General features: G+C 39.1%; 1 protein-coding gene, 1 long non-coding RNA gene and 3 pseudogenes across 3 annotated transcripts; 2 read left to right on the plus strand and 3 right to left on the minus strand.

Annotated features, from left to right (window-relative positions):
* Positions 1–18,077: 18,077 nt before the first annotated feature.
* Positions 18,078–18,174, minus strand: LOC148004035 (U6 spliceosomal RNA; annotated as a pseudogene).
* A 2,839-nt stretch (positions 18,175–21,013) lies between these two features.
* Positions 21,014–92,803, plus strand: LOC148004036 (uncharacterized). 2 transcript variants are annotated; one of them, XR_015627145.1, is made up of 3 exons: positions 21,014–21,312; positions 58,607–58,843; positions 91,327–92,803. It is a non-coding gene; the product is annotated as an uncharacterized LOC148004036 (long non-coding RNA). The 2 variants fall into 2 exon arrangements; XR_015627144.1 differs by lacking the exon at positions 21,014–21,312 and adding an exon at positions 51,667–51,726 and having other exon boundaries at positions 91,327–92,795.
* LOC120094428 (U6 spliceosomal RNA) lies at positions 39,247–39,341 on the minus strand (annotated as a pseudogene).
* Positions 48,895–52,476, minus strand: Rup2 (urinary protein 2). The gene is made up of 4 exons (NM_001034950.4): positions 52,379–52,476; positions 51,437–51,553; positions 50,829–50,982; positions 48,895–49,063 (listed from the first exon to the last, which is right to left on the minus strand). Exons 1-3 carry the CDS (start codon positions 52,437–52,439, stop codon positions 50,855–50,857), a joined length of 306 nt encoding a protein of 101 aa, NP_001030122.2. The 5' UTR covers positions 52,440–52,476; the 3' UTR covers positions 48,895–49,063; positions 50,829–50,854.
* Positions 79,179–86,649, plus strand: LOC148004037 (PDZ domain-containing protein 4-like; annotated as a pseudogene).
* Positions 92,804–134,065: the final 41,262 nt, after the last annotated feature.

The following is a 134,065-nucleotide window of genomic DNA, read 5'->3' on the forward strand; positions in this document are numbered from 1 at the left end:
CGCCTTGTTAAGACCTTTAACCCACCCAGGGGACAACCCTGAAGAAAAGTCTAACTATGCTTAATTACAGATCATGCTGACCATGTTTCCCTTCATCTGGATCCCTGGAAGCATCATCAGATCTGCCCTTGCTACATTGCCTTGCCAGATTTTCAACTATACCTGGGTGATTCTTATTGGCGCCAGAGATGTGGTGTCTGCCAACTCCACCACCGCTGCACAAGTTCCTTGGCCCAATCTTGAGTTCCTGCAGTTCTGGGAAAGAGGCACCTCCACTTGTACAAAGAGAGAACCCATCACTGCTGTGACTCTTGCAGTACTCCTAGGCCTGTCACCTGTGGGGACAGGAATTGTGGTTGCCTCCCTGATCACCTCCCAACAGAGTTATCATCAGCTCAATGCCACCATAGACAGGGACATCAGTGAGCTTCAACAAGGAATAACCTATCTTAAAGATTCAGTCACTACCTTGACTGAGGTTGCTCTACAATATAGAAGTGATAGATTAGCTCTTCCCTTTTCCAACAGGGAGGGCTCTGTGTGGCCCTCAAGGAGGAGTGTTGCTTTTATGCTGATAAGACAGGATTAGTAGTAAACAGCCTACAAAAAGTAAGAGAAAGTCTACAAAAGAGACAAAAAGAAAGAGAAAAGAGTGAAGCCTGGTATAAAAATTTGGTTTTCTGCCTCTCCCCTCCTCACCACCCTTCTACCCAGTATCCTGGGTCCCTTTATAGGACTCCTGTTACTTGTCTCCTTTGGTGCATGGGTGCTTAGAAAGTTAACTGATTTTATCAAGGCCCAGGTGGATTCAGCTACCAAGCAGGTCTCAGTCAATTACCACCACCTCCATTGTGAGGAGGCTGAGACAACCGGGCAGTGTAATACTCCCCTTGGGTCACCTGCAGTTGGCCTCAACTTCTCCACCCTAAATACAACCTATAACTCAGGCTGGAAAATCAGTAGCTGGTGGAAGCGTCAATGGTCAATGACGGGAACAATTATGCTGCCACATACTAGGCACACACCTCACCGCTGTGAAGTAACCCTATGATGGGATTAGCACAGGTCCATGATCTGGGTCACCCACGCTGACAAAACACACACGTATAGCCCAGAATGGTGTGTTAAAGCATAAAATCGTTCCTAGCCATTGAGGTGCAGTCCTAACTGCAAGAGTGGCTCACCATGGCCGAGCTGGACACTTTGTGAGGCATGTCTGATCTATCTCAGACCACTACTTCCAGCCTGGCAGAAATAATGAAACCAAAGTGAGAGTGCCAGACATGGGGCAACCTGTGTAGACTAAGACACAGGGCTTCATCAACCAGTTGATGGTTGTGGATGCACACCATATAAACAGAACTTCCTCCTACTGATAGTTATGGAAAGGTGGAGATGTCACAGACCGAACGCCTGAACTAAGCAAAGCTAAAGCCCTGTCCTTAGCAGATTTCTGAGAAGGTCTTGACCTTTTCAAAGAACTTGTCCCCGGAAGACAGTTGCCTCAGTGTCTAAGGAGAATATCCTGCAGTTTAATGATTTACCTTATGTCCTTGGGCACTTCTCAGTACTCCCCTGTCCTAAGTTTCAGTTCCTGCTTCAATTCCTGCTTCAGAGCTTTAAATGCTGTACATTCCCCTCAACAAACGAGACACTGAAAACAGAACCTTTCTTGGTCTCCTTTTTTCTCCCCCCACCCCTTGACCCTCAAGTAGCGCCTCTTCGGGACTCTGAATAAATGGACCTGCTGGACAGGTCAAGGTTTGAATAAGATAAACAAAAAGAAAATAAAGATCTAACAATTTTGGATATAATTACTACGCATATTAATTTAAAAGGTTCTTAGTGGCTGCTTAGAAGGCTGAGTGGTTAAAGTCATGTAGTACAAATATAGAGGATGAAAGTTTGTTTTCCAGCAGACATATGAATGACATAAAACTGCCTGTATCACTAGGATCAAGGAATCTGATGCCTCTAGCTTTGGAGTGCACTTATGTACATAAGTACATTCACAGACATCGACATTAAATTCAAATCAAATATTTCAAAAGTATAATTTATAAGAAAGAAGACTTTAATGACATGTACCATACATCCATAGACCATGTTTCTCCCATAAGACAAGAGTTGTTAACTGAAAATCTCAGTGCCAAATGTGAAATATTTTCCTATGATTCAAGAAGGCCCCAGAGGGTCCTAAAACAGAAAGAGGATCTCCACTGCTCTTGGATGTCTCCCTGAACCAAAGAGTAAGACACTGTATCTGAAGACAAATTTTTTTCTGCCTGTAGCATAAGGAGAAATCATGTTGGTAAAGTCCTAGAAAATATCCTTTTTGCTGGGTAATATTCTTTGTCTTAGAACTTGATGCGCAGCCTACTGTGGGAAAAAAAGTTATCAGTAGTTTCACCCAACAAGGTACTTGAATGCTATAATGCCTATTTGCCAGACAAGATAAGTATACTGCTGCAACCCTTGCACAAATGGTCTGGGAACAACCAACTTTTTTTTTAGTATCTTTGAAGCTTTTACATCAGGAGTGAAAGAATTCATGTCTGGACCTGTAAACTTTTAAGGGTGAGTTTTATTTATTAAATTTTCACCTATGAATACCTAGTTTTTTTCTATTACATATGCTTGAGACACCATCCTTAATTTAGAATTATCTTCGTGCCATTAGCATTATTTAGGGACCACAGTCAAGTAAGTCTATTTCAGCGATGTCCCTTTTCTCATTGACTACATAAACTAGTGACTACAGGTATTTAGAAACATTGAAATCAAACAATGTGTGTCACCGAACTTTACTCTTTCTTAAAGTTAAGTTTGGATATTTTAGTTTATTTATGTTCTTATATTTTTTTTCAAATCAGCTTATTGATAACTAAGAAAATTGCTGATAACTCATTGATTTTACTAATATTTATTTCCTATCATGTATACTTTACTGTGTCTTATATGTATTTATATGGAGTTTTTTTAATTCATATTTTTCTATATTTTTGGTAACATAGTTTGAAAAAGGAAGTTCAAGGGGAGAAAAAGGAGATGTTGGGTATGTTCTGAGGACAGCATACAATGGCAGGGACTGCCAACACTAGGCTGGGATGGAGACATCTCAAAACCCCATGGCAACTTTTAGTAAAGAATGGAGGCATCTAGAACCATGAAAAGCATGATACACTCCCTCCAGGGGATATGTCTTTTGAAATAAGAGTCTGCATGCAATAGGTCATGATGGCAACATCTCAGTAGCCCACAGCAGCTCTCTCTAATAAAAGGTTGTTCCCATTTCTCCTAAACTTAGCCATAGAGAACAGCTGTGTAGATTTCATTTGTGAGTGACTGCTTTTCAGTTGGCTTTGGTGTGCATAATTATTCTATTACATTTTACTTTCCCACTTCAGTATCCTTCTGCTCTATTGAATATTTTAAAACTAGATGTTCCTTGATGTAATGATTCTTAAACAATTTGAAATTGAGGCATTGGGGCACAGAATAGCACAGTCCTAAAGGCCGCAGTGCATTCTGTGTGTTCTCATCTTGGATATAATTTAATAACTGCACAATAGTAGTCCCAGATTAATACTTGACTAGCAAAGAAACTTTAAAGAAATTATTAAAACATGAATTAGAGCCAAAATTGGGATCTCAAGAAAGTAAAATGTTACTGAATCTAGGAAATAAGTTTTACCTAATATTTAGAAGTGGTTTGTGGATAAGGGAGTATAGAATATATAAAATTATATACTAGTAGAACTAAGTCAAAATGGATTCTTACAAGTGTCATTGTGTGCAAGGAACAGAAAGCTAGCAGGACTACTGAGAGAAGTGTTAACTTGATACTTTGTGACCACTGCATGGAAGCTTTGCCCATGTCTTTTATCTTTAGAGCTTCACAGGAAATGCAAGTAGCTGATCTCAGAGGTTTGAGCTCTGAAATATAATAAGTCAAAAGTTAATGTATAAATAATAATAACTTTACAATTATTATTATTATTATTATTATTATGTACATAGGCCTGGGAATATGGGAAGTTTGAAACTTTGGGAAACAATTGTAATACTTAATTCGTTGTGGGATGTCGTTATTCTTTTGAATTTGATTTGGAAATGATTATACAATGGCTTTTCTCTTCCTGCTTTTGGATTATCAATGAAAGCCTGGAGTAAGAGAAAGGCCAGAGAATAAACGAGCAAGCACAGAAAGGAGCAAATGTGAGAGCAATTCTGAGTGAATGTGAGAGGGGAATGTGAGAGTGAATGAGAGAGCATAAGGAGAGCATGTGAAGAGTGAGTCAAGAAAGAATGTGAGGTGTGTACTAAGTTTGTGTGTGTGAGTAAAATGAGAGTGCATGTGGTGTGTCTGTGATATATATGTGAGGTGTGTATGAAGAGTGTGTGTGAGAATGAAAGGGTAATTTAAAGAGGTTTGCATGAGTGTGGGAGTTCCAGGAAAGAAAAGCACAATTAAAAGAGCCGAATGTGCAAGAGAATGCAGAGTGTATGTAGCCTCAAGATGCAAGCAAGCGATCAACAGAGAAAGAGAAAAGAAGAAGAAGAAGAAGAAGAAGAAGAAGAAGAAGAAGAAGAAGAAGAAGAAGAAGAAGAAGAAGAAGAAGAAGAGGGAGAAGAAGGAGAAGAAGAAGAGGGAGAAGAAGGAGAGAGAGAGAAGAGAGAGCAAGAGAGAGGAGAAAGAGACAGAGACAGAGAGACAGAGAGAGACAGAGATATACAGAGAGGGAGAGACTTTAAGCCTTGAAATAGCCTGTCAGTTTTTATCCTAATTGTTTTCTGTGTATATTTATTATGTGCTGTGTAGATACCATTGCTTCCAGTTGAGAACTCTGATCCTGTGTTGAATCTGGAACCCAGCAAGTATGGGTTAGATCAAGATATGTTGTTTATATTTATAAAATTATCAAAGAATGAATAAAAGAGGTTTAAAAATAAAATAAAATACTTTGTTGCTATTCTTTAGACATTCCCCTAGTCAAATAACATACTAAGGTTTAGTGCCTCATCTTTCATCAACTATAAACCTTTTATAATTTTGTTTTTTTTCTTTATGTGTCAGTTGATTATGACTGTTCTTTAAGCTGGTTTTAGTTGTATTGAATGCTCAGAGTACAGAGCTTTAATTATCAGTTTTCTTGAGAGGACTACAATGTCACTTACTGCACATAGAGTTATGAACTCCAATTTGAAAGTTGATAAAAATGCATAAAGTCATTGCAAGTACCCGTCTAACAAGGGATAGAAGGAGAGGTGAGCACGGTTCATGAACAGAATGAGCTCTCTCCAGATATATACTAGGTCCATGGAGAAGAATGCCACTGGTCACCCTTCCAACTCAGATTTACATACAAATGGGTCTTGTTGATGGGGGAACCTGTGTGCTCTGTCTTGTTCTCTGATTCTAGATCTCACAGCACTGAGAAGCATTACCTCTAACCCCAACTCGACCTCTCTTAGTGGGTGGGTTTCCAAAAAAGTAAGATCCTTACATGTGGTAGGGTCAGGTACCTATGTCAGGCACTCTGGTCAGCACAGATGTGTGGACATTGTGGAGGTTAGGTTTGGTGGAAGGATCAAATTCTTTTAAAGATGTACTTTAAATCACTAATCCCCATGATCTCATAACCATTCTGGATTACATTTACCCTATAGCTTTCTTCTTCCATCTTTCTTTTTTCTAATATTTCTAATCTCATCAGTGATTAGTAAAAAAACATAGGGGGACTTGTCAGAGATTTCTGTGTCCACTGCATTGTTTCACCCCTCTTCAGACCCTTTTGGTTGCACTGCAGTCTTTTACCCCTGCTGATGCACGTGGAAGCCTTTTGTTCCTAACAAAGAAATGCCTGGTTTTAACACACCTGGTAATATACCTGGGCGATGGTCAATTTGTTCCTGTCTTTTGTTCTCAGTCTTTGTCCCTAAAATTTAGTCTGGTCTTCCTGGATTTCTCCCTAGTAAATTTGGGGCACATATTCAGTCTTTCATTACTGAAGTCTTAAGTCAGGGTTTCCCACTGTGCTTCGTAGATTTTTCTACCTGGTCAACTTGTGGTATATATTCGGTGTATAAAGCTCCAGAATTGACATTGCTTCTTAACACAAATAACCCACAAATGTGTGTTTTTTAATCCCACAAGCTTATGCTCGGTTCTCAGTGCAGGATTGGTGTGGGGATCGACAAATGGAGGTCTCACCGAGATTGAGAAAGAGATTTTCTGTCGGGGCATCCTGCGAAGCTGGCTGGCAAAGAAGGAGGGATGTATTGGGGTAAGATGTGCTAGAAAAGGTCTCAGTGCTTTGGCTAGCATGAGTAAAACTTTTAATAAAAAGGGGGGGTGGGGACAAGGTACAGGTAAAGCATTTTGGCCTATATGTTCTTTTTGACTTATGTTTTAGTCTTTGGACCCTGACTAGAGATAGTTTATGCCCTATACATGAGAGAGAATAGGTTTGGAGAAAGCAGACCGCCCAGACTCCCTGCAGAAGCTTTGAAGAAAGAGAAGGAAAATGAGCTTAAGCTTCTTCAGAACTCTTCCAGGGACAGAAGGAAGGCAGCAGACAACCTGCCTCTTTGCTGCTCCTATTGGAGAAATGCTTATTTCTGGTTCTGGGTTCCATAGGTAGGATAAATGGGTCCCTTTGGTGGGACACCATCTAGTTATGTCTATTATCTCTCCTAGGTGCGCCAAGCTGTCCATGTCTGTCAGTTTATGTCTGTGGTTTCTTGCTGCTTAAATGTTTAATGTTTCATGTTCAAAGAAAAGGTAAAATGATAAAAATGGTTAAAAAACTTTATCTGCTGATTGTTCATGCCTTGATTTGGATTTAACTTGTTTCGAAAAAGGAACAAATAAATAAAAAGCAGTTTCCATTGTGCTTTGGAGTCCTGCACCTATAGCTGGGAGCCTAAGTCAGCTGGAGAAGCTCCCCAGAGGCCTAGAGTCTGCAGCAACTGATCTTAAAGGCACGGGAGCTTCTCAGCTTCTCAGCTGATGACTGTTTCTCTTAGAAAAATCCCTGACTGTGATTATTGGACTTAGCAGGTAAAAAGTTCCTTCTCTTAAAATTACAGCTAGAAAAAATAAAAATGGTGTTTACTCTAAATATTAAAGCTATGTGTAGCCACTTACTTTTTGTTTCTGATTGGTTTTAGAGGTATAAATATGCTCTACATGACTTGGTTATAGACTATTGGCTTTCAGTTAGTGGATATGGTTAAAAAACTGTAACATTGGTAACAGAAAATTGGCTTAAAATTGGTAATTTTGATGGAGTCATTGTAGACAATATGTGTCATAAGACAACCCAGGGAAATAGGTCTAAATTGAGATAATATTTTCATGGAATTCTTATCCTCAAATCAATGCTTATAAAAGAATTTAGGACTCTTTGTTGAGGTATTGAAGGCTGCACCATCATGCATTCACATACAGGAATTGGTAATCAATCTTCATAGTATGAGGGATAGACTGTGTGTTTTGGAGATACTGGATTTTGGAGACCAGTTTATTGATTGGAGGTTGAGCGTTGCTTTAAGAAGTTGTGGTTGTGCTCTGGTGTGGCAAGGGGAACTTAAAGTTTGTGGTGAAGGATTGCCAGTGTTACATTGGCTAACTCACACTTATTTTTAATTAAGAAAAAATCAAACAGGTAGGGATTGTTATGGAACTTGAGAGAGCATTATAGCCTGTTTGTTTACTCCAACTGCCATTTCAAGATAGATATAGAGGATTATTTTGATGCCATTTCTTTACATTCTGGTGATTGTGAAAGGGTTTCATTTCATGAACTCGCCTATAATTTTGGAGATTCCATGAAGTAATATCATTGAAGAGTTTTATAAAAGAAGGGCTAACAGCCCCATATATTAGTAATTTTGTCACTGCTTCAATATAAGAAGTTAGGATTTTGAATCTTTCAGTGTAGTGGAAATTTTTACTACAAACCTTTACTCTCACAATGAGCTTTAAATTTTGGGGAGTAGTTGTTCCAGAAAAGATTCGATATTCCTATTCAATATTTGAAATTAATCTTAAGCTTCTAAGTTCCTCACCTTACCAGAGGACTTAAGCTTTTGTTTGATATCCTCAGGGGAGATAAAGCTGTTGTATTAATAGAGAATTGTAGGATAGAGTCATGGAAGTATTTTAAAAAGAAGCCTTGTGAAACATGCCTTATTTCAAACAGCAACTAAATTGGTTATTACAAAATACTGATATTTGGCCTATTATATATACAAATTTTTCAGACAAAATTGATAATTTTACTCTATGCATGCTTTTGTATTTCCTGTTAATTTGTGCATACAGCCCATAGAAAATGAGCTTACCTTATTTATAGATGGTTCATCTAATGAAAAGGCAACATGTATAATTGGATCACAAGTTTATTCTCCTGAGTTTCCCTTTGGTTCAGCACAGATTATTGAATTACATGCTGTAGCCACTGTTTTTTCATGTTGAAAAATCAAGCTTTCAATTTATATACTGATAGTCAATGTGTGGCTTATGGTTTACAATTAATTAATTTTTTTCCTTTTTCAGATATTGTGAACCCTCAAACTTTACAATTATTTATGCTATACAACTGATTGGAGGCAAGTTTTCTACACGAAATCAGTGAGTGATGATTTCAGCAAGAATGTCTGACAACTCGCTGTCCTTTCAGAACTCCGGCTCAGGCAAATGACTGACAAAGCCATAGACTTACACCCGTATCTTTGGAAATGGTAATGGAGTTGATAGTACACCCTCACAAAATGAGGAAGACTCCATTTGCTTACTCTCAACTCCCGGTCTCAAGCTGCCAGCTCGGATATTTCTATGTAAGGCTGAATCTGGACAATATTTACAGAATTAGGCATCTCTAATGCTTAATGTTTAGGTTAATAAAGCTTGTGTAGGAGCACTAACCACTCTTTCAGAGAATGTGCTGTATGTTTATAGGCCATTTAAGAACTCTAACTGCATTTCCTGGACCCCTCAGTGAGGGCAATGCCACAATAAATTTATTGCCAGGCAGATTATAGGCCTTCCATAGGAGCAATTAGCCAAGGAAGGGCAACTCTTTGGAACCAATCCTCACTTAAGACAGGAAACTCTGAAACTGGCAGAGTTTTTCCAGAGATGAGAATGCGGTTGCCACCCCAAAATGACCTAAGACAAGCACTGCTTAATAAAAAATAAAATAGGAATGATTTCTAAATAAAAAATAACATAGGGGGACTTGTCAGAGCCTCCTGGATCTCCTTCAGGGTTTTACCTCTGCAGAGCCCTGCTGATGCTTGTGGAAGCCTTTTGTTCCTAACAAAGGAATGCACTGGCCTGGTCGCAACCACCTTGGAGATGATCAGTTCATTCATGTCTTTTTTTCTCAGTCTTTATCCTGGGATTTAGGCTTGTCTTCCTGGATTTCTCCCCAGTAAATTTGGGGCATGTATTCAGTCTTTTGTTACTGGTCTAGAGCTGGGTTTTCCCACTGTGCTTCCTAGGTTTAGGTCAATTTGGGGTATGTATTCAGTGAACAAAGCTACAGAATTCACATCCTTCATAACACAAATAACCTGCATATGTGTCTTTTATATCCCGCAGGCTTACTCCCAGTTCTCAGTGCCGTGCAGGTGAGGGCATTGACACATCAGTGTATCATGATGATGGGTTGATGGTATGAAGACACTGAAATTTTGGGGACAGATGCACAGACATGGAGGGCCCAATCCTCTGCATGAGAACATTGTGGTTCCTCCCACTACCTACTCTATATGTAGGATTTGGGATTGGGAATCATTTCAGCTCTCCTCAATTCTTGATTTTATGATTCCAATGTCTTGGCGCACCTCAGAGGGGTAAGACCTTCAGCAACATTCTTTTTTATTTATTTATCAGAGCCACTGTCCCAGTTCTTGTCTGATGCTTGAGCCTGCCCTCAAAGGAACCTCTCAAATTTGATTTTCCATTTTTATCTCTGATATGCTTCCAGTCCACTACATTCAGCTCCAACTGGACAGTTTCTGTGATACTAAAAATGAAGAAATGTGTTCCTTGTACCTTGAGGGCAGCTTCTTATGGAATGTGAGGCAGGAAGTCTCGAGATGATGGATTATACTTTCCCTCAAGTGCTGTGCACTTCTCTATCCCTGGGGAATAGGAGTGGAAACTTGGGGAATGTGCTTTCCTGTTAAAGGAGGAAAATTCTCTCTGTGTATCTACGGCAATCACTGACTCTTAGAGAAACAAACCTCAAGGAGAAATTATACATTTGGTAAGTCCCTGAAGGGTTTGCAGAGGATTGCTAGGAAGACATAATCAGGTAGACGAAATTTGTTCCCTAAAACTCTACTTAGGAAATTTGGGATTGGTGTCCTGGCTGTAAGCAGATTATGGTATGAGGGATGATGTCTACAGATGTGATCTTAGTATTCTTTCTGACTATGACCAATCTCACTGGAGACTGACTCCTCATTTTCTGAGTCACTGAATTGACACACACACACACACACACACACACACACACACACACACACACACACACTTGTCTTACTTCTTCACCAGGTGGCTTGATCCAGTATGTGTTCCAAGAATGTTCTCACATGTGCCTTAATGAAACATTGATCTTGGGAAATAAGACAAATTAAAGGAAAATTTGAAAGGACAAATTGTTGTGAAACAACTTTTACTAGCCTAGCTTATCTTTACCTATTCCAAGGACAGTCCTTAGCACTTCATCTTCCTCCTGTACCCTTACAACAATTCAGTCTCTATTCCAGCACTGCCCAAGTTTTAACAACACCTTGTACTCTGCATCTGGTGTGGGTAGTTGGACAGCTCAGCTGGGCATAGAGAAAAACTTTGTGTTCTACACCAACCTCTGTGCTCCTACCCTTTTGTAGATACTGATTTCCTTCCTTCCTTCCTTCTATGCCCCCATGATTGACAGATTACATACACTTCTTACTCTGGGATTCATATTGACCATTTTTTTCACAAGTGCAAGAAGACTTAAATTGATACTGTAGTCAGATGATGGTTCTCCAACATTGACTATGGAAGAGCTGACACCTGTACTTGATGACTACTTCTATGGTGCATTTTCCAATGGTATTTCCATCAAATTATACCTCTAGCATATTCTTTCTGTCTTATTCCATGCATTTCACGTGCTGTTTGTACTATTGTGGTGTGACATGAACAACATAACTGATAACAAGGCATGGTGATTCACAGCTTAAATCCCAGGTCATGAGAAGAAGAAGCTGATGGATTTCTGTGATTTTGAAAATAGATTGTTCTACTTAGTGGGATTACCTCCCAAAACAGTGGAAGAGATTTATTTTATACATTCTTTTTTTTTCCAGAGCTGAGTACCGAACCCAGAGCCTTGAGCTTGCTAGGCAAGTGCTCTACCACTGAGCTAAATCCTCAACACTATTTTATACTTTCTTACATCTCCCTTAGCAGTACATTGACTTTACCATTTCCAAAAAACAACCTCTCCAATTTTTCCAGATTTATTCTTTGTATAACCTGGGTCCACTATTCCCAATCTCTATCTCATTTAAGTTCATTGTTTATGTTGTTAATATTTTCCTTTAGTCAATAATCTTTTAGGTGTTCAATAATTTGTTCCCAAAAGCAACAGATAATATTTATAATATCTTTCCTTGTTTCATTTTGTTGGTTGGATAAAACATTGTGATGGAAAATGACTTAGTGTTGAGACTGTTTATGTGACTTATGGACTACTGTTCAGTTTCAGCTTCACTTATGAGTCTTATGAACCATATGTGTGAATCACTGGTGTTGGATTGGAGGTAATAAAACTTGGATGTGAGGTTTTTGGGAGATCATTAGGTCATGAGAATAGAACTATTACAGATACGACTCATGTTTCTATTAAGGAAAAATACAAAGGGACTCCTGGCTTCTTCTCCTCTGTGTGAATACACAAAAGAGGGTCAATTAGGAATCAGAAAATGGCCTACCAGGCCATTGAATCTGCACCAACTTTATGCAATACTTCCTAAACTTCGGGTACATGAGAAAATTTTCTTTTGTTCAAGTCAGAGGCAATTTCATAAAACAAAAACAGACCAAAAGGGGTTATAGAGTCAAGTCACAACAGATATACCTACAAAAGAACCACTGGGCATAAGGATTTGGCATCTTTTAGGTGTAATTGAAAGAGGATAAGAGCCAGAGGATCCTGGAGTTTGCTATGAAATTGTGTGAGCTGTCAATGTCAGAACCTACACCCATGATGTCTTATCAACTTGACTGTTTAAACATGTACTGAACAAGGACAACAGTAGCTATCAAATATGGATATGAGGAATGTGTCTTCTAATTTTGTCCATTTTAAAATGATTTTGAAGGATTTAAGTCTTTTGTTTTGCCATGGGCATTTCAAATCATTTTATTAATTTCTACTAAAAATTATTGAGAAAACTGTTTTTCAGTTTAAAGAAGGTAAGTAGATTAATGAGCACACATTTGAAAAGGCCTTCCTCAGGAATTCTTAGAAGTCGCTGAAACTTTAATATATTATGAGGTAGAAATTTGCTTAGTTGTTAAGGTCATGTAACATTCTCTTAAAGGACATAATTTAGTTCACAACATCAACTTCAGAGAAATCACAACCACTGATAACTACAAATCGAGTGTATTTATAGTTAAGTACCTCTTTTCGGTTCAGAAGGCATCTAAATTTGCCTATTAAAAAGAGTAACAAGAGGATATGCATATATGTAAATATATAAATTAATAAATAAGTAAATGTAAAGAAAATATTACTAGATGAATTGGAAATTAAATTCATATATAAACACATATATGAATATTATATATATATGACTATATACATGTATATATACATATGTATGAATATATACATGTATATATACATATGACAACTTACTAAGATAAAGGTAAATAAATCTTAAATAAGATGTACAGCCCACTGAGGGTTTTTGGTGTTTGTATATATAGGATTTGAGAGATGACCACTCTACATTGTACAACTGTATGTGAATTCATCTCTGGAAGATGCTAATTCTCCTCCTCCGAGTAGTTATTACATATTTACAATTCTTTTTCTAGGGATGGGACTCCATGATTTCACTTTCCTAGACAGTTTTAATGTCCTTATGCTAATGTAGAACTCTGCATTTTAAATGTCAATGTCATGGTAAGCCTATTCTCCTCTTTTATTCATGTACATAATTAATTTTAACCTATATACACAGTATTAGTTTTAACACGACTTGTTAGTTTCTGCTTTTAAATGGAATATGCTACATTTCGATTTATATATCAATATTATTTGTTTACAAGTTACCACTTTTCATCTTTTTCTAACATTTAGACTCAACAGTTTAATTTTGAACATCTGTCAATTTTTGAAAGCTAGAAACAGTCTACCACAATGGGAAGGTCAGAGGCCTTATTGGGTGAGAATATTAATAGAATACATGTGCTATGAAAGTAGGGGATAGAAGTGTAAACACAGTAAGGAATGGTGATATATAAGGAAGTATAGGGTTTGGATAACGAAAACAAAAAGATAAATAAATATCTATCATTTTCAGATCTAACTATTTTGCACACTAATTTTAAAATGTAGTAGTGGCTATTTAGAAGGTGGAGTGATTAAAGTAATGCAGTGCTCTTGTAGCATATGAAAGTTTTGTTTCCAGTACCCATGTGTGTGACCCAAAATTGTCTGTAACTCCAGCATCAAGGAATCTGATGCCTCTATACTCAGAGGGCACTTGAATCCTCATGCACTACATACATGGACATGGACATTAAAATCAAATCAAATATTTTAAAAGTATAATTTATAAGAAAGAATACTTTAATGTCATGTACCATACATACATAGACAATGTTTCTCCCATAAGAAAAGGGTTTTTAACTGAAAATCTCAGTGCCAAATGTGAGATATTTCCCTATGACTAAAGGAGGCTCCAGAGGGTCCTAACACAAAAAGAACATCTCCACTGCTCTTAGTTGTCTCCCTGAACCAAAGAGTATGACACTGTATCTGAAGACAAATTTGATTCTGGCTGTAGCAAATGGAGAAATTATGTTGGAATTGACCTAGAAAATTTCCTTCCTGCTGGGTACTTTTCATTGTCTTTGTACCTGATGTGCAGCCTTCTGTGAAAGGAAAGTTATCGGTAGTTTTACCCAGCAACTTATATTGAATGCTATAATGACTATTTGGCAGGCAAAATGTGTGTACTGGTGCAATCATTGCACAAAAGTTCTTGGAGCAACCAATTCCCTTTATAGTAGCTTTAAAGCTTGTACCACAAGAGAAAAGAATTCATGGCTGGAAATGTAAACTTGGTAAAAAAAATTAGCTGAGAAGCTGTTAGAGCCAAAGGTTTGGGAGTATCCAACTGCAGTTTGGTTTGTTAAGGATATGCTATCAAACTGTTTTTTAAATATAGATGTTTTTACATATACATTCGTGTTCTTCACTTTGCACATAAAAACTTCTATGTGCAGTGGACATCAGAACATGCATGACTCATAACTTGTCCAAGTGCTCAGAATGAATGTTCAATGCTCATCCCTAAGTGTGGTATCTATAAATCCCTTGCAAGTTTCTGGTAAACTAGAGAAAAAGAGATTGAATGAATGAATTGAAATGAGTGCTAGAAGATGCTGTCTTCTGAACATGACATGGACAAGCTGATCATGAAATCAGAGAAGGTACATTGAACTTAGATAATGACTTGTTCAAAGTTCCCAGGTGAATTGTGTGGGGAACTGGGGTAGGTAAGATCAAGAGAGATGGTACACGGTTAAAGAATAAGTTAATAATATTTATAAAAAAATAAAATCCACCACCTTTCTAAAACTTTGACATTTTCTGCCCAATAATATAGGCGCTTTTAGTGTCTTATTTTTTATAAACGTTTATAAATCGTTTATAAACGATTCTTCGCTCTATTTCATTTCCACTACTGTGTCAACTAAATATACCTGTTTAACAAATTATATTTAAGTATACTTGGGGTTTCCTGTATAACATTTTAAACTACTACAAATTTCATTTAAGTATTACATGATTCATAGGGAATAAATGCTTAGGAAGCAAACATTTTGACTCATCCCCTCTATTATTTCTGCAACTAACATGTGTTTTACTTCTTGTGCAACAAATCCCTTATTATGTCCTCACTGCTTTTTCTTACTTTAAAGGAATTTATCAGCTTGGCCAATTAAAATGAGGGAAAGAGTGTTCTCTGCATTCATTATCATTATCATTATCATCATATCTTGTTCTCTACATTTATATTTTAGGTTCAATTAACTCGGTTGTTACATTACATGTATCCTATATTTTGAATTCCTTTAACATTTTATAGTACTCAAAAACACTGAATTTATAATCTTTTTTTCTGATTCTTTAGAAAAATATGTAACTTTACTTAACTACATTTGTGAGCTATCAAATTTAGTCCTTGAAGGGGTGTGGTGGTGTTGGTGGTGGTTGTGGTGTGTGTTTGTATTTGTGTGTGCTTGTGTGTTTGTATAATGCTATTTTTTGTCAGCATTTGTAAGCTGTCATCTCAATATCTTTTGCACAGCATAGTTCCTAATGAACGTTAAATAAACAGTACAGTGCCCTATTTTCTTTATGATGAGTTATTTTTCAGAACGTCAAAGATGTTATAGTTTTCATTATTTATGTTATTTGGCATTTGAAGATGTAATGGATGTCATATCTTTAAATATATTATATACAGCAGAATAATCATAAATATTCAAAGTGTTTGGCATTGTTCACAACTCTTGGAGGCAAAGTGATTTATTCCTAAATTACCTCATGTAGGAAGATGCTGTGGGCCTCAAATTTTGTTCTAACAATTGTGTACTATAATGTCTCTGGCTCAACTTTAACACAAGGCAACATACCCAGAGTATAAACACAATTCTCAATCTGCTGAGATATCCCCACAGACCTGAGGAATTCAGAAATGAATTTCAAAATTCTGCTATAAGTCATGAATTTTTTTGAAAATCAAAGTGTAGGCCAGTTAATTTCATGACACATTTCAGAAGTGAAAAGTTAATGAACCTTTTTGAGAGACAAGGAATCAAGGAATAATACCACATACCTATAATAAGTGAGTAGAAAGAGCAGGTGGAAACTACAGTGTCCTCGATAGCTTCTTAGACATTGATCCTTGGGAGGAGAATATCTGCATTTGAGATTCCCATGGTTGGCAAAATCAGCTAGATATTCTTTAAAAATAGAAAAGTCCAATTCAGAGGTATAGGTATTGTACTTGGAACGATATGTTGTTCTGGCACAAAGAAAAGACAATTAACTTGACAAGAATTATCATAAGATTTAATAAAACATCTATATGTGGAAGAGCAGTGTGAGATAGAGAGGAGAGAAAGGGACCAGAGAAAGAGAAGGAGAGGCAGAGAGAAAGTGAGAGGAACAGTGACAGGGTGAGGAAGGAGAAAGGGGAGAGAGAGATAGAGAAGAGAGAGAGAGAGAGAGAGAGAGAGAGAGAGAGAGAGAGAGAGAGAATATGAATGAGTCATCCCATGAGAGTAAATGTGATCCTTCATTAACATTAAGGGAAAGTTACTGTTCTTATGTAGATTGTCCTTTATGAGGGATGGTGATTTTACTAGACATGAGTAGCTCATCACTTTCTTCTGTATTATATTTTATAGCATCATTCATCTTTCCCTGAGGTTGGCCATTTGTGATGAAACATCTGACACCATGAGGAGTTAGACCCTAGGTATTCAGAGAAAGTGTTAGAAGTCACAATGTCAGTCTCCAAGTATTCAGGATCTGTTATTAGAAGTCCAGAAGTCCTCAGTAGTCATTAACTGATGCTGCTGACAATGCCTGATATCCACAAGAGAACACCATAAAGAGGTTAAGTAACTTATTTGCCTGAGTCCAGCTACAGTGTGGCTCATGGCCAACAGAGGAGGTTTGGAGTCAGTGAAAGAAGAAAACTGACATGATCTGAGGGTGAATCATGATAGTTGGGAGTTTATTTAAAAATCTAAACATTTATATTCTATATTTGTACAATTAGCCATAGATAATATGGAAGGAAGACTTAATGGTTTCATGAAAACTACTATCATTCCACATACTGCTCTTAATCAATTTTAGCCCTAGTTGTCAACATGCAGAATGTAGGAGGCAATCAAATCTGTTTTAGTATTTTTCTTTAAAAGAAAAGCAATAAGTTGAGCCAGCATCTAATTTCAAATTGTTCTCAAAGGTTCAATAAACCTGTAAAGTGCCCCTTTACCCTTCCTCCTACAAGTTCTGCACCACTGTGGTCAGTCTCTGTGCTCAGCGATAGTGAACATTGAGTCCGGAGATACAAACCCATAAAGAAAATTTTCATCATCTCAAGTGTTTCTGCAGTGTTTTTCTGCCATGTGGCATAATAAGCATTAGGTTGTTTTCTAATTACCTTCCATTGTGCCTTAGTCTTAAAATATGGGCCTTACTCTTACATACCCTTCCCTAAGTTAATGTCCCAATACCTTATTTTTTTTCTAATATGCCATACCTTCTTTTTTATTGGATATTTTTTATTTACCCTTCAATTCTTATTCCCTTTTCTGGTTTCCCAGCCATAAGGCCCCATCCCATCCCCCTCTGCTTCTTCTATAAAAGTGTTCCCCCTCCCACTCCCACCACAACATTGCCCTACACTGGGGGGGGGTTTAGCTGTGTCAGTATCAAGGGCTTCCCCTTCCATTCATGTCCAACCGTGCCATCATCTGCTACATATGCAGCTGGAACCATGAATCTTTCCATGCATAGTCTTTGGGTAGTGGTTTACTCCCTGGAAACTCTGGCTTATTGCTATTGCCCTTCTTATTGGGTTGCATGTACCTTCAGTTCCTCCAATACCTTCTCTAATCACTCCAATGGGGACCCCATTCTCAGTTCAATGGTTTGCTGCTAGCATTCTCCTCTGTATTTGACATGCTCTGGCTAAGCCTCTGGGGAAAGAGCTGTAATAGGCTCCTGTCAGCATGCACTTCTTAACTCAAGAATATGAAACACATCATGAATTTTTGTGTGATCCTTTTGGAGGGTCCATGATGTATCATTCCAATTTTAGTATATGTACTGCTGAGGCAAGCAAATGCCATACCATCTTATCCTTCAATGTGTGTTCTTGTATATGAAAGATTTTTTAACAGAATCTGCATCTTGTAGGATATATCAGTTCTTGCCATTCATCCTGAAAGTCACTTACACAGGAAATAAATGACAGGTACTATTGTATACATATTGACTGAACTTTTGTCCTCAACTGTCAAGGCCCCACATTCTGGGTCTGGGCTCATTGTTTCTCTTGATTATATTCTTTCATCCTTGCCAGCAGATGCTTAAAGTTTCCTGAAACCATTTTTCAGTTAATAAATCTTTACCTTCTCTATTCTTGGTGCAAACAGGGGTGTGTTTTGGGTATTCTAGTGTAGGAGTAGACAGAGATATAGTACTATATGGTCCCACGATGGTGAAGTTTTTTCCAATGAATTATTTTGATTATAGAGATAGCTGTTGTATATACTCACATGGTCTACCAAGGCCCATACAAAATTTGCCAGAGGGATTAGGAAACTCTCAAAACACATAATGAATCATCAAAGATGAAAGTAAAATTATGATGTGATCTAGAATCAGTGATGTTGATAGGCTGGAAAATTTCAAGCAGCAGTGGTCAACATGTGGTCCATGTTCATTGTTAAGTAGTTGTACTTGAACATTAAGTAAGTCGAAGGTGAAAAATAGGATTAAGAAAAAAGAAGCAATAAGAAGAAAGAGAGCCTAAACTAACAGAGAAAAGGTACCCAAAAGCTGTCCTAACAAGATCTGTACTAATTCCCGAGTTATACACTGTCAGCTTGAATCTTTTGTTTGATTTTTCAGAGACTTTCCCCCTATTTCTTTTGAATTATTGATGCAGAAACAAAAAAGTTTCGTTAATAAGGGCATATACAGGTCTGACTTCTGCAGAAAGGTTATCTAGGGTTTTTCTTGTTTTGGAGGACCATTTCTGTCAAGAGCTGAGGCATTGTTTGTACATCTTTAGTAGAAACTGTGGTCTTCTAGGTTATGGTATAGGAAAGGTAATTCTTAATATTAATTTTTGCAGCTGTGATCATCCTTGACCAAAATAATTCTCTGAGATTATTCCAAAGTTGCCCACTTCTGACCAGTTTCTGCCTAGAGATACAGACATTTTGTTTTTCTTATATTTTCTGCTAGGGACTAAACATAGAAATTTCTTCTTTAGAGAAGTTCAGATGGAGAAAAGAATCAGGGATGGGAAATCTTCTAAATCTCTTAAGTATGGCACCCTCTTGCGTTTTAGGGCTACATATAGGTCTTAGCCACACAGAAAGTAGTTGCCTTTCTCATTAAGTGTTACTCTACTGCTTGGTTTCTGAATCTAAATGAACTATAATCTGTTGTAATTTACTAGGATAGAAAAGTCCTACAGTCTGAGGAATAGAATCATTCCTCTCTGGTGTTTGCAGAAGTGATTAGAATAAAGGAGGGGCATTTCATAAATATGCCCATGATCAGCTTCCATATCTATCCAAGCACTTTCATTGGTTTTTAACTTTCTCATCCTACCATTCTTTTCACCTCAGGCAAATTCTGTTATTTCCTTTTTGAAATTTTGGACAAGACTTCATACTGTATCCTTTGGTAACCTGCATTTTCTCATATAGACATGGCTTATCGATCACTCACAAATCTTGTCTGTCTCTGCCTTACAAGGACTGAAATTATACTGCAAAGCCACTATGCTTAGAATTTTTAATTAATTTCTTTCATAACTTTACTTTTTGTTATTTCAAAAAAGTATTTTAAATGCATATGGGTATTTTACCAAAAACCATGTTCTGTGTAACATGTGTAAACCTACTGGATTTAGAGTCCAGAAGTGTTGGAAGTAATGCCCTTCAAATCCTCCATTATTGATATTATTATGATGGTTGATTAAGTATGACTGGGTTAAATGAAAATCCCTGGCCAGCTGCAGAACACTAATACAAATCTTATGGTCAAGATGAATAATGATATGATAAAGTTGTGACCTTGCTGAGAAATACATCTGACATCAAGATACCCAATGTGATGACCTGCAACCTTTCTGAAAAAACAACATCCTGCTGATCAATAGATATGACAAACCTGTGACCTTTCTAACATCATGTCAACACCAGCCAATTTTCTGACCACACAAATACTGTGTCCTTAGCCTGACTAAATGTTTCAAACTTCCCCCCTCCCTCCATTACCCCCTTATGGTATGAATTCAGCCTTGGGAAAAAATAAAATTGTTGCCTTGATCGAACTCTTGTCTTGGCTTCCTTCTTCATGTCTCTTTTCCCCACATTCTCTTCCAGGTACCCTCAGCACCATTGTTGATCAATGGCGCCCAGCATGAGGCTGTTTGGAGGTCTCCTGGAGAGGAACATTGTCCCCCATGAGTAGACAGGCCTGTCTTCCTTGTTTGGTTGAGCCTTTGCTCCCCCTCGGAGCTTTTGCCCCCCTAGGAGGTTTTGCTCCCCTCAGAGACTTTGCTTCCCACCTTGGAGCCTTTGCTCCCCTGCTTGTGGAAACCATGGAGTGCCCGACCTTGGTTAAGAAGCTTATTGTGGGGGCTGGGGATTTAGCTCAGTGGTAGAGCGCTTACCTAGGAAGCACAAGGCCCTGGGTTCGGTCCCCAGCTCCAAAAAAAAGAACAAAAAAAAAAGAAGCTTAGTGTGTTTCTCCACGGACAACACAGATCTTAGTGGTGAGAGATGAGACAAGCATTCTACAGTCACCTTTTGTGACAGGACTCAGGGAGTAACTCAGGACATGAAGTATATGGTTAAGAAAAAGATTAAAAGAAATTTTTATACTTTGTAGGAAATATTTGTCCATAGTTACCCCAGGAGGGAACAATTGACACAAAAGATAGTGCAGAGTTAGTTACTGTTTTATGGGCCAGCTAATCCTGTTGCTGAAGTCTGCCCTTTGTAATGAATAAAAGTTGCATGCTTTTTGGGTTCAAGGTTGCCTCTCCCTGCATTGGTGAGCAACCCCACATACGTGGATTGAAAACCTTATACACTCATGCTACTGCAGCAGTCACTTTGTCAATCTGTGCTCTGTGGGTGGTGCTCCTGGTGTAAGGCCACAATGGGTTCTTACAACATTTTGTTGCATCAGCTTGGAACTGGGCTCCCCCAGACCACAATTGGCCAAGAGATCAGAGGTAAGCTCGAGCAAATCTGTGGTCTGTGTTCTGTGTTAATTTCTGTTTTGTCTCTGTGTCATGTTGTCTCCTCATTGTTTCATGTTGTCTTATGTTGTCTGTGTCTGCTGTCTGGAGTGTTTGAGGCCCTTTAGAGGGGTGCTTGAGTCCTCTACTGTAGAGGGGTTAGTGTCCCCTCAGTGGATGCTGTGGGTCCTGTGACGGGCTTACAGCTGTGACAGGAGGACATGTTAGTTGTCACAGGCCACAGGCCCTAAAGGATGCTCTAGGAGGAGAAAGGAATCTAGAGAAAACTCTAGAATCCCTTTGGGAGGTGGGATCAGACAGTCCACCTCATCCCAGAAGCAGCTAAGGTTAAGCTGATGTTTGGGCCACGTACTGAATGCATCAGGCATCTGTGGAAATTGCATATAGGATGCATTGTCTTCATCTTGTTTGTCTAGTATGATTTCTGTGATATAGTCGAGAATCTTTTGGCTTTTGTTTCACTTTTGGACTTGGACTGACAACTGTGTTTGAAATCATGCACTGACGACTGTGTTTAAAATCATGGAAATAAGACTGTGTTTGAAATCATGGAACTGTTTGTGTTGTTTACCAACGAGTTTTACTTGGTCCTCTTGGTGCTCAACTTGGGAATGATTTGCTTGAGAGCAATTATTTTCAACCTGGGAGTTTTGTCTTTCTCTCTTGAGCCTCCTCCCCAAGGAGAAATGCCTCTCCCTTTGCTTCCCTGGTCCAGTCTAGCTAATTTTAACAGTTCATGACACATGTGTATGGACTCCAGGTTAGCAAGTGATCATGTCTGAAGAAGGCATTTACAAGAATCTGAAAGCTTTGCCTTGAATCCTGATGAAAGGATGTCCCTTTTGCTTAGGCCTTCACAGCTTCTAAGGAAGGGACAGCACAGAGTAGGGAAGTGTGGGGCTAAGGGTGGCAGGTGAGCAGGCCTACTAGCAAGCAAGTTGCATGCTGCTCATGGGCAGTGGCACAGCTCAGGCCAAGCTGGCAAAAGAGGACTCTCAAGGCAAAGGGGCTGCTGGCTGGGGCTAGCGCTTTGACAACAAAAGGATAGTAGAGAGTTAGTGGTTGTTTTAAAGATTATTATGGGCCATGAAAGAAATTCCAACCGCTATCTTCAGTAGCCAGACTTTCAACACTTGCTCACAGAAGGAGATCATTCATTAAAAGAAGTTTTTTTGAGGGAGACTGCCTTATCTGCTAGACCTATTCCAAGAGAGGAGTCAGTCTCCAACATTAAGTACATTCCCTGTTAGTCATCATTGAAGTAGAGAGTGCCTCTGATCCTATCCATGAAGTAATTAGTTCCTGCCCCTGTGGTCAAAATGCCACAGGTTGAGGGGCAGGAGCCCCTAAAATAGTTTCAGAAACTCTGCAGCACACTGCGAGGAACTTTGATTTGCCAGACAGAACAGGCTTTATTCTAGGATGATTACAGGAGAAATTCTTGGCACCAGCTCTTCAGCTTACTCCAACTGGAGGCTGTGCCCAAGGTCAGGATCAATGTTTTCTTTTCCATGGCCCTCCAACCCAGTGAGACAGCTTGATGAAGGGCAAATATTGAAGTCCTGGAATTCAGAGGTACAGGAGAGGGCTGTAGTTCTATTAAAGGTCAGTATTCCAGTGTTAGCAACCTCTTTATTGGTTGTAAGAGGCAGGAAGCCCAACTCAATTGTGACCCCTGCCTCAGGAATGTCAGCAGAAAGAGTCCTTATATCCAGTTATCTTTAACTATAGCTTGCACTCTGATACCCAAGGTTTCAATCAGATCACACCCCCCTGGGTGAGCCTCCTTCAATACTCAGAAGCTATCTTCTCCTGGTCTTTTGACACAAGGTCACCAGGCATGTCTGACAGCCTGGACGACCCTCTCCCAAAGTGAACAAGCCATACAATACTTTTGAAAGTCTGTTGGCATCTAGCTCCCAGGTCCTAACCATCTCTCCATCCTTTTGTAACTCTTACTGGAACCCTAGGGTCATTCTGAGGCTGAGTCTCTTGAAAGGCAGAGCCACTAACCTGACACTGAATGGAGGTACTCCTTAAGGGAAAGTCTAAGTCCAGAGAGACAGCCGATAACCTGCCCCTCTGCTTGCCTTTCTGTTTTATAGGCACAAGGCTTGTACTTATGTTTGCAATGGCCTTTTTGTCCCAAGAAAGCTTCCTCATTTAGCTGTGTGAGTGAATGCTACTTGTCACCTGATCTGTTTGTTCCACCAGCTCTCAGCAGGCCAACCCCTAGCTTTCTTGCCTGGCCCCTTTCCTCTGTTATTAAGAATTTTGTCACCAAATACACTGTTGTTTGACTTATAATATCACCTGCCCTGCTAATATACATGTCCCAGATTCCTGTTATGAAAGTTCTAATTCTAAAACAAGGGGATGATACATCCCCCTAAATATTAAATTTACCTCCACGATTTGAAACCAGAATTGGACACGTGGATATACTTGGGGCCATAAAATGTTTCAATCAGGTGCCAACATAGGGATTATATTTACCATAAAATTGTTAAAACAGTCTGTACATTCCTACTCCTTGGCTCCTGGCACTCATCCCAAGAAGAAGCCCATGGAGGCACTGAACACAGCACAGAGCACACAGGCAACTTCATTTACAGCCTGCACTCCACTGAGAAGAGGTACTTTCTCGAAGAACTGCACCACTTCGAGTCCACTGCCATTGAACAAGAATAATTGAAAGCTCTACCACCCAGTCCAGGACAGATGAGATATGTATTCTTCCATGATGAGATACCTTTCATAGGGTTTGGATTTTTAGATAATGCAATTATGATTGTTGTAGGAACCCAAATTGAATTGGCTATTAACATTATTTTGGGAATTTCAACAATGGCACTCAATATGTTATCTTTTCCTTCTATGTATCAACATATTATTAACTTTCAGTCATTGATGCTGTACTGTACTGACATGGGGTTTGCTTATTTCTTATATGTCATGCACGGGATACCTATGCATGTCTTTATTTTTTATTATATGTTTATACTTCAATGCTGAGGTTTATCAAATTATTTGAGATGTTTAATATCAGTTATTGTAATTCTCTGCCTGGTGGCATCCCTTCTATGATAGTTCATGGTAAACATTTACAATCATATAAATTCACTCAATTTTTAAATTTCCACATCTATCTAAAAGAGAGTAGAGTTTTAAGTATATCTGACTATTTTAATTTTGAACTATACTGTCTTTAAGGGGCAGAGGTTGATCAGAAAGAACAGTTGTCTGGTCCCTCTTTTACATAAAACATACATGCTAACAAATCTACTTCTTTCTGATTGGCTTTTGACTTTTAATTTCCCAACTTTGAGCAATCACACTGAATTCCGGTTTGTAAGAGAAAGGCAGTGTATGTATACTTCATGTGTGTTAGAATATGGTTAAAGAGAGCATGAAATAGGTCATAAAATGATTAGAAAAGAGAAAACAACAAAGAGAAAAAGCTGAGAACCGGTATCAAAATTGGTTTGCCACCTCCCCTTGGTTTTCCACCCTGCTTCCCTCTCTGTTGGACCCCCTAATAGGCCTTCTTTTGCTTATATCTTTTGGCCATTGGACATTTAATCATTTGACCAGCTTTATTAAACAACAGGTAGATAATATGGCAGCAAAACCTATTCAGGTATATTATCATAGGCTAACTATTGAGGATGCCTTTGATGAGGGTCAAGCTCACCTACACATCCCCTCCTAGCCCAGGCAAGGACACTTTTGTCCTTCAGCCAAATGAGGCCAACATTCTTTTGTGCCTGATGTCCTGGTGCTTTTGCTGAAAAGTCAATGAATTGTCACCCCTGTGTGCTGAACTGGACAGTCAATGATGGGTAAGAGAGTGATATATACACGAATAAAGGTCCTAAGACAGGAAGGCTACCATTAGCTGCTGCCTTATCCCATGACAGACCCTGGCCACAAGGTTCTCTTGGCCATGTGACAAATATCACTCCAACCTAAGACAGAAGCAGTTCCTGACGGGCTCATTCCAGGACAGCACAGCCATTTGGTCACCTTTTCACTTGATTATAAGAAAGGGGGAGATGCTGGAAGCGATGTCTTGAAACTCTCCAATATTGAAGCTATTATTATGGCTAGTTAAGTATGACTGGGTTCATGAAAAATCCCCAGGCAACTGCAGAACACTAATAGAAATATGGTGGTCAAGTTGAATAATGATATGACCTTGTGACCTTGCTGAGAAATACATCTGACGTCAAGATACCCAATGTGATGACCTGCAACTTTTCTGAACAAACAACATCCTGCTGACCAATAGATATGAAAAACCTGTGACCTTTCTAACATCCTACCAACATCAGCCAATTCCCTAACCACATGAATACCGTGTCCTTGGCCTGATTAAATGTTTCATACTTCCCCTCTCCCTCTGTTACCCCCGTTACGGTATAAATTCAGCCTTAGGAAAAAATAAAATTGTTGCCTTGATCAGACTCTTATCTTGGCATCCTTCTTCATGTCTCTTGTTCCCCATTCTCTTCTAGGTAACCTCAGCACCATTATTATTTTATTCCCTGTAACTAGAATTAGTTATCTAATTAGAATCAGCCACCTCATGGATTCTAAGACTTGAGTCATGGTCTTTGAAAGAAAAGCTGAATAATTTCTGCAGCCCCATTAATTTATTTTTTCTTTTAAGCTTGATAATGTACATGATGAATTTTAGGCCTTTTAATCTCCTATTACCTTGTCTACTCATTAAAGGCCCTCTCCAGCTCAATTTTCTTTCCAAGGAATCCTCATATCTTCAGCATATTTGAGACATAAAATGCTGCTATCACATCAGGGATATAGGAGAGATTGGAGGGTTTGCTTATTTTCTGGTTCTTCCACAGAAATCTAAAGGAGGCACCAGAATGAATCCATGACAGACTCAACTATGTGCTTTCTTGTTGGGGACAGGACTGCTTGACTAGGCAAAGCCTGAGAAGGGCTTGACCTTTTTAAAGAGAGAACATGTCCCCGGAAGACTGTTGTCTCATTGTCTAAGGAGAATATCTTGCAGTTTAATGATTCACCTTATGTCCTTGTGCATTTCCCAGTACTCCCCCCGCCCTAAGCTTCAGTTCCTGTTTCAATTCCTGCTTCAGAGCTTTAAATGCTGTATATTACTCTCAAGAAACAGACCTTGACAAGGACACTGCTTGGTCTAGCTCCTCTTTCTCACCCGTTCTCCTGCAAGTATGGGTCCCCCTCTACCCCCACAAATAACTGGTTCCCCGCTGGCGGGGGCAAGTGCTTCTCTTGAGATTACAGCATGGTAAAGGGTTCCACATCTGTCTTTCTGACCAAGTCTAACCACCACCTCTGCAGAAGCTATCTTGCTACATCTCTACCTCATGCCTTCCCTCTCAGATGCAAGTTTTTGCATTAAAGGCTGAGGCTGCTTCGGCAAGTTCCAAATGCTATATGTTTTTCTTTTATTATATATGCTAACTATTAGAGGAAGCAGTTTTTGTTAACCTATAAGAAAGCAATTATAGAAATATGAAGAACTCTGCTGTGAACCAGTAGTCTGGATGATTGGAATTTCTCAAACCTGGTTTCAGAGGATCCCTGTGTTGGAATCTGAAGTGGTAAAATATCAAAACATTTTATTAACTTCTACTAAAAATTATTGAGAATACTGTTATTGAATTTAAAGAAGGTAAGTAATTAATGACCACACATTTGAAAAGGCCTTCCTCAGTAGTTCTTAGAAAAAGTGACAGGTAACTTGAATATATTATGAGTTAGAAAGTCAGTTTAGTTATTAAGGTCATGCAACATTCTGATAAAGGACATAATTTAGATCACAAGATCTACTTCAGGGAAATCACAACCACCTATAACTACAGATCAAGTGTATTTGTCATTAAGTACCTCTTTATGGTTCAGAAGGCATCTAAATGTGCCTTTTACAAAAAGTACCAAGTGGGGATATGCATATGTGTAAATAAATAAATAAATAAATAAATAAATAAATAAATGTAAAGAAAATGTTACTAGATGACTTGAAAATTAAATTCTTATGTGTATATATACATATATTAAAGAAATTATTAAGGTAGAGGAAATAAAATAAATCTTGAATAAAGTGCACAACTTGCTGAGGCTATTTTGTTTGTATATATAGGATTTGAGAGCTTACTGTTCTACATAGTACAACTGTATGGGAATTCATTCCTGGAAGATGCTAATTCTCCTCCTCTGAGTACTTATTACTTGTTTACAGTTCTGTTTCTACGGATGGGACTCCATGTATTAACTTTCATTTTCTGAGACAGTTTTAATGTTCTTAAGCTAATGTAGAACTCTGCATTTTAAAGGTCAATGTCATGATAAGCTCTCTCTCTCTCTCTGTATATATATATATATATATATATATATATATATAATTAATTTTAACTTATATACACAATCATAGTTTTAACACAACCTGTTAGTTTCTGCTTATGAATGGAATATGCCATATTTCAATGTATATATCAATATTATTTGATTAAAAGTTACCACTTTTCATCTCTTTCTAACTTTTTAGACTCAACAATTTAATTTGGAGCATCTGTCAAATTTAGAAAGCTAGAAACAGTCTATGAGAATAGGAAGGTCAGAGGTCTTATGGGGTGAGAGTTTAATAGAATACATGTGCTATGAAAGTAGGGGATAAAAGTCTAAGCACAGAAAGGGATGATGATATATAAGGATGTGTCAGGTTTGAATAATCAAAAAATAAATAAATAAAAATCTATCATTTTCAGACCTTACTACATTGCACACTAATTTAAAAGTGTAGTAGTGGCTATTTAGAAGGCTTAGTGGTTAAAGTCTCATAGTGCTCTCATAGCAGATGAAAGTTTGGTTTCCACCATCCATGTGTGTGACATAAAACTGCCTGTAAGTCCAGGATCAAGGAATCTGATGCCTTAGCCTCAGAGGGCACTTGAATCCATGTGCTTAACTACATACCTGGACAAGGACATTAAAATCAAATCAAATATTTAAAAGGTATATTTATGAGAAAGAAGTCTTTAGTGACATGTACCATACATGGAAGACAATGTTTCACCAATAAGATATGGGATGATACCTGAAAACTCAATGCCAAATGTGAGATATTTTCCTATGACTCAAGGATGCCAGAGGGGATCCTAAAACATAAAGAATATCTCCACTGCTCTTGGTTGTCTCCCTGAACCAAAGAAGAAGACACTATATCTGAAGACAAATTTCATTGTGGCTGTAGCATATGGAGAAAGCATGTTGGAAATGACCTAGAAAATTTCCTTCCTGCTGGGCACTTTTCATTGTCTTAGAACATGATGTGCAGTCTACTGTGGGAGAAAAGTTATCAGTAGTTTTACCCAGCAAGGTATATTGAATGCTGTAATGCCTATTTGCCAGGCAGGATTTGTATACGTGTGCAATCATTGCAAAAATGTTCTGGGAGCAAAAATCTCCATTTATAGTAGCTTTGAACCTTGTACCACAAGAGTAAAAGAATTCATGGCTGGAAATGTAAACTTGGTAAAAAAAAATTGGCTGAGAAGCTGTTAGAGCCGAAGGTTTGGGAGTATCTAAGTGGAGTTTGATTTTTTAAAGACATGCTGTCAAACTGTTTTTTAAATATTTATGTTTGTACATGTACATTAGTGTTCTCCACTTTGGATATAAAAACTTCTATGTGCAGTGGGCATCAATACATGCAATGTCTCATAACTGGTCCAAATGCTCAGATTGAATGTTCAATGCTCATCCATAAGTAAGGTATCTATAAATCCCTTGTAAGGTTCAGGAAAACCAGAGAAAGAGAGATAAAATGAAAGAAGTGAAATGGGTGCTGGAGGCTGCTGTCTTCTGAACATGACAAGGACAAGGAGATCATGAGTCAGTGAAGGTACATTGAACTTAGATAATGACTTCTTTTGAGGTTTCCAGGTTAAGTGTGTGGGAAACTGGGGTAGGTAAGATCAAGAGAGATGGTACACAGATAAAAGAATAAGTTAATAATATTTATAAAAAAAGTAAAATCCACCACCTTTACAACACTTTGCCATTTTCTGTAGAATAATATAGATACTTTTAGTGTCTTATTTAGTATCAGGTATAAAGGTTTTGTGATTCTATTTCATTTCCAGTACTGTGTAAACTAAATATACCCATTTAACAAATTATATTTCAGTATACTTGGGGTTTACTATATGAAATTTTAAACTATTACAAATTTCCTTTAATTATTACATGATTCATAGGGAATAAATGCTTATGAAGCAAATTGTTGACTCCTCCCCTCTATTATTTCTGCAACGGACATGTGTTTAACTTTTTGTGCAACAAATCTCTTATTAAGTCCTCACTACCTTTGTAAAAGAATTTATCAGCTGGGGCAAATAAATATGAGGGAAAGAGTGTTTTATACATTCATTATCATTTTATCATCATACTTTGTTCTCTCCATTTATGTTTTAGGTTCAATTAAGATCTGGTGTTATATTACATGTATCCTATATTTTGAATTTCTTTAACATTTTTATAGTACTCGAAAACACTGAATTTATAATCTCATTTTCTGATTCTTTAGTAAAATTTTAATTTGCCTAAACTATATTTACTAGCTTTCAATTTTAGTCCTTGAAGGTGTGTGGTGTGGTGTTCTATGTGTGTGCGTGCATGCGGACATATGTGCAAGGTGTGTGTGTGTGTGTGTGTGTGTGTGTGTGTGTGATGGTTTTTTTTATATCAGCACTTGAAACCTGTCATTTCAATATCTTTTGCACAGCATAGTTCCTAATGAATGTTAAATAAACAGTACAGTGCCCTAAATTTTATTCCGAGTTATTTTTCAGAAGGTCAAAAATTTTATACTTTTCATTATTTATGTTATTTGGGATTTGAAGATGTAATGGAAGTCATATGATTAAATATATATATATATATATATATATATATACATATATATGCACATTCATCTACATCAACATAATCATACATATTTAAAGTGTTTGGCATTGTTCAAAGCTCTTAAAAAGCAACGTGATTTATTCTTAAGCTACAACAGGTAAGAAGATGCTGTGGGACTCAAATTTTGTTCTAACAGTTGTGTACTATAATGTCTCTGGCTGAAATTTAGCACAAGGCAGCACACCCAGATTATAAACGCAATTGTCAATCTGGCGAGATATCCCCTTATACCTGAAGATTCCAGAAACAAGATTCAAAATTCTGTTGTGATTTTTTTTAATTCAAAAGTATACGCAAGTTGATTTCGTGACAAATTTCAGAAGGGAAAGGCTAATGAATGTTTTTTAGAGACCAGGAATCAAGGAATAATACCACACACCTACAATAAGTGAGCAGAAAAAGGAGGTGGAAACTACAGTCTACTTGATAGTTTATTAGACAGTGATCCTTGGGTGGAGAATATCTGGATTTGAGATTACCATGAGTGGCAAAATCAACAAGATATTCTTTAAAAATAGAAAAGTCCAATTCAGAGGTATAGGTATTGTACTAGGAATGATGTGTTGTTCTGGTACAAGGAAAAGACAATTAACTTGACAAGAATAATCCTAAGATTTAATAAAGCATCTAGATGTGGAAGAAAAGTTTGAGAGGGAGAGGAGAGAGAGGGAACCAGAGACAGATAAATAAGGAGAGGCAGATATAAAAGAAATATAGCCTGGTTGCTGCCGCCGCAGAGAGCCCGTGGGCAGCACCCCGCGAGCAAACTTGAGCCTCGGGGCCACAGGTAAGACCAACTTGTCTGCTGCAAGAAAGCTGCCTGGTGGAATTGGGACACAGAGGCAGAATTCCTCTAGGACCGGGCACGTCCTGTGTTTACCGGAAGTCCCACACCTGCGGATCCCGGCCCGCAGCAGCTCTCTGCTCCCAGACCCCGTGGGAAAGAGACCTCACCGCCTGGTCAGGTGGGCACTCCTAAGGCTGCAGAGCACAAGAGACCACCAACACTGCCCACATCCCTGGCCCAAGAGGAAACTGTATAAGGCCTCTGGGCTCCCATGGGGGAGGGCCCAGGAGCGGCAGGACCCCTGCCTGAGACACTGCCAGAACCTGAAAGAAACAGACTGGATAAACAGTTCTCTGCACCCAAATCCCGTGGGAGGGAGAGCTAAACCCTCAGAGAGGGAGACACGCCTGGGAAACCAGAAGAGACTGCACTCTGCATACACATCTCCGACGCCAGAGGAAAACAACAAAGGGCATCTGGAACCCTGGTGCACTGAAGTTCCCGGAAGGGGCGGCGCATATCTTCCTGGTTGCTGCCGCTGCAGAGAGCCCGTGGGCAGCACCCCACGAGCGAACTTGAGCCTTGGGACCACAGGTAAAACCAACCTTTCTGCTGCAAGAAAGCTGCCTGGTGACCTCAAGACACAGGCCCACAGGAACAGCTGAAGACCTGTAGAGAGGAAAAACTACACGCCTGAAAGCAGAACACTCTGTCCCCATAACTGACTGAAAGAGAGGAAAACAGGTCTACAGCACTCCTGACACACAGCCTTATAGGACAGTCTAGCCACTGTCAGAAATAGCAGAACAAAGTAACACTAGAGATAATCTGATGGCGAGAGGCAAGCGCAGGAACCCAAGCAACAGAAACCAAGACTACATGGCATCATCGGAGCCCAATTCTCCCACCAAAACAAACATGGAATATCCAAACACACCAGAAAAACAAGATTTAGTTTCAAAATTATATTTGATCATGATGCTGGAGGACTTCAAGAAAGACATGAAGAACTCCCTTAGGGAAACACAGGAAAACATTAATAAACAAGTAGAAACCTACAGAGAGGAATCGCAAAAATCCCTGAAAGAATCGCAAAAATCCCTGAAAGAATTCCAGAAAAACACAATCAAATAGTTGAAGGAATTAAAAATAGAAATAGAAGCAATCAAGAAAGAACACATGGAAACAACCGTGGATATAGAAAACCAAAAGAAGAGACAAGGAGCTGTAGATACAAGCCTCACCAACAGAATACAAGAGATGGAAGAGAGAATCTCAGGAGCAGAAGATTCCATAGAAATCATTGACTCAACTGTCAAAGATAATGTAAAGCAGAAAAAGCTACTGGTCCAAAACATACAGGAAATCCAGGACTCAATGAGAAGATCAAACCTAAGGATAATAGGTATAGAAGAGAGTGAAGACTCCCAGCTCAAAGGACCAGTAAATATCTTCAACAAAATCATAGAAGAAAACTTCCCTAACCTAAAAAAAAGAGATACCCATAGGCATACAAGAAGCCTACAGAACTCCAAATAGATTGGACCAGAAAAGAAACACCTACCGTCACATAATAGTCAAAACACCAATCGCACAAAATAAAGAAAGAATATTAAAAGCAGTAAGGGAAAAAGGTCAAGTAACATATAAAGGCAGACCTATCACAATCACACCAGACTTCTCGCCAGAAACTATGAAGGCCAGAAGATCCTGGACTGCTGTCATACAGACCCTAGGAGAACACAAATGCCAGCCCAGGTTACTATATCCTGAAAAACTCTCAATTAACATAGATGGAGAAAACAAGATATTCCATGACAAAACCAAATTTACACAATATCTTTCTACAAATCCAGCACTACAAAGGATAATAAATGGTAAAGCCCAACATAAGGAGGCAAGCTATACCGTAGAAGAAGCAAGAAACTAATCGTCTTGGCAACAAAACAAAGAGAATGAAAGCACACAAACATAATCTCACATCCAAATATGAATATAATGGGAAGCAATAATCACTATTCCTTAATATCTTTCAACATCAATGGCCTCAATTCCCCAATAAAAAGACATAGATTAACAAACTGGATATACAACGAGGACCCTGCATTCTGCTGCCTACAGGAAACACACCTCAGAGACAAATACAGACATTACCTCAGAGTGAAATGCTGGAAAACAATTTTCCAAACAAATGGTCAGAAGAAGCAAGCTGGAGTAGCAATTCTAATATCAAATAAAATCAATTTTCAACTAAAAGTCATCAAAAAAGATAAGGAGGGACACTTCATATTCATCAAAGGAAAAATCCACCAAGATGAACTCTCAATCCTAAATATCTATGCCCCAAATACAAGGGCACCTACATATGTAAAAGAAACCTTACTAAAGCTCAAAACACACATTACACCTCACACAATAATAGTGGGAGATTTCAACACCCCACTCTCATCAATGGACAGATCATGGAAACAGAAATTAAACAGAGATGTAGACAGACTAAGAGAAGTCATGAGCCAAATGGACTTAACGGATATTTATAGAACATTCTATCCTAAAGCAAAAGGATATACCTTATTCTCAGCTACTCATGGTATATTCTCCAAAATTGACCATATATTTGGTCAAAAAATGGGCCTCAACAGGTACAGAAAGATAGAAATAATCCCATGCGTGCTATCGGACCACCATGGCCTAAAACTGGTTTTCAATAACAATCAAGGAAGAATGCCCACATATACTTGGAAATTGAACAATGCTCTACTCAATGATAACCTTGTCCAGGAAGAAATAAAGAAAGAAATTAAAAACTTTTTAGAATTTAATGAAAATGAAGGTACAACATAGCCAAACTTATGGGACACAATGAAAGCTGTGCTAAGAGGAAAACTCATAGCGCTGAGTGCCTGCAGAAAGAAACAGGAAAGAGCATATGCCAGCAGCTTGACAGCACACCTAAAAGCTCTAGAACAAAAAGAAGCAAATACACCCAGGAGGAGTAGAAGGCAGGAAATAATCAAACTCAGAGCTGAAATAAACCAAGTAGAAACAAAAAGGACCATAGAAAGAATCAACAGAACCAAAATTTGGTTATTAGAGAAAATCAACAAGATAGATAAACCCTTAGCCAGACTAATGAGAGGACACAGAGAGTGCGTCCAAATTAACAAAATCAGACATTAAAAGGGAGACATAACAACAGATTCAGAGGAAAGTCAAAAAATCATCAGATCTTACTATAAAAACCTATATTCAACAAAACTTGAAAATCTGCAGGAAATGGACAATTTCCTAGACAGATACCAGGTACTGAAGTTAAATCAGGAACAGATAAACCAGTTAAACAACCCCATAACTCCTAAGGAAATAGAAGCAGTCATTAAAGGTCTCCCAACCAAAAAGAGCCCAGGTCCAGACGGGTTTAGTGCAGAATTCTATCAAACCTTCATAGAAGACCTCATACCAATATTATCCAAACTATTCCACAAAATTGAAACAGATGGATCACTACCGAATACCTTCTACGAAGCCACAATTACTCTTATACCTAAACCACACAAAGACACAACAAAGAAAGAGAACTTCAGACCAATTTTCCTTATGAATATCGACACAAAAATACTCAACAAAATTCTGGCAAACTGAATCCAAGAGCACATCAAAACAATCATCCACCATGACCAAGTAGGCTTCATCCCAGGCATGCAGGTATGGTTTAATATATGGAAAACCATCAACGTGATCCATTATATAAACAAACTGAAAGAACAGAACCACATGATCATTTCATTAGACACTGAGAAAGCTTTTGACAAAATTCAACACCCCTTCATGATAAAAGTCCTGGAAAGAATAGGAATTCAAGGCCCATACCTGAACATAGTAAAAGCCATATACAGCAAACCAGTTGCTAACATTAAACTAAATGGAGAGAAACTTGAAGCAATCCCACTAAAATCAGGGACTAAACAAGGCTACCCACTCTCTCCCTACTTATTCAATATAGTTCTTGAAGTTCTAGCCAGAGCAATCAGACAACAAAGGGAGGACAAGGGTATACAGATCGGAAAAGAAGTCAAAATATCACTATTTGCAGATGATATGATAGTATATTTAAGTGATCCCAAAAGTTCCACCAGAGAACTACTAAATCTGATAAACAACTTCAGCAAAGTGGCTGGGTATAAAATTAACTCAAATAAATCAGTTGCCTTCCTCTATACAAAAGAGAAACAAGCCAAGAAAGAAATTAGGGAAACGACACCCTTCATAATAGACCCAAATAATATAAAGTACCTCGGTGTGACTTTAACAAAGCAAGTAAATGATTTGTACAATAAGAACTTCAAGACACTGAAGAAGGAAGTTGAAGAAGACCTCAGAAGATGGAAAGATCTCCCATGCTCATGGATTGGCAGGATTAATATAGTAAAAATGGCCATTTTACCAAAAGCGATCTACAGATTCAATGCAATCCCCATCAAAATACCAATCCAATTCTTCAAAGAGTTAGACAGAACAATTTGCAAATTCATCTGGAATAACAAAAAACCCAGGATAGCTAAAGCTATCCTCAACAATAAAAGGACTTCAGGGGGAATCACTATCCCTGAACTCAAGCAGTATTACAGAGCAATAGTGATAAAAACTGCATGGTATTGGTACAGAGACAGACAGATAGACCAATGGAATAGAATTGAAGACCCAGAAATGAACCCACACATCTATGGTCACTTGATTTTTGACAAAGGAGCCAAAACCATCCAATGGAAAAAAGATAGCATTATCAGCAAATGGTGCTGGTTCAACTGGAGGTCAACATGTAGAAGAATGCAGATCGATCCATGCTTATCACCCTGTACAAAGCTTAAGTCCAAGTGGATCAAGGACCTCCACATCAAAGCAGACACAGTCAAACTAATAGAAGAAAAATTAGGGAAGCATCTGGAACACATGGGCACTGGAAAAATTTCCTGAACAAAACAGCAATGGCGTACGCTCTAAGATCAAGAATCGACAAATGGGAACTCATAAAACTGCAAAGCTTCTGTAAGGCAAAGGACACTGTGGTTAGGACAAAACGGCAACCAACAGATTGGGAAAAGATCTTTACCAATCCTACAACAGATAGAGGCCTTATATCCAAAATATAGAAAGAACTCAAGAAGTTAGACCGCAGGGAAACAAATAACCCTATTAAAAAATGGGGCTCAGAGCTAAACAAAGAATTCACAGCTGAGGAATGCCGAATGGCTGAGAAACACCTAAAGAAATGTTCAACATCTTTAGTCATAAGGGAAATGCAAATCAAAACAACCCTGAGATTTCACCTCACACCAGTGAGAATGGCTAAGATCAAAAACTCAGGGGACAGCAGATGCTGGCGAGGATGTGGAGAAAGAGGAACACTCCTCCATTGTTGGTGGGATTGCAAACTGGTACAACCATTCTGGAAATCAGTCTGGAGGATCCTCAGAAAATTGGACATTGAACTGCCTGAGGATCCAGCTATACCTCTCTTGGGCATATACCCAAAAGATGCCCCAACATATAAAAAAGACACGTGCTCCACTATGTTCATTGCAGCCTTATTTATAATAGCCAGAACCTGGAAAGAACCCAGATGCCCTTCAACAGAGGAATGGATACAGAATATGTGGTACATCTACACAATGGAATATTACTCAGCTATCAAAAACAACGACTTTATGAAATTCGTAGGTAAATGGTTGGAACTGGAAAACATCATCCTGAGTGAGCTAACCCAATCACAGAAAGACATACATGGTATGCACTCATTGATAAGTGGCTATTAGCCCAAATGCTTGAATTACCCTAGATGCCTAGAACAAATGTAACTCAATACGGATGATCAAAACGTGAATGCTTCACTCCTTCTTTAAAAGGGGAACAAGAATACCCTTGGCAGGGAAGAGAGAGGCACAGATTAAAACAGAGACTGAAGGAACACCCATTCAGAGCCTGCCCCACATGTGGCCCATACATATACAGCCACCCAATTAGACAAGATGGATGAAGCAAAGAAGTGCAGACCGACAGGAGCTGGATGTAGATCGCTCCTGAGAGACACAGCCAGAATAGAGCAAATACAGAGGCGAATACCAGCAGCAAACCACTGAACTGAGACTAGAACCCCCGTTGAAGGAATCAGAGAAAGAACTGGAAGATCTTGAAGGCGCTCGAGACCCCATATGTACAACAATGCCAAGCAACCAGAGCTTCCAGGGACTAAGCCACTAACTAAAGACTATATATGGACTGATCCTGTACTCTGACCTCATAGGTAGCAATGAATATCCTAGTAAGAGCACCAATGGAAGGGGAAGCCCTGGGTCCTACTAAGATTGAACCCCCAGTGAACTAGAATGGTAGGGGGAGGGCTGCAATGGGGGGAGGGTTGGGAGGGGAACACCCATAAGGAAGGGGAGGGGGGAGGGGGATGTTTGCCCGGATACCGGGAAAGGGAATAACACTCGGAATGTATATAAGAAATACTCAAGTTAATAAAAAAAAGAAAAAGAAATATAAATGCAAAAATAAAAAAAGGAGAGGCAGAGAGAAAAGGAGCGGGACAGGGTGAGGGGGGAGGAAGGGAGGGGGGGAGGGAGAGAATATGAATGAGTCATCCCCTGAGAGTAAATGCTCATTCCCTGAGTGAATTTGATCCTTCTTTAGCATTAAAGGAAAAGTCACTGTTCTTATCTAGATTGTCCTTCATGTGATATGGGTGGTTTACTAGACATTAGGAGCTCAGCACTTTCTTCTGTATTATATTTTATAACATCATTCATCTTTCCCTGAGGTTGACCATTTTTGGTAAAACAGCTGTGGCCATGATGAGGAGTTAGACAATAGGTGTTCATAGAATATGTTAGAAATCACAATATCAGTCCCCAAGTATTCAGGATCTGTTATTAGAAGTCCAGAAGTCCTCTGTAGTCATTAACTGATGCTGGTAGCAATGATTGATATCCACAGGACAACACAATAAAGAGGTTAAATAACTTGTTTGATGGAATCCAGCTCAGGGCTCAGTGTGGCTCAGGGCCAAATGAGGAAGTGTTCAGTCAGGGAGAGAAGGAAACTGACATGATATGGGGGCGAATCATCACATTTGGGAGTTTACTTAAAAAATCTAAACATTTGTATTCTATATTTGCACAATTAGCCATAGGTAATATTGAATGCAACTTAATGGTTTCATGATGAACATTATCTTTCCACATACTGCTTTTAACCTATGTTAGCCCTAGTTTGCAACATGCAAATTGTAGGAGGCAATCAACTTTATTATAGTGTTTTTCTTTAAAGGAAAACCAATAAGTTGAGAAGGATCCTAATTCCCATTGTTCTCTAAGGTTCAACAAACCTGAAAAGTGCCCCTTTGCCCTTCCTCCTACATGTTCTGAGTCTCTGTGGTCACATATACTGAACACTGAGTCCTGAGAAACAAAACCATGAGGAAAATTTTCAATGCTTACGTGTCATTTTGCAGTGTTGGTACCATATAGCAGAATAAGCATTAGGCTGCTATCTAATTACCTTCCCATGCGCTTTACTCTTACAATATGGGCCTTGCTCTTACATACACTCCCCTTAGGGAATGTACTGATACTTTATTTTTTTCCAATATGCCATACCATCTTATTTTATTGGATATTTTTTATTTACATTTCAAAACTTATTCCCTTTTCTGGTTTCCCAGTCATAAGGCCCCTATCCCATCCTCCTCTGTTTCTTCTATAAGGGTTTTCCCCCTTCCCACTCCCACCCTGACATTCCCCTACATTGTGGGGTCCAGTTGTGGCAGAACCAAGAGCTTCCCCTTCCACTGGTGCCCAACAATGCCATCATCTGCTAAATATGCAGCTGGAACCATGAGCCTGTCCATGCATAGTCTTTGGGTAGTGGTTTAGTCCCTGGGAGCTCTGGTATATTGGTATTTTTATTTTTATTGGGTTGTATGCCCCTTCAGTTCCTTCAATACTTTCTCTAATCCCTCCAATGGGGACCCCATACTCAGTTCAACGGTTTGCTGCTATCATTCGCCTCTGTATTTGACATGCTCTGGCTAAGCCTCTCAGAAAAGAGCTGTAACAAGCTACTGTCAGCATGCACTTTCTAACTTCAAAAACATGAAACATGTCACAAATTTATGTTTCATCTTTGTTAAGGGGCCGTAATGTATCTTTCCAATTTTAGAATATGTGTGGCTGAGGCAAGCATATACCACACCATCTTATCCTTCAATGTATGCTCCTGTATATGGCAGATTCTGAACAGAATCTGCACCTTGTGGGGTATATCAGTCCTTGCCATTCATCCTGAAAGTCACTTACACAGGGAATTAATCAGGGTCACTATTGTATTCATATTAACTGATCTTTGCCCTCAACTGTCAACTCCCCACATTCTGGGTCTAGTCTCATTGCCTCTCTCGATTATGTGCTTTCGTTCTTGCCAGCAGATGCTTAAAGATTCCTGAAACCACCTTTCAGTTCATAAATCTGTAACTTCTCTATTCTTGGTGAAAACAGGGGTGTGTTATGGGGATCCCAGTGTTGGAGTAGACAGAGATATAGTACTGTATGATTCCACTATGGTGAAGTTTTTCCCAAAGAATTATATTGCTTTCAAAGATAGCAGTTGTATATACTCACACCCTCTACCAAGGCAATACAAAACTTTCTGGAAGGATAAGGAAACTCTCACAAGACATAGTAAATAATCAAACCTGAAAGTAATATTATGATGTGATCTAGAATCTGTGATGTAGATAGGCTGGAACATTTCAAGCTGCAGTGGTCACCATGTGGTCCATGCTCATTGTTAAATAGTTGTACTTGAACATTAAGTAAGCCAACGTTGCAAAACAGGATTAAGGCCAAAGAAACTATAGGAACAAAGAGAGCCTAAACGAACTGAGAAATGGTACCAAAGATCTTTCCAAACCAGATGATCTGTACTAATTCTTGAGTTATCCCCTGTCAGGTTTGAACTTTTGTCTTATTTGACAGAGATTTCCCCCCTATTTCTTTTGAATTATTGATGTAGAAAGAACAAGTTTCCTTAATCAGGGCACATACAGATCTGACTTCTGCAGAAAGTGTGTCTAGGGTTTTCTTGTTTTGGAGGACTATTTCTGTCTGGAGCTGAGGCATTGTTTGTACATCTGTAGTAGAGACTGTGGTTTTCTAGGTTATGTAATGGGAAATGTAATTTTTAATATTAACTTTTGCACCTATTATCATCAGTGACCAAAGAAATTCTCAGATATTATTCCAAACCTGCAAACTCCTGACCATTTTCTGTCTAGAGCTACAGACATTTTATTTTTCTTATATTTTCTGCTAGGGACTAAACATAGAAATTCCTTCTTTAGAGAAGCTGAGATGGAGAAAAGCATTAGGGGATGGGAAACCTTCTAAATCTCTTAAGTATAGCACCCTCTCAAGTTTTAGATCTACATATAGGTCTTAGCCACAAAGAAAGTAGTTGCCTTTCTCATTAAGTTTAATTCCACTGCTTGGTTTCTGAATCTAAATAAACTATAATCTGTTGTAATTTAATAGGAACAAGAATGTCCTACGATATGAGGAATAGAATTATTCCTCTCTAGTGTTTGCAGAAATGATTAGAATAAAGGAGGGACATTTCAGAAATATGCCCATGATCAGCTTCCAGATCTATCCAGGCACTTTCATTGGTTTTAACTTTCTCCTCCTACCATTCTTTTCACCTCAGGCAAATTCTGTTATTTCCTTTTTGAAACTTGGGACAAGAATTCATACTGTATCCTTTTGTAAACTGGACTTTCTTATATAGGAAAGATTTATCAGTCACTCACAGATCTCTGTCTATCTCTGCTTTATGAGAGCTGAAATTACATTGCAGGCCAGTATGCTTAGAAGGGATCAATATTTTTAATTAATTTCTTTCATAACAACATTTTGTTATTTCAAAAGATATTATTAAATGCATATGGGTATTTTACCTATAAGCATGTTTTACGTAACATATGCATACATACTGGATTTAGAGTCCAAAAGGGAGCATTTTATTCCCTGTAACTAGAATTAAAGATGATTATCAGCCACCACATGGATGCTGGGCTTGAGTGATGGTCTTTAAAAGAAAATCTGAATAATTTCTGCAGCCCTGCTAATTTATATTTTTTCTTTTTAGCTTGATAATGGATTTGATGAATTTTAGGCATTTTAATCTCCGATTATATTGTCTGCTCCTCAAAGCCCTATCTAGCTAAACCTTCTTTCCAAGGAATACCCTTAACTTCAGCATGTTTGAGATATGAAATGCTGCTATCACATCAGGGATATAGGATAGAATGGAGGGTTCGCTTATTTTCTGATTCTTCCACAGAAATCTAAAGGAAGCACCACAATGAATTCATGGCAGATTCAACGGTGTGCTCTCTCTTGAGATGATAGCATGGTAAAGGGTGTCACATCTGTCTTTCTGACCAAGTCTAACCAGCACCTCTGCAGAAGCAATCTTGCTACAACTCTACCTCATGTCTTCCCTCTCAGATGCAAGTTTTCTCACTAAAGGCTGAGCTTGTTTGGGCAAGCTGAGGCTAAATACTATACATTTTCATTTTCATTATATGGTAACTATTAAAGGAAGAAGTTTTTGTTAACCTATAAGAAAGCAATTGCAGGTATATGAAGAACTCTGCTGCGATCCAGTAGTCTGGTTGATGGGAATTTCTTAAACCTGGCTTCAGAGGCTGATGGATTTCAACACATGCAGGTGACAGTGCAAAGTGATAAAGATATGATATCTAGGGTGGACTAGACATATCATTTGTTGGATCTGGAAAAGAGTAAATGTTGGGCCTTGTTTCCAAAAAATTAAATATATAGAAATATTTTAAATGTAAGAATTTCAAGGTGTTTGCATCATTCTAATGCTATGAACCTATGTACCTGTTCCTGAGTCTTCCATGGTCTTTGTGTGTTGTATACATGCCTAACTAGTAAGTTACATACAGATCATGCCTTGAAACATAAGAATAAGAAATGGAAGACTTCGCCATTAACACTGAAGCGACCTAGATGAAGGCATTGATCATCTAGGTTTAATCAACATAGATTTTCACCTTTTCTTCCAGAGTATCTATGTGTAAAGTTCTGTATGTATATAAGTAGGAGAAACTCTCATGTGCACATCACAGACCTTAAGCAATTACACATGGAAGACTAATTATCTCTATCACTTCTTAATCAACCAGCTTCCTTGGGAAGCAAACCTTGCAGTTTTTTAATGTTTTTTTTCTCATTAATATGTGTATTGATTCATTTTCCATCCTGATCACATTTGCTCCTCTCAATCCCTTCTCCTACCTCCTTTGTCCTCCTCAGCACTGAGAAGAGTGTACATCTGCCTTGGGTACTAACCCACACTTTCACCTCAAGACACATCAAGACTAAGCACATTTGCTCTCACTGAGGCACAAAAAAACAGCTCAAACGGGGAATAGGATACTCAGACAAGCAACAGAATCAGGAGCCCCTGCTCCAGTTATTGGGGAACCTGCAAGAGGACCAATCAGTTTATCTTCTATATACGTGATACCTCATATATGCCAGTTCTCATCTTCTCTCCAACACATATTCCTTCCACCATCCACCTCTGATGACAATTTTGTATCACTTTCTGAGTGAGATTCAAGCATCCTACCATCAGTCCTGCTTGTTATTTATCTTTGGGCATATGGATTGTAGTGTGAATATTCTGTAGTTTATGACTTATTTATACTTATGAGTACATAAAATTCATGTACCTTTGATTTGGGTTATTCTAATCAAGATGGGCTTTTTTTTTACTTCCATCCATTTGCCTGCAAATGTCATGATGACCTCATTTTTAATAGCTGAGTAGTCCATTGTGTAAATGAACATTTTTGCCATCTATTCTTCTGCTGAGCGACATTTTTGTCTATTATGATTAAAGCTATGTCCGTGTCAGAATTCTTTATAATAACAGAAGCTAAAAAGTACCCAGATGCCCTTCAACAGAGGGATAGATTCAGAAAATGTGGTATATCTACACGATAAGTACTACACAACCATCAAAAACAATGACTTCATGAAATTCATAGGCAAATGGAATGAAGTTAGAAAACATCATCCTGAGTCAAGTAACCTAATCACGGAAAAACACATATTGTATGTACACATTGATAAGTGGATATTAGCCCAAAATCTTGAATTATCCAAGTTGTAATCCACAGGCTCCTGATGAAGGAAAACGAATGTGGACACATCTACTCCTTCTGAAAAGGGGGAACAAAAATATCCATAGTAGGAAATATGGAGGCAAAGGATAGAGCAGAGACTTTAGAAAAGGGCATTCAGAGCCTGCCCAACAAGTGGCCCATATGTATGCAGCCACCAAAACTAGATATATTTGATGAAGCTAAGAAGTGCATGCTGACAGGAACTGGGTATAGATTTCTCCTGAAAGACACAACCAGAGCATATCAAATACAGAGATGAACACTAGCAGCAAACCCCACTGGAGAAATTAGAGAAATGATTGAAAGAGCTGAAAGGCCTTGCAACCTCATAAGAAAAACAATGCCAACCAACCAGAACTTCCAGGAACAAAACCACTAGGGAAAGACTATACATGTACTGACCAACGGATCCAACTGCATATATAACAGAGAATAGCCTTGTTGGAGCATCAGTGGAAGGGGAAGAACTTGGTCCTGCCAAGGTTGGACCTCTAGTGCAGGGGAATGTTGGGTGGAGTTGTAAGGGGTAGTTAATGGGTGGGAACACCCTTTTTGGGAAGGGTGAAGGTATAGGGGGCTTATGGAGAAAAAGAAACCGGGAAAAGGAATAACATTTGAAATGTAAGTAGAGAAATATATCCAATAATAATAAATTAATTAATTAATTAAAAAATACTGTACAATTGACTGTAATCTAGGTCACTACATCTACTCATGTCAAAAAGTATTCATTGCTAGTCAAGGAAAAGGACGTATTTTTTGCAACTTTTCATTCGACATATTTCATTACTTACATTTCAAAGGTTATTCCACTTCCCGGTTTCCTGTCCATAAACCAACATACCCTTCCCTGCCCCTCCCCCAGACGGGTATTTCCCCTATACAACCCCCCCCCTTATAGCCACCTCCATACTCCTCTGCACTGGGGATCCAACCTTGGAAGGAACAAGTGCTTCCCTTTCCCCTGCTGACCCAACAAGTCTATTCTCTGCTACATATGAGGTTGGAGCCCTGGATCAGTTCATGTATACTTTTTCCCTAGTGATTTAATTCCTGGAAGCTCTGGTTTGTTGGCATTGTTGTTTTTATGGGGTTGCAAGCTCCTTCAACCCTTTCAATACTTCCTCTAATTCCCCCTCATTGGGGTCCTATTCTCAGTTCAGTGGTTTGCTACTAGCTTTGACCTCTGCCCTGGACATGCTCTGGATGTGTCTCTCAGGAGAGATCTATATCTGGTCCCTCTCAGCATGCATTTTCTAGATTCATCAATCTTATTTAGTTTTGATGGCTGTATATATATATATATGTGTAAAGGCATATATATATATATATATATATATATATATATATATATATATATATATATATATATGGGCCACCTGAAGGTCAGGCTCTGAAGAGCCATTCCTTGAGTCGATGCTCTAAACTATGCTTCCATATCCCCTTCTATGGATTTTCCCCCCTTTAAGAAGGAGTGGGAGCATCCGCATTTTGGTCATCCAACTTCTACAGCTTTCTGTGCCTGTGGATTGCATCTTGGGTAATTCAAGATTTATGGCTAATATCCACTTATCAATGAGTGCATACCAAGTGTATTTTTCTTTTATTCAGTAATGTCACTTAGGATATTTTGTAGTTCCAACCATTTGCCTATGAATTTCATGAAGTCATTGTTTTTGATAGCCGAGTAGTACTCCATTATGTAGATGTACCACATTTTTTTGTATCGATTCCTCTCTTGAAGGGAATCTGGGTTGTTTCCAGCTTCTGGCTATTATAAATAAGACTTCTATGAACATAGTGGGGAGCATGTTTCTTTGCTGTATTTTGGAGCATCTTTCGGGTATATGCCCAAGAGAGGTATAGTTGTGCCCTCAGGTAGTGGAATGTCCAATTTTACCAGTTTGCAATCCCACCAATAATGGAAGAATGTTCCTCTTTCTCCACATCCTCACCAGCATCTGCTGTAACCTGAATTTTTAATTTTTGCCATTCTGACGGCCATTTCCCTGATGAATAATAATGTTGGACATTTCTTCAGGTGCTTTTTGGCCATTCGAAAAGTACATAATTTATGTACTGTTTTATGATGGTTAATCCTCGTTTTAAACTTGACAAGATTTAGAAATACTTTATAAATACACTTATAGCACCCTCATACAGTGTAGGAGGGAATTTCCATACATATTTAATGAAGGAAGTACACTTGAAATATACCCAACTCTCGGCCATGTGCTGGCATTTTGGTATGAACAGAAAATGAATAATAAAGCAAACAAGAAATCTGAGCACTGGCATCCATTTTTGTGCTTCCTGACTATGAACAGTATATGAATATTACTACACATTCCAGCCACCACGCATATCCTGCCAGGAGGGGCAATACACCCTTTAGTAGTAAACCAAAGGAAACCTTTCCTTCCTAAAGGTGTTTTTGTCTGGTGTGTGGTAATATGGCAGGATATAAAATATAGAAAGGTACCCAATACAAGTTTTTACCTAATGTGAATCACATTGAACAACAAGGAGTCAAAAGTTCAAATTGTACCCCTTTATTTGGGGGACTATCTGGTTCTCAGAAATATTTACAGAATTTTTTCTTGTAATCATACCAAGTTTATAATAATCAAAATATCCTTAATGTAGGATCTGTATAAATTGTGTAGAAATCACAAAATAAAATAATGTTCAAAAATATGAAGAATGCACATGCATGTAGTAAGATATGACAATCTCAAGCTGACCTATGAGAATATTGTAAAAACACAGCAGTGACACTTATTGGGCTTGGAATGCAGCTCGGGGAGCAAAGTGTTTGCCTACATGTAGTTTGATTCCCAAGAAACACACAAAAACCAGTAAATCAAACCCTGTCTCTTGGGGTTAGAATTCAAGTCAATAGTAGAAAGCTTCTCTATCAAGATTGAGGTCATGTGTTAAAGTCCAATGTCAGCAGGAAGAAAGGAGACAGTATAAGAGGTATAGATGTACTGTAAGAATTGAAAAATATATCTAAGTGCTTTGGTAAGATTCTTGTGAAACTTCAGACAGAAATCTTTTACTCTAGGAGCAGATATGGAAGCTTCCAAATTGGAACATCATTTGCCCCTTCACACAAACTCTCTCTCCCTCACTCTCCCTCCCCCCCCCTCTCTCTCAGATGGTGTATCATATATTTCAGGCTGGCATTGAACTCTTTGTAGCTGAGACTGAAGAATTCCTCTTTCAGCAGCCTTCCTCTCCCAAGTGCTAGACTTTCCATTGTAAACGTGTAACACCTCAACAACATCTGCTTCACTATGTTGGTGTCACTTCTAATAAACTGTATAAAAAAAACCCGGGTGGGATATTTAAAAAGCAACAACAGAAATAAAAAAATAGAACTCTATAATATGGAAACAAGGAAATTAAAAAGTTTGGGAAAGCATGACAATGAGGGCATGATTTTTTGACACCAAAGGCACATTACAGTCCGTGTGTGTGTGTGTGTGTGTGTGTGTGTGTGTGTGTCTGTGTGTGTGTGTGTGTGTGTGTGTGTGTGTGTGTGTGTGTGTAACACACTGCAATGAACATTTTGGGAAGACCAGATGTAAATCTGTAGTAATCTATCCTCATCTTCTATAATTTGGGTGCCAGGAATATAGGTCCTGTCATTAGGCTTGACAGAAAAAAACCAGGAATACTAGGCAACCCAACAACTACCTAATTATCTGATTTTAACATTTGAAAGCAGAGACGACTCAGGATATAAGGGACTGAGTGCCAAGCCAGACAACCAACTTCAAATTTCAGACCCAATGTGGTACAAAGAGATCATGGAGCTCATAAGTTGTTTAGAACATAAATCTGTCATTGAATGTGAATAATATGAACACAAACACAGAGGCTGACACCCATCCATATATTAATAAATGTGAAAATGTTTAAATTGAATTTTTAAATGGCTGAGAAGCACTTAAAGTAATGTTCAACATCAGACATGTCATCAGGGAACCGCAAATCAAAGCAACCCTGAAATCCCATTTTACACCAATTAAAATGGGAAAGACCAAAATCTCAGGTGACAGCATATGCTGGTGAGAATATGAAGAAAGAGGAGTACTCCTCCCCTGCTGGTGGAATTGTGAGTTGGTACAACAACTGAAAATTAAGCTGGCCTTTCCTGAGAAAATTGTAAATAGTTCTATCTCAAAACCCAGCTATACCACTCCTGGGCATATACTGAAACAATGCTCCACCCTACCACAAAAACATGTGTTTCACTATGTCAACACAGCCTTATTCATAATAGCCACTAACTGGAAACAACCCAGTTGTACCCCAACCAAAGAATGGATACAGAAAATGTGGTTGGTTCATTTACAATATGGATTACCATTCAGCTATTAAAAATGAGAATATCATGAATTTTCAGGCAAAGCGATGGATCTAGAAAATATCATCCTGAATGAGCTATACAAAAGGACATGCATGGTATGTACACACTAATAAGTAGATATTAGCCAAAAAGTGCAGGAGACCTATCACACAACCCAGAGATTGAAAGAAGATTTTCAAGAAGAAAGGCCCAAGTGAGGGTGCTTCAATGCCACTTGGAAAGGGGAACACAATACTCATGGGAGGCAGATGGAGAAAAATACCTGAGTGGAAAGTGGGGCACAGGATCATGTATTGGAGAGAGCGCAGAGAAGCCCAGAGGGTCAGGAGAATGAATGGAAATATATAGCTGCCATGGGTAGGGATGGTGAGTTGGAAGAACCTCTAGATTGTTCCAGAGACTTGGGATGTAAAAGGCATCCAGGAATCAATGTGGGTTACCTTAGCCAAAATACCCAACAAAGGGAGATGGAGAGTCCATAATGAAGAGTCCACCTCCTGTAATTAAAAGGGGCCCCCAGTAGAGGGATGGGAACACCAACCCACTTTCAAATTTTTGGGCCCAGAATTGTTCCTATCAATGGGAAATGCAGGGACAGAAATGGACCCAAGAGTGAAGGAATGGCTTGTCTATGACTGGTCCTACATGCAATTTTGGAGCCTAGCATGGCTGTCCTTTGATAGGTTGTACATCTGCCTGACTAAGACATATGGAGAAACTTATAGCCAACCAATGGTCTGAGGTCAGCAACCCCTATGGAAGAACTAGGAAAAAGATTTAAGGGGCCATAGGGAATGGCAACCCCAATAGGAAGTGAAACTGTGTCAACTAACCTGGATCCCGGATACTGCTACAGACTATACCCCCACCAAAGACCAAACATGGGCTATTCTGAGGCTCCTGGGAAATATGTAGCAGAAGACTTATCCTCTTGCCTGGCCTCAGTGTAAGGGGATGTACCTAATCATGTAGAGACTTGATGTCGCAGAGTAAGGGTTGCCATGATTTGGGGGAACATTTTCTCTGAAGTACAGAAGAAAGTGGATAAGGTGAAGAAACCTGAAGGGGGTACAAGGAGGAATGGCAACAGTTTGGATGTAAATAAATAAATTAAGTTCAAAAAATAATTTAAACAGCATATAGTTCAAATTAAAATATGTAAGGCTTTCAATTTATTACAGATCACCCAAGAACATATGATATACATGTAGTCAGAAAACACGATGTAGAAATCATAGTGAGTTGTCCAGACATGGTCAGTAGATTATTCTTTCTGGCATGCTCCACTGTCAAGACTCAATAAAGAGCACTGAAAAAAGAGCGTTAAAATGATGTCACTGTTTGTAAATATATGACTTTAAAATTTATAATAAATAAAAAGTTATTATGACCTACTCAAAAATTTAGAAGGCATCAAATGTATACTGTATACGAAATAGAGTAAGCAAGCTAAGTTGCTATAAAATTATAAAAACTGATACTGTCTTTTACCCCGCACTAGATCCTACACCACAGTGCCCCAAGATATTTGGTAGATATCCTCATCTCAGTCAGCAAAGCCTCTAACCTGATTTGCTCTATCACATATGACAGTGCTGATGACTTCTCTCTGAGACTCGTAAGAATCTCTCTACTCATTTAGTTCCCAAGGAAGGTTGCAACCATGCCCAAAATATATATCCCAATTCCATGGCAGCCTAGTGTCACCAGCCACCACATACGCTCTTGAAGTTAAATCACCACATGAAAGAACACACAACACCATAACCTCTAACGAAATTGATAGGATTGAAAACATTGCCCACCTAGACATAAAAAGCCCTGTATACATCCATCCCTTAAGTATATTCCTAACACCCTGTAAATATGCAGAGAGGAATCTCAACATCAGCCTCCATGTTCTCTCTGCTGCTTCTTCTCATGCCTCACACCAGTCTTCTCCTCTCTATGAAACTTTTCTGCCATTCATCTTTCCTTCTAGTCCAATGATATACTTTGTTCTATCTTGTATGTGCCTTCACCTGTATAACATATTACAAAGCAATGTCTTGGCAGAATGGAATGGGATTCCTAGAAATTGTTTACAGTATTGTCTGCACTGTTTAGGTTGTCCAAAAATGTAAACATACAGGTACAAATATAAAAGTAAAAAATTCGAAATAGAACTTCAAAATCTATGGAATTAGTAGGAGTAAAGCTAAAAATTAGAAATTTCTTGAAGAATAAAGAAGCACATGGCCATGTGACCACACTGGGGAAATGAACACTGGAAAAGAAGCACTCTCAGCCTGTGGTATCTGACTCTAGTCAGTACATGAAACTGAGAATGTCTGATCTATCACATTAAAATCTGTCTGTGTCTGTGAGATCGTTTCCAGAGATGCGGTAGGTATCTCTGACCTAATAATGCACTTGAAAATTGAATAGATTATTGATAGATATATATCTTGCCTCATGGAAATAAGGCACTTAGGGTCAACCCATAGTGGTTGAAACTTGTCCTGTTCCCTTCCTATTTTACCCTGCTCCCGGAAAGCCAAGAGTTGAACATCTCTGTTCCAATATAGCCTAACATAATAAGGTAAAACTATCTCAAATAATGACCTTAATAAATTCTTTCTCTCAAACAGCAGTTTGTTAAAGTCACAGGAATCAAACACTTCCTAATATATCCTCCTCAGTGTATGGCTTAGAATGAAGAAAGGGAAGTTATAGTTATCTGGCCACCCTGTCAGATACAGAATCTTCATAGAAGACTGGTCTCAGGACTGGACTCTCTCTTTCAATACTTTTCAAAAATCAGTGCTCAGTGCCCAGTGCTGCATTCAACAGACAGAAGGTGTTTGTTAAATCAGTGCAGAGAGTGTAGAAGAAGCAACTTGTGCCATTTATCTATTTTGTTGGAGGGACAGAGGGGAAAATGGAAGGAAACCATGATGTGAGAATGAGGGAGTGCCAGGGCTAGTGGGAAGCAGAGAACATCACTCCAGTCTGTTGAACTCTTGAAACATCTGCAATTCATGCTGACCAGGGCTATGAGGTTACAGGAGCACAGGGAAGGAGTATGGACTCACCTAAAATCCTTCCATACAATTAAGTATCAGGGATGTACCATATTGCAGAAAGGGGTGGCTGAGCAACAGTTTGTTGATATTATAAGACTTCCATGCTCAACAGTCGTACCGATGCACTCAGCACAGCTCTGGTTTCCATATACAAATTTTCCATCTGTAGAAGAAAGAAGAATGTGAATATCAGTGGAAAGAGTTGATGAGTCATTGAAGAGTCAGATGGAAAGTACAATAGAAATACAACCATAACTGAAGTGGGCTCACTGGGACACGATGCCTCAACCATTAATCTAACCCACTGGTGGGACTTCATTTCCAAGAGTGCTGAATGGAATTTTAAAATCCAATTCCTATCATACTAGACTATATTCACCCTGAATTTGCCTAAGGATCACCTAGACATCTTTCATAACATTTTTTTCATCATGTCTTTGTTGGTCTGACTATCAGTCAGTGGGAGCCATTAAGAGAAGGAAAAGAACTTTTCCCTCATACTTTTACCAGCAAAGACATCTTCCTTCAGTTTCTGCATTTGCCATCAGCATCGTGGAGATGGGTTCAATGCTCTAGGGCAAGCAAGATTACGTTCAGAGCTCCCAGAGCTTACATACCTCGAGTGGTTACTACAACCCAGGCACAAATCTCATCAGGATAAGTCTGACATATACGTCTTCCAACACGACAAAGTCCTGTAGAATCGAGGCTTTCACATCTGAAGCACTGCAAAGCTGAAAAGGCAAAAGCCAATATAAGGGTTTCATTCAGGCTCCAAACTCAAGCACCAATTGGAGCTGAGTTTGGGACTCTGGTAAATAAATAAGCAGTAGCCAGTAAAAGAGCTGGCTGTATGCTGAGATAACACATTCATGAAGGTTCATGACCACAGGAATCTACAAAAAAAGTAAGTTGGAAAATCGATGCAACCTCATACCATGAGAATAGACCAAGTTATCAGAATGAAAAATAGGAGTTCTGGTGTGGGGTCCCTAAAGTGCCACACAGCATTATGATTCTAGTGCATCTAAGAGAGAGAGAGAGATGGCAGAAAGGGACAAGAGTCTGACATTATCAGACAGTATTGTATTCAATGCACAAACAACAAAGGGAAGCATCTCTGATACAGGAAATCCTCACAGGAATCCATTTTTAAAGTTAGTATTCTATCATACTGGATTGGATGAATCAATATTTTTACTGTTTTCATCCTGGTAATGAATTTCCTTTCCTACTTACAATCCAAATATAAGCCAATATGCATGTAAACTTGAGGAACTGAACATGCTTAAGCACTCCAGAGAACAGACATGAAGAGAGGTGGAAAGGAGAAAGAGAGAGAGATGGTGACATGGAGCAGGAGAAAGTATGAAGAGAAGGAAAGGAAAGTATCTTTGAGTGAGAAGAGATGAAGCAAGGGGAAGAAGTGGATATAGATATCAGAAGGAAGCAGGGTCAGTTCTAATGTTATCCTATTTCATGCTAATCACATCCCCTAAACTGTAGAATCCGTGTGTCTGCCTAACAGTGGCAACCACTACCATCTGCCAGTACCTTACCTAGCAGGGAGCTCATGAGCAAAGACAGGCCCAGTGGGAGCAGCAAGATAGGCTTTCCCATTGCAGTGAGATTGATCTTCAAACCAGAAATCAGCAGAGAAGAAGACAGAGTACACAGGACCCATATCAGGAAGGCAGGTTAATATTGTAACCTAGGTTATGATGAGCAGCCAATGGGATACCAGGAAATGGACTGAGCATACAGCCAGAGGGGAGCACAGATTTTTATTAACTTTGTGATGCTAAAATTATCATCTGTAAAACTTCCATTTAGGGAAAACAAATTCAAGGAAAACTGCGTAAGAGTTAATAATATTCCCCTTCGTGCTTCCAGGTCTTTTCAGGAACCTGCAGTGCAACCAACTGGCCAGAAGGAAAATTGTCTTCAGGTGCTTTTTTGTGCCTGATACTCCCAGTATCCAAGCAACTCTGCTCTCCCCATTTAGAATACTAAACTGAAATATGGTATACTCTTTTTAATAGCAACAACCAAAACAACAACCCAAAACCCAAAAATTGATAATCAGTGTCTCTTTCTGTGTTTAATCAATGCATCTAGGTAATCAAAGTTTTAGCTCTTGCTGCACTTTCCACAAAAACTTTCAAATAGGTACTCATGGCTCTGAGATTCACTCGTGTGATCTGATGGCCAATACATTTGAAGCCTGATACCCTGAATTTCCACGCAGAAGAAAACTACTTGTTTCAATCTGATACATCAAACTTTTCAAATTCTGTGTTCATGGAAATGGGATATATGCCTACATATAATTTTCATAGTTCAATAAAACAGTTGTAAAATAGCAGATTTATGTTTGTCTTCCAGAGACATTCTTCTATGAAAGGTTATGAAAAAAGGAAAATTAAAGATATTTGGGGAAAGTGTGAGAAAGAACACAGCCCTTCATTGAGGGTCTGGTTTTCCTTTTCTGTTGAAGAGTCAGCAAGCTTCAGGAAGCATGGGTAAACTCTTACAAGATAATAGATTTTCTTAGAATGTATCTGATGCCCTAGTTAGACTTTTTTGAAAACTTGACATACCCTAGAAAAGGGAATGTCAATTGAAAAATTGCCTGAATCATATTGGTCTATGATTGTGACTGAGTTGTTGTTGTTGTCCAGTTGATGTAGGAGAGCACAGTATTACACAAATAGTATTAACTTTAGGCAGGAATAATCTATCTGAGAGAAATGAGTGAGTCAACCAAGAAGCAATATGCCTCCATAATTTCTGTTTCAGTTCTTCAGCCCTTGCTCTTAAGTCCTACAAGGACTACCATGGCCTGGAAATGTAACCAAAAATAAGCCTTTACCTCTTTCAAAGTGCATTTGGTGGTAGTGTTTGTCACAGCAACAGAAAAAAAAAGTTGGAAAAGATGTGAAAGTTGATAAATTAACTTCATTTTTACCACCCAAATGATATATAACAATGAGTTTCTCATATTTTCCTCTAATTTTTACATTGGTAAATCCACCTGACATCTTTGTTTCATATGAAATTTTTCTAAATATTTACCATTGTAGTAAACTATAGTCTGAACAATGTTTAAAGGTATATGGTTCTCCTTTTAGGAAATAATATCCTGAGTTAATTCACTTTAAATACAATTTACACAGACACTCCCTTAAGGAGCCCATTTATAAACATTTGTATTGTGAAAACACAAGCTTTCTATTTTAAAATGTGCAAAAAGAAAATATCAGGACATGACTCATGCTAACCTTCCAATGCTTCTTTGTAAACTAAGACTGTATCGGGATTATCAAAAATATGTGATTGCTTTTCTCTGGGAAGAGGAAACAGTTTGGATTACCTCCTGTAAATTAGATTTTAGTTCTGGCCAAGCTTCCTATCCTCCAGTAAACATTATACAAGTACATTTTCAAATTTTAATCTATCTAACTGAATTATTCACACCCAAACACAACAGCCCTCAAGCAAACACAACGAGAGAAGGGATGAGGGAAAGGGGAAAGGAAGGGATTGAGGGAGGGGGAGGGAGAGGGAGAGGGACAGAGACAAAGACAGAGACAGAGGCACATTGTGCCAAAAGGAAAGATTGGATAAAGATGAAAATCTATTTAGATTATTGTATGGGACACAGTGGAACTTTGTCCAGGTCTTTCTGAGAGAATTTCTTTATAAAGAACCTAATTTAGAGTCAGTGTTATATTTATATTGGGTATTTTTATTTACATTTCAAATGTTAAACCCTTACCTGATTTCCCATCCATAAGCCCCTTATACCATCCTCCCTCCCCTTACTTCTATAACAGTGTTCCTTTCTCCAAAATCCCTTCCTTCCAGCCTCCCTGCCCTGATATTCAAAAGCACTGTGAATCCAGTATTAGCAGAACCAAGGGCGTCTCCTCCCACTGGTGACCAACAAGGCCGTCCTCTGCTAGATATGCAGTTGGAGCCATGGGCCTGTGCATGTGTACTCTTTGGGTAGTGGTTTAGCCTCTGTGAACTTTGGTTAGTTCAAATTCTTGTACTTATGGGGTTGCAAGCTCCTTCTATCCTTTCTCTAACACCTCCAAAGGGGATCGTAATGTCATTTCAATGTTTTCATGCTAGAATTTGCCTCTGTACTTGTCACACACTGGATGAGCCTCCCAGGAGACAGCTGTATCTGGATCCTGTCAGCATGAACTTCTTGGCAACATTGTATGGGTTTGGTGGCTGTACATATATGCTCTGGATCCCCAGGACAGGCAAGCTCAGAATGGCCATTACTGCAGTCTCTCCTACAATCTTGGTCTCCAGATCTCTTCCTAGGAATACTTTTGTTAACCCTTTTAAGAAAAAGTGAAGAATCCATATTATGTTAGTCCTTCTTGAGCTTCACATGTCCTCTGGTCTTTGTCTTGGGGAAATTGAGCTGTTTGACTAATATCCACTTATCAGTGAGTGCATACCATGTGTGACTTTTGTGATTGGGTTATGTCACACAGGATTATATTTTCTATTTCCATCCATTTGGCTATGAATTTCATGAAGTCGTCGTTTTTAATAGCTGAGTTGTACTCTATTGTATAGATGTACCATATTTTCTATGTCCACTCCTCTGTGGACTTGCCTCTGGGTTTTCTTTTCAGCATCTGGCTATTATCAATAAGGCTTCATTGAACACAAAGGATGTTGAGTCCTTGTTATATGATGGAACATCATTTGGATATATGCCAAGGAGTGGTATAGTTGAGTCCTGAGATAGTACTATATCCAAATATCTGAGGAACCACCAGACTGATTTCAAGAGTGGTTGTATTAGTTTAAAATCCTCCCAACAATGGAGGAGTTTTCCTCTTTGTAGACATCCTTGCCAGCCTCTGTTGTAATCTGAGTTTTTCATCTTAGCCACTCTGACTGGCATGAGGTGGAATCTCAGGGTTGTTTTGACTTGAATTTCCCTGATGACTAAGGATGTCGAACATTTATTTAGGTACTTTTAAGTCACTCAATATCCCTATATGAATGAATATTCTTTGTTTGTGTCTATACCATATTTTTAATAGAATCATTTGAATCTCGGCATTCTAAATTCTTTTGTTCTTTTTATATATTGAGTATTACCCCTCTATCACATGTAGGGTGTGTAAAGATCTTTTTCCTGTCTTTTACTTGCTGTTTTATCCTATTGACAGTGTCCTTTGTCTTACAGAAACAAGACAAAGGATACTTTGTGCGGCCCATTTATTGATACTTGATCTTAGAGCATAAACCATTGGTGTTCTGTTTAGGAAAGTTTCCCTAGTGTCCATGTGTTCAGGACTCATCCCCACTTTACTCCTATGAGTTTGAGTGTATCTGGTTTTATGTGGAAGTCCTTGATCCAATTGAACCTACATTTTGAACAGGGAAATAAGAATGAATTGGTCTGCATTCTTCTTCATGGTGACCTGCAGTAAAAACAGTACCATTTGTTGAAAATGCTATCTTTCTAGCTTCTGGCTATTATAAATAAGGCTGGTATGAACACAATGGAGCATGTGTCTTTGTTGTATGTTGGAGCATGTTTGGGTATATTCCCAAGAAAGATATAGCTGGGTCCTCAAGTAGTGGAATGACCAATTTTCTGAGGAACCTCCAGACTGATTTACAGATTCGATGCAACAGTTTGCAATCCCTCTAAAAATAGAGGAGTGTTCCTCTTTCTCCGTATCCTGGCCAGCATCTGCTGTCACCTGTGTGTTTTATCTTAGCCATTTTGACTGGTGTGAGGTGGTATCTCAGCGTTGTTTTGATTTGCATCCCTGATGGCTAAGGATGTTGAACATTTCTTTAGTTGCTTTTCATCAATTCGATATTCCTCAGTTGAGAATGTTTTGTTTAACTCTGTACCTCATTGTAATGGGGTTATTTGGTTCCCTGGAGTCTAACTTTTTGAGTTCTTTGTATATTTTGGATATTAGCCCTCTATCGGTTGTGGAATTGGTAAAGATCTTTGGTTGTTGGTTGTTGTTATGTCAAGATGACAGTTTCTTTTGCCTTACACAAGCTTTGCAGTTTTCTGAAGTCCCATTTGTCTATTCTTGATCTTACAGAATATGCCATTGGTGTTTTGTTCAGGAAATTTTCCCCAGTGTCCATGTGTTAGAGACACTTCCCCACTCTTTCTTCTATTAGTTTGAGTGTATCTGGTTTGATGTGGAGGTCCTTTGTCCACTTGGACTGAAGCTTTGTACATGGTGATAAGAATGGATTGATTTGCAGTCTTCTATATGCAGACCTCCAGTTGAACCAGCACCATTTTTTGAAAAATTCTATCTTTCTTCAATTGGATGGTTTTATCTCCTTTGTCATATACCAAGTGACCGTAGGTGTGGGGGTTCATTTCTGGGTCTTCAATTCTTTTCCACTGACCTATCTGCTGGTCTCTGTACCAATACCTTAAAGATTTTTTATAACTATTGCTCTATAATGCTGCTTGAAGTTAGGGATGGTGAATTCCCCCCAGAAGTTCTTTCATTGTTGAGTAGAGTTTTCACTATCCTGGGTTTTTTGTTATTCCAAATAAATTTGAAAATTGCTCTTTCCATCTCTATAAAGAACTGAGTAGGAATTTTGATGGGAATTGCATTGAATATGTAGATTGCTTTAGGCAAAATGGTCATTTTTACTATATTAATCTTGCCAATTCCTGAGCAAAACAATCTGACAATTCCACTACATACCAGTCAGAATGGCTTAGAGCAAAAGCTCAAGTGACAAGAGATGATGACGAGGATGTGGATATAGAGTAACACTCCTCCATTGTTGGTGTACACCCCTCTGGAAATCAGTCTGGAAGTTCTCAGAATACTGAACAGTGCACTACCAGTACCTCAGGATCCAGCTGTACCGCTCCTGGGCATATAACCAAGAGATACTCCAAAAAAAAAAGACACATGCTCCACTATGTTCATAGCAGCCTTATTTATAATACCCAGAAGCTGGAAAGGACCCAGATGCCCTTCAACAGAGGAATGGATTTAAAAAAAAGTGGTACATCTACAAAATGGAGTACTATTCAGCTATCAAAAACAATGACTTTTTGAAATTCACAGGCAAACGGAATGAACTAGAAAATATCATCCTGAGTGAGGTAACCCAATCACAGAAAAAAAAACTTGGTATGCACTCATTGATAAGGTGTTACTAGTCCAAAAGCTAGAATTACCCAAGATGAAATCCACAGACCATAGGAACCTCAAGAAGAAAGATGACCAAAATGTGCATGCTCCCACTCCTTCTTGACAGGAGGAAGGACTGAAAGAGTTGAAGGGCCTTGCAATCCCATAAGAACAACAATGCCAACCAACCAGAGCTTATACATAGTAAACTGTTGTGAGCGATGCCCTTGAAATCCTCCATTATTTATGTTATTATGGTTAGAGTTAAGTGTGACTAGGTCCATGGAAAATCCCCAGCCAGCTGCACAAGACTAATACAAATCTGATGGTCAGGATAAATAATGATATGTTAAAGTTGTGACCTTGCTGAGAAATACACCTGATGTCAATATAACCAAAGTGATGACCTTTCTGAAAAACGAACATCCTGTTGACATCAGCTGACCACAGGAATACTGTGTCCTTGGCCTGCATAAATGTTTCCCACTTGCCCCCTCTCTCTCTTACCCCTGTTATGGTATAAATTCAGCCTTGGGAAAAAATAAAATTGTTGTCTTGATCAGACTCTTCTCTTGACATAATTCTTTGTGTCTCTTGTCCCTAATTCTCTTCCAGGTAACCTCAGCACCCTCGTTGACAAATGACACCTAGCATGCCGCAGTTTAGAGGTCTCCTGAAGGAGAACATTGTCCCTGTGAATAGACAAGCCTTCTTCTTCGAAGCCTTTGCTTCCCCTTGGAGCCTTTGCCCCTCCCTTGGAGCCTTTGCTCCCCAGCTTCTGGCAACCATGGACCACCTGACCTAGGTTCAGAGGCTTGGTGTGTTTCTACCCTGATGACACAGATCTCAGTGGTGAGTGATGGGACAAGCATTCTACAGTCACCTTTTGTGACAGGACTCATGGAGTCATTCAGAATGTGAAGAATACAGTTAAGGAAAAAGATTTAAAGAAATTCTTATACTTTATAGGAAATATTTGTCCACAGTTCCCCCAGGAGGGAACAATTGCTACAAAAGATAGTGCAGAGTTAGTGATTATTTTATGGGCCAGCCAACCCTGTTGCTGAAGTCTGCACTCCTTACTGAATAGAAGTTGTGTGCTCTTTGGGTTCAAGGTTGCCTCTCCCTGCATGACGAGCAACCCCACATACGTGGATTAAAAGCATTATACCCTCATGCTATTGCAGTGGTCACTTTGTCAACCTCTGCTCTGTGGGTGGTGCTTCCGAGGTAAGGCCACTATGGGGTCTTGGTGAAACAGATGGGACCTATGCTCCCCCTGACCACAATTAGCAAAGAGATCAGAGGTAAGCTCAAGCAAATCTGTTTTTTTGTGTGTGTGTTCGTTTTACCTTCTGTTTTGTCTCTCTGTCATGTTGTCTCATCTTTGTTTCTGTTGTCTTGTGGGTTCTGCTGTATGAAGGGTTCAAGTCCCTGCAGAAGGGGTGTCAAGTCCCTCCAAGAGAGGGGTTAGACTCCCCTCGGTGGTTGCTATGGGTCCCTTTGAAGGGCTTACAGCTGTGAGAGGCAGATGTGCTAGTTGTCACAGGCCACAGGCCCTAGAGGATGTTCTAGGAGGAGAAAAAATCTACCGGACACTCTAGAATCCGATTGGGAGGTGAGATCAGACAGTCCACCTCATCCCAGAAGCAGCTGAGGTTAAGCTGCAACTTGGGCTAGGTACTGAAAGGTATCAGGCATCTGTTAAGATGCCTTGTCTTGGTCTTGTTTATCTAGTTTGTTTTCAGTGGTATTGTCATGTCTTTTTGGCTTTGGTTTCATTTTTGGACTTGGACTGGTGACTGTGTTCAAAATCATGGACTGACAACTGTGTTTGAATCATGGAACTTCCTCTTTTGTTTGTCAAAGAGTTTTACTTGGTCCTCTTGGTGCTTAACTTGGGAATGATTTGCTTGAGAGAAATTGCTTTCTGTCAGGGAGTTTTGTCTTTCTCTCTTGAGCCTCCTCCCCAAGGAGAGATGCCCCTCTTTGCTCCCATTGTCCAGTCTAACTGCTGTTAGCAGTTCATCACTCATGTGTATGAAGGACTCCAGGTTATTGAGTGATCCAGTCTGAAGCAGGTATTAACAAGAACCTGAAACCTTTGCCTTAGATCATGAAGAAAGGATCTATCTGTTGCTTGGACACTCAGAGCTTTTAAGGAAGGGACAGCACAGAGTGAGGAAGTGTGGGTTTAAGAGTGGCAGGCAAGCATGCCTGCTAGCAAGCAAGCTGCAGGCTGTGCGTGGGCAGTGACTCAGCTCAGGTCAAGTCTGCATAAGAGGAGTTTCAAGGCAATGAGCCCAGCTGGGGCTGAAGTTTTGACACCAAAAAGATAGTGGTGAGTTAGTGATTATTTTAAAGACTATTATGAGACCTTTGACCATGAAAAACATTCCAGTCACTCCCTTCAGTGGCCAGATCTTCAACACTTGCTCACAGAAGGAGAGCATTCATTAAGAGAAGTTCTTTGAGGGAGCCTGCCTTATCTGCTGGCCCTATTCCAAGAGAGGAGTTGGTGTCTAGCATTAAGTCAACTTCCCCGTTTATCATCATTGACATAGAGAGTGACTCTGATCCTATCCCCAGAGCAGTCAGATCCTGCCCCTTTGGTAAAAATGTCCCAGGTTAGAGGGCAGAGGAGGCCCTAAAGTAGTTTTAGAAAGAGTCTGCAGAAGGCTGAGAGGAACTTTGTTTGCCAGACAGAAATTGGAATAGGCTTTTGGTGTGTTTATTCTTAGATGATAACAGGAGAAAATCTTGGCACTGGCTCTTCAGATTACTCCAACTGGGGCTGTCTGGTTCTCAGATTTTTGGGGATCCAGGCAGTGCTGGAAGCCACAGGAAAGCTGATAACAGAGGATTGGGATTCCACAGCTGGATCTAGCCTGAGGTTGAAGGGGAACAAGGGGAGCTCTAGATGGTCCAATAAGGATAGTTCTTGGCTTGACAGTGGAGAGCTTGGTTTGGCTTGGTTGTAGTGGCAGTCATGGATAGGAGCACAGGGAGGCCTTCTTTGGAAGATTAGAGAGTGGCTCTGTAGGCAGAGGCCTTCTCTGTTGTTCCCCACGTTGTATCCCAATAAAAAGAGTCAGTCCATGGTTGAAGACATTATTATAATGGCAAAGAGTGGATGAGTAAAACTGTACCCCACTTCTCAGGGTGGATCACAGATTAAATACCCTTTCCAGAAAGAATGTCTGGGAAGGAAAATTTACTGGCTAAGCCTCCAGGTATTTAGGTGCCTCATTATAATATAAATCTGTCTTGAGCTTTTGTGACCTGTGGCCACATCCTCTACCTGTGGAGGGCCTTGAAGGATTGCCCTTACGTGACTGATGGCCACTAATTTATGGAAGGTTGTGGCTAGTGATGGGGGCCTGGTTTCATAGGAGTCAGGCAAAATGCCTACTGACCTTTCAGGGTCACTGGGGAATTTCTAGCTGAGCTCCTCAAGAAACCAGGCCACCTTTTATAGTTCCACAGTTCCTTGTCTCCTTTGGATATGTATGGATAAGAAATTAACATTCTTTGTAGTAGGACACAATGTCAAAGTTTCTTGATCATATTCAGCACGCACCTCTACCTTAAAAATTAACATTCACCACGCAGCTGATCATTAGAAATATTGATAATTCTGACTTTATATAGTTGCATTATCTCATTCACATCTTATCTCCACCATTAGGACCATTATAAAGGTAGACCAGGTTCTAATATGGCTTTTGCCATGACCTTCCAGTCTTGGGACATTATTCTATTTTGAATACCCCAAAAAGTCAGGACTTGCTTTACAAACAGCAAAAGCATCCCAAAATTAGTGACACTTTCCTTAAATGTTGACAGTTCTAACACATCCACTGGCTACCATTCAAATTCTTGATAATTTTGTGAATGATCATCATCTGCTGGACTTTGTTTAATACTAACTAAATAAAAAAGTTTGGTTTTGGACAACCTTTTGTTGGTTTCCTTCAATTTTGTCTTCTCTCTGTAACTAAGCATTTTCCTTAAATAATATTTTCAGTTCCTCTCAAGGTATTTGCAAATATTTCATACTTGTTTCTCACCCTGTTCCATAAGTTTCCTGTATTCTCTGTTCAAGGTTCTGTTTCCACATTTTAATTTTTATATGTTTTATAATTCGATGTCTATTTTATTTTCATTGATTAATTTTAAAAGATTCTCCTCCAAGCCTTTCTTCCAATCCTCATTTTTTTTCTCTCTGGTGCTCAGTCTGATTTGTCAGCTGTTCTAGCTTTTGCTCTAGGACATTCTGTAGCTCCTGTCTCCAATCCTTATTTTCTTCTTTCTGTACTTTTTGTTCTAGGGTCTTTTCCACTTCCCTTCTCTAACCTCCATTTTCCTCTTTCTGTGTCTTGGTATTTTTCTCTCTGTTTTACTAAATCTTCTAATTTCCTTTGTATGGATACTACAATTTTCTCTACGGCCCAGTTTTTTAAGAAGACATAGTAAAACAAGGCACTTAACATTATAATAATGATAACTGGCAAGGTATCAATTTCATTTAAATCCATCCATTTCAAACCGTTTAAAATAGGATCGCATAAAACTCAAAAGGTATCTATTGTTTCTCATCTAAAGTGTCTAAAAAATATTATCATCATAAATTTAAAATACATATTCCCTGATCTGAAGATTCTTGTTCCTTTGTCTCCCTCTGGTATTTGATTCAGAACACTTCAGTCCTCTCTGATTCTTTAATTCACAGAAAAAGGCTAACTGTAGAAAGATCCGCCTTTTCTGTGATTCTGAGCAATTTCTGTTTTGTGTTTGGGTTGCAGCCCACAGCATTGGCACCCACCTCATGCAGCCTGTAGTACCAGTAGTTGTCCTGTATCTGGACATTCATGAAAGCAAGTACAGGAAATCTGGCTACAGGTGGAGATGTTCAGATCAGCCTGTGAGAAGGCTATAGCTAACTGCCATTTTTTCAGCTGTTTATCCACAGCTGTGAAGGTTGAATTTCAAGCAGTCATGCCCCCAGGTCCTTGGTCCTTCTTTAGGCTCTGGAAACCCCAACTGTGTTCCAGCACTGGTGCTACCTGTGTCCCAACTCTGGCTAGGGTGCCAATTCTGGTTACTGAGAATTGTTTAGGGATTAGGGAGGGAACTTTTCAGTTAGCTCTCTGTAGACCTCCTAATCCCACTGGATGTTTAATTTCCAACCTGATGCTATAGAGGATAACTCTAATTGTTTATGTGAGGAGAGGATGTAAACAATTAATTCAAGTTAGTTTGATTCTAAGCCTGGCTTAAGCTTCCCCCAATTTGTTGCTGGAATTCCCAACCCTGTCAATGCCACATAAAAAAGAAAAAAAAAAAACAAACAAAAAAAATAAAACACCGTCCAGTTAAAAAGCAACATAGTTAGATTGGACAAATATATCACTATAGTAACTTATTCCCCAGCTATAAGACCCCTTGGTACTTGCAGTATCCCCTGACCACCACTGCCACATCTCCTTCACTTCCTACATCCTCCGATCTCCTCTCATTTTCCTCCTTTCATTCTACCTCACCCCTACACTTAAGCCTCCAGTTCAATCTTCCCATCCACTGCCCAATAATTAGCTTTCACTTTTGATTTACCAGTTAATATGGGGAGGAAATTCATGTGACATACCTTGCTCTTCAGGGGCAACCTCGCTTCTTGAAACATTATTAACATGAGAATACAAACAGCATCAGTCCAACCTAGTACAATTTAATGTTTTGGTTATTATATATCGGGAGGATCTACTTATCTGCTCCAATCTAATTGATGTTCTGTATGCTTCTTGTATATTTAGAGGAATTTTTGAAGGTTGGGTGTGAGTATTTTCTTCTATGACATTGTTGAAAATATTTTCTGGTCCTTGAAGCTGGGACTCTTCACCTTCTTCTTTTCCTATTGTTTTTAGGTTCCATCTTTTTACAGTATCCCAGATTTCCTGGACATTCTCTGTCATGAATATTTTAAATGTCACATTTTTTGACTAAAGTCTCATTTCTTCTATCCCATCATCTATTCCTGACATTCACTATTCATCTCTAAGATTCTGTTGCAGTATTTTTCCTGGTCTCTTTCCTGATATTTCTAGTTCCAGAATTCCTTTGTATTGAGTTTTCCTTCTTCAAATTCGTTTTCAGCTCTTGAAGAGTTTTATTCATTTATTTCTCATATTTGATGGTATTTAGGCCTCTATCATCTTTAAAAGATTGGATTTTAGGTCATTTTTTGTACATTGGTTATATTAGGCTATCTAGGTCTCATTGTAGTAGAACTGGAGGCTCTGGATGTTTCAACTTGCGCTGGTTATTTTTTATTGTGTTCTTTTATTGTATTCTTTTGCCATCTGGTTGTTTGTGTAGGAGCATTTTTTTAGGATGGGGGAATCTTCTTCTATAATTTTGGTATAACAGGTTTCCATGAAGTCTGGCCCATTTTTCATGTTTCTGATGCAGTAAGGCCTTATGTGGGAAATCTTGTGCTGCATGTTTCTGTTGCAGCAGACTTGGTGAAGTAGTTCAGAAAATTGACGAACCAATGGAGCTTGTAGGGACAGCCTGAAGCTCAGGGGATCTGTGTCAGGCCCCTGGGTGCTCTGTGGGCAGGGGATTTGTGGTAGAAAAGTTGTAACCTGGATGCTCCTAATGCAGCAGTCCTAATGAGTTTAGATGGAGTGATGGACAGACTATGGAACTTGGAAGGGACAACAGGTAGTTTAGGGCAGCAGGGGGTGCCATAGAGGACATTTTGGTCAGGATATTAGGGGAGAAAATTGATATAAACTGATTTTTCCTGGTGTTGTAGGCCTGGAAAAGGCAGGCAGAGCAGTGGCCAGACCTCTGCGCAGCATTTTTTTTAAACATGCATTATCAGGATAGGTATTAGTAGAGAGGTGCTCATGAAAATGAGACATTTTTGTTAAAAGACAAAGGATTAGAAGTTCTGAAAATTAGCAGACATGAAAGAGCCTTTAGTAAAGCCCTTTAGTGAGAAGACCTGGTGACTGAGAGATGTCATGACAAAACATCACATTCAAAGCAGCATGGCATCTCTCTGCTGGAGACCATTACCAATACAACCAAGACATTAAAAAGTTAACTTAGTAGTGAAATAATAGTAGAAATAGGAACTGTGGATAGCATGAGAAAAGGTGGGGTGAGAAAGCATGGGTAGTATTGTGCTTGAATCCATCTGTCTCTTCTTTTATTTGTTTTTCTCTTAAGTGTTGCTTGGTTTTATTTGAGTAGCAGACTTTAGTTACAGTTTCTGTATTGGTAAGTTTTATGCATTTGTTTATGTTATTAAATTATTTGTTTAAATTATCTCTGGTACATTTATCTAGTTCAGTGGAACATAAAATTTTAAAGTATTTTCTCATTATTTTCTGAATTATCTCATTGTTGAATGGTTTCCCTTTTCATGTCTACTATTGGTAATTTGTGTCTTCTTGTTCAGCTAATTGTGCTAATAGTTTGTAGATATTTTTAATATTTTTGAAGATAAAACTTTTGGGTTAAATCTTTGTATTTTTATATATTGTTAATTTCATCTATGATTTTATTTCTATGTACCGGTGCCTAATGCTGTAGAAGATAGTCCTATTTCCAAGACCTTCACATTTATCATTAGTGCTATCAGAGCACATTTATCATAGCTGTGCTATTAGTTTTAGGTTTTTAATTTTTTATATATTTACAACTTACACATATAATATATCATTTTAGCACACCCTCCATTGCATCATGTAGATTTTGGGATGTTGTGTTTTCATATTCGTTACATTCTAGGAACTTTATTAAAATTCCCTGCTTGACTTCTTCTTTGTCACAATTATCATTCAGTACTGTGCTTTTTCGTTTTCATGAGTTTGTGTACTTCTATTGTTTCTATTGATGTTTGGCAGCCAGGCTTATTCCAGGCTTATTCCAATATAGTCTGATAGAATACAGATGTTATTTCATTTTTTTCTATGTTGGGGTGGATTTGAATGCTATTGTGTGGGTGATTTTGGAGAAAGTTTATATGCTAATGAGAAGAATTCACTATTATTCTTTTTGAATGTTCAGTGGAATATTCTGTTAGGTCTAATTCCTTTATGAACCATTGAACTCTAATGTTTCCCAGTTTAGATTCCTTCAGATGACTTGTATGTTAGTCAGAGTGGAATATTAAGCTCATCTACAACAATTGTATTGGGGTTAATCTGGATTTTAGATCAATTATTATGTCTTTTACGAGTTGGTTAGTTTATAATCAAAATTGCAATACTCTGTCAATGGATATTCCTTTAATACATATGTAGGGACATTTAATAACCACTTTTGATTACTTTTTGTACAAACTTTATTTTGTCAATTATTACAACAGCTGTGCTGGCTTGTTTCTTTTTTCTATTTGTTTAGATGTGGGAAATGGTTACAGTTCTGAGTGAGTGTGTATCATTGACATGGCCACAGCTCTATAATACTGTTTGAGGTCAGGTATTGTGACTCCCCCAGAAGTTCCTTTATTGTTGAGTATAGTTTTCACTATCCTGGAATTTTGGTATTCCAAATGAATTTGCAAATTTCTCTTTCTAACTCTATGAAGAATTGAGTTGGAATTTTGATTGGAATTGCATTGAATCTGTAGATTGCTTTGGACAAAATGACCATTTTTACTATATTAATCCTGCCAATCCATGAGCATGGGAGGACTTCCCATCTTCTGAGATCTTCTTCAATTTCTTTCTTCAGAGATTCGAAGTTCTTGTCATACAGATCTTTCACTTGCTTGGATAGGTTACAAGGAGGTATTTTATGTTATTTGGAATAATTATGAAGGGTGTCATTTCCCTAATTTCTTTCTCAACTTGTTTATTCTTTCAGTAGAGGAAGACTACAGATTTGTTTGAGTTAATGTTATGCCAAGCCACTTTGCTGAAGTTGTTTATCAGGCTTAGGAATTCTCTGGTGGAACTTTTCGGGCCACTTAAATGTACTACTATATCATCTGCAAATAGTAATATTTTGACTTCTTTTCTTCCACAATTTCTATCCCTTTGACATCCTTTCCTTCTCCGATTGTTCTGGCTAGTACTTTGAGTACTACATTGAATAAGTAGGGAGAGAGTGGCAGACTTGTTTAGTCCCTAATTTTAGTGGGATTGTTCAAGTTTCTCTTGATTTGGTTTTGTGTTAGCTACTGGTTGTCTATATATTGCTTTTACTATGTATAGCCATGGGCCTTGAATTCCTCGACGTTCCAGGACTTTTATCATGAAGGTGTGTTTTATTTGGTACAGTGCTTTCCATGCATCTAATGAAATGATCATGTGCTTTTTAACTTTGAGTTTGTTTATATAGAAGATTTCATTGATGGATTTCCATATATAAGAAGGATTTGTTCATCCATGAGATGAAGCATACTTATTCATGATGTATGATTGTTTTGATGTGTTCTGGGATTCCATTTGTGAGAATTTTATTGAGTATTTTTGCTTGATAATATGTACATAGTAATAAGAAAAATTGGTCTGAAGTTCTCTTTCTTTGTTGGGGCTTTGTGTGGTTTGAGTGTAAGCATAATTGTGCCTTCACAATAGGAATTTGGTAGTACTCTGTTTCTATTTTGTGAAATAATTTGGACAGCATTGTTTTGAGGTCTTCTATGAAGTTCTGATGGAATTCTGCACTAAACCCATTTGGAACTGGGCTCTTTTTGGTTGGGAGAATTTTAATAATTGCTCCTATGTCTTTAGGATTTATGGGGCTGTTTAGATGGTTTATCTGTTCTTGATTAAACTTTGATATCTCTTATTTGTCTAGAAAATTGTCCATTTCCTCCAGATTTTCAAGTTTTGTTGAATATACACGTTTGTATTATGATCTGACGATTTTTTGAATTTCCTCAGATTCCGTTGTTATGTCTCCCTTTTCTGATTTTGTCGATTTGGATACATTCTCTGTGCCCACTGGTTCTCCTGGTTAAGGATGTTTTTATTTTTTGATTTTTCTCAAAGAACCTACTCCTAGTTTGGTTGATTGTTGAATAGTCCTTTTTGATTCCATGTGATTGATTTCAGCCCTGAATTTGATTATTTCCCGATGTCTACTCCCCTTGGGTGTATTTGTTTCTTTTTGTTCTAGAGCTCTTAGTTGGGCTGCCAAACTGCTGATGTGTGCTCTCTCCTGTTTCTATTTACAGGCACTCAGAGCTATGATTTTGCCTCTTCGCCATGCTTTCATTGTGTCGCATAAGTTTGGATACATTGTGCCTTACTTTTCATTAAATTCTGAGGTCTTTAATTTCTTTCTTTATTTCTCCCTTGACAAAGTTATCACTGAGTAGTGCATTGTTCAACTTCCATGCATATGCGGGCTTGCTGTCATTTTTATCACTCTTGAAGACCAGTGTTAGTCCATGATAATGTGATAGGTTGCATGGGACTATTTTATCTTCTTGCAGTAGTTGATGCCTCTTTTGTGGCCTATTATACAGTCAATTTTGGAGAAGGTACAATGAGGTTCAGAGAAGAAGGTGTATATTTTGTTTTAGGAAGAATATTCTGTAACTATCTGTTAAGTCCATTTGGTTCATAACTTCTGTTACTTTCTCTATGTCTCTTTTTGATTTCTGATTCCATATTCTGTCCATTGATGAGAGTGGGGAGTTGAAATCTCCTATTATTGTGTGCAGTAGAATGTGTGCCTTAAGCTTTAGTAGGTTTGTTTTATGAATGTAGGTGCCCTTGCATTTGGACCATAGATATTTAGGATTGAGAGTTCATCTTGGTGTGTTTTACTTTTGATGAATATGAAGTATCCTTCCTTATGTTTTTTAATAACTTTTGATGTAAAGTTGATTTCATTGGATATTAAAATGGCTACTCCAGGTTTTTTTCTCTGATCAGTTGCTTGGAAATTTGTTTTCCAGCCTTTTTCACTGAGTTACTGTCTGTCTTTGTCTCTGAGTTATGTTTTCTGTATGCAGCCAAATGCTGGGTCCTCTTTACATATGAAGTCGTTCACTCTACGTCTTTTTATTGTGGAATTATGCCTATTGTGTCTACTGATTTTAAGAGGTAGAAAGGAATAGTTATTGTTGTTTCCTGTTATTTTTGTTGTTTGAGGTGGAATTATGTTTCTGTGTCTCTCTTCTTTTGGTTTCAATGCAAGGATATAACTTTTCGCTTTTTCTACAATGTGATTTCCCTATTGTGTTGGAGTTTTTGATCTATTATCATTTATCGAGCTGGATTTGTAGAAAGATACTGTCTAAATTTGGTTTTGTGATGGACTATATTGGTATCTTCATCTATATTTTTTTTATTAACTTGAGTATTTCTTATTTACATTTCAAGTGTTATTCCCTTTCCAGGTTTCCAGGCCAACATCCCCCTAATCCCTCCCCCTCTCCTTCTTTATGGGTGTTCCCCTCCCCATCCTCCCCCCATTGCCACCCTCCCCTCAACAATCACGTTCCCTAGGGGTTCAGTCTTAGCAAGACCAAGGGCTTCCCCTTCCACTGACGATCTTACTAGGATATTCACTGCTACCTATGAGGTCTGAGTCCAGGATCAGTCCATGTATAGTCTTTGGGTAGTGGTTTAGTCTCTGGAAGCTCTGGTTGCTTGGCATTTTTGTTCATAAGGGGTCTCAAGCTCCATCAAGCGCTTCCAGTTCTTTCTCTGATTCCTTCAATGGGGGTCCTATTCTCAGTTCAGTGGTTTGCTGCTGGCATTCGCCTCTGTATTTGCCATATTCTGGCTGTGCCTCTCAGAAGAGATCTACATCCGGCTTCTGTCGGTCTGCACTTTTTTGCTTCATCCATCTTGTCTAATTGGGTGGCTGTATATGTATGGGCCACATGTGGGGCAGGCTCTGAATGGGTGGTCCTTCTGGCTCTGTTTTAATCTTTGCCTCTCTATTCCCCGGCAAGGGTATTCTTGTTCCCCTTTTAAAGAATATATGAAGCCATCACATTTGATCATCCGTCTTGAGTTTCATGTGATCTATGCATCTAGGGTAATTCAAGCATTTGGGCTAATAGCCAATAATGAATGAGTGCATACCATGTGTGTTTTTCTGTGATTGGGTAACCTCACTCAGGATGATATTTTCCAGTTTCCTAAATTTGCCTATGAATTTCTTAAAGGAATTCTTTTTGATAACTGAGTAATATTCCACTGTATAGGCATACCATATTTTCTGTATCCATTCCTCTGTTAAAGGGCATCTGGGTTCTTGCCAGCTTCTGGCTATTATAAATAAAGCCGCTATGAACATAGGGGAGCATGTGTCTTTTTCATATGTTGGGGCATCTTTGGGTATATGCCCAAGAGAGGTATAGCTGGATCCTCAGGTAGTTCAATGTCCAATTTTCTGAGGAACCTCCAGACTGATTTCCAGAATGGTTTTACCAGTCTGCAATCCCACCAACAATGGAGGAGTGTTCCTCTTTTTCCACATCATCGCCAGCATTTGTTGTCACCTGAGTTTTTGTTCTTAGCCATTCTCACTGGTGTGAGGTGAAATCTCAGGGTTGTTTTGATTTGCATTTCCCTTATGACTAAAGATGTTGAACATTTCTTTGGGTGATTCTCAGCCATTCGGCATTCCTCAGCTGTGAATTCTTTGTTTAGCTCTGAACCCCATTTTTTAATACGGTTATCTGTCTCCCTGCGGTCTACCTTCTTGAGTTCTTTGTATATTTTGGATATAAACCCTCTATCTGTTGTAGGATTGGTAAAGATCTTTTCCCAATCTGTTGGTTGCCGTTTTGTCCTAACCACAGTGTCCTTTGCCTTACAGAAGCTTTGCAGTTTTATGAGATCCCATTTGTCGATTCTTGATCTTAGAGCATAAGCCATTGGTGTTTTGTTCAGGAAATTTTTTCCAGTGCCCATGGGTTCGAGATGCTGCCCTAGTTTTTCTTCTATTACTTTGAGTGTATCTGGTTTGATGTGGAGGTCCTTAATCCACTTGGACTTAAGCTTTGTACAGGGTGATAAGCATGGATTGATTTGCATTCTTCTACATGCTGACCTCCAGTTGAACCAGCACCATTTGCTGAAAATGCTATCTTTTTTCCATTGGATGGTTTTGGCTCCTTCGTCAAAAATCAAGTGCCCATAGGTATGTGGGTTCATTTCTGGGTCTTCAATTCTGTTGCATTGGTCTATCTGTCTGTCTCTGTACCAACACCATGCAGTTTTTATCACTGTTACTCTGTAATACTGCTTGAGTTCAGAGATACTGATTTTTCCTGAAGTCCTTTTATTGTTGAGGATAGTTTTAGCTATCCTGGGTTTTTTGTTATTCCGGATGAATTTGCAAATTGTTCTACCTAACTCGTTGAAGAATTGGATTGGTATTTTGATGTGGATTGCATTGAATCTGTAGATCACGTTTGGTAAAATGGCCATTTTTACTATATTAATCCTGCCAATCCATGAGCATGGGAGATCTTTCCATCTACTGGGGTCTTCTTGAATTTCTTTCTTCAGAGTCTTGAAGTTCTTATTGTACAGATCTTTTACTTGCTTGGTTAAAGTCACACCGAGGTACTTTATATTATTTGGGTCTATTATGAAGGGTGTCATTTCCCTAATTTCTCTCTCGGCTTGTTTCTCTTTGAGTAGAGGAAGGCTACTGATTTATTTGAGTTAATTTTATACCCAGCCACTTTGCTGAAGTGGTTTATCAGCTTTACTAGTTCTCTGGTGGAATTTTTGGGATCACTTAAATATACTATCATATCATCTACAAATAGTGATATTTTGACTTCTTCTTTTCCGATCTGTATCCCCTTTATCTCCTTTAGTTGTCTGATTGCTCTGGCTAGAACTTCAAGAACTATATTGAATAAGCAGGGAGAGAGTGGGCAGCCTTGTCTAGTCCCTGATTTTAGTGGGATTGCTTCAAGTTTCTCTCCATTTAGTTTAATGTTAGAAACTGGTTTGCTGTTGTAGCTTTTACTATGTTTAGGTATGAGCCTTGAATTCCTATTCTTTCCAGGACTTTTATCATGAAGGGGTATTGAATTTTGTCAAATGCTTTCTCAGCATGTAATGAAATGATCATGTGGTTTTGTTCTTTCAGTTTGTTTATATAATGGATCACGTTGATGGTTTTCTGTATATCAAACCATCCCTGCATGCCTGGGATGAAGCCTACTTGATCATATAGGATGATTGTTTTGATGTGCTTTTGGATTTGGTTTGCCAGAATTTTATTGAGTATTTTTGCGTCAGTATTCATAAAGGAAATTGGTCTGAGGTTCTCTTTCTTTGTTGGGTCTTTGTGTGGTTTAGGTATAAGTGTAATTGTGGATTCATAGAAGGAATTCGGTAGTGCTCCATCTGTTTCAATTTTGTGGAATAGTTTGGATAGTATTGGTATGAGGTCTTTTTGAAGGTCTGATAGAAGTCTGCACTAAACCCGTCTGGACCTGGGCTCTTTTTGGTAGGGAGACTTTTAATGACTGCTTCTATTTCCTTAGGACTTATGGGGTTGTTTAACTGGTTTATCTGTTCCTGATTTAACTTCAGTACCTGGTATCTGTCTAGGAAATTGTCGATTTCCTGCAGATTTTCATGTTTTAAATATAGGCTTTTATATTAAGATCTGATGATTTTTTGAATTTCCTCTGAATCTGTAGTTATGTCTCCCTTTTCATTTCTGATTTTGTTCATTTGGACACACTCTCTGTGTCCTCTCGTTAGTCTGGTTAAGGGTTTATCTATCTTGTTGATTTTCTCAAAAACAAACTTTTGGTTCTGTTGATTCTTTCTATGGTCCTTTTTGTTTCTACTTGACTGATGTCAGCTCTGAGTGTGATTATTTCCTGCCTTCTACTCCTCCTGGGTGTATTTGCTTCTTTTTGTTCTAGAGCTTTGAGGTGTGCCGTCAAGCTGGTGACATATGCTCTTTCCTGTTTCTTTCTGCAGGTACTCAGAGCTATGAGTTTTCCTCTTAGCACAGCTTTCTTTGTGTCCCATAAGTTGGGGTATGTTGTCCCTTCATTTTCATTAATTTCTAAGAAGTCTTTAATTTCTTTCTTTATTTCTTCCTTGACTAGGTTATCATTGAGTAGAGCATTGTTCAACTTCCACGTATATGTGGGTGTTCTTCCGTTATTGTTATTGAGGACCAGCTTTAGGCCGTGGTGGTCTGATAGCACGCATGGGATTATTTATACCTTTCTGTATCTGTTGAGGCCCGTTTTTTTGACCAATTCTATGGTCTATTTTGGAGAATGCACCGTGAGGAGCTGAGTACAATGTATATCCTTTTGCTTTATGATAGAATGTTCCATAAATAACTGTTAAGTCCATTTGGTTCATGACTTTTCTTAGTCTGTCTATGTCTCTGTTTAATTTCTGTTTCCATGATCTGTCCATTGATGAGAGTTGGGTCTTGAAATCACCTACTATTATTGTGTGAGGTGTAATATGTGTTTTGAGCTTTAGTAAGGTATCTTTTACGTATGTAGGTGCCCTTTTAATTGGGGCATATATATTTAGGACTGAGAGTTCATCTTGGTGGATTTTTCCTTTGATGAATATGAAGTGTCCTTCCGTACCTTTTTTGATGACTTTTAGTTGAAAATTGATTTTATTTGATATTAAAATGGCTACTCCAGCTTTCTTCTTCAGAACATTTGCTTGGAAAGATGTTTTCCAGCCTTTCACTCTGAGGTAGTGTCTGTCTTTGTCTCTGAGGTGTGTTTCCTGTTGGCAGCAGAATGCAGGGTCCTCATTGAGTATCCAGTTTGTTAATCTATGTCTTTTTATTGGGGAGTTGAGACCATTGATGTTGAGAGATATTCAGGAATAGTGATTATTGCTTCCTGTTATATTCATATTTGGATGTGAGGTTATGTTAGTGTGCTTTTCTTCTTTTTGTTTTGTTGCCAAGACGATTAGTTTCTTGCTTTTTCTAGGGTGTAACTTACCTCTTTATGTTGGGCTTTACCATTTATTATCCTTTGTAGCACTGGATTTGTAGAAAGATATTGTGTAAATATGTTTTGTCATGGAATATCTTGGTTTCTCCATCTATGTTAATTGAGAGTTTTGCAGGATACAGTAACCTGGGCTGGCATTTGTGTTCTCTTATGGTCTGTATGACATCTGTCCAGGATCTTCTGACTTTCATAGTCTCTGGCGAAAAGTCTGGTGTGATTCTGATAGGTCTGTCTTTATTTGTTACTTGACCTTTTCCCTTCCTGCTTTTAATATTCTTTCTATATTTTGAGCATTTGGTGTTTGACTATTATGTGACGGGAGGTGTTTCTTTTCTGGTCCAATCTATTTGGAGTTCTGTAGGCTTCTTGTATGCCTATGGGTATCTCTTTCTTTTGGTTAGGAAAGTTTTCTTCTATGATTTTGTTGAAGATATTTACTGGTCCTTTGAGCTGGGAGTCTTCACTCTCTTCTATACCTATTATCCTTAGGTTTGATCTTCTCATTGAGTCCTGGATTTCCTGTATGTTTTGGACCAGTTGCTTTTTCTGCTTTACATTATCTTTGACCATTGAGTAGATGATTTCTATGTAATCTTCTGTTCCTGAGATTCTCTGTTCTATCTCTTGTAGTCTGTTGGTGATGCTTGTATTTACGGCTCCTTGTCTCTTCCTTTGGTTTTCTATATCCAGGGTTGTTTCCATGTGTCCTTTCTTGATTGCTTCTATTTCCATTTTTAATTCCTACAACTGTTTGATCGTGTTTTCCTGGAATTCTTTCAGGGATTTTTATGATTCCTCTCTGTAGGCTTCTACTTGTTTATTTATGTTTTCCTGTGTTTCTCTAAGGGAGTTCCTCATATCTTCCTTGAAGTCCTCCAGCATCATGATCAAATATGATTTTGAATATAGATCTTGCTTTTCTGGTGTGCTTGGAAATTCCGTGTTTGCTTTGGTGGGAGAATTGGGCTCCGATGATGCCATGTAGTCTTGGTTTCTGTTGCTTGGGTTCCTGTGCTTGCCTCTCGCCATCAGATTATCTCTAGTGTTACTTTGTTCTGCTATTTCTTAGAGTGGCTAGACTGTCCTATAAGCCTGTATGTCAGAAGTGCTGTCGACCTGTTTTCCTGTTTTCTTTCACCCAGTTATGAGAACAGAGTGTTCTGCTTTCGGGCATGTAGTTTTTCCTATCTACAGGTCTTCATCTGTTCCTGTGGGCCTGTTCCCTGAGTTCACCAGGCAGGTTGCTTGGAGCAGAAAAGTTGGTCTTACCTGTGGTCCCGAGGCTCAAGTTTGCTCCTGGGGTGTTGCTTATGAGCTCTCCACGGGGGTAGCAACCAGGAGGACCTGTGCTGCCCTTTCCAGGAGCCCCTGTGCACCAGAGTCCCTGATGGAGTTTGGTGTTTCCATCTGGAGTCAGAGAGGTGGGCAGAGTGTAGTCTCTTCTGGTTTCCCAGGGGTGTCTGCCTTTCTGAAGGTTTACCTCTCCTGCCCATGGGATTTTGGTGCAGAGAACTATTTATTCAGTCCATCCCTTCAGGTTCTGGTGGTGTCTCAGACGCAGCGGACCTGCTGCTCCTGTGCCCTTATCTCTAACTTCATCTATCTTAATTGAGAGTTTTGCTGGATATAGTAATTTGGGTTTGCACTTGTGTTCTCTCAGGGTCTGTATGACATCTGCCCAGGATCTTCTGTCTTTCATACTCTTTTGGTGAGAAGTCTGATGTAATTCTTATAGGTCTCCCTTTATATGTAAATTGACATATTTTCCCTTACTGCTTTTAAAATTCTTTTCTGTTTTGTGCATTTGTTGTTTTGACTATTATGTGATGGGAGAAATTTCTTTTCTTGTGCAATCTATTTGGAGTTCTGTAGGCTTCTTTTATATCTATCGGCATCCCTTTTTTAGATTAGGGAGGTTTTCTTCTATAATTTTGTTGAAAATATTTACTGGACATTTAAGTTGGGAGTCTTCACTCTCTTCTATACCTATTTTCCTTAGATTTGATATTCTTTTTTTTTTGGTTCTTTTTTTCGGAGCTGGGGACCGAACCCAGGGCCTTGCGCTTCCTAGGTAAGCGCTCTACCACTGAGCTAAATCCCCAGCCCCAGATTTGATATTCTTATTGTGTCCTGGATTTCCTGGATGTTTTGGCCTATGAGCTTTTTGTATATTACACTGTCTTTGATGTTTGTGTCGATGTTTTCTATGGCATCTTCTGTCCCTGAGATTGTCTATTCTAGCTCTTGTATTCTGTTTGTGATGCTTGCATCTTTGTCTCCTGATCTCTTCCCTAGGTATTCTATCTCAAGGCTTGCCTCCCTTTGTGCTTTTTTCTTGTTTCTATTTCCATTTTAAACTCCTGGATGGTTTTGTTCAATTCCTTCACCTGTTAGGGTGTGTTTTCCTATAATTCTTTAAGGGGTTCTCTAAGGGATTTTTGTGTTTGCTCTTTAATGGCTTTTGTGTATTTACTTGTGTTGTCGTGTACTTCTTTAAGGGAGCCATTTATATCCTTCTTAAAGTCCTCCCTCATCATCATAAAATGTAATTTTTAAATCTAAATATTGCTTTACTGGTGTTTTTGGATATTTAATATTAGCTTTGTTGGGAAAACGGGGCTCTGATGATGGCAAGTAGTCTTGGTTTCTTTTCCTTAGGTTACTATGCTTGCCTCTCACCATCAGGTTGTCTCTGGTGTCAGCATGTCTTGCCATTTCTGACAGTGGCTTGACCCTTCTGTAGGTCTCTATGTCAGCACTCCTGTAAACCTCCTTTCCTGCATTCTTTCACCTGGAACTTAGAGTGCTCTGCTCTCAGGCCTGTAGGCACTCCTGGTAAATGTTATTCAGCTCTTGGCACATGTAGGAATCTGAAGGGTACTGCCCCTTACTGCTCCTAGGTTCCTGCGCATAGGTAGCACAGATGGCACTAGGTGATTTCCTCTTGGGTGGTGAATATGGGCAGAGAGTAGTCTCCTCTGATTTCTCAGGAGTGTCTGGATTTCTGAGGATCCAGCTCTCTCCGCCATGGGATTTTGGTACACATAGCTGTTTGACCAATTGAGTTCAGCTCCAGGAGCAGATCAGAACAGCAGGCTCCTGCTGTTCACTGCTCCTATAGTCTTATGTTCAGAGGCACTATGCAATTTCCTCTTGGGCCATGGATGTGGGCAAAGTTGGGCAGAAGCGGCAGTCTGTCCTTCAGCCTCAGAATGGTCCGCACTTCAGGGTGTTCATCTCTTTCGCCCATGGCATTTGGGAGCAGGGAACTGTGGGATGAAATAAATTCAGTTCCAGGCATGGCCAGAAACTGGAAGTGCCCTGTCCCTTACGACTTCTTCCTTTGTGGGTCCTGAATACATCAGTCAGGTCAATTAGAGCAGAAAAGTTGGTCTTACCTCTGCTCTCAGGTGTGTAGGTTCTTCTGGTTCTTGGTGCTGGCAGAAATCAGAAGCATCCTGTCCCTGACTGCTCCTAGGTCCCTGCGCCCAAGGGCACAGCTGTCACTGGGTGATTCTCTCTTCAATCCGGAATGTGGGCAGAGGATAGTCTCCTCTGATTCCTCAGAAGTGTCTGCACTTCTGAAGGTCCATCCCTCTCCCCCTTGGGATTTGGGTGCAGGGATATACATTTTTATTAATCATCTTGGCATTGTAATTTCAGTGTGTGTGCTTGGGTGTGTTTTTCCTTCTCTTCAGAATGATGTATTTCTTCTCATATCTTCTGTAGAATTTAACTAGTCAGTTTTTATCATGGAAAATGGTGTTTCACCTTCAATTCTAATAGGTAGCTTTGTTTGGTGTAACAGTTCTTATGTATTAGAACTTGGCATACATCTTCTAGAACCTTCACTCTTTTAAAGTTTCTGTGGAATAATCACACACTATTCTCATGTGCTCACTTTTTTGATAAATAGACCATTTCTTTTCCTTCCCCTTGTAGCTTTCAGTATCCTTTCATTATTCCATCATTTGTTTTTTTTTTTTTTTTGCTTTTAATCTTTTGAGAGATATATGACTGCTATTATGGATAATTATATTCTTGTCATCTCATCTCTGAAGACTATTCTTGACCACTGCCTGATATTGTCTCTGGCTTGGTTCCATCAGTGGTTCTGAATATTGTTCTCTTTTTGGTTTGCTTCTAGATTAGACCTTTGCACTTATTCTCTGCATTCATCATTCACTAGATTTCACAATTCTTTGAGTATCTCACACACAAATCTGACAGTAAAGCCAATGGGAAAGAAGCCAGAAGAATATATCCTACTGGGTCACAAAGTAGCAATGAGGAACCTGGATTCTCTCCAGGCAAACTGCTCAATCCAGAGCCTGGGATCACACTGCACTTCCTTCCTTGCCTGTACATGCTACTTCCTGAGTTCTCTGTCTTCTCACTGCTACTCTCCAGTTTTAGAATCTCAGTGTAAATAGAAATTACTTCTTGGTGCCTCTGCTGGTGAACTTCCTGGAAATGAGTTCATGGCAGATGGTAGGAACCAGTGCTTGTGAGTAAACATACAGATCATGTTTTGTTCTTTTGGGAGATCTGCAATAGATGGTATTTGACTATGGTTAAATGAACTCTTCATTTCCATACCTGTACATTCTCCTTCTCCCCTTGCCACTGATATGACAATCATAGTGCTTTTCTCTTTTTCCTGTTCCTGGTCCTCTGTCAAATTGCTTATCTTCTTTCTCCTCATTTTGTTTCTTTTATACTTCATTTTCACTTTTTATTTAACTTACTTGTTCATACCCTAAATACAGTATAAAAGGTGGGCAAGAAGAGTTCTTAATAGGATGATGATAATGAGAAAAATGGAGGAACTGTCCAATCCTGTATGGCCAGCTCAAGCAGGCTTCATCACACCTCCTATTTTCATCCTTAAAGTGTGTCCATTACCTTGATTTAGGGTGGGGAAAGATTTTTGTCCTACTTAAACCATCCTGTTTAAGAGTCAAAGTCATGATTTCCCTGCAGAGGTAAATTCAATATACATCCAACTTCTCCCCTCATTTTTTTTTTCTTATACAGAGCCATGGGCTCAGTTCCTGTACAGTGTTTGAAGCTGGGCTCAAAATGATCCTCATACACTTGGTTTCATCCTTTCAACACTAAATTTTATTCACTTTGAACTGATCAATTCTTCCAGGGTTTGTAAAACAGGAGTTAAGTACCTATAAACCTACAAAAGATCAGAAGCATCTCTAATGGATAGTCTCAATGGGTATGTAAGTCCTTGGAGATTTTAGGGTATTCTTGCATGTCTATGAGACATAAAGTTCTCTGTGATCTTTGGCAAAGATGTTGAGGATGGGAGAATGTGACTCCATGTAAAATTTGGAAAGAATTCTTCTGTTTCTGGTATTGATTGCAAGTAACTGTAGGACAGGACAATAATCCAGTTCTGAGAAAATAACTGGAGGGCAGGGAGGATTCTCTTGGTGGTCTTCATGACCAGATTGATGAATGAAATCATGGTTTATAGTTTATTTACTCACAAATTTCACTAAGCATTTTTATAACAAAAATCTGAAAAAGGAATATGTATGTTATAATGACCACTCTTTATGTAACAGGATTTAAAGGTTTAAGTCTTGCTTGCTGTGTTGTACTTAAGTAAGCCTTTAACCCATCTGTGTACCTTATAGCCAAATGATGTGAGACCATCAATATCTACAACTGTGTAGATTCTGACACCTGCCTTGGCTTAGCATCAGGTTTTGGTAATTGACAGGTGAATTGTCACTCTCCATTTCTAGGATTCTGGCTTCTTTACATTTCTTAATCCATACTTTCACCATTGACTGTATTAATCAGGATTCTTTAGACTCACAGAACTAATACATAGTCTCTATATGGTAATGGAATTTGTTAGGATGACTTACAGTCTGTAGTCAAATTCCCCAACAATGGTCAGCTGCGAATGAGAAGTCCAAGAATCTAGTAGTTTCTTAGTCCTACAAGGCTAGTTGTTTCATCTGGTCTCCTGTAGATTCCAACAGATGTGTGGAAAGTAAATGCAAGCAAATGAAGAAGAGCTAATCTTCCTTCTATCAATGTACTTAAGTAAATATTCAACAGGTGTAGTCCAGATTAATGGTATGTACCACCACATCCTGGTTCTGGTCCTTGTTTGTCCTAAGTTGACCTTGAACTCAAAGATCTCAGTGCCTTAGTCTCTTGCAATTAAAGGCATGTACTACCTTGACTGGTCCTAAGCTTTCCATAGCCTCTATGCCTCAATATCTTCAGGCATATGTCAAAGTCAGAAACTTGTGTCTCCCAGGCTCAAGGTTTGGATCACAGTTGAGCCCTCCAAATCTGGATTGGAATTCATTCCAGATATAGTCAAGTTGACAAACAGGATTAGCCATTACTCTTACATGTGCACTCTCCCCTTCCTCCCTTTATTGTTACCTTTTGTAACACATGTGTTTTATCTGACAAATATTGTAAATAGGGGTGGTTTCCCTGTGAATATAACAGACCTGATTAATGAAGCTTTACTTCAGCATTACCTTTTCTGTCAGGCTGACCAGCAAACAAGAGCTCCAGCATCTCACTTCATTCTTACTCAGACAACACGGGGCACATGTTAGACAGCTTTCCATGACTGTAACCAGAGTCAAACAATGAAAGAATAAAAGAATTTTATTTCATGATTTCAGAGGTTTCTACCACCATGATGGAAGGATGCAGGAGAACATAGTTATTAAACTCATGGCATTTGGGAAGCAGCAGAACTGAGTAAAATTGAAAGGAATCAAGGAAAAAAGTACATCTCTCAAAGAAACATTCCTAGTTTGATACTTCCACCCCAAGAAAACTTCCCCATCTGTTAACAATATGCCAACTGTTAAAATGCATTAATGTCTTAAACCATGGATAAGACAGAGACAACACAGGCTAATTGTGTCAGAAAACAAGAATTGTGCTTACAGAATCACTCAGACATCCTCAGTGCCATCAAGTGACTAAGATGAGACAACACAGGTGAAGGTGCTCATACACCACCGTGTCCTTTTCCACTGTGTTCACACACATGTGATTCTTTATACTTCTGGAAACCTCCACTATTTACCTTTGCTTTAGTAAATTCCATACTTTTTAAAATTGGGGGTGTTTGGGATATTTATTTTTATATTTTTCATTCTCATAAGAAAATGTTCACAGTGCTGTTGGGAGGAAATGTTGTTAGTGATCCCATTCCAAAGATCTTTTTGAAGGTTTCCTTACATTTTAGGTGGACATTTAAAAGCTTTAGAATTATGAGTAGGTCACAATGTGAATATGTACATTTTAAAACATAAGTGTGTGTTTAATATATTTACTGAAAATATTTTTCTAAGGTGTGTTGTTGTAATATTATAAAAATAAAGCAGTCTTTTGACCCGCTCTAGGGCCGGCATGACAGTGTTCCAAGATATCTGGTAGATATCTTTGACTCAGTGAGCAAAGCATCTCATCAGCTCTGCTCCATCCCATATCACACTGCTGAAGGCCTCTCTCTGAGCCTGAAAGAAATCTCTCTAGCTATCTAATTCCAAAGGCAGGTTTCCAGGACAGAAACATATCCCAAGTCCTATGCGGCCCAGATTATCTGCCACACACTCTTTTTTTTTTTTTTTTCGGAGCTGGGGACCGAACCCAGGGCCTTGCGCTTGCTAGGCAAGTGCTCAACCGCTGAGCTAAATCCCCAACCCCCCTGCCACACACTCTTACACTTAAATCTGCACATGAAAAAACATACAACACAAAAACATTTGATCTAATTGATAAGATAAAATTGCTCACCTAATCATACAAAGCCCTGTACACATCCATCCCTTAAGAACACCTCTGACCAGCAGACTGGAAATGATGAGAAGGGGGCTCCTGATGGGGGCCCTGGCTTGGGCAACAGCCAGGACCTGGACAGCAGGGTAGGCCAGACTAATGCTTGTACCCACAACTAAGAGAGCTCTGAACATGACCTGCTCAGGGATGAACCTCCCAGCACCACCAACACCTTTGGAAGCCTGCGCAAGTTCGGTCTACAAGGGGATGCCCTACAGAGCAGGGACTTCTACTTCAGCATAATTCTTTGCTAGCTGAGGGGGCAGGGCTGGGAGGGGCTGACCTTCCTGGGCTCACTGATGAGGAGTATGAACGCTGCGGGGAGCTGCTGGAGATCAAGTGCCACCTGGAAAATGGCAACCAGCTGAGTATCTTCTTCTCCCAGGCCTCCAGTGGCAACAGTGCCCTAGATGTCAACCACAATGAGAGCCTAGGCCATGAGATGGCTATGCTGGAGGAAGACCTTCGGCACCTAGAGTTCAAGTGTTGCACTATCTTGTGGGCACAGAAGATGCAGCAGTTGATGGAGCGTTGTATGAAGTTCTGGCTGCTGGAAGAAGATAGTCTCTATGACCTGGCAGCCAGTGAGCCCAAAAAGCATGAGCTATCTGATATATCTGAACTGCCAGAGAAATCTGACAAGGATAGCACCAGCGCCTACAACAATGGGGAGAGCTGCCACAGCACTCCACTGCTTGTGGAGCCTCTGCCTGAGAGCCCCCTGAAGCAATCTGCTGCTGGCAATTCCAACTTGAACTGGACCCCTTCTCGCCCTCCTGTCACCACCCACCTCAAGGGTGCTCCTTCACCAGGGAGCTCAGCCAAGTTCTGATAACTTTAGCGGGATCCCGAAGTGGGTCGTAGACAACACAGAAGAGCATATCAGCCGCAGCACCAAGACAAGTGTTACTCTGGAGCGTGTGAGCCCTGTAGGTAGCCCTTACCTCTCCAGGTGCCACGGTGGCCAGGAGATCAAGCAGTACCATAGCTGTATGCAGTTGGCCCCGCCACGTACCCTGGAGGATCTGAGTCATGGCTCCTTGAGCTTGGCTAGTGGTCTTCGGGTGGACAGGGTGGTGGCTGCAGCTGTTGAAGCACCCCGCATGGACTGGAAAGTGAAGGTGTGAAGTGATGGGACCCACTATGTGGCCAAGTGGCCTGTACGAGATCGGCTGCTGAAGGTCAGAGGCCTGAAGATCCGAGAGGCGTGCAGTGGTATGACCACTGATGATGATGCAGTAAGTGTGATGAAGATGGGCCGCTACTGGAACAAAGAAGAGAGGAAATGACACCTGAATCGAGCATGGGAGCAAAGGCAGCATGGTGAGTTCATCCAGAGCTATCTGGAGTGTCTAAGGGAGCAGCAGAATGGTGACAGCAAACCTAAGCTCAACATCATTGCGCTGAGCCAGTGTAAGACCATAAAGAAGAGAAACAAGAAGATTCTGGACAACTGGATCACCATCCATGAGATGCTGGCACATGGTGCCCGCTCAGCTGATGGGAAAAGGATCTACAACCCTCTGCTCTCTGTCACCACTGTCTATGCTGCTCCAGCAGGAGCCCAGCCCAGGCCTAGAGAATCTGACCCTCACGCTTCCTTAGAATCTAGTGTCTGTCGATGTGTGTGCTTGCACGATGTGCTCATGCACACTCCTACCTGTATATGTATGTGTGCATAGGACTTTGGTAAATAGAAAGCCCCAGGAAGGAACACTTCTCTTACATCTAGTTCCTTCTCCCCAAGAAGCTATGCCAACAACCAGCATAGAGGCATACCCATAAAGAGCACCTCTGTGTGCTTGCACATGGTATTCTTGCTATGTTCTTGGAGACAGGAAAGTCAGTGCGGAGAGGTGAGGTGAACTATCCTAAGCACAAGAAAATGTCCAACTTCATGCAGAAAACGACCTCTCCTCTTCTAGGAGCTGCAATTATTTGTAGACAAAGGTAACCCTGAATTTTGTGATTTTCTTTTTTTTCTGTGCTTGCCAATAGTTGTTTTCTGTTTTGTGGACCTGCCCTGGGGGCTGGCAGCTCCTTTAGGTAGCCTGGCAAAGGTGAACCCCACCGAGTGCTGGCTGAGGAGGTTGGGGGGGGAGAGAGATGGTTGGGTGGGAGGGAAAGGAAGAAGATGGGTTAGAATAAAAAGCCGCTGTCCTGGTGGCCTCTACCCTGAGGAGTAGCAAAGGGGTTCTGCCTTGGCTTTCAAGGCTTAACCATGAGGCCCACTTCTCTCACCAGTGACTGAAGGAGAGTGAGATCATAGGGATTTTGGGCACAGTATCCATTCAAAAGAATTCTTCTATGTCAACTGTGGCAGAGCCACTCTTCTCACTGGCATAAGTAAGGAGTGCCAAACCAAATGAGCAACACAGAAGACCTTATGTAGTTTAGAGATGATCTGGTGGGAGTTGGGAGGCTTGGGCCCAATGAAAGGAAGGTGGGCTAAGAGATGACTAGGACCCAGATGATGTAACTTAAAAGTGCCACTTGTTTGGTGCCTCTCAGGCTTGGTGAAGCTCACTGGATTCTACAGGATGCCCCTGATCCCCAACTACATCCCAAGAATAAAGCAAGCTGCCTTTCTAAAAAAAAAAGAACATTAAAACATTTATAACAACCTGTGATGTAACAGCGTGGAATCTTAACATCAGTCTCCAAGTTCTCTTTCAGTGGTGGCTTCTCCTGTTCCTCCTGTCTTTTCATCCTTTCTTTTCCAGTCTCCACCCCTTCCCTCCAACTTTTCTCCTGCCCATCCTTCCTTCTTGTCCAATGACAGAACTCATTCTATTTTATACCTGCCTCGCCTGTGACATCATCTCACAGAGATGTTCATTCAGTTATTGCCCTAGAATATGTCACCAAGAATCATACTAACTCAAAACCCTCAGCCCATACCATGTTTCCTACATAATGTACCTTGGATACTGTTCCTATTCTGTATGATACATATACCTCTATTTTGCATTGGGTAGTCTGACATATATTGTATGCCTAATGAAACTGATTTCACTGTTCAATATGATTTCTTGGATAGTTTCAGTTCAGTTTGTTTTATTCTTATTTATTTGTATGTATATTGGTATGCATATTTAAGTGCCCATGTCTACATGTCAGAGTTCAACTTAGAGAAAGCAGTGTTACCTTTCCACCATTCTGATTCTGAATTACTGGCATTATGGATGTCAGACTTCAATTCAAATGTATCAATTGAATCATCTTATCAGCCCTCGGTTTTTAAAATGACCAGTAAGATAGTTCATTAGTTCCGATAGCCTGAGTTCAACCCCAAAATATTTTTGAAACCACCAAAGAAAATATTAAATATATTTCAAAGATAAAATTTACAACCCTTGTAGCATTTTGCCATTTACTCTAAAGAATAATACAGAGAAATCCAATGTCTTGCGTTATTTAACTGTAAGTATTTTCAAGATCACGTTTTGTTTTTACTATTGGGAAAATTAGGTATACCTGATTTTGTACTATTCTCAGGCATGTCCTCTTCAAATAGCAGAGCTTCCAGGGACTAAGCCACTACCCAAAGATGATACGTGGACTGACCCTGGGCTCCAACCTCATAGGTAGCAATGAACAGCCTAGTAAGAGCACCAGTGGAAGGGGAAGTCCTTGGTCCTGCTAAGACTGAATCCACAGTGAACGTGATTGTTGGGGGGAGGGTGGTAATGGGGGGGGAGGAAGGGGGGAAATCCATGTAGAAGGAGAGGCGGAGGGGTTAGGGGGATGTTGGCCTGGAAACCCGGAATGGGAATAACATTCGAAATGTAAATAAGAAATACTCAAGTTAATAAAAAAATAAATAAAAAGGACAACCCTTGTACTATTTTGCGATTTACACTATAGAATAATACAGAAAAATTCAATGTCTTACGTTATTTAACTGTAAATATTTTCAAGATCACATTTTATTTTTACTATTGGGCAAATTAGGTATACCTGATTTTGTACTATTCTCAGTCATGTCCCCTTCTAATAGCAGGCATATTCAAATTATCAGGTGTACATGAAGGACTGCACTGATGAGTGGAAGAGCTATATTGACATTGTTGATAATGTAACTTGGAAGGGCTACATAATGCTACATTTGAAATTCTATGGCAACGTAGAGGGGCACAATAACATTCGCCACCACAAGATGGCGCTGGCTTCCACTGCGCCCCACGTGGAAGGCCAAGGTAGCTTTGCCATTACAAGATGGCGCTGGCCTCTGCTGCGCCAGGCGACTTCCTTTCAGGAAGTTAACTGTGTGCGCATGTGCAAGAGTGCCTTCGTGCCAGGTCTTTGCCCACTCTGGGGCGTGCCTAATGAGACCATGGGTAAGTAACCAATCAGGTGTGGATGCGCCATGCTAGGGTGTATATTAGCCACGCCATGCTGGCACGCGGGGCCTCTCCTTAAGATTCAATAAATGTTTAGCTGAAGCAAGGATTCGTGTGTCACCACGTATTCTTGCTGGCGAGAGACAGCACGGGACATTTGGTGACGAGAACCCGGGACGCTACACCATTGCCAGGTGCCGAGAGGTCCTTCATAGGCCAAGAGAATCCAAAGCTGCAGGACGCGGGTAATATCCTGAGAGACAATGCTTAGCCTTGACCTGTTCTACTTCACTCCCCTGCTAGATACGGCAGAAGTTTTTATTATCGTTTTGGCAGCCCTCGAGCTTTCTCTATTGGCCTTTGAGTTTCTAGCTACCGCCAGACAGTGTCAGAGGTCGCATGGGAGCCGCCCAGCTGAAATAGCAAAGTGGAGAGCGCTGGAGGAGGTGCAAGGCGACATGTCAGAAACAGGATGGGATAAAAACACTAAAGAGCTCAAGGAAAAAAGATAACAAGCAGACAGTCCCCTCTGCGGATGCGAGAGATTGGGGAGAAAATGCCCCAGGAGAGATAAAACAGAGAAGGGAGAAAAAAGTCTTGAAAAGGAGAAGTCTTTATCCAGTAAAGGATTTAAAGATTTCAGAGCTTGATAGCTCAGAGACAGATGAGCTTAGCTCCTCTGAAGAAGAGGATTTAGAAGATGAGGCAGCTCGCTATGAAGAAGAAGGATACTACCCAGATGAACAATGAGCTAACAGCTTGGGTAAACAAAAGGAAGTGGGAGGTGGAAACCATGCAGTTTCCCGGCCTATAAGCCCCAGCGCCCCTCCATCTTATATGGAGACATTTCACTCAGATTCCTTCCTCACTAAAGAGGAACAGAAAAAGATACAACAGGCATTTCCGGTGTTTGAGGCTGCCGATGGAGGCCGTGTTCACGCACCAGTAGAATATGTTCAAATTAAGGAACTTGCCGAGTCGGTCCGTAACTATGGAGTTAGTGCCAATTTTACTATTGCTCAAGTCGAGAGGCTTGCCACTCTGGCCATGACTCCAGGAGACTGGCAGACAACAGTGAAGGCTGCGCTCTCTAATATGGGACAATATATGGAATGGAAAGCCTTGTGGTATGACGCCTCTCAGGCACAGGCCAAAGTCAATGCCATTGCTGAAGGAAATCAGAGACTGGACGCTTGATCTGCTAACAGGACAAGGGCAGTATGCCAATAATCAAACAAACTATGACTGGGGAGCATACGCTCAAATTTCCGTTGCTGCTGTTAAGGCGTGGAAGGCACTATCCAAGAAGGGAGAGTCTGGGGGACACTTAATGAGAATTATACAAAGCCCCCAGGAGCCATTCTCAGACTTCGTGGCTAGGATGACAGAGGCAGCAGGCAGGATCTTTGGAGACCCTGAACAGGCAATGCCTTTAGTGGAACAGTTGGTCTATGAGCAAGCCGCACAGGAATGCAGAGCAGCTATTACACCTAGGAAGAGCAAAGGATTACAGGACTGGCTGAGAGTTTGCCGAGAACTTGGAGGCCCGCTTACTAATGCCGGCCTCGCGGCTGCTATCATACAGGGCCAAAAGTGCTCAGGTACAGATGATCGCAGGGTCTGCTATAACTGTGGCAAACCAGGACATCTGAAAAAGGAGTGTTAGGCCCTCTAAAAGAAGAGAGCACCAGGACTGTGTACTAAGTGTGGGAAAGGCTATCATTGGGCTAGTGAGTGTCGCTCAGTTAAAGATATCGGAGGCAGGATTATTCAGCCCGTGCCTCCCCAGGCAGAAGGGGTGAAAACACTCCAAAAAACGAGTATCTGGGCCCCAAGTCTCAGGGCCCCAAAACATATGGTACTCCAGCTTACAACAGATGGACACCACGGTTCACAGAGCCACAAAAGGCTCAGCAGGAGTGGAACTCTGTTCCACCACCCAATTCATATTAATGCCACTGATGGGTGTGCAACCGGTCCCCACTGACTACAAAGGCCCCCTACCCGTGGGAAGTGTCGGCCTTATTATGGGTTGATCCTCCTTAACCTTAAAGGGACTTATTGTTCACCCTGGAATAATGGATCAAGATTACACGGGAGAACTTCAAGTTCTCTGCTCTTGCCCTCAAGGCGTATTTTTCCATCTCCTCAGGTGACAGGATTGCTCAGTTGATTATTCTTCCAAGCTTCCATGATCATTTTCCTTCTTCCGGGGTTCCTAGAGGCACCGCGAAGTTTGGCTCTTCCGGGACTGATTCTGCTTATTTAATGATGGACCTTAATTCCAGACCCTCTTTAGAGTTGAATATAGAAGGGAAAACTTTTACGGGAATTCTAGATACAGGGGCTGATAAGAGCATTATCTCCTCCAGTTGGTGGCCTAAGGCATGGCCTGTCACTCAATCATCCCATTCCTTACAAGGACTAGGGTATGAGGCCAGCCCCACTATCAGCTCACGCTCCTTGATCTGGCATGTTCCAGAAGGCCAATCGGAAGGTTTATTCCTTATGTCCTCCCTCTTCCTGTTAACCTTTGGGGGAGGGATGTCTTACAGGGTCTAGGTCTGACATTGACTAACAAGTACTCTCGACAAGCTGTCGAGATTATGAAGAGAATGGGCTACGAGGAAGGGAAGGTATTAGGAAAAAAGGAACAAGGAAAATTAGAACCGGTCTCACAAGAAGGTAATATAGGAAGGCAGGGCCTGGGTTTTTCCTAGGTACCATTGAGGGTTCTATGCCCATACCCTGGCTCACGGAGGAGGCAATATGGGTTGCTCAATGGCATCTATCCTCTGAAAAATTAGAAGCTGCCACTAAATTGGTTAATGAACAATTACAGCTTGGTCATTTAGAACTGTCCATTTCACCATGGAATACTATTTTTGTGATAAAGAAAAAATCAGGAAAATGGAGACTTCTCCATGAGTTGAGAGCCATTAATGCACAGATGTGTTTATTTGGCTCGATCCAATGAGGCCTACCCTTACTCTCCGCCTTACCTAAGCAATGGAAGATAATAATTATAGACATTAAGGATTGTTTCTTTTCCATCCCCTTGTGTCCACAAGACAGACAGAAGTTTGCATTTACTATACCAGCTATTAATCATCTTGAACCTGATAAGAGATTTCAGTGGAAGGTCCTGCCTCAAGGCATGGCCAGTAGCCCCACTATTTGCCAACTATATGTGCAACGAGCCCTTGAACCTATAAGGAAGCAATTTCCATCTTTGCTTCTGGCTCATTACATGGATGATATTTTAATGTGTGATAGAGATTTAACAACCTTACAGACCTCATATCCCATCATAATCAAAACGTTGGGACAATGGGGACTACAAGTCGCTACAGAAAAGGTTCAAATTGCAGAAATTGGCTCATTTCTGGGATCGGTCATTTATCCTGAAAAAATAGTTCCCCAGAAATTAGAGATTCGCAGAGATCATTTACATTCCTTAAATGATTTCCAAAAATTATTGGGAGATATAAATTGGCTGAGACCATTTTTAAAGAATTCCTCTCCTGAGTTGAAACCTTTATTTGATATTCTGGAAGGGGACTCTCATATCTCCTCTCGGAGAGCATTGACACCAGCCGCAAGCCAGGCCTTACAAGTTGTAGAAAAAGCCTTACAGGATGCTCAATTGCAGCGCATTGATGAAACCCAGCCTTTTGATTTGTGTGTTTTCAAAACTATGCAATTACCAACAGCTGTCTTGTGGCAGAATGGGTCTTTATTATGAATCCATCCCAATGCATCTCCTGCTAAGATTATTGACTGGTATCCCGATGCGGTTGCTCAGCTTGCACTCCACAGGTTGAAGGCAGCTATTAGTCATTTTGGGAAAGAACCCAAAACCTTGATAGTACCATATACAGTCATTCAGGTTCAAACATTAGCTGCTACCTCAAATGCTTGGGCAGTGTTAGTTACTTCCTTTGCTGGACAGATTGATAATCATTATCCAAAACACCCGATCCTACAATTTGCTTTAAGCCAAGCCATTGTGTTCCCACACATAATGTCTCAGAAACCACTTGTTGATGGGATTGTAGTGTATACAGATGGGTCAAAAACTGGTATAGGTGCTTATGTGGTCAATAATAAGGTAGTATCTAAGCAGTATAATGAAACCTCACCTCAAGTTGTGGAATGTTTAGTGGTGCTAGAGGTCCTCGAGACCTTCCCAGGCCCGCTTAACATTGTGTCAGATTCCTCCTATGTGGTTAATGCAGTTAAGGTTCTTGAGGTGGCTGGATTAATCAGGCCTTCCAGCAAACTTGCTCAAATTTTTCAACAAATTCAATCTACCCTTCTCGGCAGGAGATCCCCTGTATTTATAACACATATTAGAGCTCACTCGGGCCTTCCTGGTCCAATGTATCGCGGAAATGACCTAGCAGACAAAGCTACAAGAGTGATTGCAGTTGCCTTGTCCCCCCAATTAGATGTAGCAAAAGAATTTCACAATTTCATGTGACGGCTGAAACTTTATGCCGCCGATTTGCTTTGACTATAAAAGAAGCTAGGGAGATAGTTACCCAATGTCAAAATTGTTGTCAATTCCTGCCTGTACCCCATGTGTGAGTTAACCCACGAGGAATCCGACCGCTACAGGTCTGGCAAATGGATGTTACTCATATCCCTTCTTTTGGAAGACATCAGTATCTGCATGTTTCTATTGATACATGCTCTGGCATCATGTTTGCTACACCTCTAACAGGAGAAAAGGCCTCGCATGCAATTCAACATTGCCTCGAGGCATGGAGTGCTTGGGGTAAACCCAACTCCTTAAGACAGACAATGGACCAGCTTATACTTCTCAAAAATTTCAACAATTCTTCTACCAGATGGATGTGACTCATCTGACTGGTCTCCCGTATAATCCTCAGGGACAGGGCATTGTAGAACGTGCCCATTGCACTCTTAAATCCTATTTAATTAAACAAAAAGGGGGAGTCGAGGAGGCTCTACCCTCAGTACCAAGAATAGCTGTTTCCATGGCACTCTTCACCCTTAATTTTTTAAATCTTGATGCCCAAGGCCATACTGCGGCCAAACGTCACTATTCAGAGCCTGATAGACCAAAAGAGATGGTAAAATGGAAAGATGTTTTAACTGGTCTATGGAAAGGCCTGGATCCTATCTTAATAAGATCCAGGGAAGTGGTTTGTGTTTTCCCGCAGGAAGAAGACAACCCATTCTGGCTACTGGAATGACTGACACGGAGAATTCTGACGCCTAGAAATGACTCCCGGATGGATCCCTCGGAAACTACCTCTAGCCCTCACACTGCCTCTTTGGATTTGGATTCCTAGTACTTCAAAGAATGGGTGGGGGTGGCTCTGTTTGGTGCAGCCCTATGCTGTGAATTAGTGTTCATGCTATGGTTGGTTTGCAAACTCAGATCTCAACAGAAAAGTGACAAGGCCATTATCACTCAAGCACTTGTGGCCATTGAACAAGGGGCCTCCCCTAAAATTTGGTTATCTATCTTCAAAAATTAGTCAGTATCTGAGTTCTCTGCTCTTGCACCCCATGGATCTGTGGATCCATTGCACTGGGATGAGAGAGACTCAATGATTCTTTGATCAGCCCTTATACATCGCTGAGGTTTCCTCACTGCACGCGATAGAGTGATCATGATTCCCCCACTAACTCATCTTCTGGCTGGCCTCTTTTAGAGTTCGCCCTAGGTCATTAACAGTTACTGTCACACAGCACTGCGGTATCCAGAAACAGGCAACTTTCCTCATGCACAGACCAATCTAAGATATGGGGCCTGGTGGCGATAGGGTTACCCTTTGACGGATAAGGCTGTGACATAGAGGAACGACCTAAGACAGGAGCCACATCAGATGGATGTAACTGCAGGGACCTAGACAAGCCTAGACAATAATTTATTGTTATTAATTAATAAAATAATAAGGGGGAGATGTAGAGGGCCGCAAAAACATTCGCCACCACAAGATGGCGCTGGCTTCCACTGCGCCCCACATGGAAGGCCGAGGTAACTTTGCCATTACAAGATGGCGCTGGCCTCCGCTGTGCCAGCCGACTTCCTTTCAGGAAGTTAACTGTGTGCGCATGTGCAAGAGTGCCTTCATGCCAGGTCTTTGCCCACTCCGGGGCGTGCCTAATGAGATCATGGGTAAGCGACCAATCAGGTGTGGATGCGAAACGCTAGAGTGTATATAAGCTGCTCCATGTAGGAGCGCAGGGACTCTCCTTAAGATTCAATAAATGTTTAGCTGCAGCAAGGATTCGTGTGTCCCCGTGTATTCTTGCTGGCGAGAGACAGTGCAGGACATGGCAGGGCTACAGTGGCACTGTAGATAGAGGAATGTGGAAGGAATACAGTGACACTACATAATGAAGACAACCTATAGGCCCTTGTATTCTTTCTGCAGTTGCTGTGCATTTGATTTTGCATGTGATACACGTAGCAGGACTAAGCCTTATTGTTTTGCTTTCACTAGAAATTATTCTCTGAAACAACTGATAGTTAGGGAAATCATGTTTGCTATATTCATCTTCATTCTACAATTTGTTCTCTAAATTTATACGGGCCCCAATTTTCATTTATTTTCATGTTCTCTTTCATGTAAGGTAAAACTTCTGAAACAACTTCTGTGATAATAAATTGATAAGCTGATATATCATATGCATAGGAAATTTTTACTTTTAGTTAAAAACTGCATTTGGTGGGTGTAGCACTCTGACAGGGGGAAGTGTGAGTGAGTGTGTGTGTGTGTGTGTGTGTGTGTGTGTGTGTGTGTGTGCATGCCTGTTATATTTTTTTTCCTTTATACCTTTCTGAATTTGAAAGCTGTCAGTCTATTGTCTCTTACCAGTGTTTCTTATGAAAATCCTGGGTTAGTTCCTGATTTTGATCACCAAATAAGCTGATCTTCTGTTTTTATACATTTTTTTCAGGAGTTTAAGGCTTTTATAGCTTTAAGTATTTATCCTAATTTGGATTCTTCAGTTTTCCTGGATCTGTGTTTTTTCTTTGCATTTACTATTAGAAAATATTGGTGGTTGCATATTTCAATAAATATTCTATTTTTTGTAGAAAAAACAAAATATTTACTGTTTTTGACAACTTGTGGATTCTGAGTGCTGGTCTCTTCTTATTTTATGCATTTTTTCATTACTCTGAAATTATTTATTCACTGATTCACTTACATACTTAGTTAATTATTTTTTTTTGAGGTAGAGTTATATTAGCCTAGACTGGCCTCCTACATTCTACGTAACTACCTTGAACTTATTTTCTGGCCTCTACCTCAGTGCTGAGTTTACATTTGGGATTTATAACCCATTTCTGTGTAGTACTAGGGATTCACCTCTGCCAGTTCAACTGCATCCTCTCTTGCCCATATTTTTTTCCTTATGTTGGAGCTTCTTTCCAGCTATTATTCAAGGAGCACAGTACTGACATCTGCTGTGAAGACTTCAAAGAGTGAGATCATTTCTATTTTACATAGAAAAAAGCTTGATCATGAAGGAACCATTTTCCATCTCCTGTTTTACATACTTCCATATAGTTCCCTATGTTTCTATCCAGCTTTGTAAGAGTAGTTAGAGCCTGCAAGGAGGAAAAAAGGCAATATCTGATATTGTAATATTTGAGTTGTATAGAATAGCAGTATATACCATTTTCATGAAGGCAGGAGATTTAATATCTAGATGCAGCTGGTTTATGGAAAAGATTACCTTCTTGCCTTATAATCATGGCAAAGTGTGTGGTACTCCCACCTCCATGGCTCATTATCTCAGAATTCTTTTAATCTTATGGCCATAAATCCTCACTTGAATATGAGTAAAACATTTGTGGGAAGGAAGCCAGAAATACCTGGTCTCTGGCTATATGGTAGAGTAGAGTAGAGCCAGTGATGAATGTAAAACTACTAAATGGGCTTACTTCCCCCCAGGCTACCTGCTCATTTCCTGGCCTGAAATCCCAGTGGCTTCCTCTCCATGCCTTGGCTTTTGTAGGTGCTTGACCAGCTGAGATTGGTCTTGAAATTTGATTTGCTTCAGCTCACCTTAAGATCCCACTCCCATTGGAAAGAATATCCTATTTTTCATGGTGGGGCTCTACTTCCTGGTAGACTTCCTATAAAGTCAGATCCTGACAGGTGGTAGGGGATAGTGTTGGAGGGCTGACAGAATGGTTTCTACTGTGTGTAGCTTGTTTTGAAGAAATAAAGAGCAGAAGATAAGAACGACTTTCTCCTGAACAAAACACCAATGGCTTATGCTATAAAATCAAGAATCGACAAATGGGATCTCATAAAACTGCAAAGCTTCTGTAAGCCAAAGGACACTGTGGTTAGGACAAAATTGCAACCAACAGATTGGGAAAAGATCTTTACCAATCCTACAACAGATACAAGTCTTATATCCAAAATATACAACGAACTCAAGAAGTTAGACTACAGGGAGACAAATAACCCTATTAAAAAATGGAGTTCAAAGCTAAGAATGAATTCACAGCTGAGGAATGCCGAATGGCTGAGAAACACCTAAAGAAATGTTCAACCCTTTAGTCATAAGGGAAATGCAAATTAAAACAACCCTGAGATTTCACCTCACACAAGTGAGAATGGCTAAGATCAAAAACTCAGGTGACAACAAATGCTGGCAAGGATGTGGAGAAAGAGGAACACTACTGCATTGTTGGTGGCATTGAGACTGGTACAACCATTCTGAAAATCAGTCTGGAGGTTCCGCAGAAAATTGGACGTTGAACTGCCTGAGGATCCAGCTATACCTCTCTTGGGCATATACCCAAAAGATGCCCCAACATACAAGAAAGACATGCGCTCCACTATGTTCATAGCAGCCTTATTTATAATAGCCAGAAGCTGGAAAGAACCCAGATGCCCTTCAACAGAGGAATGGATACAGAAAATGTGGTACATCTACACAATGGAATATTACTCAGCTATCAAAAACAATGACTTTATGAAATTCGTAGGCAAATGGTTGGAACTGGAAAATATCATCCTGAGTGAGGTAACCCAACCACAGAAAAACACACATGGTATGCACTCATTGATAAGTGGCTATTAGCCAAAATGCTTGAATTATCCCAGATGCCTAGAACACATGAAACTCAAGACAGATGATCAAAATGTGAATGCTTCACTCCTTCTTTAAAAGGGGGACAGGAATACCCTTGGCAGGGAATAGAGAGACAAAGATTAAAATAGAGACAGAAGGACCACCCATTCAGAGCCTGCCCCACATGTGGCCCATGCATATACAGCCACCTAATTAGACAAGATGGATGAAGCAAAAAAGTGCAGGCTGACAGGAGACAGATGTAGATCTCTCCTGAGAGACACAGCCAGAATACAGCAAATACAGAGGCGAATGCCAGCAGCAAACCACTGAACTGAGAACAGGACCCCCGTTGAAGGAATCAGAGAAAGAACTGGAAAGCTTGAAGGGGCTTGAGACACCATATGAACAACAATGCCAAGCAACCAGAGCTTCCAGGGACTAAGCCACTATCTAAAGACTATACATGTACTGATCCTGGACTCTCACCTCATAGGTAGCATTGAATATCCTAGAAAGATCACCAGTGTAAGGGGAAGCCCTTGGTACTGCTAAGACTGAACCCCCAGTGAACGTGATTGTTGCGGGGAGGGTGGCAATGGGGGGAGGATGGGGAGGGGAACAACCATAAAGAAGGGGAGGGGGAAGGTTTAGGGTGATGTTGGCCCGTAAACCGGGAAAGGGAATAACACTCGAACACTCAAAATGTAAATAAGAAATACTCAAGTTATTAAAAAAAAGAACAAAACAAAAACAAACAAACAAACAAAAAACTACTTCCTCCCACATGAAAAAAAAAAAAAAGAACCGACTTTCATATAAGCAATCACTGTATCTTTTTTTAAAGGATGTTTCTTAATTTAATAGATACTGAAATTACATTTGTTAGGAGGGAGAGAGTGAAAAATTATTTCATGGGATGGTGTGAATGAAAATGTCTCCCATTGGCTCAGGCACTGGAACATATAATCCATTTGGCTCAGACACTGTAACAGGAAGTTCAACCCTGCTGGAGGAAGTATGTCACTAGGAGGGTGGGCTTTGAGAGTTAAAGTCTTTCCCTACTCTCCCGTTTTCCCTGTGCTTCAACTTGAAATTATAGATGTTGAAGATAAGGAGCTCTCAACTTCCTGCTGCCAAGACTGCACTTACCGCACTTCCAGGATAGATCGATGCCCCCATGGAAGGATAGAGCCATCTCTCTGGAAGCTAACACAAATAGGAACTCTATTTTTAAAGTTGTCTATTGTTCAGGGAGTTTAACACAGCAACAGAAGAATAACTAATACATTACATAAAAATGAGACCTATTTAATATGTTCTGATATTATTGAATGAAAGGTTTTAGAAGTAGCTATTTGGAAAAAAATTCAAAACCCTAAAATTTCACTGAACTCTAAAATAAATTACAAATGCATTCATTTGGACCTTTTTCCTCTTGTTGTCTTTCTTTCCATTTTATTTTTATTTTAATTTTTATCTTCCATTTTTGATAAATTGGGTATTTCTTATTTACATTTCAAAAGTTATTCCCTTTCCTGGTTACAAGTCCATCAGCCACTTAACCCTTCCAACTCCCTTTATAGACTAGTTTCCCCTCCACAAACACCCCCCATTAATGCCCCCCACAACAATCCTGTACACTGGTGGTCCATCCTTGGCAGGGTGAAGGGATCCTCCTTCCACTGGTGCCAAAACAAGTCTATTCACTGCTTCCTATGCAGTTGGAGCCCAGGGTCAGTTATGTATAGTCTTTTCGCACTGGTTTAGTCACTGGAAGCTCTGGTTGGTTGGCATAGTTTTTTTTATGGGGTCTCAACTGCCTTCAGTTCTTTCAGGCCTTTCTCTAATTCCTCAAACCGGGATCCCGTTCTCAGTTCAGTGGTTTGCTGCAGGCATTCACCTCTGTATTTGATATATTCTGGCTGTGTCCCTCAGGAGAGATCTATATCTGGATCCTGTTAGCCTGCATTTCTTAGCTTCATCTATCTGGTCTAGTTTTGGTGGCCATATATGTATGAACCAGATGTGAGGAAGGCTCTGAATGGGCATTCCTTCAGTATCTGCTCTATACTTTGCCTCCCTAAAATCCCCTATGGGTATTTTTCTTCCCTCTTTAAAGAAAGAGTGAAGAATCCACATTTTAGTCATCCTTTTTCAGTTTCATGTGGTCTGTACATTTTGGGTAATTCAAGCGTTTGGGCTAATATTGACTTATCAATGAGTGCATACCATGTGTATTTTTCCATGATTGAGTTACATCATTCAGGATGGTATTTTCTATTTTTTTAAAGATTTATCTAATTATTTGTTTACTTATTTACTTATTATCTGTAAGTACACTGTAGCTGTCTTCAGAGACACCAGAAGAGGGCGTCAGATCTCATTACAGATGGTTATGAGCCACCATGTGGTTGCTGGGATTTGAACTCAGGACCACTGGTAGGGCAGTCAGTGCTCCTTACCACTGAGCCATCTCTCCAGCCCAAGGATGGTATTTTCTAGTTTTTTCCATTTGCCAGTGAATTTTATGAAATTGTTTTTGACAGCTGAGTAGTACACCACTGGGTAGATGCACCACATTTTCTGTATCCATCCTCTGTTAGAGGGCTTCTGGGATATTTCCAGCTTCTGGATATTGCAAATAAGGCTGCTATAAACATAGTGAAGCATGTGTCTTTGTTGTATGTTGGAGCAACTTTTGGTTATAAGCCAAAGAGAGGAATAGCTGGGTCCTCATGTGCTGCAATTATCAATTTTCTGAGGAAACTCCAGACTGATTTCCACAATGGTTGTACCAGTTTGCAATCCCAATAACAATAGAGGACTATTCCTCTTTCTCCACAACCTCACAGCTTTTGGCTCTTAGCCATCCTAACTGGTGTGAGATGGAATCTCAGGGTTGATTTGATTTGCATTTCCCTGATGACTAAAGACTTTGAACATTTCTTTAAGTGCTTCTTGGCTATTCAATATTCCTCAGCTGTGAATTTTTGTATAGCTCTGTACCTCATTTTTAATAGGGTAATTTGTCTTTCTGCAGTATAACTTCATGAGGTTTTTTGTACATTTTGGATGTTAGTCATCTATCAGTTTTAGAATTAGAAAAAAAATTTTCCCAGTCTGTTGGTTGCCATTTTCTGCTAACGACATTGTCCTTTGATTTACAGAAGATTTGCAGCTTTATGAGACACCATTTGCCAATTGTTGATCTTAGACAGTAAGCTATTGGTGTTCTGTTCAGGAAATTTTCTCCAGTGCCTGTGTGTTCGAGATTCTTTCCCACTTTTTCTTCTGTTACTTTGAATATATCTCGTTTGATGTGGAGGTCCTCCACCCACTTGCACTTAAGCTTTCTACAGGGCAATAAGAATGGATCAGTTTGCATTCTTCTACATGCTGACCTCTAGTGGAAACAGCACCATGTGTTGAAAATGCTATCTTTTTTCCATTGGGTGGTTTTTGCTCCTTTATCAAAAATCAAGTGACCATGGGTATGTGAGTTCATTACTGGGTCTTCAATTCTATTCCAGTGGTCCAACTGCCTGTCTCTGTACCAATACCATACAGTTTTTCATCACTATTACTCTGTAATACTGCTTGAGGTCAGCAATGGTGATTCCCCTGGAATTCCTTTTGTTGTTGAGGATAGTTTTAGGTACCCTGGGTTTTTTATTATTCCAGATGAATTTGCAAATCATTATGTCTAAATCTATGAATAATTGGATTGGAATTTTGATGGGGATTGGACTGAGTCGGTAGATCGCTTTTGGTAAAATGGATCTTTTCACTATATTAATCCTTCCTACCCATGAGCGGGGGAGATCTTTCCATCTTCTGATATCTTCCTCAATTTCTTTCTTCAGAGACTTGAACTTCTTATCATACAGATTTTCACTTACTTGGTTAAGGTCAAACTGAGGTATTTAATATTATTTGGGACCATATTGAAGGGTGTCGTTTCCCTAATTTCTTTCTCAGCCTGTTTATCTTTTATGTAGAGGAAAGCTACTGATTTTTTGAGTTAATTTTATACCCAGCCACTTTGCTAAAGCTGTTTTTAAGGCTTAGTAGTTCTCTGGTGGAACTTTTGAAGTCATTTAGTATACTACTATATCATCTGCAAATAGTGACATTTTGACATTTCCTTTTCAATTTGTATTCCTTTGACCTCCTTTTGTTGTCTGATCGCTCTGGCTAGACATTGTTTCCAAGATGAGAACACACAGCATGCACCTGGGCCATTAGGGCTGTGCTTTGTTGTGTCCCTATGCCTCAATTTCAAATTGTTTAAGAATCTTAACATCACGGAATATCTAGTTTCACAGACTTCATAAGAAAAGAATGAGAAAGAAGAAGGAATGTCTGATATAATAGAACAATTATACACACCAAGGCCAACTGAATGGCAGTCACACACCAATGAATTCTATACAGCCATTGTCCAGGGCTAAGGTTAGGACAAATGGGAACAACCAGTTTTTACTAAGAGGTGCTGCGGGCTACTGAGATGTCTCCCTACTGGCCTACTCCAGGCAGCCTTTTATTTCAGTTGGCAGGTCCCCTGGACAGATGTGTCTCCTGCTTCTCAGGGTCCCAGACAACACCCTATTTACAAGGAGCTGCTGCAGGCTTCTGAGATATCTCCATCGCAGCCTACTGCTGGCAGTCCTTTTCATCGTATGTTGTACCCAGCAGCTACCATACAAAAACTATTGTTTTATAAAAATATCTAAAAAATGCAGACATATTTGACCAGAGAAATAATTTCTAATTACAGCATCTGACATTGTCGACAGAGCATTTCTTCAATCATATATTTGAGTTCTTTGGAATTTTGAAAACTTCATGATACGTATTTTCACACTGCACCCAAACCCCTTGGGAGAGAGAGCTCACTGCCCAGACAGGTGGGCACTACTGAGACTGCAGAGCAGGAGATACCACCAATACTGCCCACCCCTGCCCACATCCCTGGCCCAAGAGGAAACTGTATAGGGCCTCTGGGAACCAGAAGATAGGGGCACTCGAGCGGCAGGTACCCTGTGTTCTAGACGCCACCCTGACTTGAAGGGACCTGGTCAACAGTTCTATGCACCCAAATCCTGTGGGAGGGGGAGCTAAACCTTCAGAGGGGCAGACACACTTGGGAAGTCAGAAGAGACTATACTCTGCCTACATTTCTGACTCCAGAGGAAAACTCCTAATGCCATCTGGGACCCTGGTGCACGAGAGCCCCAGGAAAAGGCGGCACAGGCCCTCCTGTTTGCTGCCCTCAGGGGGAGCTCAAAAGGAGCCCCCCAAGAGCAAATTCAGCCGCAGGACCACAGGTAAGACCAACTTTTCTGCTCCAAGCGACCTGTGTGGTGGGCTCAGGACACAGGCCCACAGAAACAGCTGAAGACCAGTAGCCAGGAAAGACTACACGCCCGAAAGCAGAACACTCTTTTCCCATAACTGGCTGAAAGAAACAGGAAAACAGGTCTACAGCACTCCTGACACACAGGCCAATAGCACAGTCTAGCCACTTGTCAGAAATAGCAGAAAAAGATAACACCAGAGACAACCTGATGGTGAGAGGCAAGTTCAAGAAACCAAGCAAAAAGAACCAAGACTACATGGCATCATTGGAGCCCAATTCTCCCACCAAAGCAAACACTGTATATCCAAACACAACAAAAAGAAAGATCTAGATCTAAAATCACATTTGATCATGATGATGTAGAACTTCAAGGAAGACATAAAGAACTCCCTTAGAGAAACAGAGGAAAACATAAATAAACAAATAGAAGCCTACAGAGAGGAATCATTGAAATCCCTGAAAGAATTCCAGGAAAAGACAATCAAACACGTGAAGGAATTAAAAGTTGAAATAGAAGCAATAAAGAAAGCACAAAGGGATACAACCCTGGATATATAAAACCAAAGGAAGAGAAAAGGAGCTGTAGATACAAGCATCACCAACAGAATACAAGAGATAGAAGAGAGAATCTCAGGAGCAGAAGATTCCATAGAAATTATTGACACAACGGTCAAAGATAATGTAAAGCGGAAAAAGCTACTGGTCCAAAACATACAGAAAATCCAGGATTCAATGAGGAGATCTAACCTAAGGATAATAGGTATAGAAGAGAGTAAAGACTCCCAGCTAAAAGGATCAGTAAATATCGTCAACAAAATCATAGAAGAAAACTTCCCTAACCTAAAGAAAGAGATGCCCATAAACATACAAGAAGCCTACAGAACTCCAAATAGATAGGACCAGAAAAGTAACTCTTCCCTTCACATAATAGTCAAAACACCAAATGCACAAAACAAAGAAAGAATATTAAAAGTAGTAAGAGAAAATTGTCACGTAACATATAAAGGCAGACCTATCAGAATCACACCAGAATTCTCACCAGACACTATGGAGGCCAGAAGATCCTTGGCAGATGTCATACAGACACTAAGAAAACACAAATGCCAGCCCAGGTTACTGTATCCAGCAAAATTCTCAATTAACGTAGATGGAGAAACAAAGATATTCCATGATGAAACCAAATTTCCACAATATCTTTGTACAAACCCAGCGCTACAGAGGATAATTAATGGTAAAGCCCAACATAAGGAGGCAAGCTACACCCTAGGAAAAGGAAGAACCTAATTGTCTTGGCAACAAAGCAAAGAGAAGAAAAGCACACAAACATAACCTCACATCCAAATATGAATATAACAGGAAGCAATAATCACTATTCCTGAATATCTCTCAACATCAATGGTCTCAACTCCCCAATAAAAAGACATAGATTAACAAACTGGATACTCAATGAGGACCCTGCATTCTGCTGCCTACAGGAAACACACGTCGGAAACAAAGACAGACACTACATCAGAGTGAAAGGCTGGAAAACAACTTTCCAAGCAAAGGGTCGGAAGAAGCAAAATGGAATAGCCATTATAACATCAAATAAAATCAATTTTAAACCTAAAGTCATCAAAAAAGATAAGGAAGGACACTTCATATTCATCAAAGGAAAAATCCACCAAGATGAACTCTCAATCCTAAATATCTATGCTCCAAATACAAGGGCACATACATAAATAAAAGAAACCTTACTAAAGCTCAAAGAACACATTGCACCCCACACAATAATATTATGAGATTTCAACACCCCACTCTCATCAATGGATAGATCATGGAGACAGAAATTAAACAGAGACATAGACAGACTAAGAAAAGACATGAACCAAATGGACTTAACAGTTATTTATAGAACATTCTATCCTAAAACAAAAGGATATACCTTCTTCTCACCACCTCATGGCACTTTTTCCAATATTGACCATATAATTAGTCATAAAACAGGCCTCAACAGATACAGAAAGATAGAAATAATCCCATGTGTCCTATCAGACCACCATGGGCTGAAGCTGGTCTTCAGTAACAATAAGGGAAGAATGCCCACATATACAAGGAAGTTGAACAATGCTCTACTCAATGATAACCGGTTCAAGAATGAGAGAAAGAAAGAAATTAAAGACTTCTTAGAATTTAACGAAAATGAAGGTACAACATACCCAAAATTATGGGGCACAATGAAAGCTGTGCTAAGAAAAAAAAACTCCTAACTGTGAATGTATGCAGAAAGAAACAGGAGAGAGCATATATCAGCATCTTGACAGCACACCTAAAAGCTCTAGAGCAAAAAGAAGCAAATACACACAAGAGGTGTAGAAAGCAGAAAATAATCAAACTCATGGCTGAAATCAACCAAGTAGGAACAAAAAGCATGGTACAAAGAATCAACAGAACCAAAAGCTGGTTCTTTGAGAAAATCAACAAGATAGAAATACTCTTAGAGAGTCTAACCACAGGACACAGAGAGTGTGACCAAATTAACAAAATCAGAAATCAAAAGGGAGACATAACAACAGAATCAGAGGATACTAAAATAAATCTTCAGATGTTACTACAAAATACTATATTCAATAAAACTTGAAAATCTGGAGGAAATGGACAATTTCCAAGATACACACCAGGTACCAAAGTTAAATCAGGAACAGATAAACCATTTACACAACCACATAACTCCAAAAGAAGTAGGAGCAGTCATTAAAAATCTCCCAACCAAAAAGAGCCCAGGTCCAGATGGGTTCCATGCAGTATTCTATCAGACCTTTATAGAAGACCTCATACCAATACTATTCAAATTATTCCACAAAATTGAAACAGATGGACGGCTACTAAATTCCTTCTATGAACCCACAATTACTCTTACACCTAAAGCACACAAAGATTCAACAGAGAAAGAGAGCTTCAGACCAATCTCGCTTATGATTATTCATGCAAAAATATTCAATGAAATTCTTGCAAGCAGAATCCAAGAACAGACAAACCAATCATTCATCCTCATGAAGTAGGCTTCATACCAGAGATAAAGGCATGGTATAATATACAGAAAACGATCAACATAACCCACTATATAAACAAACTGAAAGATAAAAACCACATGATCATTTCATTAAGTGCTGAGAAAACATTTGACAAAATTCAAGACATCTTTATAATAAAAGTCTTAGACAGAAGAGAAATTCAAGGCCCATACCTAAACATAGTAAAAGCCATATACATCAAACCAGTAGCTAACATCATACTAAATGAAGAGAAATTTGAAACAATTCCACTAAAATCAGGGACTAGTCAAAGCTGTCCACTCTCTCCTTATTTATTCAATATAGTTCTAAGTCCTAGCCAGAGCAATCAGACAACAACAACAAAAAAAAAAGGTTAAGGAGATACCGCTTGGAAGGGATGACATCGAAATATCACTATTTGCAGGTTAAAGGACAGTATACTAAAGTGACCCCAAAACTTACACCAGAGAACTACTAAACCTGATGAATAATTTCAACAAATGTTCTGGGTATAAAATTAACTCAAATAAATGAGTAGGCTTCCTCTACACGAAAGATAAACAAGCTGAGAAAGAAATTAGGGACACGCCACCCTTCATAATAATCCCAAGTAATATAAAATACCTCGTTGTGACTTTCACAAAGCAAGCAAAATATTTGTATGATAAGAACTTCAAGGCTCTGAAGAAAGAAATTGAAGATCTCATTAGATGGAAAGATCTCTCATGCTCATGGATTGGCAGGATTACTATAGTAAAAATGGACATTTTTCCAAAGTGATCTACAGATTCAATGCAATTCACATCAAAATTCAAATCCAATTCTTCATAGAGTTAGGCAGAACAATTTGCAAATTCATTTGGAATAACAAAAAACCCAGGGTAGATAAAAGTATCCTCAACAATAAAGCGATTTCTGGCAGAATCACTACCCCTGTATTCAAGGAGTATTAAAGAGCAATAGTGATAAAAAGTTTATGATGTTGGTACAGAGACAGGCAGATAGACCAGTAGAATAGAATTGAAGACCCAGAAATGAACCCATTCCTATGGTCACTTAATTTTTGACCAAGGAGCCAAAACCATCCAATGGAAAAAGATACCATTTCCAGAAAATGGTACTGTTCCAACTGAAGGTCATCACGTAGAAGAAAGCAGTTTGACCCATTCTTATCACCCTGTACAAAACTTAAGTCCACGTGAATCAAGGACCTCCAAATCAAACCAGATTCACTCAAAGTAATAGAAGGGAAAGTGGGGAAGATTCTCGAACACATGGGCACTGAAAAAATTTCCTGAACAAAATACCAATGGCATAACACAAAGAATTGACGCATGGGACCTCATAAAACTACAAAGCTTCTGTGAGGCAAAGAACACTGTTCTTAGGATAAAACAGCAAACAAAAGATTGGGAAGAGATCTTTACCAATCCTACAACTGATAGAGGGCTTATATTCAAAATATACAAAGAACTCACAAAGTTAGACTGCAGGAAGACAAAAAAACCCTATTTAAAATGAAGTTCAGAGGTAGTCAAAGAATTCACAGCTGAGGAAGATCAAATGGCTAAGAATCACCTAAAGAAATGTTCAACAACTTTAGTCATCAGGGAAATGCAAATCAAAACAACCCTGAGATTCCACCTCACACCAGTCAGAATGGCTAAGATCAAAATCTCCAACCACAACTGATACTGGCGAGGATGTGGAGAAAGGTGAACACTCCTCATTTTTGGTGGGACTGCAGACTGGTACAATCAGACTGAAGGTTCCTCAGAAAATTGGACATTGCACTACCTGAGGACCCAGCTATACCTCTCTTGGGCATATACCCAAAAGATGCCCCAACATACAACAAAGACACATGCTCCACTATGTTCGTAGCAACCTTAATTATAATAGCCAGAAGCTGGAAAGATCCCAAATGCCCTATAACAGAAGAATGAATACAGAAAATGTGGTCTATCTACACACTGGAGTACTATGCAGCTATCAAAAACAATGACTTCATGAAATTCTAGGCAAATGGATGAAAGTAGAAAATATCATCCTGAGTGAGGTAAACCAATCACAGAAATACACACATGGAATGCATTTATTGATAAGTGGATGTTAGCCCAAATGCTTGAATTACCCAAGGTGCACAGACCACATGTAACTCAAGAAGGATGACCAAAATGCGAATGCCTCACTCCTTCTTTAATTGGGGAACAAGAATGCCCTTAGGAGAGGATACGGAAGCAAAGTTTAGATTAGAGGCTAAAGGAACACCCATTCAGACCCGGTCCCATATATGGCCCATACATACATAGCCACCAAACTAGATAAGATGGATGAAGCAAAGAACTGCAGGCTGACAGAAACCGGATATAGATCTTTCCTGAGTGACATAGCCAGAATATGGCAAATACATAGGTGAATGCCAGTAGCAAACCACTCAACTGAGAACGGGACCCCTATTAAAGAATCAGAGAAAGGACTGAAAGAACTGAAGAGACTTGAATCCCCATATGAACAACAATGCCAAGCAACCAGAGCTTCCAAGTAATAGCCACTACACAATGACTATACATGGATTGACCCTGGGTTCCAAATTCATAGGTAGCATTGAATAGTCAAGTAGGGGCACCAGTGTAACAGGAAGCCCTTGGTCCTGCCAAGGCTAGACCCCCAGTGAACGGGATTGTTTGGGGGAGGGCAGTAATTGGGGGAAAATGGGGAAGGGAACACTCATATAGAAGGGAGGGGGAAGAGTTAACCTGTGAATGCTTCACTCCTTCTTTAATTGGGGAACAAGGATGCCCTTAGGAGGGGATAGGGAGGCAAAGTTTAGAATAGAGGCTGAAAGAATACCCATTCAGACCCTGCCCCACATGTGGCCCATACATATACAGCCACCAAACTACACAAGATGGATGACTTGGCCTGGAGACTGGGAAAGGAAATAGCATTTGAAATGTAAATAAGAAATACCCAATAAAATAAAGATGGAAAAATGGACAAATCAACATGTTGAAAATAAAACTTTATAAATTAAAAAAAAAGAAAATAAATGTTGACACATCTTGAGTTATGGCCAAGCCAGGGAAATCAGCAGATCATTTCATTCATATACAAACCCCTTAACACAGATCTAGTCTGGATTCCCCATGCAGGGCCTATGCCTAGTCTCTGTGTACCACACCAATCTCCAGGCTTTGATCAGGAGATTCCTCTGCACACAACCTGCAGACTTTGGACCTAAATACATTCTATGTGCCAATAAAAGCCCTCTCTTACCACCTAAAATGATCCCTTGTGAATTTCATCCAACCTGTCCTACCAGCACAAGAACCCAACTTGCTTAGTTGCCTGAATTATGTTAGATATATGCTAGAAGTACCATACCAAAACCCTAAGTATCACTGTGATCCTCACCCACTTCCCTGGGTTAGTCCATTCTGTTCTGCCTAGCTATTATTTCCAAACAAAAGGCTTGGACCAGGACATATATCTTGTAAGACAGTTTAGCCACCTGGGTCCACATGATGTCATTTCATTTAAGCCACTCTCAGGCACAATCTAAACACATAACCTGTACTCTGTCCCACCTACCTGTGTCCATATCAGAGAAAGAACTAACGCAAGATGTCCACAAACCCAGATTTCATTGTGAACAATTAAAAAATTAACAATTTAAAAAATCAACATAACATATCCTAGCCCAAGCTGACTAGTGCTATAAAAATGTTCTCCAATGAGAATTACATTGATGATTATACAGACATGGAATTTAAATGAACAATAACAAACTAAACCAAGAAATTCAAAACTTTAAAGAAGATAAAAAGAAACAGCTCTATGAGCTTAAACAGAAGGAACTGAAACAGAACATAAGCCTAATGGTCATAAAAGAAAAAAGAAAAATAAGACAGACTGAAAGGACAGGGTGACTACAGGATTTGAAAACAAAATTCTATATATGGAGAGGAATATTGATTGGAATTCAAGTTAAAATAAACATGGAGTTGAAAAATAAAATATACCAACTAGAAAACTCAAAAGAAAATCTAACATGTAGGATGGATCAAATAGCAGATACCATATCAGAACCTGAACATAAAATAGGGTAAATAGACCAGACTAGCAAAGATACAGAATTAATTGTTTAATACACAGGAAGTGAAGATGTAAGAATCATGGGACAGCATGAAAAGAACAAAACTTTGATTAATAAGCGTAGATGAGGGGGAAAAATCAATGACACAAAGCAAATGCTCAACAAGATCCAAGGAAAAAACACCTCTGAAACTAAATGATTACAGACTCATACAGATACAAGAAGCACATAGAACACTAAGTAGGAAAGGGCGTTAAAAACCAAAAACTAAAAACAACCAAGCAAAATACACTTTCCCACAGAATACCACTGATTAAATCATAAACATACAAACCAAATAAGACATATTAAAAATTGCAAGAGAAAAATACTAGTCACACATAGAGGAATATACATTAGAAAAACTGGTGATTTCTCAATGGCCACCTTGAAATCTAGAAGCGCCTGAAGCAATGCACCTCATGGTCTAGAAAGTCACACTTGCCAGCAGACACTACTGTATCCAATGGAATTATTGACCATAGTTGAAGGAGAATGAAGAATTTTCCACAATAAAAAGATGAACAACATCAAAGAGTAAAGAACTGGAAAAAGATTTTCCAAGCAAATAGTCTCAAGAAAAAAGCTGAGTTAACCATTCTAGTATCTAATAAAATAGACTTTCAGGTATCTTTACTTAAGTATACATATTCTGATGCATGGAATAAAGTGCGTTATTGAATGAAATTTTAGTCTGCCTCATATTTAGGGCCCCTGTACAGGTTCATGCTACCAAATAGAATGATAAACAAAAAGCATATGTCAGACTAAAGGGAGGATAAAACACTGCCAAGAAACCTAGAAAGAAAACAAGGAAGCTATAGCTAAGGAAACAAAAAGTATAACTAAGAACATAAACAATATAATTATCTAGATAAATATCTTCAATAAAAACAAACTTTTCAAAAGTAACCTTAAATATCAATGGCCTCAATTATCAGTCAAAAACACAATCAGGCTGAATGGGACAAAAAACAAATTATCATGCATTCACTTTAGCTTTAAAAATAGACACCATCTTAAAGTGAAATGATTCAAAAATTATTCCATTAAAAATGGACCAGCAATAAATCAAGTATTGCTAGGATGATATCTAAAATATGTCAAGCCAAATATTAATCAGAAAATATAGAGAAGGTCACTTACTCCTAAACAGAGGAAAATTAGCTAAGAAGACATTATAACTGTCATAAACAGTCCTGCACCATAGTCTGGTGCAACCAATTTCATGAAAATATGGTACTAGAATTAAAGATATAAATTAACACCACACATTTAATAGTAAGTTTACATGGATAGTTTTATGTCAACTCAACAAATGCTAGAGTCATCTGAAAAGAGGATACCTGAAATGAGAAAAATAACTCTATAAACTGACTGTAGGCTACACTGTAGAACATTTTTAAAGTTAGCAATTACTGGAGGATAGACTGGCACATTCTGGGTTGTCAACTCTGGGTCTATTGTTCTTGGTGCTTTAAGAAAGCAGTTTGAGTTCTGTAGGCTACTTGTATGTTTATGGGCATCTCGTTCTTTAGGTTAGGGAAGTTTTCGTCTATGATTTTGTTGAAGATCTCCCATGCTCATGGATTGGCAGGATTGATATGGTAAAATGGCCATTTTACCTAAAGCAATCTACAGATTCAATGCAATCCCCATCAAAATTCCAACCCAATTCTTCATAGAGTTAGACAAAACAATTTGCAAATTCATCTGGATTAACAAAAAACACAGGATAGCTAAAACTATCCTCAACAATAAAAGGACTTTAAGGGGACTCGCTATCCCTGAACTCAAGAAGTATTACAGAGCAATAGTGATTAAATCTGTGGTATCGGTACAGAGACAGAAAGATAGACCGGTAGAGTAGAATTGAAGACCCAGAAATGAACCCACACACCTACGGACACTTGATTTTTGACAAAGGAGCCAAAACCAGCCAATGGAAAAAAGATAGCATTTTCAGCAAATGGTGCTGGTTCAAGTGGAGGTCAGCATGTAGAAGAATGCAGATCGAGCCATGCTTATCACCCTGTACTAAGCTTACGTCCAAGTGGATCAAGGACCTCCACATCAAACCAGATACACTCAAACTAATAGAAGAAAAAAGTGGGGAAGAATCTTGAACACATGTGCATTAGAGAAAATTTCCTGAAGAAAACATCCATGACTTATGCTATAACATCAACAATTGACAAATGGGTTCTCACAAAACTGCAAAGATTCTGTAAGGCAATGGACACTGTTGTTAGGAAAAAAACAGCAAACAACAGATTGGGCAAAGATCTTTACCAATCCTACAACTGATAGAGGGCTTATATCCAAATTATTAATAGAACGCATGAAGTTAGGCTGCAGGAAGACAAAAAACCCTATTAAAAATGGGGTTCCGAGGTAATCAAAGAATTCACAGCTGAGGAATATCAAATGGCTGAGAAGCACCTAAAGAAATGTTCAAAGTCTTTTGTCATAAGGGAAATGCAAATCAAAACAACCCTGAGATTCCACCTCACATCAGTGAGAATGGCTAAGATCATAAACTCTGGTGGTATCAGATGCTGATGAAGATGAGGAGAAAGAAGAACACTCCTCCATTGCTGTTGGGGTTGCAGACTGGTACAACCATTCTGGAAATCAATCTGGAGGTGCCTAAGAAAATTGGACATTGAATTACCTGAGGACCCAGCTGTACCTCTCTTGTGCATATACCCAAAGGATTTCCCAACATATAACAAAGATAGATGCTCCACTATGTTCATAGGAGCCTTATTTATAACAGCCAGAAGCTGGAAAGAACCCATGTGCCCTTCAACAGAGTAATGGATATAGAAAATATGGTACATCTAGACAATGGAATACAACTCAGCCATCAAAAACCATGACTTTATGAAATTCATAGGCAAATGGAGGGAACTGGAAAATATCATACTGAGTGAGGTAATCCAGTCACAGAAAAGCACACATGGTATGTGATCATTGATAAGTGGCTATTAGCCCAAATGCTTGAATTACCCTAGATGCACAGAACACATGAAACTCAAGATGGATGATCGAAATGTGAATGCTTCACTCCTTGTTTAAAAGGGGAACAAGAATACCCTTGGCAAGGAATAGGGAAGTAAAGATTAAAAGAGAGGCAGAAGGAACACCCACTCAGAGCCTGCCCCACATGTGGCCCATACATACACAACCACCCAATTAGGCAAGATGGATGAAGGAAAAAGTGCAGGCTGACAGGAACCGGATGTAGATCTCTCCTGAGACACACAGCCAGAATACAGCAAATGCATAGGCCAACGCCCGCAGCAAACCACTGAACTGAAAACAGGACCCCCGTTGAAGGATTCAGAGAAAGGACTGAAAGAGCTTGAAGGGTCTCAAGACCCCATATGAAAAACAATGCCAAGCAACCAGAGCTTCCATGGACTAAACCACTACCAAAAGACTATACATGGACTGACCCAGGGCTCCAACCTCATAGGTAACAATGAATAGCCTAGTAAGAGCACCAGTGGAAGGGGAACCCCTTGGTCTTGCCAACACTGAACGCCAAGTGATTGTTGGGGAGAGAGCGGTAATGGGGAGAAGATGGGGATGGGAACACCCATACAGAAGGGAAGGGGTAGGGGTTAGGGAGATGTTGAAGGGGAAACTGGGAAAGTGAATAACAATCGAAATGTAAATAAGAAATACTCAAGTTAATAAAGAAAAAAAATAAAATAAAATAAAACAAAAATACAAAGGTCCTAACCCCAAACGACACTCTGGTTAGGACAAAATGACAACCAACAGATTGGGAACGATCTTTACCAATCCTACAACAGATAGAGGGCTTATATCTAAAATATACAAAGAACTCAAGAAGTTAGACCGCAGGGAGACAAATAACCCTATTAAAAAATGGAGTTCAAAGCTAAGAATGAATTCACAGCTGAGGAATGCTGAATGGCTGAGAAACACCTAAAGAAATGTTCAACATCTTTATTCATAAGAGAAATGCAAATCAAAACAACCCTGAGATTCCACCTCACACCAGTGAGAATGGCTAAGATCAAAAACTCAGGGGACAGCAAATGCTGGCGAGGATGTGGAGAAAGAGGAACACTCCTCCATTGTTGGTGGGATTGCAGACTGGTACAACCATTCTGGAAATCAGTCTGGAGGTTCCTCAGAAAATTGGACATTGAACTACCTGAGGATCCAGCTATACCTCTCTTGGGCATATATCCAAAAGATGCCCCAACATACAACAAAGACTCATAGTCTACTATGTTCATAGCAGCCTTATTTATAATAGCCAGAAGCTGGAAAGAACCCAGATGCCTTTCAAGAGAGGAATGGATACAGTAAATGTGGTGCATCTACACAATGGAATATTACTCAGCTATGAAAAACAATGACTTTATGAAATTCATAGGCAAATGGTTGGAACTGGAAAATATCATCCTGAGTGAGGTAACCCAATCACAGAAATACACAAATGGTATGCCCTCACTGATAAGTGGCTATTAGCCCAAATGCTTGAATTACCCTAGATGCACAGAACACATGAAATTCAAGACGGATGATCAAAATGTGAATGCTTCACTCCTTCTCTAAAAGGGGAACAAGAATACCCTTGGCAAGGGATAGGGAGGCAAAGATTAAAACAGAGGCAGAAGGAACACCCATTCAGAGCCTGCCCCACATGTGGCCCATACATATACAGCCACCCAATTAGACAAGATGGATGAAGCAAAGAAGTGCAGACCAACAGGAGCCAGATGTAGATCTCTCCTGAGAGACACAGCCAGAATACAGCAAATACATAGGCAAATGCCAGCAGCAAACCACTGAACTGAAAACGGGAACCCTGTTGAAAGAATCAGAGAATGGTCTGGAAGAGCTTGAAGGGGCTCAAGACCCCATTTGAACAACAATGGCAACCAACCAGAGCTTCCAGGGACCAAGCCACTACCCAAAGACCATACATGGACTGACCCTGGGCTCCACCCTCATAGGTAGCAATGAATATCCTAGTAAGAGCACCAGTGGAAGGGGAAGCTCTTGGTCCTGCGAAGACTGAACCTCCAATGAACGTGATTGTAGGGGGGTGGGTGGTAATGGGGGGAGGATGGGGAGAGGAACACCCATATAGAGGGGGAGTGGGAGGAGTTAGGGCGATGATGGCCCGGAAACCGGGAAAGGGAATAACAATCGAAATGCAAATAAGAAATATTCAAGTTAATAAAGATAAAAAATATTCCTATCCCAAAACACCCAGGAAATTTGAGGCACAATAAATAAGAATTATTCACTGAGACACATACCTAAGAATTATAGAAACAGAAGGGGGTGAAGATTCCCAGTGGAAAAGGCCAGAAAACCTCTTTAACACAGCCATAAAAGAAAACATCCCTAAAAATAAAGAGAGAGAAAGAGAAAAGCTAGTGATAAACATAGATGCCTTCAGAACCCGAAAAAATATCCTCTTGTCATATAATAATCAAAACACTAAATGAATAGAATAAAGAATAGTAAAGCCTGAATTGGAAAAAGACAAAAATAAAAAGGCAGACCTAATAGAATTACACCAGACTTCTCAACATAGACACTAAAATCCAAACTTGAAGAGACCCTAAGAGACAACAGATGCCAGCCCAGATTGCTATACACAGCAAAACTCTCAGTCACTATAGATGGAGAAACCAATATATGCTATGACAAATCTATTTTAAATCAATTTCTTCTACTAATCCATTCATACAGAAAATACTAGAAGAATTCCAACATAAGAAGGGTAACTACTCCCAATAAAACACAAGAAATTAATAATGTCACAACAAGCCCAAAAGAAGAGAAACACACACACACACACACACACACACACACACACACACACACACACACAAAATCACCTCCAACAAGAAAAAATAACAGGAGTTAGCAATCATTGTTCTTTAATATCCATCAACATCAATGGACTCAATAACCAATAAAAAGGGATGGATTGGATATGCAAAAATTGATCCATTTTACTGCATACACCATAAAACCAAAGGAAAGCAAAACAGTCAGTTAAAACCCTCCCAACCAAAACATGGCTGTCAAATGTACTGGGTCAGAAGGGTGAATAGAGACATCTTTGGGGGGCTGTCCACACCACCAACTTTTTTTTTCATTTCTGTAGTTTGAAAACCTTATTGTGTACACTTACTGCAGAGTCAGGTAATATTTACACCTTCTCAGATCTATGATGGGGTTGAATACTAGATAGTTACAGTCTTACATATAAGTTATTTTAGGTTGTTTAGGATTTAGGAAAATGTTTTAATGTCTATGCAAGCTGTGACAAGAATGATTCAGTACAGAACTCTGAATTCACCAACATAGGATAAATACTAAAGTATTTCCCCAAAGTTGCCGAATACATAGACACTCAACATTATAAATATAATTGTTATGTGATAGTTTTCATAATTATTATTATATTAGCTTGTTATTATAAGAAACTTATTTTGGACTAGCAGAGGAGAAAGTAGGCATACAGTTATTGTACATCATATAATGATTATCCTATATCATTCCAATGCTGGTTTCTTTTCCCCATATCTGCTTACAATCCAGACATGGCATGGTAATGCTTATTCTAAGAATCTCCCATCTCAATATTGTGTAACTAAAGTACTCATTTTTTTCCTTTGATTTGCCAATAAAAGCTGAGCAGCTAGTGGCTGTGCAGAGAAGAGAATAGGGATGGCCTTCTGACCCCAGCCAGGAGAGGTGAAGAGAGGGAAGATAATGTTCCTTGAGGAAATGGTATAGGTGACACCATGGGAATACACCTGGAGCAGAGATAGCCACATAAATGCTAACATTCAAGTATCTCAGGGATTATGTCTGGGAGATAACCATATTATCTTAAATGATTAGAATAAATTAAAAACTAGCTGCCACACCTACTGTAGAAGTGTTGAAACTAATCTCTGGTGTAAATTTTAATAGTATGATTTTATGAAGCCAAATGTAGCAGAGGTTGGTGCATATATGTTTAGAATGGTAATGTCTTCTCAGTTAGTTGTCTCATGGTTAAAATAAAATGTCCTTAATCTTTTATCATTAAGTTTTATTGGAAGTCTGTTTGTCTAGCAGGCTAAACTCTGTGGGCTCTGTTACAGTTTGGTCTGGTGCTATGTATTATATTATGAAATTTGATACTTTGAAGTCTAGTATGAGTAAATTCTCACAATTACCAGATTTTTTTGGGCAAATGATGTTCCTTAATTTAAGAATATTTGGCAAATAAAAATGACTACAGGAATTAACTGGAGGAATTAGAGGTAGGCAGGTTTTTCCTTACCTGGTTGGGAGTTACAGAGAGAGAAAAAGAGGAAGCTAGGAAAGCCACATTATCATCTTACTAGATGCTGAAAAATCCTTTGATAAAATCCAACACCCCTTCATGTTGAAAATCTTAGAGGGATCAGAAATTTATGGCACACACCAAAACAAAAGAAAAACAATATATAGCAAACCAACAGTTTAAATGAAGAGAAACTAGAAGGAATCTCACTAAAATCAAGGATAAGACAAGGCTACTCACTCTCTTCCTATCAATTCAATAGTACTTGAAGTTCTAGCTAAAGCAATTGGTCAACAAAAGGAGATCAAGCGAAAACATTGGAAAGGAAGAATTCAAAGTATCACTATTTGCAGATGAATATATATATATATATATTATATCCTACAAAATTAAAAATTAAACCAGAGAACTCCTACAATGGATAAACAACTTCAGACAAGTGGCAAGGTATACAAATAACTCAAACAAATCAATACCCTCATTTATACAAATTATAATCAAGGCTAAGAAAAAATTAGGGAAACAAAACCCCATAAAATAGTCATAAAGAATATAAAATATCTTGGTATAACTTTTACCAAGCAAGTGAAAGATCTGTATGACAAGAACTTCAAAATCACTGAAAAATAAATCAAAGTATATGGGAAGTTCTCCCATGATATTCAAGTGATTGGGTTAACATAGTGAAAATGGTCATCCTACTAACAGCAATCTGCAGATTCCATGCAATCCCCCCAAAAATTCCAACACAATTCTTCACAGACATGGAAAGAGTAATTCTCAACCTCATATGGAAAAATAAAACACCCAGCATAGCCAAAGAATTCTCAATAATAAAAGCACTTCTGGAGGAATCACCATCCCTGACCTAAAGTGTATATATTCCAATCCAAAAATGGAAGCATAGGAACAGAGCAGAGACAGATCAATTCAAACCCCAGCTGAAAGGGCACCAAATGTAGTTTCTTGAACAATAGAGGGAGCTTCAGTTGCACAGGGATTATATGTCTTTATCCCTCTAGGTTTGCTGACTACAACGCAGTCTTTCTTTTCTTTGACTAGTTCTACTCCTTATCTGTAGCTCTCTTTGGCCAATGTCTAATGTCTCTGTTATATCTCCAATCTCTTAGGAATTTGGTCAGAACTTAGATTTTAATTTTATAGCAAAACACTATATTTCCTCAGAGCCCTCTGGTAATAGCTCCAATCACCACATGTAGCCAGACCCATGACCATTATTACACTACAGAGGAACACTATATGGCACCCACACCCATGCATCTTTCACATCTCTGAAAAAAGTACCATGTGCCTGACACTGGCAAGCTCAGGCGTTATTGTAAGCTGGAATATGATGCCCTGGACCGAAATCACAGATGCTTCATCTTTTTACAAGATGAAGCTTGTAAAAAGAATTCATTTATCTAGGTTTAAGAAATTCTCAGGCTTTCTTTCTCAAGTGGAAGGCTTAACTGTGTCTTTCCTTAGGAAAATCATCCTATTGTTACTTTTCAGAGAAGTCTTCTCTTTAATGGTGAAACAGCTGTCTTTACTTAGAGTCTTTACAACTGGGATGAAGCAGCATAATGGAAACCAACTTGGAGAGAAAAGGGCTTATCTCATCTTAAAGTTTGTGACTTATTATTTATCTCATTTTAAAGTTTGTGATTCCAAGCCAGAGCAGGCATGGAATCAAGGCTGGTATCTGGAGATAAGAATTGAAACAAAGTATATGGAGAAGAAAGGAGGAAGAGGAAGCTGCTTACTAGCTTGCTCTTCATGACTTGCTTAACCTGCTTTCTTGTAGGACTGAGGAACACCAGCCTAGGCTTGGCGCTACACACAGTGACCTGGGATCAAAACATTAATCAATTGCCTGAGATTCCCTCTTTTCATAAATATTCTAGCTTTTGTGAAGTTCATACAGAAAATAGCTAGCACAATCAATTTCTTGTTAACTTGATGTGCAAACACATTACTGTTTAACCATACATTCTTTCTCATTCATCCTCAATATCTCATATTTATATAATATTATGACATAAAATTGGGGTGCAGTGTCTAGCAGCCTTTCAGGCACTGATCTCAAAATTCCTTTGAGTCTCACTGCAATGATTCCCCATTTAAAAATTAGTAAATAGCTGCCAGAAAGATATACTTTGGCCACTAGGCATCACAGTAGAAGCAGAAAAAGCAATGGTGATCTGGTACTCTACCTTACCCCATACTATCTGCTTAGTGAATGACTGGGGAAATCCCATTGACGGCTTGGGCTATATGTAAAGGAGTCTTGCTGAGTTGAGCTTTGAATGGTTATTTCCTCTCTCATTGTTGTGGAGGCAGAAGAAACTCAACGTGATAGAATTGATGGTAATAGACTTGCTTAGGAGACATTATATCACACAATGCAGAATTTGGGCAAGGGGTAATGACTTGGCCCCTACCTGTAATATCCCAAACGTAAGTCGTATGCTAAACATATCTTTGACAAATTAATTAAACTTTGAATGCTAAAATATAAAGGTTTATCCACCAAGATTTATCAATTATTATGTTCCATTACCATTAGAAGACACCATCTAGGACTGGAGAGATGGCTCAGCAGTTAAGAGCAAGGAATGCTCTTCCAGAGGTCCTGAGTTCAATTCCCAGCAACCACATGGTGGATCACAACCATCTGTAAAGAGATCTGATGCCCTCTTCTGGTGTATCTGAAGACAGCTACAGTGTACTCATATATAATAATAAATAAATAAATATTTTAAAAACTTTAAAAAAAAAGAAAAGAAAACACCATCTAAAGGGCAGTGCAACGGAGGTGGGTTAGGTTCATAACCATCATTAAGTTCTTCTCTGTCATGAAGTGCCCTGTAATCTTATCAGAAAAATCAGAATCTTTTTACCTGTACCAGATGATCCTAGATGGCAAATATTAACAAAACAAGCAAGCAAACAAACAAACAAAAAAAAAACAAATGTTGGAGTACTTACAAAATAATTCTTGTAATATCTTTGTTGTAGAAATCTCCCATCTGCCCAAGTAGTCGATTTGTATTCTTCTGTCTCTGTTTAAATTGTTCAAAGTATAACCAAGGCAGGAGCTGAGGTATAAGGATAACAGTATACATAAAATGAACAATCCAAGGTATTTCTAAACTAGTGAGATCTTCTATTCAAGGCTCACCCTTATTTAGTTATTATCTACTGGCAATCAGACATTTCAGTGACAAGTTTTCCTTTGTGTCTAAATGTGTAGAGTTATTGATTACTGAGAAGACTTATTATTCTATAACAGGAAGATGCCACTATATGGGATTATACCTTCTGCCCCTACTGTCCTCTCCTTGCTGGTGGGCTTTTTAAAAATGAGAGATTCTCGAAGATAGCTGGACTGGTGCTGCTGGAAAGATGTTCTGATTGTCAGACTGATGTGGTTGAGGCAGTGAAGAGCAGCAATTAGAACCTTATATATTCAAAAATGAATTTTAAATACCCCATACTTGCTTCCCCACATCTCCTTTCTCCTTTTACCTCCCTGTGTTGTACCTACCACAGCCATCTTCCTTCCTCTTCACCCTTCAGGGTCCAGGGCTCTTCATCCAATTTTCTGTCTTCTTCATCCTCTGTTCTCCACCATACGCTTCCAACTTCTCTCTCAAGACCAATACTCATCGGCTAGTTATTCCAGCTTATTTTTTACGGTCTGAAAATTGGATTTGACTCCAGGCAAAGAAGGTTCTTTTTATTTAGTTTTAATTAATTATTTTACTTCTTTACATTCCAAAGGTTGCCTGCCTCACAGAGTTATTCACCCCATTTCCTTTCACCTTTTTCTCTATAGAGGGTGCTCCCACATCCCGCTGTCATCCTCCTTCTAGGGTGCATCAATCCTCTACAGAATTAGACACATCCATTCCCACTGAGGACAGACAAAGTAGTCCTTTTGTTATGCATGTTCCAGGAGCCTCCTATTAGAACTTGTACTCTCTTTGGCTGTTGACTTAGTCGCTGGGAGATCACAGGGGTCTGGGTTAGGTGAGAATATTCATCTTCCTAAGCAATTGCCATCTCCTTCAGCCCCTTAAATCCCTCCTGTATCTCTTCCATAGTGGTTTTCAACCTCAGTCCAATTAAATGTCTAAAAGTACTTGCATCTGTCTCGGTCAGCTGCTGCTTGAGCCTGTCAGAGGACGGTCATGCTAGGGTGTTATCTATAAGAGCACATAGCATCAGTTATAGTATCAGGGTTTGGTGCCTGGTCATGAGACAGATCTTAGGTTGGACCCACCAGTGGACAGCCTTCTCTTTAGTCTCTGCTCCAATTTTGTCCCTGCATTTCTTTTACACAGAAAGAATTTTGGGTCAATAATTTTGAAGTTGGGTTGGAAACCTAATCTCTCCAATGAGGGATCATGTTTGATTATTGTAGGTAGTCTCTTCAGGTTCCATTTGCCCACCATTGTGCATTTTGGTTAAGGTCACCTCCACTGAGTCCTGGGAGCATTAAATGTCTCAGGTCTCTGGGATTTTTCTCGAGGTTCCCACTACACCCAACCCCCAGAAGGTGCATATTTCATTATTCTCCTGGCCCTCTGGGCTTCTTCCTTCTCTCCCCCATAGCTGATCTTGTCTCTCTTCACATTCTCCCTCTTCTCTCCACCCAGATCCCTCTTTCCCTCTCACTTCCATGATTATTTTATTCCACCTTCTAAGAGGGATTGAAAAATTAACAATTGGGACTTCCTTCATCATATATTTCATACCATCTATGGGTTGTATCATGGGTTTTCTGTACTTTTTGGCTAATATAGACTTATAAGTGTGTACATATTGTGTTCTTTTGGGTTTGGGTTATGTCACTCAGGATAATATTTTCTAGTTCCATCCATTTGACTGCAAAATTCGTGATGCCCTTATTTTTAATAGCCAAATATTATTCCATTGTGTACATGAAACACATTTTCTGTATCCATTCTTTGACTGAGGGACTTCTGGATGGCTTCCAGTTTTATTACAAATGATGCTGCTGTGAACATGGTGGAGCATGTTTCTCTTATATTTTGCAGTATTTTGGTGGTCTATGCCTAGTAGTGGTATAGCTGAGTCTTTAGGAAGATGTATTTACAAATTTCTGAAGAACTGCCACATTGTTTTCCAAGGTGGGTTTACCAGCTTCCAATCCCAAAAGCAATCGAGAAGTGTTTCTCATTTAACACATTTGTACCAGCATCTGCTGTCAACGAATTTTCATTCTCAGCCATTCTGATTGGCATAAGGTAGAATCTCAGTTTGTTTTCGTTTGCATTTCCTTGATCACGAAGGATGAGAAACATTTCTTTGGGTGCTTCTAGGCAATTAGAGATTCCTCACTTGAGAATACTTTTCTATTTCTATATCCCAATTTAATTATGCTGTTTAGTACTGTGGTGTCTAACTTCTTGAGTTCTTTGTATATCATGGAAATTAGTCCTCTATTGGATGTAGAATTGCTAAAGATATTTCCCAAACTCCAGCTTGCCGATTTGCCTATTGACAGTGTCCTTTACCTTAAAAGAGCTTTTGAATTTTATAAGGTCCCATTTATCAATTTGTGACCTTAGAGCATAATCCATTAATGTTTTGTTCAGGAAATGTTCCCCTGTGCAGTTGTTTCCAAGGGTCTTTCTTACTTTCTCTTCTATTAGATTCACATTATATGTTTTATGTGGAGGTCCTTGATCCACTTTGCTTTGAAATTTGTAAAAGAAGATAAAAATGGATCAATTTGCATTCTTCTGCATGCTGACCACCAGTTGAACCACCACAATTTCTTGAAAATGCTATCTTTTTTTTCTATTGTATGGTTTTGGCCTCTTTGTCAAAAATCAAATGACCACAGGTGTGTGGGTTCATTTATGGGTCTTCAATTCTACTCTGTTGCTCCACCTGCCTGCTCTGTACTAATCACCATTCCTCTGTAGTGCAGTGCACTTATAGCCATCTCTTCCCCTGCATTAGGGAAGTTTTCTTCTATGATGTGTTGAAGATATTTTCTGGCCCTTTGAACTGGAAATCTTCACACACTTCTATTTTTATAATTCTTAGGTGTGGTCTTTTCATGGTGTCCTAAATTTACTGTATGATTTGGGTTAGGAACTTTTTACACTTCGTATATTTTTTTCTCCAATGTGTCAATATGTTTTATGCTATATTCTATGTCTGAGATTCCCTCTTCAGTATCTAGTATTCTGTTGGTACTACTTGCATCTGTGATTGCTTATCTCTATCCTAGGTTTTCCATGTCCAGAATTGTCTGCCTTTGTGATTTCATTATTTTTCTATTTCTGTTTTTAGATCCCTGAACATTTTGTGCAATACTTTCACCTGTTTGATTATATTTCTTTAAGGGATTCATTTGTTTCTTCTTTAACTGCTTCTACCTGTTTACCTGTGATTTTTATATTTCTTTAAGGGAGTTACTTATATCGTCCTCATTGGCCTATAGGTCAGAATGTTGCTCTTCAGGTAGGCCAGGCTATTGAGGGTTTGGGATGTTGGTGTAACAGAAATGTGTTCTGGTGGTACCAAATTATGCTATTCTATTGCTTCTGTTCTTGCACTTCCCATTCCCCATCTGGATCCATGTGTTGTTATCTGGTCTGGATATCTTGAACTGGAACAGGTCTCCTTGTTGGTGAGTACAGCAGTGTGACCTGAGTATGATCAGGCCCTTTGAGAGATAGGCAGTGTTTTCTCTGATTAGGTCAGAACTTCTATGTTCCTGGTTAGATCAAACCACCTTTGTTCCAGGTTACAGCAGGCCTCCTGTGTCCCTTTTTAGAGCAGTTATCCATTGTCCCCAGTTAGGGAAGAACTCCTGTAAGTCTGTATAGTCAGGCTGTTGGGTCCAGCATAGGGGCAGGCAAACTGATCTGTGCATTTTTCCTGTGTCCCTGGTTAGGGTAGACATTCTGGCAGGCATTCAGGATGTGGGGTCAGCAGTGGGGCAAGCATACCAATCTATCCTCTGTGCAGGTACAGGTGCATACCAGAAGGACAATGAGGGCAAAGAGGTTTCTTAACATGATGAGGTTGGTGAAAGAATCTGAAGAGTTTTTGGATATCCCATGTGGTAAGATCAAGAACTCTGTGTGACATCTTTTATCTTTGTCATTACTGTCTTGTCCACACTCAAATTCTAGGCTCAATAAGTTTCCTTGCCTGCTTCAAATTATTCCTTTCATGAGTCAAAGTTCTTGAACCTCCATCAAGGTGTCAGCTAAGTATTCATTTGTTTCCTTCCTTCGGCTTCATTTGTTTTCCCCCATGGTCATTTTTTTCATACTCATTTATCAGAATGATTGGCTCACTTCTGTCTAATATTTAAATAACAACTCTTAATAACTGACTTGCACTTACTTATTCTTTTTATCCTCTGATATGTCCTCATTATCTATGTCTAATCTTAGGGAATTTGTGAGAAAAGGAAAAGTACTGTGAGATTAAAAGTACCGAAGAAAGTGTGTTTTCGGTAATCTTTGCAAGTTTATAAAGTACGGAACTTCTTAGGGTGATCCCCTTAATCTCTCAACCATTTCTACATTGCAGGAGGAAAGCAGAGAATGTGGGGTAGTGTTTCAGTGTGTTAGAATAGAAAAAACTCCATCGTGTCTATATTGGTAGCTATTGGCTTCTAGTCAGAACAACATGCTACGAAGAGGAAGAGGATGCCCTTAAAAGAGTCTCTGGGTGGTTCTTGGGGAAATTTTGGATGAACATACACAAAGACAGCCAGATGTATATTCTGTAGATTCATTTAGACCTCTTAGAAATTTGGGTTGTGCCTTTTGGAAAGACTGGGGGGGTGAGAAATGTTGCACAGAAATTTCATTAGTCATCTCAGAGTAGCATCTGAGAGTTTGTACTATCCATTTACTGAGTAACTGATTCTTTTTACAGATCCCTGAACTTTTTATTGTGTCACCTGACCAACTTCACTAAGTTCCAGGATAGAGTTTGTATTACAAAATTGTGCTGATGGAGGATTCAGTGAGACTCTCTCTCTCTGAAACATGTGAAAGGAAGATATGTATTACTAAGACAAATTATTCTGTAATAGGTTCATAATATCTGGATATTTGCGCTGTTCTACTTTATGTAAGACCTCAGAACATGTCTGTACTTCTTTTGCCTCCAAACACTTGGCAATCTATTACTAAGCTCTGGGAACTTCTTGTCCTCTTCCTGAATGTGTATTGATGTTTCACTGGCTAAACTAGGGATAGACAAATGTTCTTTCCTTCTTTCCATCAAAGATTTTCTTCATTTTTTTTCAGATTTTCTCTATTTCTCATATATATGGTTTCCTCCCTTCCCTCCACACATCTATACAGCATTTAGCACATAACATGTTCTCCACCCCCTTTCTTTATTCTTATTCATTTTGAAGAAACACATCATGTTTGAAAACATGAAATTTTCAGGAAGGTTCTTCAATGTTAAACATGACAGATTTGATGACTATCCTTCAGATAAGTGATGACTATTCTGCCAGGCTAACAAGCAAACAATAGCTTCAGAATCTTCTTCCCTAGTCAGAGTTCAGGGCATATTATAAGATAGTTTCTAACTGCAGCGATCTGAGATTATCAATAAAATGGAAAGGAGGATAGCATTTATTTTAGTAAATTAATTAAGAGATTTGTTTTCCCACACTGACAGGAACACAGAAAAATCAAATATTTCAACTCATCTTCTCATACAGGACGCATAGCTGAATTTAATAGGAAGGGAGCAATACAAACTGTGATTCTAATCACCTATTTCCTCTTATCGGACGCTACTTTCCAGGATTCTGCAACCTGGTAATAATCTGTCCAAACTGTGATTCCATAAATGGCTTAGACAACTGATTAAATCAGAGACCTCACTACCTAATTGTCTTAGGAAATGTCCTCACAGACACACCAGAAACAATACTGTGGAATCTCTTAGATACCTCAGTACTATCAAGAGACTAGGATTCTCCTTCACTGATTGAAGATGCTTCTTCAGCATAATGTTCTTTGCCAGTATGTGTTCACAAACAAAAGGGAATTTTTAATCCATCTGGAAATTTCCTGTTTAGCTTGATTTTTAATAATTCTGTTGATTCTGAAACTATGGCTATCTGGAATTTGTATTTCTGTATTTTTTCTAAAGGATTTTAGCTCAAACAAAAAAATTAGATAATAATTCTTTCGATAAGCCATGCTAATATCCTATGTTACCCCGAAGACTCATAATCTGTTTACCGTTTTAAGGGAATGTCAAAGTATTTAGAATAATGAATATGTTACATGTATTGGTATTTAAACATAAATATTAATACAGCTAAATGTTTAAAATAATGATAACCCTCTTTAATAGTTCCATTTGTAAAATCATGGTCTGACTGTCTGTGTCGCCTTGCACCTACTTTCAACATCATATATCTAAGATATCCTGCTTACTTTATCTCATCTTACCTAGCCCCAACTTTTTAAAATAATATTTATTTTTACATTGTCTATATGAGGATATTATCTGCCTGCTGTCCATATACCATACGAATACAGTATTTTAGGGCTATGTGCAGAGCCAGATTCCCTGAAACTAAACTCGTTCTCTATCTGGCCACACACAAAACAATAGTCTTCTTAACCTTGAATGATCTCTCAAGTTCTTGTCTTCTTTTTTAAAATTATGCAAGTAGGGAGCCATGGAAATGCGATAGTGTGTAAAGGTGCTTAGGATCACATAGTGAGAGGAGAAAATTGTCTTCTTTGTTTTTGAAAAATAAATAACACTTATTTTTTTTAATTTTCTCACTATTTCTTTTTTTCTCCATCTTTATTAAATTGGGTAGTTCTTATTTACATTTCAATTGTTGTTACCTTTCCTGGATTCCAGGCAAACATACCCCTAACCCCTACCCCTACCCTCCTTATGGGTGTTCACCTCCCCAATCTCCTTTAATTACCAACCTCCCACAAGAAACTCGTTCACTGGGGTTTCGGACAAAGGGCTTCCCCTTCCACTGGTGCCCTTACTATGCCATCCATTGCTACCTACACATTTGGAGACTAGGGTCAGTCCATGTATAGTCTTTGGTTAGTGGCTTATTCCCTGGAAGCTCTGGTTGGTGGGCATTGTTGTTCACACAGTGTCTCAAGCCCCTTCAAGATCTTTCAGTCCTTTCTCTGATTCCTTCAATGGGGGTCCTGTTCTCAGTTCAGTAGTTTGCTGCTGGCATTTGCCTATGTATTTTTATGTATTCTGGCTGCATCTCTCAGAAGAGATGTACATCTAGTTCCTGGCAGCCTGCACTTCTTTGTTTCAACTATCTTATCTATTTTGGTGGCTGTATAAGTATGGGCCAGATGTGGGGAATGCTCTTAGTGGACGTTCTTTCAACCTCTGTTCTAAACTTTGCCTCCCTATTCCCTCCCAAGGGTATTCTTGTTCCCCTATTAAGGAAAGAATGAAGCATTCACATTTTGGTCATCCTTCTTGAGTTTCATGTGTTCTGTGTATTGGGGGTAAATCGAGCATTTGGGCTAATATCTACTTATCAATGATTGTGTTCTGTGTATTGGGGGTAAATCGAGCATTTGGGCTAACATCTACATATCAATGATTGAATCTGTGATTGGGTTACCTCACTCAGAATGATATTTTCCAGTTTCATCCATTTGCCAGTGAATTTCATAAAGTCATTGTTTTGATAGCTGAGTAGTATTCCATTGTGTAGATGTACCACATTTTCTGTATCCATTCCTCTGTTGAAGGGCATTTGGGTTCTTTCCAGCTTCTGGCTATTACAAATAAGGCTGCTATTAAATAGTGGAGCATGTGTCTTTGATATATGTTGGGACATCTTTTAGGTATATGCCCAAGAGAGGTATATACTTGGGTCTGCAGGTAGTGCAATGTCCAGTTTTCTGAGGAACCTAGAGATTGATTTTCAGAATGGTTGTACCAGTCTGCAATCCCACCAAGAGTAGAGGAATGTTCCTCTTTCTCCACATACTCACCAGTATCTGCTGTTGCTGGAGTTTTTTTTTATTTTAGCCATTCTCACTGATGTGAGGTGGAATCTCAGGGTTCTTTTGATTTTCATTTCCCTTATGACTAAAGATTGGGAGACTTTTGCTGCTTCTATTTCTTAAGGAGTTATGGGGTTGTTTAAATGGTTTATTGGTTCCTGATTTATCTTTGGTACCTGGTATCTTGGAAATTGTCCATTTCCTACAGATTTTCAAATTTTGTTGAATATAGGCTTTTGTAGTAGGATCTGATGATTTTTTTTAATTTCCTCTGATTCTGTAGTTATAACTCCCTTTTCTTTTCTGATTTTGCTAATTTGGACACACTCTCTGTGTTCTCTGGTTAGTCTGGCTAAAGTTTACCTATCTTGTTGATTTTCTTAAAGAACCAGACTTTGGTTCTTTTGTTTCTTTGCACAGACTTTTTGTTTCTACTAGTTTTATTTCAGCTCTGAGTTTGAATATTTCCTGCCTTCTACTCATCCTGGTGGTATTTGCTTCTTTTTGTTCTAGAAGCTTTTTGGTGTGCTGTCAAACTGCTCAATATGCTCTCTCCTGTTTCTTTCTGCAGGCACTCAGAGCTATGAGTTTTCCTCTTAGCACACCTTTCATTGTGTCCCATAAGTTTGGGTATGGTGTACCTTCATTTTCTAAAAGTCTTTAATTTCTTTATTTCTTCCTTGCCCAGGTTATCATTGAGTAGAGCATTGTTCAACTTACATGTATATGTGGGCTTTGTTTCCTTATTGTTTTTGAAGACCAGCTGTAGCCCGTAGTGTTCTGATATGATGCATGGGATTATTTATATCCTTCTGTATCTGTTGAAGTCCGTTTTATTACTGATTACATGGGCAATTTTGGAGAAAGTACGATGAGGTGGTGATAAGAAGGTATACCATTCTATTTTAGGATATAATGTTCTACAAATATCTGTTAAGTCCATTTGGTTCATGACTTCTCTTAATCTGCCTATGTCTCTGTTTAATTTCTGTTTCCATGATCTGTCCATTGATGAGAGTGGGGTGTTGAAATTTCCTACTATTATTGTGTGAGATGCAATGTGTGCTTTGAGCTTTAGTAAGGTTTATTTTATGTCCTTGTATTTGGAGTATAGATATTTAGCATTGAGAGTTCATCTTGGTGGATTTTTCCTTTGATGAATATAAAATGTCCTTCCTTATCTTTTTTGATGACTTTTGGTTGAAAATAGATTTTATTCAATATTAGAATGGCTACTGCAGCTTGATTCTTCAGACCATTTGCTTGGAAAGTTGTTTTCTAGCCTTTCACTCTGAGATAGAGTCTGTCTTTATTTTTCTGATGTGTGTTTCCTGTAGGCAGCAGAATTCTGGGTCCTCATTGCATATCCAGTTTGTTAATCTGTGACTTTTTATTGGAGAATTGAGTCCATATCTTCTGCAATTTGCCCTTTGACTTTCATACATGTATTAAATAAATAATGTAAATAAAAGAAATATTTATTTAAAAGCATAAAAATAAATGAAATACATAAAAAATCAAATAATTATAGTACCATTTCCATGCTGTTACACTTGTCCTTTCTTAAATATGCCATGTTTTGTTAAATAGCTCAGATTTACTGACTCCTGATCACCAATTTAAAGATTCAGAATATTTGTATCATTTCCATAAATCCCTTTGGTGCTTTATTGATTATTTCCTCATATCAGAGTCTGATATATTACTTTTCCATTATTCTATGTTCTTGTATTGATATAAAAAATGCTGTCTCCTCTCTTTTTCATTTTATTTTTTTCTTTTCGAGGCTAATGCTAAACACAATTTCCTGTGCTTGTTTTGGGTATACGATATTACAGAGCCAACTTGAAAGCTATCTGAATGAACTTTGGGTATTATGAATTATATTGTGGTAGCTTGAACAGTTTCTTAATAGCAGACAATCCTCATGTCATTTGAGCTAAGTTTCCAGCATCTATGCTATTTCAATTAGGCCAGACCTGTTTACATTTATGTGTGTTGCTGCATATAAGTGGATTCCTACTTATAGCTCAATAACACATTATGATTAGAACAAAATTTAAGCATTTGTTACTTGATGGGTATTTGAGTGATCTCTTAGGCTTTCTATTGCTGTGAATCTTACAGTTCCAGGTAATGGTTCATTTCTGAGGAAATCAGTTCAGAGTCTGAAGCAGGCCAGGTATCTGGAGGCATGAACTAAAGTAGGAGCCAGAACAATGTTTTCTGGACTTTGATTTACATGGCTTGCATCATTTGATGTTTTTCACCACTATGACCACCAGCCTAGGTCTGTCAATGGCCATGCTTGGCTAGGTAGTCTCACATTAAACATTAATCAACAAAATTTACCACAGACCAATATAGGGGAGATTTTATCCCAATTAAGTGTCCCTCTTCTCAAATGACTCAGATTGCGTGTAATTGAAAAAAAAAAACATTAAACATAGCACACGTTTTAAAATGTTCTGCAACATTCAAATGGTCCTGGGTACAAGTTATTTCAGAACGTAACAGTGGTTTAATTTAATTTTTGACTTCCTGTTCTGCAAATGTGATTCTCATTCAATAAAAGCATATGCTAATTACTTTTCTTATTTCCATAATCAAACTCTAGTCAAACACAATTTTGGGAAAGAATGGTTTATTTGGAAGTATACTTTGTGGGATACAGTAGACCATAGTAGAAAGGTATTATGACAGGTGTGTGAAGAAATCGGTCATGTTATACTTATAGCCAGAAAGCAGACAAAGATGAATGCAAGTTTTCTCTCTGCATCACTCATCCCTTTTCTATTTAGACCAATACTCCCACTCATGGATTTTCTCATGAACATTTTGAGTGAATCTCCTCAGTTAAGTCTCCCTGGTAAATCCTAGAATAAGTAGTTCGATGATTTTCATTTGGGATGCTGAACAGCGGGGTCCCTATGGTGGACCCTGCTCCTAGTTAGCTGTACTATCTCATGAACTTTACTGTTCAACAAATGGTCTTTGTATTCCACAATTTTATCAATGATTGATGGATGTGATTCACGCCCTTTTATTTAGTGTTCAACCATGGTACTTCTCAGTCTATATGGCATAAATGTGGTATATTCTCCATCCAAAATTAAGGCATATCTGCAATACTTCCTGGAACATGTTTCCAGCTCCCTAGGAAGATTACTGATGCATGTCTAATACCATGTTAATGTGCGATTATATTCATAGGAAGCTTTCAGAGATTTCTCCAGAGGATGGAATAAGGCAATGATTTTGTGTGTAATGTGAGAATTATTTATTGACATCATTTATAAGCATATTGATATTCTTTAACTACTCAAAATTATTCACTTTTCAATCGTATAGTTGTGTTTGACACGTTTGAATTAATTTTGAATGAACTTGTGTATAGGGTTTGAAGGGTGAGTCAGCCATCTTTACTTTATTAAATATACACCTATGAATATACACTTTCTTTTCTACTGAATATGATTGAGACACCATCATTAATTTAGAATTATGTTAGTGTCATTAGAATTATCTAGTGAACACAGTCTTGTAGAAATACTTCATAGATGTCCCTTTTTTATTGATTACATGAATAAATGATTACAGGTATTTAGAAACCTTGAAATCAAACAATGTATGTCACTTGACTTTTAATTTTTTTCTTAAAGTTAAGTTTGGATATTAAACTTTCTTTATGTTGCTATATATTTTAAAATCACCTTACTGATGACTAAGAAAACTGCTGATAAGTCACTGATTTTACTAATATTTATTTCCTATGACCTATGATTTGCTGTGTCTTACATATATTTAGATGCACAGTTTTTGTTTTACCTCACATTTTTGTGAATTTGTGGTTACTTTGTATGAAAAAGGAAGTTCAAGTGGAAAAAAGGAGATGCTGGCTATAGTTTATATCACGATAGGTTGTTTATGTATACACAATTACCAAAGAATGAGTTAAAAGATTTTAAAAATAAAATAAAATACTTTCTTGGTATTCTCTTAACATTACCCCACTAGAATAAACATATTAACGTTTGCTGCCTCATCTTTCATCTTGCATAAATGTTTTATGATTTTGTTTTTTACCTACTGAGTCACTTGATTATATCTGTTATTTAACCTGGTTCTAGTTGTATTGAAGGCTCAGGGACAGAGCTTTAATTATCAGTTATATGACAGGGATATATCCCTTACTGTGCATAGATTAATGAGCTACAATTTGAAACTTAGTAATAATGCATAAAGTTGTGGAAAGTACATGCCTACCTAAGGAAAGGAGGAGAGAAGAAGGGTACATTTAGAGAATGGGCTCTCTTGGGATATATGCTAGGTTCAAGGTAAAGTATCCCACTGGTCACCCCTTCCAACACTGATTTACATAAAAAAGTGTCTTGTTCGGGGCATAGACTGTGTGTTCTACCTTGTTCTCTAATTCTAAATCAGAATGAAATGAGAAAACAGCTCATCTACCCATGCTGTAACTCTCATTGTGGGTGGAATTTCAGCAAAGTAAGAGCCTTACAGAGATAAGGATTGCTACCTATGTCAGACATTCTGATAAGCACACATTCTTGTACTTTGTGGAGGTCATGGGTGGTAGAAGGATCAAATTCTCTCAAAGTTGAAATTTAAAGCACTAATCCCCTTGTTGCTTGACTCATCCAGAAATTCAACTGTCCAGTAGCTCTTTTCCTCCATCCTTTTTCTTCAGACATCCCTAAACTCCTCAGAGGATGATGTTGGTATTAAAAAGAAAATGAAAGTTTGGGGAGAGATGTATAGACAAGGTGGGCTCATGCTTCTGCAAAAGAACAGTATGCTTCCTTCTCAATACCTCTTGAATGCCCAAATTCTGGGGTAGGAGTCCTTTGAGCTCTCCTCAATTCTTCCTTTTTTTAGTGAAATGAAATGACTCACCATACTGTAGATCAGATGATCAGCAGTATTCATTTCTATTCATTCATCAGAGCCATCCCTCAGATCGCATATGATGCTTGATTCTGGACCCCAAAGGAACCTGTTACATTTGCTTTTCCAGTTTTATCTCTGGCATGCTTCCAGTCCACTATGTTCAGCTCTGAGATGATAGTTCCTGTGATATCAAAAATGAACAAAGGCCTTCTGTTTAACTTGATGGCAGCTTCTTCTGGAATAAGGGCACAAAGTCTCAAGGTGATGGAATTTGCTTTCTTTCAAGTGCTATGCACTTCCCTGTCCCCGGGGAAGAGGGGTAGAAATAAAGAGAATATGCTTTCTGGTTAAAGCAGGAAGGTACTCTCAGTGACTCTACTGTCCCAAGGGGTATGGATGGTGTCATTGGAAAATGTCAAGAATGCCAGTGAAAAATGATGAGGAGCAGCTTCCTGTCTCCCAAGATTGATTTTAAGATAGTAATGTAACTTTATGGTCAGCTAGTTCCTGGGTGAAGCTTCCTGTTATCTTTACTAGGTCTGGATCATGCACTTAAGGTCTTATCTTAAGCCCTTTTATCTAGCTCCTGGGAGAGCAGGCTCAGGAAATGTGACCTTTTACCTACTTACAGGCAGAGAACAGGGTGTGGAATTTGAGGTATTTAGGACTCCTTAGGTATGAGATATCATTTTAGCATTTTTAAACTTCTGATTTCTTTGTGGCATTTTTTTATTCTTTCATTAACCCTGTGGGAATGACAGATTACATACTCTTCTTCCTCAACTTCATACTGACCTTTTATCCACAACTGCAAGAAGACTGAAACTAGCACTATTATTAGATGCTGGATCTTCAACAGTGACTATGACAGAGCTGACACCCTGCTCCTGATGATCAGTTCTGTGATACATTTTCCATTGTTTTATTCATCCATCTAACCATAGCTCGACCATCTTCCTGCAGTCTTATTCAAAGAATTTCATGTGTGTTTTGTACTGCTCTGGTGTGAGTAGAGCAACATAAGTGATACCAAGGCATGGTGATGCATACCTTAAATCTCAGCACTTGGGAGGCATGAGCAAGAAAATTTTTATGAATTTGAAGCTAGATTGTTCTATTTATTGAAATTTGTCCCTAGGCAATGAAAGAGAAGATTTATTTTATACTTTCTAGCATCTCCCTCAGTAGTATATTCCCTTTTCAACACCCACCCCCCCAAAATAACCACGCTCTCCAACTTTTCCAGTTTTCTCTTTTTATCACCTGGGTCCTACTATTCCCCTCTCAATCTCTTCTCTTTTCTTAAGTTGGGAAAATATTCTTCCAGTCAATATCCTTTTAGGTATTCCTTAATGTCTTTCCAAGAGCAACAGATACTGATTTTAATATCTTCACTTGCTTTCATTATTTTGCTTAGATATTGCATTGTGATGGAAAGTGACTTACTCGTGAGGTTGTTTATGTCACCATATGTGATACAGTGCTGTCAGCTTCGCTCACGAGTCTTATGAACCAGTTGTGTTAATTACCAAGGATCCCTGGGTTAGAATCGGAGGTGGCGGAGTTTGGAGGTAAGGCCTTTGGGAGATAATTAGGTCATTAGGGGAAAACACTTACAAATGAGACTGATGTCTTTATTAAAGAAAAAGACAAAAGGACATGTAGGAACCAGGAAATGGCCTCACCAGGCCACTGAATCTGGGCAAACTTTATGCTGTACTCCCTTGCCTTCAGATACATGAGAAATTTTTTCTTCAGCTTAAGACAGAGACCACTTCAGAAAACCACAACAGATCAAAATTAGTAATTGATCCCAGTCACAATAGATATACCTCAAAAACAACCAATAGGCATAAGGATTGGGTACCTTGAGGGTTTGTGTGAAAAGCCTTAAAGGCCAGAGGATCCTGGGGTCTGCTGTGATATTTTGTCATGTGGAACTATCAGAAGCTACAGCCATATTGTCTTATCAACATGACTGTTGAAACATGTGCTGAATAAGGACAACAAGAATTATGCTAATTTGGATGTAAAGAATGTGTCTTCTAATTTTGTCCCTTAAAACTTATTTTATAAGATTGTAGGTTCTTTTTATTGTCATGGTCATTTCAACTGTTTTATTAATTTCTACTAAAAATTTTTAGAAGACTATTATTGAAGATGAAGAAGGTAAGGAGATTAATGAGCACACAGTTGAAAAGGGTTTCCTTGGTAGTTGCTAGATAGGTCACTGTAAACATTATTATATTATGAGTTACAAAAATTGTTTAGTGCTTAAGATAATTTAATATTCTGGTAAAGGACTTAATTTACTTCACAACAACCAACTCAGCGGAATCACTATAAATACAGATCAAAGGTAGTTAAGTACCTGTTTAGAAATCAGAAGGCACAAACATGTACCTATTACAAATAGAAACAAGTGCAGATATGCATATAAATCAATACTTAGATACATAAATACATAAGTAAGTAAATAAATAAATGTAAAGGAGTTCTTACTAGATGAATTGGAAAATAAATCCATATTTGTATATATGCTAATATATGTATATATTAGCATTGTGATGCAAAATTACTTAGTGGTAAGACTCTTTATGCCTCCTTATGTGGTACAGTGCACTGTCAGGTTCGTTTATGAGGCTTATGAACCTGATGCATTAATCACCAAGGATCCTTGTGTTAGAATCTGAGGTGGTGGAGTGTGGAGATGAGGCTTTTAGGAGATTATTAGGTCATGAGAATAAAACCCTTACAAATGAGACTAATGACTTATTAAAGAAAAAGACAAAAGGACATCTAGTTTCCTCTCCTGTGTGTGAATACACAGAAGAGATTCATTTAGGAACCAGGAAAGAGCCTCACCAGGCCACTGAATCCGGGCAACCAATATGCTGTACTCCCTTGCCTTCAGATACATGAGAAATTTTTTTCCCTCAAGACAGAGAACAATTCAGAAAACCACAATCGATCAAAATTAGTTATTGATCCCAGTCACAATAGATGTACCTAAAAAAACA

Source organism: Rattus norvegicus, chromosome 8, assembly GCF_021556685.1.
Source record: "Rattus norvegicus strain SHRSP/BbbUtx chromosome 8, alternate assembly SHRSP_T2T, whole genome shotgun sequence".
NCBI classification, from domain to species: domain Eukaryota; kingdom Metazoa; phylum Chordata; class Mammalia; order Rodentia; family Muridae; genus Rattus; species Rattus norvegicus.

Bases quoted from the DNA above. Each gene is read 5' to 3' on its own strand.
- Rup2 (NM_001034950.4), bottom strand. From the start codon at position 52,439: ATGGGAAAGCCTATCTTGCTGCTCCCACTGGGCCTGTCTTTGCTCATG. The intron at 51,554-52,378 runs GTAAGGTACTGG...TTGCCTTTTCAG, and splicing joins GCTCATGAGCTCCCTGCTAG to CTTTGCAGTGCTTCAGATGT. The intron at 50,983-51,436 runs GTATGTAAGCTC...TTTCTTCTACAG, and splicing joins GGTTGTAGTAACCACTCGAG to ATGGAAAATTTGTATATGGA.